Source organism: Salvelinus alpinus, chromosome 1 (genome assembly GCF_045679555.1).
Source record: "Salvelinus alpinus chromosome 1, SLU_Salpinus.1, whole genome shotgun sequence".
NCBI classification, from domain to species: domain Eukaryota; kingdom Metazoa; phylum Chordata; class Actinopteri; order Salmoniformes; family Salmonidae; genus Salvelinus; species Salvelinus alpinus.
Window position 1 is genome coordinate 55,293,108 of NC_092086.1, and position 118,416 is coordinate 55,411,523.

General features: G+C 43.8%; 8 protein-coding genes, 1 long non-coding RNA gene and 1 pseudogene across 11 annotated transcripts; 3 read left to right on the forward strand and 7 right to left on the reverse strand.

Moving 5' to 3' along the window:
- Positions 1 to 6,651: 6,651 nt before the first annotated feature.
- On the reverse strand, positions 6,652 to 13,338 carry LOC139580876 (3-mercaptopyruvate sulfurtransferase-like). The gene is made up of 2 exons (XM_071409979.1): positions 12,713 to 13,338; positions 6,652 to 7,197 (listed from the first exon to the last, which is right to left on the reverse strand). The coding sequence occupies exons 1-2, from the start codon at positions 13,299 to 13,301 to the stop codon at positions 6,896 to 6,898; spliced, it is 891 nt and encodes a 296-aa protein (XP_071266080.1). The 5' UTR covers positions 13,302 to 13,338; the 3' UTR covers positions 6,652 to 6,895.
- A 10,172-nt stretch (positions 13,339 to 23,510) lies between these two features.
- On the reverse strand, positions 23,511 to 30,126 carry LOC139580877 (3-mercaptopyruvate sulfurtransferase-like). Its single transcript, XM_071409994.1, has 2 exons — positions 29,502 to 30,126; positions 23,511 to 24,449 (listed from the first exon to the last, which is right to left on the reverse strand). Exons 1-2 carry the CDS (start codon positions 30,088 to 30,090, stop codon positions 24,148 to 24,150), a joined length of 891 nt encoding a protein of 296 aa, XP_071266095.1. The 5' UTR covers positions 30,091 to 30,126; the 3' UTR covers positions 23,511 to 24,147.
- A 6,561-nt stretch (positions 30,127 to 36,687) lies between these two features.
- LOC139563218 (uncharacterized) lies at positions 36,688 to 42,300 on the reverse strand. Its single transcript, XM_071381670.1, has 3 exons — positions 41,841 to 42,300; positions 41,304 to 41,702; positions 36,688 to 40,980 (listed from the first exon to the last, which is right to left on the reverse strand). The coding sequence occupies exons 1-3, from the start codon at positions 42,285 to 42,287 to the stop codon at positions 37,042 to 37,044; spliced, it is 4,785 nt and encodes a 1,594-aa protein (XP_071237771.1). The 5' UTR covers positions 42,288 to 42,300; the 3' UTR covers positions 36,688 to 37,041.
- A 4,331-nt stretch (positions 42,301 to 46,631) lies between these two features.
- Positions 46,632 to 55,132, forward strand: mief1 (mitochondrial elongation factor 1). 2 transcript variants are annotated; one of them, XM_071410450.1, is made up of 6 exons: positions 46,632 to 46,740; positions 47,923 to 48,226; positions 48,418 to 48,565; positions 48,795 to 48,975; positions 52,497 to 52,759; positions 52,968 to 55,132. In XM_071410450.1, exons 3-6 carry the CDS (start codon positions 48,419 to 48,421, stop codon positions 53,808 to 53,810), a joined length of 1,434 nt encoding a protein of 477 aa, XP_071266551.1. In that variant the 5' UTR covers positions 46,632 to 46,740; positions 47,923 to 48,226; position 48,418; the 3' UTR covers positions 53,811 to 55,132. The 2 variants fall into 2 exon arrangements, with proteins under 2 accessions (XP_071266551.1, XP_071266560.1); XM_071410459.1 differs by having other exon boundaries at positions 46,666 to 46,740; positions 48,414 to 48,565.
- Positions 55,133 to 61,523: 6,391 nt separating this feature from the next.
- Positions 61,524 to 70,703, reverse strand: LOC139581087 (cathepsin D-like). The gene is made up of 9 exons (XM_071410474.1): positions 70,086 to 70,703; positions 69,468 to 69,648; positions 69,026 to 69,149; positions 64,632 to 64,750; positions 64,194 to 64,393; positions 63,390 to 63,512; positions 62,928 to 63,072; positions 62,621 to 62,719; positions 61,524 to 62,403 (listed from the first exon to the last, which is right to left on the reverse strand). The coding sequence occupies exons 1-9, from the start codon at positions 70,175 to 70,177 to the stop codon at positions 62,242 to 62,244; spliced, it is 1,245 nt and encodes a 414-aa protein (XP_071266575.1). The 5' UTR covers positions 70,178 to 70,703; the 3' UTR covers positions 61,524 to 62,241.
- An 11,743-nt stretch (positions 70,704 to 82,446) lies between these two features.
- LOC139580882 (uncharacterized) lies at positions 82,447 to 92,089 on the forward strand. The gene is made up of 11 exons (XM_071410007.1): positions 82,447 to 82,664; positions 84,453 to 84,566; positions 85,666 to 85,839; positions 85,942 to 86,082; positions 86,162 to 86,281; positions 86,381 to 86,518; positions 87,932 to 88,141; positions 88,262 to 88,357; positions 88,585 to 88,627; positions 90,565 to 90,619; positions 90,768 to 92,089. Exons 1-11 carry the CDS (start codon positions 82,656 to 82,658, stop codon positions 91,507 to 91,509), a joined length of 1,842 nt encoding a protein of 613 aa, XP_071266108.1. The 5' UTR covers positions 82,447 to 82,655; the 3' UTR covers positions 91,510 to 92,089.
- A 799-nt stretch (positions 92,090 to 92,888) lies between these two features.
- Positions 92,889 to 95,878, forward strand: LOC139580895 (cyclic AMP-dependent transcription factor ATF-4-like). 2 transcript variants are annotated; one of them, XM_071410034.1, is made up of 3 exons: positions 92,889 to 93,082; positions 93,902 to 94,315; positions 94,517 to 95,878. In XM_071410034.1, exons 2-3 carry the CDS (start codon positions 94,012 to 94,014, stop codon positions 95,482 to 95,484), a joined length of 1,272 nt encoding a protein of 423 aa, XP_071266135.1. In that variant the 5' UTR covers positions 92,889 to 93,082; positions 93,902 to 94,011; the 3' UTR covers positions 95,485 to 95,878. The 2 variants fall into 2 exon arrangements, with proteins under 2 accessions (XP_071266135.1, XP_071266144.1); XM_071410043.1 differs by having other exon boundaries at positions 92,943 to 93,082; positions 94,520 to 95,878.
- A 3,471-nt stretch (positions 95,879 to 99,349) lies between these two features.
- Positions 99,350 to 100,387, reverse strand: LOC139580913 (uncharacterized). The gene is made up of 3 exons (XR_011676123.1): positions 100,167 to 100,387; positions 99,843 to 99,913; positions 99,350 to 99,739 (listed from the first exon to the last, which is right to left on the reverse strand). It is a non-coding gene; the product is annotated as an uncharacterized lncRNA (long non-coding RNA).
- Positions 100,388 to 100,802: 415 nt separating this feature from the next.
- Positions 100,803 to 102,237, reverse strand: LOC139580905 (GTPase IMAP family member 6-like; annotated as a pseudogene).
- Positions 102,238 to 104,836: 2,599 nt separating this feature from the next.
- On the reverse strand, positions 104,837 to 109,559 carry LOC139580889 (GTPase IMAP family member 8-like). Its single transcript, XM_071410020.1, has 3 exons — positions 108,329 to 109,559; positions 107,386 to 107,970; positions 104,837 to 105,445 (listed from the first exon to the last, which is right to left on the reverse strand). Exons 1-3 carry the CDS (start codon positions 109,125 to 109,127, stop codon positions 105,369 to 105,371), a joined length of 1,461 nt encoding a protein of 486 aa, XP_071266121.1. The 5' UTR covers positions 109,128 to 109,559; the 3' UTR covers positions 104,837 to 105,368.
- Positions 109,560 to 118,416: the final 8,857 nt, after the last annotated feature.

A 118,416-nucleotide genomic window follows, 5' to 3' on the forward strand; every position in this document is an offset into this window, starting at 1 on the left:
TTAGAAGCAAAATTCAGTTTTCCATCAATATAATAATTATTGCAAGCTAATGTGACTAATGAAGGAATTGGAATATGTCACAAGAGAAAATATAATTCGCTCTTTTTACACTTTTCTGACAATTGTGCCGTTATTACAGTACCAGTAAAAAGTTTTCCTATCAATGATACCTTTGTATATTTTCATATACAGTACCAGTGAAAAGTTTGGGCACACCTACTCATTCCAGGGTTTTTCTTCATTTTTGCTATTTTCTACATTGTAGAATAATAGTGAAGACTTCAAAACTATGATGTGACACATATGGAGTAATGTAGTAACCAAAAAAGTGTGAAACAAATCCAAATATATTTTATATTGAGATTCTTCAAAGTAGCCACCCTTTGCCTTGATGACAGGTTTGCACACGTCTTCACTATTATTCTACAATGTAGAAAATAGTAAAGCTAAAGAAAAACCCTGGAATGAGTAGGTGTGCAATTAAGAAATAATCCAAAAACCAGCAACAAGCAACCAATACATTTTCACCAGTGACATCATTTTCAAAGTTGCCTAATTTCACAGGAAAACTAGGAACATGGCAACCCTTCTCTGAACTATTATGCAATTTGATGCATGGACGTGATACTGGTATGACACCTTCATTAGCTTTCACTGGCCCTTCATTCTGTAGGTCATTTGTAGAACTGTAAACGTGTACCATTTTGATTTCAAGTCTAATATTGTTCCTCTTTTTCCACACAGTTATGAGACCGAATAGGTCATGCTATTTATCAAAATCTGCAAATTTCTTGGAAAAATAACATCATGCGATAATGCAGGTTCAGGGTTATTTCTGACCCATTTTATGCAGGCAACTTCAAACTTTCAACAATGCATGTCCAACAAATCACCTGTAGAGGGAGTCCATAGCCAGTGCTGGTCAACAACTGCCAGGTTTAAAAAAAATCTGTAGCCTAATCTAGTTGACTGTTGCCTTCAATCTAATGCGTTCTAACAACAGCTGATCAGCAATTGCCATAGATCTGTGACCATGATCACAATTGAGTACTTCCAATTTCATGAACTAAAGATGGACATTAATAATTACATAATAACACAAGTCTACAACAATAATAAACTGTTATAGGCAATTGATTAAATCAGTTTGCCAGCTCAAGGTAGGCTACACAAGTGGAACAAATTGATTTGCAATGATTCCAGTGATATGGTAATTTCAACATATTTATTGTATAAAATGGTAGGCTACAGTAGCCTACATAGGCAAGTAAATAAATTCGCTAATTGATGACCAATTGATGCAAGTGTGTCATTGTCAGTGTCGCTGTGGACTTTCCCCTGTTCCATAACTTCCATTTCAAACGTCCACTTAGAGCTCGAGACCCAAGAGCTGAGCATATATAGTCCTTCGCTTGATATGGTTTTCTGTAAGCAAAATTGACATTAGAATGCAGTTTAAACCACCCCCTAGCGAATTTAGCGCCTGAAGTAGTTTTCCTGTGCTTTGTCATGTTATTTGTTGATGCGCATTCGTTTTAGCACGTTAATATGTTTTATGGAAAAGAGGTTGGAAATAGGTGTCTCCATAATAATAATCTAAATAGCCTACAGACAACTGGTTAAAAGTTGTCACGATGTGCACTCTTGCTGCTCTTTCCCCACCACTCTCTCTGTCACTCAGAAGTAGGCTGCCTCACTGCCTGATAGTCAGCAGCAGCAGGTCACAGTAAAATATATATTTTTAATAAGTTGTCAAAACCCAGCAACTAGCGACCAATACATTTTCACCAGCGACATCCTTTTCAAAGTTGCCTAATTTGACAGGAAAACTAAGATCATGGCAACCCTTCTCTGAACTATTACTCAATTTGATGCATGCACGTGATACCAGTATGAACCTTCATTGGCTTTCACTGGCCCTTCATTCTGTAGGTCATTTGTGGAACTGTAAACGTGTACCATTTTGATATCAAGTCTAATATTGTTCCACTTTTTCCACACAATTATGAGACAGAATGGGTCATTATTTCCAGCTATTTATCAAAATCTGCAAATTTCTTAATAACATAATGCAATATTGCATGTTTAGTGTTATTTCTGACCCATTTTATGCAGGCAACTTCACTTTCACCCCTGCATGTCCAACAAATCACCTGTAGAGGGAGTCCCTATGTATAATGTCACTTTTCTTCTATTGTTTATACATACAGTACAATTTGGTATTTACAGTATTATGATCCCCATTAGCCGCTGCAAAAGCATCAGCTGCTCTTCCTGGGGTCCACATGAAACATGGCATACTACAATGTACAGAACATTATTAGTCAAGGACTGAAATACATAGCCTACATATCAGTACATACACACAATATGTTGGTCTAATTCATAGTACAGTGCAAATTACAATACAAGATATATGAAAAGGCTGTGTCTCTTCACAGTCCCCTTTGTGCACTAAGGTCTTCTTTTATCAGTTTTTTAAACTGGTTTTATTGTTAGCTTGAGTTACCTAGGGTGACAGAGAGTTCCATGTAGTCATGTCTCTTTTCAATACTGTGTTTCTCAGCCTCTGTTCTGGACCTGGGGACTTTGAGTAGACCTCTGGTTGCATGTCTTGTGTTGTACCGATGACTGACCGAACTGTGTGCCAACTGCTTGAACAGACAGTTCGGTACCTTCAACACATCAATACCTCGCACAAAGACTAAAAGTGATGCAATCAATATCTCCTCAACTTTGAGCCAGGAGAGACTGAAATGCATGTTACTGACACTTGTGATACGTGCTGCATTGTTCAGGACCAACTGCAATTTTCCTACGGTGCATTCTGAAAATATTTAGACCCGTTGGCTTTTTCCACATTTTGTTACGTCACAGCCTTATTCAAAAAAATTTTTTATTGTTTTTTCCCCCATCAATCTACACACAATACCCCATAATAACAAAGCAAAAACATATTTTATTTTAGCACATTTATAAAAATGGAAAAATCACATTCAGACCCTTTACTGAGAACTTTGTTGAAGCACCTTTGGCAGCGATTACAGCCTCGAGTCTTTTGGGGTATGACACTACAAGCTTGGCACACCTGTATTTTGGGAGTTTCTCCCATTCTTCTCTGCAGAACCTCTCAAGCTTTGTCAGGTTGGATGGGGAGCGTCGCAGCACAGCTATTATCAGGTCTTTCAAGAGATGTTCGATCGGGTTCAAGTCCGGGCTCTGGCTGGGCCTCTCAAGGACATTGAGACTTTTCCCGAAGCCACTCTTGCATTGTCTTGGCTGTGTGCTTAGGGTTGTTTTCCTGTTGGAAGGTGAACCATCGCCCCAGTCTGAGGTCCTGAGCACTCCGGAGAAGATTTTCATCAAGGATCTCTCTGTACTTTGTTCCGTTCATCTTTCCCTCGATCCTGACTAGTCTCCCATTCCCTGCCGCTGAAAAACATCCCCACAGCATGATGCTGCCACCACCATGCTTCACCGTAGGGATAATACCAGGTTTCCTCAAGATGTGACGCTTGGCATTCAGGCCAAAGAGTTAAATCTTGGTTTCATCAGACCAGAGCATCTTGCTTCTCATGGTCTGAATCCTTTTAGGTGCCTTGTTTGCAAACTCCAAGCGGGCTATCATGTTCCTTTTACTGAGGAGTGCCTTCTGTTTGGCCACTCTACCATAAAGGTTCTCCCATCTTCACAGAGGAACTCTAGAACTCTATCAGAGTATCCATCGGGTTCTTGGTCATCTCTCCGACGAAGGCCCTTCTCCCCCGATTGCTCTGTTTGGCTGGCGGCCAGCTCTAGGAAGAGTCTTGGTTGGGTCCAAACTTCTTCCATTTAAGAATGATGGTGGCCACTGTGACCTTCAATGTTGCAGACATTTCTTTGGTACCCTTCCTTTCAGCATTTGTTGTTTGCATGTCATACTTAAGGTTGCTAATCTTGTCAACAAAAAGGTTATTGAAGTGGTTGGCAATATCAAAGGGTTTTGTTATGAACAAACCATCTGCCTCAATGAAGGATGGAGCCAAGTTTGCTTTTTGTCTATCATTTAATTTGAAGTACTCCAGAGCTTTTTACTATCATTCTTTTATATCATTAATCTTTCTTCCATAGTCTATTTTATTTTTGTTTAGTTATGTGATTTCTCAATTTACTGTATGTTTGCCAGTCTGCTGCCTTGTCAGACTTATTTGCTATTCCCTTTGCCTCATCCCTCTCACCCATACAGTTTTTCGATTTGTAATCTATCCATGGGGATTTGGCAGTTCTAACAGTCCGTTTCTTGATGGGTGCATGCCTATCAGTAACTGGAAGGAGCAGTTTCATAAATGCTTCAAGTGCAGCGTCTGGATGTTCCTCATTACACACATCAGACCAATAAATATTATTCACATCTTTGACATAGGAATCATTGCAAAATCTCTCTAGTGTAAATCTATCAGTGGGGAGTACAGTAACAAGTAATCAAACTCCAAAAGGGTGTTTGTAAAAATCAGTTTGCTCTTATTGATACCATATTACAACTCTGGTTCAACTGTACAGTATGTAGTTAGACCTGGAATGTGTTGAGCAATGGATATGTGCCATGGAGAATGATCATGCCATCATCCGATGTACCCATGTGAGAGATGGATAACACTGTACCCAGTTCTCTCTGTGTGTTTCCGTGTGCCCATCTGAATCCTGCCTGGGTCAAACTCTGCAGAGAGGCGATGTTGTGCTGCCTACCCTGTGGGAGATGGCCTCAGCTGTGGGAGCGTGTGCTTTGTCATGGGGCTTTGATTACATGCTCAATGCTTGGCTTGTGAGTAGCTCATTGTCTGGGCAATTGAAATAAATGACAAACCTGATCCCTGACCTGCCTCTATTTGTTCAATTCTAGGCTATTTGATCAACTTCTGCTAATTTGACAACTTGAGGAATTTAGTGATTTGCTGAAATCCGAGGCCTTTACCTCGACTGACCCTTTGATTATCAATTAACTTAAATGTTATCTCAGTGTTTAGGTTCATAAAGTCCACAAACCTGCACAGTCTTTCAAAAGTGCAAGACTAATCTCTCTGTGTTTCTCAGGTATTTTTTCAGGCAACAATATTTTACCTCAAGAGAGACTCTTGGTGATGGAAGAGATTTGAGATTATTGTTTTGGGAGTTCCGCTTCTTACAAACCATTCCTACTACTGTTTTTCTATTTAGGCCCTTCTCAAATCATCCTAGAAGTAAGAATAAGGCAAGAATATGACACAGCAACAATTTAATTTGAATGGTAATAATACCACAAAGTACAAGAGATTTACATGGTTTGATGGCTGACGAAGACAGCGTTTATTAATGCCTTGGTAATAAAGGAAACAATTAAAATGATCATACATATAAAAAACACAATAGTATTTGAAAATTCTGGTATGGTATGCAAATGTTTTTATAATCATACGCAAAACATCAATTTTCATAAATAGGCCAGAGAAGTGTTCACCTTGACCAATGTGTTATGTTAGCAAATATCTTCTCTCACTTGTTTAGACAGTTGAGATGCCTGTGAACAGTATATATTTTGTGTGAAATGGCCTTGTCCAGAGTGACTTTTGGGAGAGGGGTTCCTCCCTCCAACTTCTCCAGTAAGTCCTAGACATGTGAAAGGGTCCCAGCGGAGTCCAGGATGATGTTGGAGGAGGGCTAGGAAAAAACGGACTGGAAAAATAGGAGCTAGGATAAACGCTGGTTGACTTGGCAAAACAAGACGAACTGGCACAGAGAGACAGGAAACACAGGGATAAATACCTCGGGGACTAATGGGGAAAACAGGTGACACCTGGAGGTGGGTGGAGACAATCACAAAGACAGGTGAAACAGATGAGGGCGTGACAGAAAAATGTGGTATAACCTAAAATGCTGTTACCATAAAGAATATAGGCCTACACATACTAGATTGATGACCATCAACATAAAATGTAGACGTTTTGGACATTGAAGTCTTCACGTTTACTTCTTGTCTAACCAAAGTAAAAAATTGACCCTGAATAAGTAAAAGTTGTACAAAGGACTACTGTATATGGTAAAAATGGTTATACTTTGCAAAAAATACAATACAGAGAACTTTGTACAGTAGATGGCATATTTTTATTGTGCAAATTAAACAAAGTGACATCCTGCAATCAAACTGACAGAAACTTCTGTTAATACTAAAACTGAACGGTCCCGTGTGGCTCAGTTGGTAGAGCATGGCGCTTGCAACGCCAGGGTTGTGGGTTCATTCCCCACGGGGGGACCAGGATGAATATGTATGAACTTTCCAATTTGTAAGTCGCTCTGGATAAGAGCGTCTGCTAAATGACTTAAATGTAATGTAAATGTGAACTGCACTTAGAAAAACCCTTGACATTTTGTGGGCCTCCATCTCATAACAAGGTCACACCAAGGCAACTACAACTACATGAAAATGACATTTTACTTACATTTTCATGGTGCATTAAGAGCAAGTTTCATTATTTTACAAGTCCCTTAGAAAACGTCTGCAGTGGCAACATCTACAAGACAATGTTGCCAGGCTGCAATCCCCTAAGTAGGAGCATACAACTCAACCATACTCCAATTCTAACCCGAATATCTCAAACATTCCATCCTTCTAATCTTTATTAATAGATTAATATAGCATAGTTTGTAACACCTTTATTGGACATATTGAATATAAACATAGGCATACTGTATTCATGGACTCTTGAACGGTGACCTCTTTCACAATGACGCATTCATCCAACTCAGCAAAAATCTTCAGTCAAAATCAGTAAAACCCTCCATATTTTGTGCAATCTGTAGCTTCCTTTGGGATTCATAGTGTCCCCTCCCTGCTCATTCAACAGTATTTTTCTTAGTGCTCATTTCTAACCGTCTCTCCACATCACACTTGCTTCCCCTTGCCCTCAGAGATGACATGCTCCGGGGCAGCCCTTTTGAACCATTCATACCATGACCCGTCATACACAGACACTGACCCTGAATGCCCCAGCAGGTGAGCAGCCAGAACCACGTGGCATGCAGTGACCCCTGACCCACAGGTTACCCAGAAAGGTTTCTCCAAGTCCACCCCTGCCTCTCTGAACATTTTTGCCAGCACTTCAAGCTCCAACTCCTTGCCTGAGGCATCCATGAACTTGAAAAAAGGCATGTTGATAGTACCAGGAATGTGGCCAGGCCCAATGTCTGTGTGTGAGAGAAAGAAAAACAATTATAAAGAGAGCGGCAAAGAGAGGGGGATAGAGAAAGAGGGAAGATGAGATTGTATTTAAAAAATGATTGGGACAAAATATGATGTCTTGATTGATCAATCATATGATTGAGTGTAGTCTGGCCCAGGAGTGTGAAGGTGAACGGAAAGGCTCTGGAGCAACGAACCGCCCTTGCTGTCTCTGCCTGGCCGGTTCCCCTCTCTCCACTGGGATTCTCTGCCTCTAACCCTATTACAGGGACTGAGTCACTGGCTTACTGGTGCTCTTTCATGCCGTCCCTAGGAGGGGTGCGTCACTTGAGTGGGTTGAGTCACTGACGTGATCTTCCTGTCTGGGTTGCCCCCCCCCCCCCCCCTTGGGTTGTGCCGTGCGGAGATCTTTGTGGGCTATACTCGGCCTTTGTCTCAGGATGGTAAATTGGTGGTTGAAGATATCCCTCTAGTGGTGTGGGGGCTGTGCTTTGGCAAAGTGGGTGGGGTTATATCCTTCCTGTTTGGCCCTGTCCGGGGGTATCATCGGATGGTGCCACAGTGTCTCCTGACCCCTCCTGTCTCAGCCTCCAGTATTTATGCTGCAGTAGTTTATGTGTCGGGGGGCTAGGGTCAGTTTGTTATATTTGACTATTTGACTTCCGGGTTGGAGCGAGCGGTCGCATTCGCACTTCGGTCCGCAGGTAGTATAACTTTTCATTACATTTCATTACATCTCATTATAGTACAACGGTTTGATTTGTCTAATCTTAGCAATTTCTTCTTAGCTAGCTACATAGCCGTCTTTGTATCAAAGATAATTGCGTAATTATCGTATTTCGTCGTCCTAACGTAGTCTACACTGCTATCTGCCCAGCAGCTAGCCAGCTAGCAAACGTCCACCGTCTACCGAATAGCAGCACTGTAGAAACTATTACACTCAACTGAACGACTTGATTAGTGTAGTGTTAGCTAGCTACATAGTTGTCTTTGCTGTCTTCGTATCCAAGATAATTGTGTAGTTTAGAGTGTGTAGTTTTAGAGTGATTATCTTAATTTACCGAGGTTAGCTAGCCAGCTATTTGTCGTCCTTAACGTAGGAGACACTGCTAGCTAGCCAACGTCTACCGAATAGAACTTCCGCACTCAACAACCCGGTCGCATTCCGCTTCGCTCCACAGGTAGTATCACATTTTCATTTCATTTCATTACAGTACAACGGTTTGATTTGTTTGATCGTAGCTAGCTACATAGCTAGCTACATAGCCGTCTTTGTATCAAAGATAATTGTGTAGTCTAGAGCGATTTTCTAGGTTAGCTAGCCAGCTATTGTCGTTCTTTTAACGCAACGCAACGTAATCAACACTGCTAGCTAGCCAGCTAGCCCCCGAATAGCAGCACTGTAGAAACTATTACACTCAACGGAACGACTTGATTAGTGCAGTGTCAACAACGCAGCAACTGCCAGCTAGCCTACAAAGTCAACAACGCAGCCACTGCCAGCTAGCCTACTTCAGCAGTACTGTATCATTTTAATCATTTTAGTCAATAAGATTCTTGCTACGTAAGCTTAACTTTCTGAACATTCGAGACGTGTAGTCCACTTGTCATTCCAATCTCCTTTGCATTAGCGTAGCCTCTTCTGTAGCCTGTCAACTATGTGTCTGTCTATCCCTGTTCTCTCCTCTCTGCACAGACCATACAAACGCTCCACACCGCGTGGCCGCGGCCACCCTAATCTGGTGGTCCCAGCGCGCACGACCCACGTGGAGTTCCAGGTCTCCGGTAGCCTCTGGAACTGCCGATCTGCGGCCAACAAGGCAGAGTTCATCTCAGCCTATGCCTCCCTCCAGTCCCTCGACTTCTTGGCACTGACGGAAACATGGATCACCACAGATAACACTGCTACTCCTACTGCTCTCTCTTCGTCCGCCCACGTGTTCTCGCACACCCCGAGAGCTTCTGGTCAGCGGGGTGGTGGCACCGGGATCCTCATCTCTCCCAAGTGGTCATTCTCTCTTTCTCCCCTTACCCATCTGTCTATCGCCTCCTTTGAATTCCATGCTGTCACAGTTACCAGCCCTTTCAAGCTTAACATCCTTATCATTTATCGCCCTCCAGGTTCCCTCGGAGAGTTCATCAATGAGCTTGATGCCTTGATAAGCTCCTTTCCTGAGGACGGCTCACCTCTCACAGTTCTGGGCGACTTTAACCTCCCCACGTCTACCTTTGACTCATTCCTCTCTGCCTCCTTCTTTCCACTCCTCTCCTCTTTTGACCTCACCCTCTCACCTTCCCCCCCTACTCACAAGGCAGGCAATACGCTCGACCTCATCTTTACTAGATGCTGTTCTTCCACTAACCTCATTGCAACTCCCCTCCAAGTCTCCGACCACTACCTTGTATCCTTTTCCCTCTCGCTCTCATCCAACACTTCCCACACTGCCCCTACTCGGATGGTATCGCGCCGTCCCAACCTTCGCTCTCTCTCCCCCGCTACTCTTTCCTCTTCCATCCTATCATCTCTTCCCTCTGCTCAAACCTTCTCCAACCTATCTCCTGATTCTGCCTCCTCAACCCTCCTCTCCTCCCTTTCTGCATCCTTTGACTCTCTATGTCCCCTATCCTCCAGGCCGGCTCGGTCCTCCCCTCCCGCTCCGTGGCTCGACGACTCATTGCGAGCTCACAGAACAGGTCTCCGGGCAGCCGAGCGGAAATGGAGGAAAACTCGCCTCCCTGCGGACCTGGCATCCTTTCACTCCCTCCTCTCTACATTTTCCTCTTCTGTCTCTGCTGCTAAAGCCACTTTCTACCACTCTAAATTCCAAGCATCTGCCTCTAACCCTAGGAAGCTCTTTGCCACCTTCTCCTCCCTCCTGAATCCTCCTCCCCCTCCCCCCCCTCCTCCCTCTCTGCAGATGACTTCGTCAACCATTTTGAAAAGAAGGTCGACGACATCCGATCCTCGTTTGCTAAGTCAAACGACACCGCTGGTTCTGCTCACACTGCCCTACCCTGTGCTCTGACCTCTTTCTCCCCTCTCTCTCCAGATGAAATCTCGCGTCTTGTGACGGCCGGCCGCCCAACAACCTGCCCGCTTGACCCTATCCCCTCCTCTCTTCTCCAGACCATTTCCGGAGACCTTCTCCCTTACCTCACCTCGCTCATCAACTCATTCCTGACCGCTGGCTACGTCCCTTCCGTCTTCAAGAGAGCGAGAGTTGCACCCCTTCTGAAAAAACCTACACTCGATCCCTCCGATGTCAACAACTACAGACCAGTATCCCTTCTTTCTTTTCTCTCCAAAACTCTTGAACGTGCCGTCCTTGGCCAGCTCTCCCGCTATCTCTCTCAGAATGACCTTCTTGATCCAAATCAGTCAGGTTTCAAGACTAGTCATTCAACTGAGACTGCTCTTCTCTGTATCACGGAGGCGCTCCGCACTGCTAAAGCTAACTCTCTCTCCTCTGCTCTCATCCTTCTAGACCTATCGGCTGCCTTCGATACTGTGAACCATCAGATCCTCCTCTCCACCCTCTCCGAGTTGGGCATCTCCGGCGCGGCCCACACTTGGATTGCGTCCTACCTGACAGGTCGCTCCTACCAGGTGGCGTGGCGAGAATCTGTCTCCTCACCACGTGCTCTCACCACTGGTGTCCCCCAGGGCTCTGTTCTAGGCCCTCTCCTATTCTCGCTATACACCAAGTCACTTGGCTCTGTCATAACCTCACATGGTCTCTCCTATCATTGCTATGCAGACGACACACAATTAATCTTCTCCTTTCCCCCTTCTGATGACCAGGTGGCGAATCGCATCTCTGCATGTCTGGCAGACATATCAGTGTGGATGACGGATCACCACCTCAAGCTGAACCTCGGCAAGACGGAGCTGCTCTTCCTCCCGGGGAAGGACTGCCCGTTCCATGATCTCGCCATCACGGTTGACAACTCCATTGTGTCCTCCTCCCAGAGCGCTAAGAACCTTGGCGTGATCCTGGACAACACCCTGTCGTTCTCAACTAACATCAAGGCGGTGGCCCGTTCCTGTAGGTTCATGCTCTACAACATCCGCAGAGTACGACCCTGCCTCACACAGGAAGCGGCGCAGGTCCTAATCCAGGCACTTGTCATCTCCCGTCTGGATTACTGCAACTCGCTGCTGGCTGGGCTCCCTGCCTGTGCCATTAAACCCCTACAACTCATCCAGAACGCCGCAGCCCGTCTGGTGTTCAACCTTCCCAAGTTCTCTCACGTCACCCCGCTCCTCCGCTCTCTCCACTGGCTTCCAGTTGAAGCTCGCATCCGCTACAAGACCATGGTGCTTGCCTACGGAGCTGTGAGGGGAACGGCACCTCAGTACCTCCAGGCTCTGATCAGGCCCTACACCCAAACAAGGGCACTGCGTTCATCCACCTCTGGCCTGCTCGCCTCCCTACCACTGAGGAAGTACAGTTCCCGCTCAGCCCAGTCAAAACTGTTCGCTGCTCTGGCCCCCCAATGGTGGAACAAACTCCCTCACGACGCCAGGACAGCGGAGTCAATCACCACCTTCCGGAGACACCTGAAACCCCACCTCTTGAAAGAATACCTAGGATAGGATAAAGTAATCCTTCTCACCCCCCCCCCCCCCCCCTTAAAATATTTAGATGCACTATTGTAAAGTGGCTGTTCCACTGGATGTCATAAGGTGAATGCACCAATTTGTAAGTCGCTCTGGATAAGAGCGTCTGCTAAATGACTTAAATGTAAATGTAAATGTTATATCTGGAGTACTTCTCCTGTCTTATCCAGCTTCCTGTGTGAATTTAAGTATGCTCTCTCTAATTCTCTCTTTCTCTCTTTCTTTCTCTCTCTCGGAGGACATGAGCCCTAGGACCATGCCTCAGGACTACCTGGCATGATGACTCCTTGCTGTCCCCAGTCCACCTGGCCGTGCTGCTGCTCCAGTTTCAACTGTTCTGCCTGCGGCTATGGAACCCTGACCTGTTCACTGGACGTGCTACCTGTCCCAGACCTGCTGTTTTCAACTCTCTAGACACAGCAGGAGCGGTAGAGATACTCTTAATGATCGGCTATGAAAAGCCAACTGACATTTACTCCTGAGGTGCTGACTTGCTGCACCCTCGACAACTACTGTGATTATTATTATTTGACCATGCTGGTCATTTATGAACATTTGAACATCTTGGCCATGTTCTCTTATAATCTCCACCCGGCACAGCCAGAAGAGGACTGGCCACCCCTCATAGCCTGGTTCCTCTCTAGGTTTCTTCCTAGGTTTTGGCCTTTCTAGGGAGTTTTTCCTAGCCACCGTGCTTCTACACCTGCATTGCTTGCTGGTTGGGGTTTTAGGCTGGGTTTCTGTACAGCACTTTGAGATATCAGCTGATGTAAGAAGGGCTATATAAATCAATTTGATTTGATTTGACATTTAAAAAATCATATAAGCAAAAATGTATAATACCAAATGTAACAAATTCCAGGAGGACAAAATAAATCTTTGCACATGCTCCCACTGACCATCTCTTAGTTCTGGTTCGGTTCCCCGGAACATGCCGGCGGGTCTTGTGTCAATCACTTGCACCTGTTTGGTCTCGATGTTTTTCAGCACATCTTCATACGACTTGACCCAAGAATGATTGGCGGTCGCCTTGAAATCCGCACGTCCTGGCTTGGTGTATTCTGCAGTGACCGGATGCCCCTCGGCCAGCCAATTCTTCATACCCCCGTCCAGGACCGATACAGAATTGTGCCCAAATAATCGGAACATCCACCACACTCGGGGTGCGCTGAATGACCCAAAATCGCTGTTATCGTACACTACTACATGTGTATCGTTTCCTATACCTAAACCCCCCACATACTCTGCAAAGTAGCTTGCAGTTGGGAGCATATGATCCATCGAGAAAGTTTTGTCGGCGCATTTGTCAATATCAAAGAACGAAGTTCTAGGTATGTGCTGTTGGTTAAATTCCGCATTTGCATCGCGTTTTAATATCGGTAGATGCCAGGACGTATCCAGAATTCGAAGATTCGGTCCAATAAGGTTGCTTTTTATCACATCTGCAAGCCATTTGGCTGAAACAAGCGCCTGGGTTTGCATCGCCATGATTGTTCTTGTCTTGAACTTTGAATTAGGGTTGCCAGGTCTTCAACAAAATTTTAATCCAATGACTAGTCAAAACACGCTCAAAAAGCCTGAAAAGTGTCACTTTTTCTTTTGTGCAGGAAGAGGGGAGTTGCCACATTTAGCGAATAAACCCCCTTTTTCCCACAACGTTACTGAGCGAATTAAGAAGGAATCTTGACTTAACTTCTAACTTTAGAAGCAAAATTCAGTTTTCCATCAATATAATAATTATTGCAAGCTAATGTGACTAATGAAGGAATTGGAATATGTCACAAGAGAAAATATAATTTGCCCTTTTTACTCTTTTTTGACAATTGTGCCGTTATTACAGTACCAGTAAAAAGTTTTCCTATCAATGATACCTTTGTATATTTTCATATACAGTACCAGTGAAAATTTTGGGCACACCTACTCATTCCAGGGTTTTTCTTCATTTTTGCTATTTTCTACATTGTAGAATAATAGTGAAGACATCAAAACTATGATGTGACACATATGGTATCATGTAGTAACCAAAAAAGTGTGAAACAAATCCAAATATATTTTATATTGAGATTCTTCAAAGTAGCCACCCTTTGCCTTGATGACAGCTTTGCACACGTCTTCACTATTATTCTACAATGTAGAAAATAGTAAAGCTAAAGAAAATCCCTGGAATGAGTAGGTGTGCAATTAAGAAATAATCCAAAAACCAGCAACAAGCAACCAATACATTTTCACCAGTGACATCATTTTCAAAGTTGCCTAATTTCACAGGAAAACTAGGAACATGGCAACCCTTCTCTGAACTATTATGCAATTTGATGCATGGACGTGATACTGGTATGACACCTTCATTAGCTTTCACTGGCCCTTCATTCTGTAGGTCATTTGTAGAACTGTAAACGTGTACCATTTTGATTTCAAGTCTAATATTGTTCCTCTTTTTCCACACAGTTATGAGACCGAATAGGTCATGCTATTTATCAAAATCTGCAAATTTCTTGGAAAAATAACATCATGCGATATTGCATGTTCAGGGTTATTTCTGACCCATTTTATGCAGGCAACTTCAAACTTTCACCATTGCATGTCCAACAAATCACCTGTAGAGGGAGTCCATAGCCAGTGCTGGTCAACAACTGCCTAATCTAGTTGACTGTTGCCTTCAATCTAATGCGTTCTAACAACAGCTGATCAGCAATTGCCATAGATCTGTGACCATGATCACAATTGAGTACTTCCAATTTCATGAACTAAAGATGGACATGAATAATTACATAATAACAATAGTCTACAACAATAATATATAAGTTATAGGGAATTGATTAAATCAGTTTGCCAGCTCAAGGTAGAATACACAAGTGGAACAAATTGATTTGCAATGATTCCAGTGATATGGTAATTTCAACATATTTATTGTATAAAATGGTAGGCTACAGTAGCCTACATAGGCATGTAAATGAATTCGCTAATTGATGACCAATTGATGCAAGTGTGTCATTGTCAGTTTCGCTGTGGACTTTCCCCGTTCCATAACTTCCAGGTCATTTGTGGAACTGTAAACGTGTACCATTTTGATATCAAGTCTAATATTGTTCCACTTTTTCCACACAATTATGAGACAGAATGGGTCATTATTTCCAGCTATTTATCAAAATCTGCAAATTTCTTAATAACATAATGCAATATTGCATGTTTAGTGTTATTTCTGACCCATTTTATGCAGGCAACTTCACTTTCACCCCTGCATGTCCAACAAATCACCTGTAGAGGGAGTCCCTATGTATAATGTCACTTTTCTTCTATTGTTTATACATACAGTACAATTTGGTATTTACAGTATTATGATCCCCATTAGCCGCTGCAAAAGCATCAGCTGCTCTTCCTGGGGTCCACATGAAACATGGCATACTACAATGTACAGAACATTATTAGTCAAGGACTGAAATACATAGCCTACATATCAGTACATACACACAATATGTTGGTCTAATTCATAGTACAGTGCAAATTACAATACAAGATATATGAAAAGGCTGTGTCTCTTCACAGTCCCCTTTGTGCACTAAGGTCTTCTTTTATCAGTTTTTTAAACTGGTTTTATTGTTAGCTTGAGTTACCTAGGGTGACAGAGAGTTCCATGTAGTCATGTCTCTTTTTAATACTGTGTTTCTCAGCCTCTGTTCTGGACCTGGGTACTTTGAGTAGACCTCTGGTTGCATGTCTTGTGTTGTACCGATGACTGACCGAACTGTGTGCCAACTGCTTGAACAGACAGTTCGGTACCTTCAACACATCAATACCTCGCACAAAGACTAAAAGTGATGCAATCAATATCTCCTCAACTTTGAGCCAGGAGAGACTGAAATGCATGTTACTGACACTTGTGATACGTGCTGCATTGTTCAGGACCAACTGCAATTTTCCTACGGTGCATTCTGAATATTTAGACCCGTTGGCTTTTTCCACATTTTGTTACGTCACAGCCTTATTCTAATTTTTTTTTTATTGTTTTTTCCCCCATCAATCTACACACAATACCCCATAATAACAAAGCAAAAACATATTTTATTTTAGCACATTTATAAAAATGGAAAAATCACATTCAGACCCTTTACTGAGAACTTTGTTGAAGCACCTTTGGCAGCGATTACAGCCTCGAGTCTTTTGGGGTATGACACTACAAGCTTGGCACACCTGTATTTTGGGAGTTTCTCCCATTCTTCTCTGCAGAACCTCTCAAGCTTTGTCAGGTTGGATGGGGAGCGTCGCAGCACAGCTATTATCAGGTCTTTCAAGAGATGTTCGATCGGGTTCAAGTCCGGGCTCTGGCTGGGCCTCTCAAGGACATTGAGACTTTTCCCGAAGCCACTCTTGCATTGTCTTGGCTGTGTGCTTAGGGTTGTTTTCCTGTTGGAAGGTGAACCATCGCCCCAGTCTGAGGTCCTGAGCACTCCGGAGAAGATTTTCATCAAGGATCTCTCTGTACTTTGTTCCGTTCATCTTTCCCTCGATCCTGACTAGTCTCCCATTCCCTGCCGCTGAAAAACATCCCCACAGCATGATGCTGCCACCACCATGCTTCACCGTAGGGATAATACCAGGTTTCCTCAAGATGTGACGCTTGGCATTCAGGCCAAAGAGTTAAATCTTGGTTTCATCAGACCAGAGCATCTTGCTTCTCATGGTCTGAATCCTTTTAGGTGCCTTGTTTGCAAACTCCAAGCGGGCTATCATGTTCCTTTTACTGAGGAGTGCCTTCTGTTTGGCCACTCTACCATAAAGGTTCTCCCATCTTCACAGAGGAACTCTAGAACTCTACCAGAGTATCCATCGGGTTCTTGGTCATCTCTCCGACGAAGGCCCTTCTCCCCCGATTGCTCAGTTTGGCTGGCGGCCAGCTCTAGGAAGAGTCTTGGTTGGGTCCAAACTTCTTCCATTTAAGAATGATGGTGGCCACTGTGACCTTCAATGTTGCAGACATTTCTTTGGTACCCTTCCTTTCAGCATTTGTTGTTTGCATGTCATACTTAAGGTTGCTAATCTTGTCAACAAAAAGGTTATTGAAGTGGTTGGCAATATCAAAGGGTTTTGTTATGAACAAACCATCTGCCTCAATGAAGGATGGAGCCAAGTTTGCTTTTTGTCTATCATTTAATTTGAAGTACTCCAGAGCTTTTTACTATCATTCTTTTATATCATTAATCTTTCTTCCATAGTCTATTTTACTTTTGTTTAGTTATGTGATTTCTCAATTTACTGTATGTTTGCCAGTCTGCTGCCTTGTCAGACTTATTTGCTATTCCCTTTGCCTCATCCCTCTCACCCATACAGTTTTTCGATTTGTAATCTATCCATGGGGATTTGGCAGTTCTAACAGTCCGTTTCTTGATGGGTGCATGCCTATCAGTAACTGGAAGGAGCAGTTTCATAAATGCTTCAAGTGCAGCGTCTGGATGTTCCTCATTACACACATCAGACCAATACATATTATTCACATCTTTGACATAGGAATCATTGCAAAATCTCTCTAGTGTAAATCTATCAGTGGGGAGTACAGTAACAAGTAATCAAACTCCAAAAGGGTGTTTGTAAAAATCAGTTTGCTCTTATTGATACCATATTACAACTCTGGTTCAACTGTACAGTATGTAATTAGACCTGGAATGTGTTGAGCAATGGATATGTGCCATGGAGAATGATCATGCCATCATCCGATGTACACATGTGAGATATGGATAACACTGTACCCAGTTCTCTCTGTGTGTTTCCGTGTGCCCATCTGAATCGTGCCTGGGTCAAACTCTGCAGAGAGGCGATGTTGTGCTGCCTACCCTGTGGGAGATGGCCTCAGCGGTGGGAGCGTGTGCTTTGTCATGGGGCTCTGATTACATGCTCAATGCTTGGCTTGTGAGTAGCTCATTATCTGGGCAATTGAAATAAATGACAAACCTGATCCCTGGCCTGCCTCTATTTGTTCAATTCTAGGCTATTTGATCAACTTCTGCTAATTTGACAACTTGAGGAATTTAGTGATTTGCTGAAATCCGAGGCCTTTACCTCGACTGACCCTTTGATTATCAATTAACTTAAATGTTATCTCAGTGTTTAGGTTCATAAAGTCCACAAACCTGCACAGTCTTTCAAAAGTGCAAGACTACTCTCTCTGTGTTTCCCAGGTATTTTTTCAGGCAAAAATATTTTACCTCAAGAGAGACTCTTGGTGATGGAAGAGATTTGAGATTATTGTTTTGGGAGTTCCGCTTCTTACAAACCATTCCTACTACTGTTTTTCTATTTAGGCCCTTCTCAAATCATCCTAGAAGTAAGAATAAGGCAAGAATATGACACAGCAACAATTTAATTTGAATGGTAATAATACCACAAAGTACAAGAGATTTACATGGTTTGATGGCTGACGAAGACAGCGTTTATTAATGCCTTGGTAATAAAGGAAACAATTAAAATGATCATACATATAAAAAACACAATAGTATTTGAAAATTCTGGTATGGTATGGTATTCAAATGTTTTTATAATCATACGCAAAACATCAATTTTCATAAATAGGCCAGAGAAGTGTTCACCTTGACCAATGTGTTATGTTAGCAAATATCTTCTCTCACTTGTTTAGACAGTTGAGATGCCTGTGAACAGTATATATTTTGTGTGAAATGGCCTTGTCCAGAGTGACTTTTGGGAGAGGGGTTCCTCCCTCCAACTTCTCCAGTAAGTCCTAGACATGTGAAAGGGTCCCAGCGGAGTCCAGGATGATGTTGGAGGAGGGCTAGGAAAAAACGGACTGGAAAAATAGGAGCTAGGATAAACGCTGGTTGACTTGGCAAAACAAGACGAACTGGCACAGAGAGACAGGAAACACAGGGATAAATACCTCGGGGACTAATGGGGAAAACAGGCGATACCTGGAGGTGGGTGGAGAGAATCACAAAGACCGGTGAAACAGATCAGGGCGCTACAGCACCCCTCCCTCCCAGGATGTCTCTAGCGGGAACCCAACACCTCTCCTCCGGGCCATAACCCTCCAAGTCAACCAGGTACTGGAAACCCCTGCCCTGTGGTCGAACACCCAGGAAGCGTTTCACTGTGTATGCCGGATGGCCATCGATGACACAGGGGGGGAAGGATGGGCCTGGAGACAGAAGACAAAGGGCTGTGAGACACGGGCTTAATCCTAGACACATGGAAAGTAGGGTGAATACGGAGGGTACGTGGTAACACAAGACGGACAGCAGTGGAACTAAGGACTCTAGAGATGGGAAAAGAACCAATGAAACAGGGGGACTGTTTGTGGGACTCTTCCCCCCTGAAGGGACAGATCCCGAGTGGAAAGCTATACCCTCTGCCCAATGCAGTAGCGGGAAGCTGGAGTCCAGCTGCGGTCCGCTTGTCAACGATACCTGGACTTGGTCTTGAGAAGTGCCGCCCGAGCTCTTCTACAGGTACGTTTACAGCGGCGGACAAACATCTGGGCCGAGGGTACGTTGACCTCCTGCTCTTGTTCTGGGAAGAGTGGAGGCTGATACCCCCATAGAGCACTCAAAAGGGGAGAGTCCCATGGCTGAACAGGTAAGGGTGTTCCGGGCATACTCCACCCAGACCAGTTGTCTGTTCCAGGTAGTGGGGTTGGTTGAGACCAGGCATCTTAGGGTGGTTTCTAGGTCCTGGTTAGCTCGCTCCGACTGGCCGTTGAACTGGGGATGGAATCCGGAGGACAGGCTGACCGATGACCCAATAAGGGTGCTGAACGCCTTCCAAAACTAAGACGAGAACTGAGGACCCCGGTCGAAGACCACGTCCACCGGGAGTCCATGGATCCGGAAGACGTGCTGCACCATAAGCTGGGCCGTCTCTTTGGCAGAGGGTAGTTTGGGGGGAGGGATGAAATGGGCGGCCTTGGAGAAAGGGTCTACAGTTGTCAGAATGACAGTGTTGCCATCAGACAGAGGGAGCCCAGTGACAAAGTCCAGAGAGATATGGGCCCAGGGACGATGAGAGACAAGTAGTGGCTGAAGGAGGCCAGAAGGAGCTTGCCGTGGAGTCTTGTTCTGAGCACACACTGTGCACGCGGCGACGAAGGCAGAGACGTCAGGAACCATTGTGGGCCACCAGAAACATTGTCGGAGGAAGGCTAGGGTACGACGGGAACCTGGATGACAGGTCAGCCTGGAGGAATGAGCCCATTCTAGGACCCGGGACCGGACTGAGTTAGAGACAAACAACCGGTTAGCCATGTTCCCTTCAGGTTCAGGCTGGGAACATTGTGCCTTGCGGACCAAGGTTTCAATACCCCAATCCACTGAAGCTGCACGGCCTGAGGTAGGGAGAATGGTTTCAGCGACTGAGGGTGTGGCAGAGGAACTGAATAGGTGGGAGAGGGCATCAGGCTTCACATTTTTATACCCTGGGCGGTAGGAAATGGTGAAATTGAATCTTGTAAACAATAAAGCCCACCAGGCCTGCCTGAATTTAAGGCGCTTGGCTGTGTGGAGATATTCCACGTTTTTATGGTTGGTCCAAACCAAGAATGGCTGTTCTGCTCCTTCAAGCCAGTGCCTCCACTCTTCCAGTGCCATCTTGACCACCAGGAGTTCTCGGTTGCCTACGTCGTAGTTCCTCTCTGCAGGATTAAGACGATGGGACAGGAAGGCACAGACTTGGAGCTTTTGGTCCTGGGCAGATCGCTGGGACAGGATGGCACCCACTCCAACATCAGAAGCATCAACCTCTACCACAAATTGACGGGATGGATCCGGATGGGTGCTGTGGTGAACCGATGCTTCAGGTCCACGAAGGCTCTGTGAACGGTACTTTGGGAGAGGTGAGTGCAGAGAAGGGGCCCGCCAGGGTGCTGTAGCACTAAATGGAATGGTGGTAGAAGTTAGCAAGCCCCGGGAAACGCTGGAACTGCACCCTGGACGTCGGTTGAGGCCACTGTACCACTGCTTTCACTTTTTCAGGATCCATTTGGACATTTCCGTCAGCGATGACATATCCCAGAAAGGAGATTGTAGAGCGGTGGAACTCACACTTCTCGGCTTTCACGAACAATTGGTTCTCCAGGAGGTGCTGAAGGACTTGTCTGACATGAAGAATGTGTTCTTGGGCAGACTGGGAAAAAAACAGGATCTTGTCAAGGTAGACGAACACAACAGTTTAGCATGTCCCTGAGCACATCGTTTACCAGAGCCTGGAAGACAGCGGGGGCATTGGTGAGTCCAAACGGCATGACCTGGTACTCCTAATGTCCGCTGGCTGTGTTTAAAGCTGTCTTCCACTCGTATAGCCGACCACGAGGTGGTGTGGTGCCTGGGAGGAGATCAATGGTGCAATCATAAGGATGGTGCGGGGGAAAAGAAGTAGCCTGTGCCTTACTGAAGACCTCCAGGAGGTCATGGTACTCAGTGGGGACTACAGCGACATCCGTGGCTTTGCTTACGTCCTGAGGGGAACGTCGCAAGGACGGATGTGCTGCTTTTAGAAAATGAGAATGCCAAAACGGGCTCCAACCCAGGATGGAGCTCGTGGTCCAGTCAATAACAGGATTGTGTTTCTGAAGCCAAAGAAATCCCAAAACCACAGGAACATTGGGGGGGGGGGGAATCGATGAGGAGGAACTGTGAGGTCTCACTGTGGTTTCCTGATACCTTATATGAACGGCCACTGTGCTATTGGTGACTCTTCCAATAGAGCGGTCATCCAGTGCCCTTGCATCCATGGGGACAGAGTGGGAATACCTCATTTAGAAACCATGGTAGCATCCATAAAACGTTCATCAGCCCCAGAGTCAATGAGCACCCGGGAGACTTAGACTGGTCTCTCCACAGCAGAATCACAAAAAAAGGTGAACGGGTGATGGAAGTTAGGCGACTCTCAGTCTGGCTCACAAGAGTACTTGTACCCACTAAAGAAGAGGGTTTCTTAACTGGGCAAGTGGCTATATAATGTCCCACCCCTCCACAGTACAGACAACAGTTAGAATTCAGCCTACGTGAGCATTCCCCAACTGATAATCTAGCTCTTCCCAGTTGCATGGGCTAAGGAGTATCCAACTCACCCGTCACCGATGGTTCTCTAGGAACCTTGGTGTTTTCGGCTATCCTCGGAAATACAAACTTTGGGGATTTCCGGATTCCTTCAGAAGGGCACCAGCATCAGCAGAGGAACAAATGTTCCCAAGACCCGACCTCCTCTCACACCGGTGTTCTCGTAGGCGCCAATCAATCCTAATTGCAAGGGCGATGAGGGAATCAAGGTCCCGTGGTATTTCCCGAGCTGCGAGCTCATCCTTTATCCCCTCCGACAGTCCTTAGAGGAAGGTGTCAAAAAGAGCCTCCGGATTCCAGGAACTCTCGGTGGCCAAGGTGCGAAAATCTACTGCGTAGGCTACCACACTACGGAAGATCTGATGTACCTGCAGTAGTTTGAGCCGCCTCCCTTCCGAGCACCGGAGAATCGAAAACCTTAATCACTTCTGCCATAAATTCCTCCAGGCTATGGCACACAGCGGGTTTCTGCTCCCACACAGCCGTTGCCCAGGAGAGAGCCCTTCCGGACATTAGCATGATTAAATACGCCATCTTTGATCGGTTCGACGGGAACGAAGAGGGCTGGAGTTCGAAAATGAGGGAGCACTGGGAAAGGAAAGCCTGGCAGGTACCAGGATCCCCTGCATAACGCTCCAGAGGAGGTAAGCGGGGTTCTCGAGGAGCCGGGGTAGGTTGAACAAATCCACTAGTAGTAGAAAGGTTACTGGGTGGTTGGGAGGCCTCAGGTGGCGGGCTGCCTATGAGCCAACTCACTGATTTGCTCCATTATAGCCTTGAACCTTTGGTCATGGTGGAAGCCCTTCCAAAAGGTCCAGCAGTAGCTCCTCATGCCTCCCAATGGTGGCTCCCTGCAGGGAGACAACGTGACAGAGCTGGTCCAAGTCTGCTTGGTCTGTCATGGCCAGTTCGTACTATAAGGGCACAAGGCGAGACCCTAATGCAGACACAGGAGGCAGATGGTTGAGCTCCGACATTTATTATAACAAAAGGGGTAGGTAAAAGGCAGGTCGGGGACAAGCGAGAGTTCATAAACCAGGTCAGAGTCCAAACAGTACCAGGCGATAGGCAGCCTTGAGGTCAGGACAGGCAGCGGTTCAGTGATCAGGTCCGAGTCCAAACAGTACAAGGGGATAGGCAGGCTCAAGGTCAGAACAGGCAGAGTGGTCAGGCAGGCGGATTCGGCGTCAGGACAGGCAAGGGTCAAAACCAGGAGGGCTAGGAAAAAACAGAGACTGTGCAAAATAGGAGCTAGGAAAACCACTGGTTGACTTGGCAAAACAAAACGAACTGGCACAGAGAGACAGGAAACACAGGGATAAATACAACGGGGACTAATGGGGAAAACAGGTGACACCTGGAGGTGGGTGGAGACAATCACAAAGACAGGTGAAACAGATGAGGGCGTGACAGAAAAATGTGGTATAACCTAAAATGCTGTTACCATAAAGAATATAGGCCTACACATACTAGATTGATGACCATCAACATAAAATGTAGACGTTTTGGACATTGAAGTCTTCACGTTTACTTCTTGTCTAACCAAAGTAAAAAATTGACCCTGAATAAGTAAAAGTTGTACAAAGGACTACTGTATATGGTAAAAATGGTTATACTTTGCAAAAAATACAATACAGAGAACTTTGTACAGTAGATGGCATATTTTTATTGTGCAAATTAAACAAACTGACATCCTGCAATCAAACTGACAGAAACTTCTGTTAATACTAAAACTGAACTGCACTTAGAAAAACCCTTGACATTTTGTGGGCCTCCATCTCATAACAAGGTCACACCAAGGCAACTACAACTACATGAAAATGACATTTTACTTACATTTTCATGGTGCATTAAGAGCAAGTTTCATTATTTTAAAAGTCCCTTAGAAAACGTCTGCAGTGGCAACATCTACAAGACAATGTTGCCAGGCTGCAATCCCCTAAGTAGGAGCATACAACTCAACCATACTCCAATTCTAACCCGAATATCTCAAACATTCCATCCTTCTAATCTTTATTAATAGATTAATATAGCATAGTTTGTAACACCTTTATTGGACATATTGAATATAAACATAGGCATACTGTATTCATGGACTCTTGAACGGTGACCTCTTTCACAATGACGCATTCATCCAACTCAGCAAAAATCTTCAGTCAAAATCAGTAAAACCCTCCATATTTTGTGCAATCTGTAGCTTCCTTTGGGATTCATAGTGTCCCCTCCCTGCTCATTCAACAGTATTTTTCTTAGTGCTCATTTCTACCCGTCTCTCCACATCACACTTGCTTCCCCTTGCCCTCAGAGATGACATGCTCCGGGGCAGCCCTTTTGAACCATTCATACCATGACCCGTCATACACAGACACTGACCCTGAATGCCCCAGCAGGTGAGCAGCCAGAACCACGTGGCATGCAGTGACCCCTGACCCACAGGTTACCCAGAAAGGTTTCTCCAAGTCCACCCCTGCCTCTCTGAACATTTTTGCCAGCACTTCAAGCTCCAACTCCTTGCCTGAGGCATCCATGAACTTGAAAAAAGGCATGTTGATAGTACCAGGAATGTGGCCAGGCTCAATGTCTGTGTGTGAGAGAAAGAAAAACAATTATAAAGAGAGCGGCAAAGAGAGGGGGATAGAGAAAGAGGGAAGATGAGATTTTATTTAAAAAATGATTGGGACAAAATATGATGTCTTGATTGATCAATCATATGATTGAGTGTAGTCTGGCCCAGGAGTGTGAAGGTGAACGGAAAGGCTCTGGAGCAACGAACCGCCCTTGCTGTCTCTGCCTGGCCGGTTCCCCTCTCTCCACTGGGATTCTCTGCCTCTAACCCTATTACAGGGACTGAGTCACTGGCTTACTGGTGCTCTTTCATGCCGTCCCTAGGAGGGGTGCGTCACTTGAGGGGGTTGAGTCACTGACGGGATCTTCCTGTCTGGGTTGCCCCCCCCCCCCCCCCTTGGGTTGTGCCGTGCGGAGATCTTTGTGGGCTATACTCGGCCTTTGTCTCAGGATGGTAAATTGGTGGTTGAAGATATCCCTCTAGTGGTGTGGGGGCTGTGCTTTGGCAAAGTGGGTGGGGTTATATCCTTCCTGTTTGGCCCTGTCCGGGGGTATCATCGGATGGTGCCACAGTGTCTCCTGACCCCTCCTGTCTCAGCCTCCAGTATTTATGCTGCAGTAGTTTATGTGTCGGGGGGCTAGGGTCAGTTTGTTATATTTGACTATTTGACTTCCGGGTTGGAGCGAGCGGTCGCATTCGCACTTCGGTCCGCAGGTAGTATAACTTTTCATTACATTTCATTACATCTCATTATAGTACAACGGTTTGATTTGTCTAATCTTAGCAATTTCTTCTTAGCTAGCTACATAGCCGTCTTTGTATCAAAGATAATTGTGTAGTCTAGAGCGATTTTCTAGGTTAGCTAGCCAGCTATTGTCGTTCTTTTAACGCAACGCAACGTAATCAACACTGCTAGCTAGCCAGCTAGCCCCCGAATAGCAGCACTGTAGAAACTATTACACTCAACGGAACGACTTGATTAGTGCAGTGTCAACAACGCAGCAACTGCCAGCTGGCCTACAAAGTCAACAACGCAGCCACTGCCAGCTAGCCTACTTCAGCAGTACTGTATCATTTTAATCATTTTAGTCAATAAGATTCTTGCTACGTAAGCTTAACTTTCTGAACATTCGAGACGTGTAGTCCACTTGTCATTCCAATCTCCTTTGCATTAGCGTAGCCTCTTCTGTAGCCTGTCAACTATGTGTCTGTCTATCCCTGTTCTCTCCTCTCTGCACAGACCATACAAACGCTCCACACCGCGTGGCCGCGGCCACCCTAATCTGGTGGTCCCAGCGCGCACGACCCACGTGGAGTTCCAGGTCTCCGGTAGCCTCTGGAACTGCCGATCTGCGGCCAACAAGGCAGAGTTCATCTCAGCCTATGCCTCCCTCCAGTCCCTCGACTTCTTGGCACTGACGGAAACATGGATCACCACAGATAACACTGCTACTCCTACTGCTCTCTCTTCGTCCGCCCACGTGTTCTCGCACACCCCGAGAGCTTCTGGTCAGCGGGGTGGTGGCACCGGGATCCTCATCTCTCCCAAGTGGTCATTCTCTCTTTCTCCCCTTACCCATCTGTCTATCGCCTCCTTTGAATTCCATGCTGTCACAGTTACCAGCCCTTTCAAGCTTAACATCCTTATCATTTATCGCCCTCCAGGTTCCCTCGGAGAGTTCATCAATGAGCTTGATGCCTTGATAAGCTCCTTTCCTGAGGACGGCTCACCTCTCACAGTTCTGGGCGACTTTAACCTCCCCACGTCTACCTTTGACTCATTCCTCTCTGCCTCCTTCTTTCCACTCCTCTCCTCTTTTGACCTCACCCTCTCACCTTCCCCCCCTACTCACAAGGCAGGCAATACGCTCGACCTCATCTTTACTAGATGCTGTTCTTCCACTAACCTCATTGCAACTCCCCTCCAAGTCTCCGACCACTACCTTGTATCCTTTTCCCTCTCGCTCTCATCCAACACTTCCCACACTGCCCCTACTCGGATGGTATCGCGCCGTCCCAACCTTCGCTCTCTCTCCCCCGCTACTCTTTCCTCTTCCATCCTATCATCTCTTCCCTCTGCTCAAACCTTCTCCAACCTATCTCCTGATTCTGCCTCCTCAACCCTCCTCTCCTCCCTTTCTGCATCCTTTGACTCTCTATGTCCCCTATCCTCCAGGCCGGCTCGGTCCTCCCCTCCCGCTCCGTGGCTCGACGACTCATTGCGAGCTCACAGAACAGGTCTCCGGGCAGCCGAGCGGAAATGGAGGAAAACTCGCCTCCCTGCGGACCTGGCATCCTTTCACTCCCTCCTCTCTACATTTTCCTCTTCTGTCTCTGCTGCTAAAGCCACTTTCTACCACTCTAAATTCCAAGCATCTGCCTCTAACCCTAGGAAGCTCTTTGCCACCTTCTCCTCCCTCCTGAATCCTCCTCCCCCTCCCCCCCCCTCCTCCCTCTCTGCAGATGACTTCGTCAACCATTTTGAAAAGAAGGTCGACGACATCCGATCCTCGTTTGCTAAGTCAAACGACACCGCTGGTTCTGCTCACACTGCCCTACCCTGTGCTCTGACCTCTTTCTCCCCTCTCTCTCCAGATGAAATCTCGCGTCTTGTGACGGCCGGCCGCCCAACAACCTGCCCGCTTGACCCTATCCCCTCCTCTCTTCTCCAGACCATTTCCGGAGACCTTCTCCCTTACCTCACCTCGCTCATCAACTCATCCCTGACCGCTGGCTACGTCCCTTCCGTCTTCAAGAGAGCGAGAGTTGCACCCCTTCTGAAAAAACCTACACTCGATCCCTCCGATGTCAACAACTACAGACCAGTATCCCTTCTTTCTTTTCTCTCCAAAACTCTTGAACGTGCCGTCCTTGGCCAGCTCTCCCGCTATCTCTCTCAGAATGACCTTCTTGATCCAAATCAGTCAGGTTTCAAGACTAGTCATTCAACTGAGACTGCTCTTCTCTGTATCACGGAGGCGCTCCGCACTGCTAAAGCTAACTCTCTCTCCTCTGCTCTCATCCTTCTAGACCTATCGGCTGCCTTCGATACTGTGAACCATCAGATCCTCCTCTCCACCCTCTCCGAGTTGGGCATCTCCGGTGCGGCCCACACTTGGATTGCGTCCTACCTGACAGGTCGCTCCTACCAGGTGGCGTGGCGAGAATCTGTCTCCTCACCACGTGCTCTCACCACTGGTGTCCCCCAGGGCTCTGTTCTAGGCCCTCTCCTATTCTCGCTATACACCAAGTCACTTGGCTCTGTCATAACCTCACATGGTCTCTCCTATCATTGCTATGCAGACGACACACAATTAATCTTCTCCTTTCCCCCTTCTGATGACCAGGTGGCGAATCGCATCTCTGCATGTCTGGCAGACATATCAGTGTGGATGACGGATCACCACCTCAAGCTGAACCTCGGCAAGACGGAGCTGCTCTTCCTCCCGGGGAAGGACTGCCCGTTCCATGATCTCGCCATCACGGTTGACAACTCCATTGTGTCCTCCTCCCAGAGCGCTAAGAACCTTGGCGTGATCCTGGACAACACCCTGTCGTTCTCAACTAACATCAAGGCGGTGGCCCGTTCCTGTAGGTTCATGCTCTACAACATCCGCAGAGTACGACCCTGCCTCACACAGGAAGCGGCGCAGGTCCTAATCCAGGCACTTGTCATCTCCCGTCTGGATTACTGCAACTCGCTGCTGGCTGGGCTCCCTGCCTGTGCCATTAAACCCCTACAACTCATCCAGAACGCCGCAGCCCGTCTGGTGTTCAACCTTCCAAGTTCTCTCACGTCACCCCGCTCCTCCGCTCTCTCCACTGGCTTCCAGTTGAAGCTCGCATCCGCTACAAGACCATGGTGCTTGCCTACGGAGCTGTGAGGGGAACGGCACCTCAGTACCTCCAGGCTCTGATCAGGCCCTACACCCAAACAAGGGCACTGCGTTCATCCACCTCTGGCCTGCTCGCCTCCCTACCTCTGAGGAAGTACAGTTCCCGCTCAGCCCAGTCAAAACTGTTCGCTGCTCTGGCCCCCCAATGGTGGAACAAACTCCCTCACGACGCCAGGACAGCGGAGTCAATCACCACCTTCCGGAGACACCTGAAACCCCACCTCTTTAAAGAATACCTAGGATAGGATAAAGTAATCCTTCTCACCCCCCCCCCCCCCCCCCCTTAAAAGATTTAGATGCACTATTGTAAAGTGGCTGTTCCACTGGATGTCATAAGGTGAATGCACCAATTTGTAAGTCGCTCTGGATAAGAGCGTCTGCTAAATGACTTAAATGTAAATGTAAATGTTATATCTGGAGTACTTCTCCTGTCTTATCCAGCTTCCTGTGTGAATTTAAGTATGCTCTCTCTAATTCTCTCTTTCTCTCTTTCTTTCTCTCTCTCGGAGGACATGAGCCCTAGGACCATGCCTCAGGACTACCTGGCATGATGACTCCTTGCTGTCCCCAGTCCACCTGGCCGTGCTGCTGCTCCAGTTTCAACTGTTCTGCCTGCGGCTATGGAACCCTGACCTGTTCACTGGACGTGCTACCTGTCCCAGACCTGCTGTTTTCAACTCTCTAGACACAGCAGGAGCGGTAGAGATACTCTTAATGATCGGCTATGAAAAGCCAACTGACATTTACTCCTGAGGTGCTGACTTGCTGCACCCTCGACAACTACTGTGATTATTATTATTTGACCATGCTGGTCATTTATGAACATTTGAACATCTTGGCCATGTTCTCTTATAATCTCCACCCGGCACAGCCAGAAGAGGACTGGCCACCCATCATAGCCTGGTTCCTCTCTAGGTTGCTTCCTAGGTTTTTTCCCTTTCTAGGGAGTTTTTCCTAGCCACCATGCTTCTACACCTGCATTGCTTGCTGGTTGGGGTTTTAGGCTGGGTTTCTGTACAGCACTTTGAGATATCAGCTGATGTAAGAAGGGCTATATAAATCAATTTGATTTGATTTGACATTTAAAAAATCATATAAGCAAAAATGTATAATACCAAATGTAACAAATTCCAGGAGGACAAAATAAATCTTTGCACATGCTCCCACTGACCATCTCTTAGTTCTGGTTCGGTTCCCCGGAACATGCCGGCGGGTCTTGTGTCAATCACTTGCACCTGTTTGGTCTCGATGTTTTTCAGCACATCTTCATACGACTTGACCCAAGAATGATTGGCGGTCGCCTTGAAATCCGCACGTCCTGGCTTGGTGTATTCTGCAGTGACCGGATGCCCCTCGGCCAGCCAATTCTTCATACCCCCGTCCAGGACCGATACAGAATTGTGCCCAAATAATCGGAACATCCACCACACTCGGGGTGCGCTGAATGACCCAAAATCGCTGTTATCGTACACTACTACATGTGTATCGTTTCCTATACCTAAACCCCCCACATACTCTGCAAAGTAGCTTGCAGTTGGGAGCATATGATCCATCGAGAAAGTTTTGTCGGCGCATTTGTCAATATCAAAGAACGAAGTTCTAGGTATGTGCTGTTGGTTAAATTCCGCATTTGCATCGCGTTTTAATATCGGTAGATGCCAGGACGTATCCAGAATTCGAAGATTCGGTCCAATAAGGTTGCTTTTTATCACATCTGCAAGCCATTTGGCTGAAACAAGCGCCTGGGTTTGCATCGCCATGATTGTTCTTGTCTTGAACTTTGAATTAGGGTTGCCAGGTCTTCAACAAAATTTTAATCCAATGACTAGTCAAAACACGCTCAAAAAGCCTGAAAAGTGTCACTTTTTCTTTTGTGCAGGAAGAGGGGAGTTGCCACATTTAGGGAATAAACCCCCTTTTTCCCACAACGTTACTGAGCGAATTAAGAAGGAATCTTGACTTAACTTCTAACTTTAGAAGCAAAATTCAGTTTTCCATCAATATAATAATTATTGCAAGCTAATGTGACTAATGAAGGAATTGGAATATGTCACAAGAGAAAATATAATTTGCCCTTTTTACTCTTTTTTGACAATTGTGCCGTTATTACAGTACCAGTAAAAAGTTTTCCTATCAATGATACCTTTGTATATTTTCATATACAGTACCAGTGAAAATTTTGGGCACACCTACTCATTCCAGGGTTTTTCTTCATTTTTGCTATTTTCTACATTGTAGAATAATAGTGAAGACATCAAAACTATGATGTGACACATATGGTATCATGTAGTAACCAAAAAAGTGTGAAACAAATCCAAATATATTTTATATTGAGATTCTTCAAAGTAGCCACCCTTTGCCTTGATGACAGCTTTGCACACGTCTTCACTATTATTCTACAATGTAGAAAATAGTAAAGCTAAAGAAAATCCCTGGAATGAGTAGGTGTGCAATTAAGAAATAATCCAAAAACCAGCAACAAGCAACCAATACATTTTCACCAGTGACATCATTTTCAAAGTTGCCTAATTTCACAGGAAAACTAGGAACATGGCAACCCTTCTCTGAACTATTATGCAATTTGATGCATGGACGTGATACTGGTATGACACCTTCATTAGCTTTCACTGGCCCTTCATTCTGTAGGTCATTTGTAGAACTGTAAACGTGTACCATTTTGATTTCAAGTCTAATATTGTTCCTCTTTTTCCACACAGTTATGAGACCGAATAGGTCATGCTATTTATCAAAATCTGCAAATTTCTTGGAAAAATAACATCATGCGATATTGCATGTTCAGGGTTATTTCTGACCCATTTTATGCAGGCAACTTCAAACTTTCACCATTGCATGTCCAACAAATCACCTGTAGAGGGAGTCCATAGCCAGTGCTGGTCAACAACTGCCTAATCTAGTTGACTGTTGCCTTCAATCTAATGCGTTCTAACAACAGCTGATCAGCAATTGCCATAGATCTGTGACCATGATCACAATTGAGTACTTCCAATTTCATGAACTAAAGATGGACATGAATAATTACATAATAACACAAGTCTACAACAATAATATATAAGTTATAGGGAATTGATTAAATCAGTTTGCCAGCTCAAGGTAGAATACACAAGTGGAACAAATTGATTTGCAATGATTCCAGTGATATGGTAATTTCAACATATTTATTGTATAAAATGGTAGGCTACAGTAGCCTACATAGGCATGTAAATGAATTCGCTAATTGATGACCAATTGATGCAAGTGTGTCATTGTCAGTTTCGCTGTGGACTTTCCCCGTTCCATAACTTCCATTTCAAATGTCCACTTGGAGCTCGAGACCCAAGAGTTGAGCATATATAGTCCTTCGCTTGATATTGTTTTCTGTAAGCAAAATTGACATTAGAATGCAGTTTAAACCACCCCCTAGCGAATTTAGTGCCTGAAGTAGTTTTCCTGTGCTTTGTCATGTTATTTGTTGATGCGCATTCGTTTTAGCACATTAATATGTTTTATGGAAAAGAGGTTGGAAATAGGGTGTCTCCATAATAATAATCTAAATAGCCTACAGACAACTGGTTAAAAGTTGTCACGATGTGCACTCTTGCTGCTCTTTCCCCACCACTCTCTCTGTCACTCAGAAGTAGGCTGCCTCACTGCCTGATAGTCAGCAGCAGCAGGTCACAGTAAAATATATATTTTTAATAAGTTGTCAAAACCCAGCAACTAGCGACCAATACATTTTCACCAGCGACATCCTTTTCAAAGTTGCCTAATTTGACAGGAAAACTAAGATCATGGCAACCCTTCTCTGAACTATTACTCAATTTGATGCATGCACGTGATACCAGTATGAACCTTCATTGGCTTTCACTGGCCCTTCATTCTGTAGGTCATTTGTGGAACTGTAAACGTGTACCATTTTGATATCAAGTCTAATATTGTTCCACTTTTTCCACACAATTATGAGACAGAATGGGTCATTATTTCCAGCTATTTATCAAAATCTGCAAATTTCTTAATAACATAATGCAATATTGCATGTTTAGTGTTATTTCTGACCCATTTTATGCAGGCAACTTCACTTTCACCCCTGCATGTCCAACAAATCACCTGTAGAGGGAGTCCCTATGTATAATGTCACTTTTCTTCTATTGTTTATACATACAGTACAATTTGGTATTTACAGTATTATGATCCCCATTAGCAGCTGCAAAAGCATCAGCTGCTCTTCCTGGGGTCCACATGAAACATGGCATACTACAATGTACAGAACATTATTAGTCAAGGACTGAAATACATAGCCTACATATCAGTACATACACACAATATGTTGGTCTAATTCATAGTACAGTGCAAATTACAATACAAGATATATGAAAAGGCTGTGTCTCTTCACAGTCCCCTTTGTGCACTAAGGTCTTCTTTTATCAGTTTTTTAAACTGGTTTTATTGTTAGCTTGAGTTACCTAGGGTGACAGAGAGTTCCATGTAGTCATGTCTCTTTTCAATACTGTGTTTCTCAGCCTCTGTTCTGGACCTGGGGACTTTGAGTAGACCTCTGGTTGCATGTCTTGTGTTGTACCGATGACTGACCGAACTGTGTGCCAACTGCTTGAACAGACAGTTCGGTACCTTCAACACATCAATACCTCGCACAAAGACTAAAAGTGATGCAATCAATATCTCCTCAACTTTGAGCCAGGAGAGACTGAAATGCATGTTACTGACACTTGTGATACGTGCTGCATTGTTCAGGACCAACTGCAATTTTCCTACGGTGCATTCTGAAAATATTTAGACCCGTTGGCTTTTTCCACATTTTGTTACGTCACAGCCTTATTCAAAAATTTTTTTTATTGTTTTTTCCCCCATCAATCTACACACAATACCCCATAATAACAAAGCAAAAACATATTTTATTTTAGCACATTTATAAAAATGGAAAAATCACATTCAGACCCTTTACTGAGAACTTTGTTGAAGCACCTTTGGCAGCGATTACAGCCTCGAGTCTTTTGGGGTATGACACTACAAGCTTGGCACACCTGTATTTTGGGAGTTTCTCCCATTCTTCTCTGCAGAACCTCTCAAGCTTTGTCAGGTTGGATGGGGAGCGTCGCAGCACACCTATTATCAGGTCTTTCAAGAGATGTTCGATCGGGTTCAAGTCCGGGCTCTGGCTGGGCCTCTCAAGGACATTGAGACTTTTCCCGAAGCCACTCTTGCATTGTCTTGGCTGTGTGCTTAGGGTTGTTTTCCTGTTGGAAGGTGAACCATCGCCCCAGTCTGAGGTCCTGAGCACTCCGGAGAAGATTTTCATCAAGGATCTCTCTGTACTTTGTTCCGTTCATCTTTCCCTCGATCCTGACTAGTCTCCCATTCCCTGCCGCTGAAAAACATCCCCACAGCATGATGCTGCCACCACCATGCTTCACCGTAGGGATAATACCAGGTTTCCTCAAGATGTGACGCTTGGCATTCAGGCCAAAGAGTTAAATCTTGGTTTCATCAGACCAGAGCATCTTGCTTCTCATGGTCTGAATCCTTTTAGGTGCCTTGTTTGCAAACTCCAAGCGGGCTATCATGTTCTTTTTACTGAGGAGTGCCTTCTGTTTGGCCACTCTACCATAAAGGTTCTCCCATCTTCACAGAGGAACTCTAGAACTCTATCAGAGTATCCATTGGGTTCTTGGTCATCTCTCCGACGAAGGCCCTTCTCCCCCGATTGCTCAGTTTGGCTGGGCGGCCAGCTCTAGGAAGAGTCTTGGTTGGGTCCAAACTTCTTCCATTTAAGAATGATGGTGGCCACTGTGACCTTCAATGTTGCAGACATTTCTTTGGTACCCTTCCTTTCAGCATTTGTTGTTTGCATGTCATACTTAAGGTTGCTAATCTTGTCAACAAAAAGGTTATTGAAGTGGTTGGCAATATCAAAGGGTTTTGTTATGAACAAACCATCTGCCTCAATGAAGGATGGAGCCAAGTTTGCTTTTTGTCTATCATTTAATTTGAAGTACTCCAGAGCTTTTTACTATCATTCTTTTATATCATTAATCTTTCTTCCATAGTCTATTTTATTTTTGTTTAGTTATGTGATTTCTCAATTTACTGTATGTTTGCCAGTCTGCTGCCTTGTCAGACTTATTTGCTATTCCCTTTGCCTCATCCCTCTCACCCATACAGTTTTTCTATTTGTAATCTATCCATGGGGATTTGGCAGTTCTAACAGTCCGTTTCTTGATGGGTGCATGCCTATCAGTAACTGGAAGGAGCAGTTTCATAAATGCTTCAAGTGCAGCGTCTGGATGTTCCTCATTACACACATCAGACCAATACATATTATTCACATCTTTGACATAGGAATCATTGCAAAATCTCTCTAGTGTAAATCTATCAGTGGGGAGTACAGTAACAAGTAATCAAACTCCAAAAGGGTGTTTGTAAAAATCAGTTTGCTCTTATTGATACCATATTACAACTCTGGTTCAACTGTACAGTATGTAGTTAGACCTGGAATGTGTTGAGCAATGGATATGTGCCATGGAGAATGATCATGCCATCATCCGATGTACCCATGTGAGAGATGGATAACACTGTACCCAGTTCTCTCTGTGTGTTTCCGTGTGCCCATCTGAATCCTGCCTGGGTCAAACTCTGCAGAGAGGCGATGTTGTGCTGCCTACCCTGTGGGAGATGGCCTCAGCTGTGGGAGCGTGTGCTTTGTCATGGGGCTCTGATTACATGCTCAATGCTTGGCTTGTGCGTAGCTCATCGTCTGGGCAATTGAAATAAATGACAAACCTGATCCCTGGCCTGCCTCTATTTGTTCAATTCTAGGCTATTTGATCAACTTCTGCTTATTTGACAAGTTGAGGAATTTAGTGATTTGCTGAATTCTGAGGCCTTTACCTCGACCGACCCTTTGATTATCAATGAACTTAAATGTTATCTCAGTGTTTAGGTTCATAAAGTCCACAAACCTGCGCAGTCTTTCAAAAGTCCAAGACTACTCTCTCTGTGTTTCTCGGGTGTCACGAAGTGTTGTGTTGTTGTGAAGTTGTTGCTTCGATTGTGATCTTGTGTATTTTCAGGCAAAAATATTTTCCACCAAGAGACTCTTGGTGATGGAAGAGATTTGAGATTATTGTTTTGGGAGTTCCGCTTCTTACAAACGATTCCTACTACTGTTTTTCTATTTAGGCCCTTCTCAAATCATCCTAGAAGTAAGAATAAGGCAAGAATATGTCACAGCAACAATTTAATTTGAATGGTACAAAGAAAAATTCCACAAAGTACAAGAGATTTACATGGTTTGATGGCTGACGAAGACAGCGTTTATTAATGCCTTGGTAATAGAGGAAAAAATTAAAATGATCATACATATAAAACAAACCACAATAGTATTTCAAAATTCACACAAGCATGTTATTCTGAAGTGTTTTTATAATCATACGCAAAACATCAATTTTCTTAAATAGGCCAGAGAGGTGTTCACCTTGACCAATGTGTTATGTTAGCAAATATCTTCTCTCACTTGTTTAGACAGTTGAGATGCCTGTGAACAGTAATTATTTTGTGTGAAATGTTAAGAACTATTGTGTGAATTGTACCAAGTTGTTCCTTATGTAACCAAATATTTTGTATCAAGGATAGAGAATGATTAAGAGTTTTACATAGAAGGATTTACAGACAGATACTTTCAAGAATTACAGACAGACCGATGGTTATACATGTAACAAAATCTTGCTTTGGAGTTGGTACAATTGGCTTGTCTTTACAGTACCAGTAAAATGTTTGGATACACCTACTCATTCAAGGGTTTTTCTTTATTTTTACTATTTTCTACATTGTAGAATAATAATGAAGACATCACAACTATGAAATAACACATATGGAATCATGGATTAACCAAAAAAGTGCTAAACAAATAAAAATATGTTTTATATTTGAGATTCTTCCAAGTAGCCACCCTTTGCCTTGATGACAGCTTTGCCCCCTCTTGGCATTCTCTCAACCAGCTTCACCTGGAATGCTTTTCCAACAGTCTTGAAGGAGTTCCCACATATGCTGAGTATACCACCCCTATCTTGTCACAACACAACTGATTGGCTCAAATGCATTAAGAAGAAAATAAATTCCACAAATGTGCTTTTAACAAGGCACACCTGTTAATTGAAATGCATTCCAGGTGACTACCTCATGAAGCTTGTTGAGAGAATCCCAAGAGTGTGTAAAGCTGTCATCAAGGCAAAGGGTGGCTACTTTGAAGAATCTCAAATCTCAAATATATTTAGATTTGTTTAACACTTTTTTGGTTACTACATGATTCTATACGTGTTATTTCATAGTTGTAATGTCTTCACTATTATTTTGAAATGTAGAAAATGGTCAAAATAAAAAATACACCTTGAATGAGTAGGTGTGTCAACTTTTGACTGGTACCTTTGTATATTTTCATATACAGTATCATTGATTAGGAAATACCGCCACTATTTGTTGCCCTTCCTCATCTACAAAATCAGCAACTTTTCAACACACAATCACTGCTCTCTCATAACTGCAACTCATCTCTTGTTCCTAATGTTTTTGTATACTTTCAGAGTTTTATAGATAGGCTGTCTCACTTTCTATGCATCCCTTAGGACGTTCAATGAAAGAGCTGACAGTTAGGGCAACTTTTTCATCAGTCTTTGGGTAACTAATGGGTTAAGGATATTTCAAGGCATGTATTTCCTGGCCTTCATACGGGGTATAATATGTAGGTCTCTGATGTCATTATGCTGAAGCAGCCAACACAAGTAGCGTTCTGTGCCCATACCCCACCCGCTGGTGAGTAGAGGAATGACCTGCCGCATGTTGATGTACCACTTGTAGGATTCCTCTGGGACTGCATGATGTCTGAGGGCTTCTTGCACCATCTCGGGGTTGGAGTGACGCTCCCCAAGACCCAGAGTCTCCCCCAATCCCAAAAGGAGGTCCGATGCTTTTGCCTTGCGTCTGCCTGAGCCCTCCACATATGCTTGGTAGAAAGCCACTCCCAGGTGGTCCATCTCTGTCAGCCAAACAGCGCCTCCGTACTTCTCAATCAAAACCCGTTCTCCTTTGCGGGTTAACTTCCTGCCAAACTGGGGCTGGCCATCCTGTACCCACTCCAAGCAGTCTGGCGAGGGCATCATAGGGATGGCCTTGTCCAGAGTGACTCTTGGGAGAGGGGTTCCTCCCTCCAACTTCTCCAGTAAGTCCTTGACATGTGAAAGGGTCCCAGCGGAGTTCAGGATGATGTTGGAGTGTTTCTTCAGCATTGCATTGGTGAGATGAGCCACGTATCCCTCAGCTATGTGCATGGCAGTATCCATGTCACCCAGGAGCTCACACTCAACATGGTAGAACTGGTTAAGATGAGTGGCATCTGGATCTTCTCCCCGAAAACTTGGCGATACGTAGTATGTCCCTGGCAAGTTCTCTTGGAATCGCAAGAAATACTCCAGCACAAATTGCATGGAGTCAGCCAAGTACACATCCTGCCCCAGCAAGTTGACGTAAACGGGCTCGGAATCTGATCCCAGGCCCATCGGAGAGGAGATTGTGTCAGTGGTGAGAGGAGTCATGGCGTACGCGTACTGACAGGTGTTGTTGAAGTACTCCACTGTGTTGTGGAAGAGGGTATTTTGAATTTGAAAGAGATTGCGGTACCACTGGCTCTTGATGGCTAACATGGAGTGGCTCTGTGGGTCCTCCCAGGAACGAGGAGGCCTGCAAAGTGTGATTTTGGTGTGGATTTCCTTTAGAGTTTCAGGGCTGGCGGGAGGGCCATCGGTAGATGAGACGTAGCCGGGGTAGCTTTGGAAGTACTCTGGGAACACCTCAGCAGGCTTGTCACCACGTGGAGGAACCAGAGGGATCAGCTTGACATGGGCATAATCAATCTCAAAGCCCTCAAAGATGAGTGCAACACCTCGAGCATGCATTCCTTCCTCCAGCAGTCCAGCTACCTTACGAGTGGCCAGGATCAGTGATGTGTAATCAGTCTCTTCCAGACTGAAAATATTGCTGGACAGTGGTTTACGTGGCACTAGAACTGTGAGTCCAGGTGTATTAGGGTAGGGAGTGAGGAAAGCCACATGATCACTGTCTTCCCACACCCGCCACTGTTGCTCCTCCCCACGCACGATACGGCTGAACAGTCCATTGTGGGAAGGATCTCCTAAGAAGTCATAGCACGATGGTGCATTAGGCGTTGGCAGCTTGTCCCGAATCTTGGCCTGAACCTGGTCCAGATCTGCATCTTCCCAGCGCGGGCCACCCTTTGAGGTGCAGTAACCTGGGTCATAGGGCTGAAAGTCCTCCTTCCCGGTAGTTTGGGGGTGCCAGTTGGTTTCCAGGCCATGAAGTGGTAGCACTCGGATATGGGCCGGCTGCTCGGGATGTGGGTTAAATACTAGGGCGCAACGCTGTACCCCCAGTCGTTCGCATAGCAGGTTTGAAACAGCCCGTGCGCCTTGCAACAGTGCTAAGAAATCTGGTACAACCAGCTGAAAGATGCTGCTTGGCCCACTCAGAGTCTTTTGGGTAAGGATGGTGGCACCGGGTGTCCAAGGGTTGGAGTGTAGGTGAGCAACTAGTTCGTCAGTCTCCCAGATTACATTGAAATAACTCTTCATTGGTCTCAGGACTTCGACACGTGCAATGCCACCAACCATGGAAGCTACAAACAACACCCCAACATTGGTTTCAACAACAGCATCCCCTTTTGCGTCTACAGCAATGATTCCAGCACAGCTGCCCTTCAAGTTCTCAGACATGACTTCTCGACACGCCGCCCTAAGGCTGTAGCCTTTATGATGGTAGAGACTGGCCACTTTTTGTGCAACTGTGTGCTGTAGAAACACATCTCCATCACCAGAGCAGGTTAATGCAAGTTTGTCATCAGCAAATATACCTGCTCCCACTACTGCTGTGTCTCCAACTTGACCCTTCCATTTTCCCACCAACCCACCTGTGGACGTTGCAGCAGCTAACCTACACCATCGATCCAAAGCAACAGCTCCCACTTTCTGTGGATGGTTGTTCTTGGAGGCGTTGCCAGTACTGAGTTTTGCTATCAGCTCTCTGCGACGGACATCAGTTTGGAAGTACTCCGCCCTCATAGGCTTCTCACTCTCTTCTAAGCCTTGCAAAAACTCTTCTGCACCTTCCCCTACTAAGAGTGAGTGTACGCTCTTCTCCATGACCTGTCTTGCTGCTTTCACTGGGTTCTTCACACTCTGCACACAAGCCACCGATCCAGAGTTCATCCCATTTCCATCTACTATGGTCGCCTCCATCTCATTTTTCCCATCTTTGTTGAAAACAGATCCCTTCCCGGCATTGAACAGAAAGCAGTCCTCAAGAGCTTGCACACTCCGCTGCACTGCGTCAAGACTACTGCCTCCTTGTTGTAGCACTTGTGCTCCGAGGGTCAGAGCTGTATGGAGAGCAAATTTAATGACACCTACCACCTTTGTATTCAGCATCATCTCCTCCCCAGCTCCACCATGGATTACCAGAGTGAAGTCTGGACTCATCTTGGAGGCAGAGTTAGAGGGAAGTGCTGACTTAGACATGGTCTTGCCTTGTTTTTGGCCTGCTGGACTGATACTTTTGTGAATTTCCCCTTGGGAGGATCCATTCCTTCTTCCTGCTTGTCCTTCTTGCAGCAGACACTCCATGGCTCCCATTTGTCCGGCGATGGAATATCTGACAGCGAGAAGCATCACCAGCTTCAAATTTACTTTCAGGCTATCTTGAAGCTTCTCCAACACTGTGGCAAAGGTACCTTTCCCATTGAGCACCATACGGACCCGGTCTCTCCTCCCCAGGTAGGTTACAGCAAGTTGGTCTTTAGCATACACATTCCCTACAGCAAGCTCCACTCCCTCCATCAAATCCTTACCAGTAAGGTAAACAGAGGGGCACCCAAAAGGGTCAAGAAACTTCTTGAGAGGGTTGTCTGGAGACATGGACCAGCGTAGGGCTGCTAGGTGAGGGCCCACACCATGTCCACTTTTAGTGGCTTTAATCAGGTTCTTGTGCTCCAGGAAAGCCACATGGAACAGACGGAGCAGTTCGTTCGTGTATCGAGGTTTGTTGTCTGGTCCGATGCAGGATTCCAAAGCACCGATGAGCTGGTAGGATTGCATGGTGAGGGAGTATGTCGGATCGCAGCGGCCATGCTTGTAGTGACGCATATGGGTAGGGGTTACAAGAATGTGGCTGGCAGCAGATTCCCCAAGAGTCTGCCTCAGGGAGAGCTGCAAGGAAAAGTTGATCCAGGCATCGTACAGGCCCCTGTGACCCCTGAGGGTAGCAAACACATCTGGGTAAGAGAGAACCTCAAACGTGATGATGGGATGAATTGCTTTAGGGGACGACTTTGGGGGGTCTGTTTTAGTTATACCCTGTAGTGGGAATGCTAGGGGGCTTGGGGAGGAGGAATCAGCCTTGTTAAGATAGGCTGACCCATTGCTTCCTGTGTTGGCCTGGACTAGGTCTACATTAAGAGACTCAGAGAGATACCACACAGTCTCAGCCACTAACCCAGCCACCATTCCATCCAGTGCACTGTGCTCAAACACCATCCCTGCTGTGCTGTCTTTGAATACCACCAGGTTCACCACCTGTAGAAAAAGTATAGAAAAATAGTTGACCTAAAGAGGAACCTATGTTTTCAAGTCTTGTGTCAGTGAGTTAATAAACTGAGGTTTGTTGGGTGCAATTACGTATGTCTGATGTGCAGTAAAGATCCACTTACAATTTGATTCAATATTGAAAACTTGATTCAACTCCATTATCTAGGGTATATTTTTGTCAACACAGAAAATCAAGACCATATCCTCATCCGGTAACCTGATGAATCCAGTTGATTCACTACGGCATCACTGTACTGTATTGTAGTAGTTGTCATCCACAATTACAGTACCACAAACATCCCATACTGTACCTTGTCATAGTATCTCAGACAGGGCCCATCTCCTCCTCCCAGTCTGACAGCGTTAAGGGTATCTGCCAGATCAGCTGGTGGATTGCAGTCTTCCAGGGAGAGAGCCACCACAGCACTCTCCATCAACCCCAGTGAGGTGGCCGCTGCCCCACCTGCTCTCAGGATCTCCTCCCTCACAGCGCTCCAGGCTTGCCGCTGCAGGGCAGAGAGGCCGCAGATGGCAGAGGGCTTGTTGTTCTTGGCAGCTCTATGTTGGCTCATCACATGAACCACTTGGCTGTAGATGTCAGGGAACGGTAGAGGGGACATAGGCCCGCCTGGGCTGGGATGCTGCAGTATGTTGACTGAAAATACCCCTCTAGCACAGATTACGATGGCATGGAGGCAGTCTGGGTATACCTGTAATACAAATAGCATGTTAAGAAGTAGGAGATAATCACATTGTGACAATAAGATAAGGGAGTATGATGAATTGTTATCATTATCATCAGAGATGGTGTATGAAAACACAAAACACTGAGTACTCCCAAAGCTTACTTTAATCTCATCTTGGGTCTTCCCAGGAATGCGGCTGGCAGCAAACACCTCTGATTGCTGTGTGCGCTCAGTTTGCCCCTCGCCCTCTACCAGCGAAGGCTCACTATACATCTTGGCCACAGCCCAGAGCAGGGCGGCAGCCCTCTCCAGTTGGGCACACTCCTTCTTGGCTCTGGAGGGGGGCAGGACAGCAGGGATGGCTGTCGAGGTGGGCAGGGGGTCGGTACATGAAAGCAGCCGGTTCTTGAATTGCTCTGTCACCCAGTTCTCTCGGCCAGAAAGGGCAGCCGCCAAGCATTTTTGGGTCTCCTGCAGGACCTCCCTCTGTTGGCTAAGGGTGTTTTTGAATTGTGGGTAGAGCTCGGGGCTCAGGGTGAGCTGGAGCACACGGCCTGCCTCTTGTAAGGTGACATCTAGCTCTGGAATAGGGTAATCGAGAAGTGCCATCCTGTCCTGTCGATAGGTGGAACCTAATGCAATGAGAGAGCGAGGACGCACAATCAATTGAGTTAAGGTAAAGACACTCAGGTAATTTGCCCTGATATTCTCTTTCAACCATAGTTACTGTAATACATACTGTATTAACCTGTATGATTACAAAAGCTGTAATTCAATTAGGCTAATCATATTATCTAGGAGAAGAGCTCATGAGACACACAGAGGACTCTTTATGGATTCACTTGGCTGATGTGAATGGACAGTACCCTTAGTTTGTATGCCAGATCATCAGTAATACAATACCTCCTGCAAGGTCAATGTATCCTTTTGAGATACATTGTGACTTCTCCTTTGTCACACTGTGTGTGAGAGTGGCTGCTCTACATTACCCTCATCCCTTAATGATAAGAATTAGCATGGTGTTTGTATTGCCAGTTGTCATGGGAATATGTCTCATTCTGCAGGACCCTGTTGGGGTAATTAGATTTGTGCTGATAAGCCTAGTCAGTCTCTCTTTACAATGTTGCCTGTTTTTCATTCTTCTAAGGCCATATTCAAGTTCAGCTATGCCTATGACCTTGTGATTACCAGGCAGTTACTAATTATTCTAACCAAATTAAGTTACAATTGATAGGTTTTATATAATACCACCTCTATAAACCACATAGGTAATATATAAGTTCAGAAATACATTCAACTGTAGAATTTAAGTACCAAATTGTAATATTTACCATAAAAAATAAACTAATAACACAGTTGTGTCACTTTTGTCAAAATGGAGCTTCATTAAAACCAGTTATCAGCAAACTAAACCAGCTTATAAGATGTCAAAATCATGTCACAGAATACATTTTTGGGAGAAAATTTGGTTATTTTGAATTTTCTCTCTTGTATTATGGAAATTAAATTTTTGCAATTAACTTTTGAATGTGATAGCAGCTCTCTTCAAGAGATCTGTTCACAATCTCAGGGCATCACAACCAAAATATAGGGTGTGTAAGGGTTACAATGTGTAAGTTCCTCAAATGTGATTGTGACAACTCCACTGACAACCAATGCTATTAAACAACTATTTTGCATGCCTAAAATAGATGTAAAATAACAACACAGCCATTATATTAAAAACATTTCCCCCCTGCCTGAGGCAACTTTTTGTCATCAAAGTTGCTAAGATCAATTGCAATGATTTAGACAATAGAGTAAATCATTTAAGTTTACATACATTGTCAGTGGTATGTCCTGAAGTCCCTACACCCCTCAACAGTATAAGCAAGGAGGCTGCCCTCCACTAAATAATGTATCATACCGCTATGACTCATTCAAGCGTGACTAACTTTAAAACATGCATTTCAAGGAAGACCAATATACACATCTGGCTCAGCTTCGTGGGTGAATTTTTTTTTGAAATTTTAGGTACACAAAATACCACTATGATCAACGACGCAAGTACTCACAGAAACGTTGCTCTGGACATTACACTCTGTAATTAGGCTATACATAAGTAGATAAAGTTGTGTTATTCCTACAGCCATTGTTGGTACGTGTATAAGCTCATAAAATGGAATTTATAAAAGTAGAAACTAGCTTACCTCAATACCGAAAACACTCCCAAGATATGCACGCTCCGTAAGATGCAGTGATAGTCAGTGAACAGCAAGTTTTGTTGTACTACACAAACAAGGGTTGGCAATAATATGTACCTAGTGATTCCAATTAAGCAATTACATTTCCTGTCTCTCAATAGACGCTGGGTGAATCTGAGGCAGCCTCTCACTGCAAATACTCTCCCTAATGGAATGGTCAATGTTCAACAAATGTTGGAACTCTTTTTAAAGGTTTTTCAGGTGCATCATTAGTTTGATGCTCTATGCTCTATTTCACCCAAACAGTCATTGACAGACAGTTTTCCACATGGCCTTTTAACCCTTGTGACTGAACATTAAATGCACTTTAACTGGTTTCGAAAATGTCTCCTGGTACATGCCTCCTGGTCTCTATAATTAGATTTGTAGCAACAGTAGAATAAGAGTCATGAGGCTGAATTAGTAATGGCTGTCTCTCGCAATGTCTCATGCCGTCCCCCGTTACAATAGTCTTAACGATTTAACACAATTTAGACCATATTCAAAAACACTTTTACAGATATCACTGCTGCCAGTAACTTGGTTACCTGTGAAGTTCTGTTAGGTAGACTAACATTATCTGACTCACAAACAACATCATTATGGCCATAGGGCAAAATTTAATGTGAGATTTCTGTGGTTTATTTACTAATACAGACCACCATACATTCAATCATGTGACGTAACTATACAAGTATTTCCTTGGTATTCTTGATTATGATCAATAGTATCCAATTGTGAAATATTGGAATAACTCAGTGAATATTTTTATTATCTTATCCCTAGGGCTCCCGAGTGGCGCAGCGGTCTAAGGTACTACATCTCAGTGCTAGAGGCGTCACTACAGACTCTGGTTCGATTCCAGGCTTTATCACAACCGGCCGTGATTGCGAGTCCCAGGGGGTGGTGCACAATGGGCCCAGCGACGTTTGGCCGGGGTAGGCAGTCATTGTAAATAAGAATTTGTTCTTAAATGACTTGCCTAGTTAATAAAAAATTCCTATTTCAGTAAATGAGCAAATTGCCTAAAAATGTCCATACTGTACCTCCAGTCAAGGTGTCAAAGATGTGTGATGAGCCTCCTGAGGTTTCACACCTATATTTATACTCTGATGCATGTTTTTTCTTATTGTGTACACAGTAAAACCCATTACTTATTTTTCTTTCCCCCTTAGTGGGAACTGTTCTTAACATATGTAGTTTCACTTTCATCAAAACTGGTGCTGTTCCCGAAACTCTCTGACCACAACTACCCGAAGCCCCCTGAACTCAGTTGCCCAAACCCCCCCTGACCTCTGACCTCAGCTGCCCGAAGCCCCCCTGACCTCTGACCTCAGCTGCCCGAGACTCCCTAACCAAAGTAGGCCTCACCAGCCTTAGACAGACACACCTTAGACAGAACTGTGCTGTACAATTTTCTTGTAAATCAGATACGATTCTTAGGCACTTAAAAAAAAAGTTTTACTTTAGACATATAGTATTCAACATTACTCCTTTTGTCAGTCTTTCTATTTGGAGTTGTGCTTATGAAAAGGTATTTAGCCGAAACGTGGGGAATTGGCTATGTTTCTGTTTGTTTAAGATTATTATTTTTTGAAAGAATATAATTTATTGTAAGTCTTTGCATAAGATTGATGACAACACAGATTATTGGGACTTCTTATTTTCACTAAAGGTAATTTAGCAGACAATATACTCAGACATTCCTAATGGAGACAAACAGTATGTGATTGTATGCGAGCTGCTTAGGTAGCTAGTTGTGAGATTTCACCACTTAAGGGCATTTGGGTCCCCAATTTCAGAAACCACTTTGCTTAGTTATGTGTAATTCCTAAGTAACTGTTTCTTCAATTACACAACAATAACAATGTAGATATTTATGATAACAATAAAAAACACTTTTTATATTTTGTTATTAGTTATATTATTTTATATTGAATACTGCACTGTTGGGCAGGGCTTGCAAGTTAAGCATTGTGCATGTGACAAATTAAACTTGAAACCACCAGCAACATGGTGCCCAGCCCGTATGGGCTTATAGGACACGATATCAAGTGTCAAGTAGGTGTGCACAAAACAAAAATGTTACATTAAACAAATGAAATGCATAATTAGCTATTACAATTTTCACCTTGTCTCTCTACACAAACAATACACTTCTCCACCCCAGGAAAATAAATTGTGCAATGTAAAAAACTCACATTGTGAAAAAGAACTTCAACCTGTGTTCATCCTGCAGTCAAACACTTCATGAGTGAGCACCAACAATTTTACCAAACAGAACATGTCTCAAGTCATCATACAGAGGGCAATAAAACACAAAATGGGCTTCACTTTCTATTAACCCAAGATCACACAAGGGATTGTGTCAAATCTTAGCTGCTCACAAACCGACCAATATAGTACATATTAATATGAGCTTGTTTTATTATATGTGTTTAATTTATCCTTGTCTTGTCCTTGTAATCAGTGATGATGCTATAGGTGATAAAACAATTTCCCAAATTCGGGTTAATAAAGTAATAATCTCCTCTAACCTACTCTACTTATATAGTCTTGTTACATTGGCGTATGATCTTATTCACATATGTTTTCTTATTAGACTTCTTTATAAAATGCTTTATTCCATCATAGAAAGGTGCATAGGTTTGTAGGCTAAATAAGATTGAGTGCTGTAACGTCACATTTCTCAACCATAATTTTTTTTCAACCCGGATGTAGTAATTCCCGTGCAAAAATAAGTAGCCAATTGCTTCCGGTTTGTCATTCTGACCCCGACGCGAGGGGGAACTGTGTCTGTTTTACTTATAAGTAGAAACCTTTGAAATCGTTTCTCAAACGTAAGTTCAGCGGTCTCCCTTGACGATGTAAAATGTTGTTCTGTCAATATCGTATATTTGTATTCAATTGATTGTGAGTAGCAGCTCCTCAATGTGCAAGGTCAGCATCGTTCGGAGGCTAACGTTACTGTAAAAAGCTAATTAACGTTAGCTGGCAAGCTAGGCTAGCCTTAAGTGATTTTTTTATTACTGTTAGCCAATCAAAGGGAACAATACTATTGATACTGGTTTTGCTATTCTAGTATAGCTAATTGTTAGCTCACTTATCGTATAGTCTACACGGGCAACAGCAGCTAACGTTTGGTAGCTAAATTGCAAAGGGGTGTTCTGCTGGACCAGTGCTAACGTAAACTATTTAGCTAGCTAATGTCAGATGAAAGGGGTTAGTTAGCTAGTTCAGTATCTTTGGTGTATCTTATGTGTTGCTCTGGTCTGACACAGCTAGGCTGCATTCAGACTAGACAGGCATAACATAGCTAATGTTAGATAGCAAATTAACTTGACTTGCTGCTGGGTGGGTGGGTATCATTTGTGGAAGGTTCTAACATGAATCTGTTCCAGAAACTTCGTAAAGTACAAGGATGCCAACAAACAACGCATACAAAGTAGCATGATCAATTCACCAAGCGAACTAGCTTCCGAATAGTCATCAACTCATCACGTAGCTTATTCTTAATGTTTGTCCATAGACTACCAGAGTGAGGATAGACATTTTTTGAAATAAACGTGGTGAGTGAAAAACTTAACTAAATTGCCCACGCCCTACCCGGTATCTTATTCTGCCGCTGTACAACTTTGTATGCGTTGTTTGTTGGCAACCTTGTTATTTTTGGAACAGATTCCCGTTTGGCACGTTCCACAAATTACACCCACCCCTTGCTGCTAGCTAGTAGTACCAATAATCGGTGTAACGAACACCGAATCGGCAACAAATGACCAGTCTCATCTCTAATCTCGTCATCCACAAAGGTTATCTAGCTAAATATGCCCAATCGTATAAAGTAGTTAAGTTACTGTTCAGGATTAGTATAGCCTAACTTGATCCATGTTGTCCTTCCACTTCACCAGTGGCAGATGCCTAGGTGACAATGTTTGAAAATCGAAGCTAATACCATCCTTTGTGTAATGATTACCTATTCTATTGAAATAAATAAATACACGTCCTTCTATCTCTCCTCACAGGAGTCCTCCCATCTTCATGTGCATCCCTAATGGGCGGCTGGTCTCGTAGTGCGGTGCTGGAGCTGTACCGAGCACTGCTCCGTGCAGGGCGCCACCTTCAGTACACAGACCGCAACTACTACCGCCGCGCCGTGGCCGGCGAGTTCCGCCGCTGCCAGGCTCTGACCGTGCCGAGCGACAAGGAGGACGCACTGAAGAGGGGCCAGTTCTTCCTCAGCAGTAGACTGGGGGGGCTGATGTAGTTGGGGGTCAACCATCCAACACCACCTTTTAGCAAGACGTGCTTGTGGCAGACCACAAACAGGTAGACTATTCAGCTATTTAACTGACCAACTATCTTTTTGCTCTCATAAATTAATAATACATATTTTAATAATGAAAGGTACACAGTCCTTGAGTTATGGTAATAGAACGCAGGACTCTTCACATCTGAATCAGTACTTTCTTTGTTCTTCTCATCAATTTCCCCTTCTAACGCTACATTCACAAAGACAGAATGGCGGGAGTGAACGGTGACCGTAAAGGAAAGAAGGATGACAACGGGATGGGCACGGCCGTTGACTTTTTGCTCTCCAATGCCAAGCTTGTGCTTGGGGTCGGAGGAGCTGCCATGCTTGGCATTGCAACACTAGCAGTCAAAAGAGTAAGTGGGACATTCTTTAAGTTAGATCATTGCAATTCTACTCTTGTAAATGTTATTATGTACATTCTTTGTCCGTTGCGCCAGTTCAGTTGTAGGCTAAACACCTCACTGTTTGGCATCTGATCTCTACATCAGTCGTTTTACTGTTTTTAACCACGAGTGGAAGACATGTGCATTTCATGAAACACTCTAATGGACAATAATGCTTTTCAATTCCATCTCCTTTCAGATGTATGACCGTGCCATAAGTGCTCCGACCAGCCCTACTAAGATGGAACCATCAGGGAAAAGGAGTTGGGAAGAACCAAGTTGGATGGGCTCGTCACCACGGGTACTTAACCACGACATGAGGTCAACAGTGAGCAGGTCACTGCAGACTCTACCCACCTCCTCCAACTCCTTTGAACCAGGTATGGTACGCTAATGTATTTAGGGTGTCACACACAATAATGTTCCGCATTACAACTATCAACATTGCTCATTTAACAGAGTTACAATCGTGCCGTTAGCTCACCCCACAGCGTGAAACGTTACCAATGGCGCTGTCAAATTGGTACTTTTTCGGTGGTGCGACTGGTTAGTACGTTGTCAAGCAGGACTGTTACGTGTGTTGGCAAGGCAGAGGATGCGAGATCAAGTACCAGTAAGGACTGGTGAGCGTGGAAGCTATACTGCTAAGCAGCACAGGGACGCCTGTTACACTTGCTCACACTCACACACAGTGGTCACAGTGGGGTAGTAGTGTGTTTCAGATGGTTTGACCTCACCTCTGTGCATTGTTTTCTAATCCTTGGCTGTGTATTGACGACAGGATGGCTGATGTCAGGATGGCTGTACTTCCTGTATTGTGGGTGATGCTACTGACTGTGCTTGTTGTAGGAAGCTATAGGGTCGTTCCATTTGATTTCAATCAGATTTTGACCGCACATCTTTTGATTTAAACTACACTTTCCATACATATTTGCCCATGGTTGAAGTGATCAGAAAATTACTTTTTGGACCTGAATGCCAACACAATCAGGAGATGGAGGGGCTCGAAGTTGACCCATTTTTGCATATCCCACCATAACATGAGACGTCCATGTATTTACCACTTGAAAAGATGAACGGTTAAGTTTGATATAATTTAAAAGCTTGAAACCAGGGTTGCCAAACTATTATAAATTGTAGGAAAAATATGTGTTTAATTTCAATTATCTAAAAACATGTAAACTCAGATTTAGTTAAATGTTTGCCTATGTTGACGCTTAGACCCTAATGTATATTATCTGAGGTGTATGTGTTGTGCCTGCCATCGGTTGAGACACAGTATACTCTTGAATACAGGGTGGGTGTCATTTTAATCATAGAAATTTTATTAATAGAATGGACCTATCCCTTCAGACAACTGCAATTGAGCTGTTACACCATTGAAAGTAATTGAATTTACATTTTACATTCCAATTACTACCATGAAGATGGCCGCCGGTCCACCCACCATCAAATGTCAATTTAAATGGGAATGTCTTGTTCACATCACCAACAAACTATCATGGTCTAAACACGCTAAGACAGTCATGAAGAGGGCATGACAAAACCTATTCCCCCTCAGGAGACTGAAAAGATTAGGCATTGGGTCCTCAGATCCTCAAAATGTTCTACAGCTGCACCATCAAGAGCATCCTGACTGGTTGCAGCACTGCCTGGTATGGCAATTGCGCAGCCTCTGACCGCAAGGCATAACAGAGGGTAGTGTGTACGGCCCAGTACATCACTGGTGCCAAGCTTCCTGCCATCCAGGACCTCTATACAAGGCGGTGTCAGAGGAAGGCCCTAAAAATTGTCAGACTCCAGCCACCCTAGTCATAGACTGTTATCTCTGCTACCGCACAGCAAGCGGTACCGGAGCGTCAAGTCTAGGTCCAGAAGGCTTCTTAACAGCTTCTATTCCCAAGCCATAAGACTCCTGAACAGCTAATCAAAGGGCTACCCAGACCCCTCTTACACTGCTGCTACTCTGTTTATTATCTATGCATAGTCACCTTAACTCTACTTACATATACATATTACCTCGACTAACCTGTGCCCTCGCACATTGACTCTACTGGTACCCCCTGTATATAGCCTCGCTATTGTTATTTTACTGCTGCTGTTGAATTATTTGTTACTTTTATTTTCAATTTTTTACATAACACATATTCTTTCTTTTTTTTTTTTTAAATTTTATCCCCTTTTCTCCCCAATTTTCGTGGTATCCAATCGCTAGTAATTACTATCTTGTCTCATCGCTACAACTCCCGTACGGGCTCGGGAGAGACGAAGGTCGAAAGCCATGCGTCCTCCGAAGCACAACCCAACCTAGCCGCACTGCTTCTTAACACAGCGCGCCTCCAACCCGGAAGCCAGCCGCACCAATGTGTCGGAGGAAACACCGTGCACCTGCCCCCCTCGGTTAGCGCGCACTGCGCCCGGCCCGCCACAGGAGTCGCTGGAGCGCGATGAGACAAGGATATCCCTACCGGCCAAACCCTCCCTAACCCGGACGACGCTAAGCCAATTGTGCGTCGCCCCACGGACCTCCCGGTCGCGGCCGGCTGCGACAGAGCCTGGGCGCGAACCCAGAGACTCTGGTGGCACCGCTAGCACTGCGATGCAGTGCCTTAGACCACTGCGCCACCCGGGAGGCCCCACATATTCTTTCTTAAAGCATTGTTGGTTAAAGGCTTGTAAGTAAGCATTTCACTGTAAGGTTGTTGTATTCGGCCGCATGTGACAAATAACATTTGATTTGGTGCTATCTATATTTATGATTTTAATATTTTTTTTAATGGAAGATTGACATTGTAATTTAAAAACTGATATTCCCATTCAAGTCAATATTTTCTGTGTGGACCTCCAACCAATTGGAAAGTTGAAATGTCAATGTTATTCCCCTTTTAGTTACACCTAGTCTGTATTCAAGTGCATGCTGTGTCTCAACTGATGGCAGTCTCAACATAAACCATACTTTTTTGTTTTAAAGGAATTACCAAATAGTTTGACAATCCTGTTAGTAAGCGTTTAAATTATATCAAACTGAGCCATTTTATATTTTCAAGAGATAGAGACATACAGTGGCTGTCTCATGTTATGTGTCATGGATCACAATTTGGCCACCTCTATCTCCTGAATGTTTTGGCATTCAGGTCAAAGTAATTTTCTGACCACTTCTACCATGGGCATACATGTATGGAAAGTTTTGTTCAAATTACAAGGGGTGCGGTCAAAGCTATTGAAATTGAATGAAACGACACTATAGTTTTGTTAGTAGAAACCCCACTAAATAGACTCAGACGGCTAGTTTCTATTGAGCTCCATTAGATATGTGTTATAAAGTTAAAAATACCTCAAAGTCTGTGGTATTTTGGGTGGTTCTCTTATGCCGGGTGTACACTCCACAACTTTCAAAATCGTAACATTGCTGAGCCTCTCACATTTAACGACCGTCTTTCATGTCGTTTCATTGTCTTCCCAACGTATTAGTGCTCAAGCTAAACGATGTGGCACAAACTGGGAGGCGGGGGTCACACACTACAAGGTTCTTCACTTGGTCGTGAGGATTCTCCATACCACGCTGTCTCGTGAAAAACAAAAATGAAACGTGTCTGAACTCGGCTAGAAAAATTGTGTGGTGTACGTCCGGCTGTAGTAGTAGGTTACTCTCTGTAGGAGAGGATAGTCTGTAAAGCTGCCCCTCTCGTGGTACGTGTTCCCATTAGTTGGGTTTGATTTCCTGTCGTCACCCAATATCCTTACTTTTGTAATTTACCTCCCATGCCCTTTCAACATAGTTGATTTATTTCATTATTCGTGTCTTGCATCATCAGAATGCTCAACCCACATGGGTTATATGCACTGTATATGCGATAACCCATACCTGGAACTCTGCCTGTCGTGGCTGTATCCCACTCAGACTGCATGCGGAGGGCGGCGGGGCGGGGACGTAGCGCTGCAGGGGAGACCGACCTCTTCCGGGCCAAGATGCGCCTCTCCTTACAGGAGAAACTGTGGGAGTTCTACCAGGAGCGTGTGGCCATCCCCGCTGAGGAGCAGGCCACAGCCCGCCGGGCTGCCCTGGACATCTGCGCAGAGCTGAGGATCTTCCTGCATGCCAAGCTGCCTGACATGCCTCTCCGAGAGATGTACCTCAGCGGCAGCCTCTACGACGACCTGCAGGTAGTAAGAGGGTAGTAGTAGTAAACTTTATCCCTCCGGGGGAAGGGATAACGGCTAAAGATATCACTTCACAGGCCATTGGCTTAGGAGTGTTGTGACCACAAACAATGCTTTTTACCTCAGTGCCTGTCTCTGGGTTTGAAATGTTACGGTTTTACAAGAGTAACACCATGTGCTCTCTCTGACTCTCTCTCCCACTCTTTCTCAGGTGGTGACAGCGGATCACGCTCAGCTCATGGTCCCTCTGACCCTGGAGAAGAACCTGTGGTCGTCAGTCCCCGGGGAGGACACCATCATGAACGTTCCGGGCTTCTGGCTGATTCGCAGGGAGAACCTGGAATACTTCCCCCGAGGCAGCAGCTACTGGGACCGCTGCATGGTAGGTGGCTACCTCTCCCCCAAGTCTGTCCTGGAGGTGTTCGAGAAGCTGGTGGCGGGCTCCATCAACTGGCCGGCCATCGGCAGCGTTCTGGACTACGTGATCCGGCCGGTGGTTCCCTCGGAGACGCTCACCCTGGAGGTCCAGTACGAGACAGACCGCCTTCTTTACGTGGACTTCCTGCCTCTGCTGGTGATGGACGACGGCGCCTCGCTCATCGCCAAACCACACAGGCTGGCTGCGGAGCGCCATGAAAACCTGTGGCGGCAGAGCTTCCGTGTGGCGGAGACTGCGCGCCTGCGGGCTCTGGACCAGGAGGACGGGGGCTGCCGCTGCGCCTGCCTCAAGGTGACTAAAGCCGTGTGCAAGCTGAACCCGGCCCTGGCGCGCCTGTCGGCCAGTCAGCTCACCAACGCCATACTGCTACTGAGCGAGAAGGAGGGCGACTGGACCCAGGAGGCGCTGGCTAACCGTTTCCTGCAGTTGCTCCGCTCGCTAGTGGGACACCTAGAGGCCGGGAGGCTCCCCTGCGCCCTGGTCCCCAAAGTCGACCTGTTCTGTGAGCTGACGCCAGTGGAGGTGGATGAGCTAGGATATACCCTCTACTGTTCCCTCTCTGACCCAGAGGGACTCCTAAGGACTCCTCAGTCTAAGTCTGGTCACGGGTTCTAGGGTTTAGGACAGATGGTATATAATTCTAAGATTCCATACTGCAGAAGAGGATAGGATATGTAATTCATATGCGCTTCAGACATGGACCATGTCCCCTGTGACCATGTCGCTGTGTGATTGATTCAACATCACGTCGCTGGAGTCCCTGTTTCATTGATCAATATCTTTCTCTTGTAATTTTTTTTATTTGTGTAATTATGTTTGTGATAAAGTAAAAATGCAAAATAAACCACTTTAGTATGGGGGTTTAAAAATGAATACAGGATCATCCGAATACCAGTTAAACCTCAGATGATGAAACCAGTCTCTTCATATGGTCCCTATGCTGCACGTAAGCCGTTTATAAATAGTACTGTTCAGAGGGGTATACTTTAAAGCACGATCAAGGAGTTGGCCAACTAACTTGCCTACATATCCTGAAATAACTTCAAATGGGCTTGGTCTAATTGACTTAACCAAAAACACAATTTAGCTTAATGAACCCCAAAATATGAAGTTATTTCTGTTTGTTTATCAAGGTTGAACCTGTTTTGTAGTATACCCCTTGGGGTAGGACTCTGTGTTTGTTGAATTGGGGATTGCTTCATTGGCTAATATTATGTTACCATAATATTATGTAGCCAGTTTGGATTGAATCGTGTCAGGGGGGTGGGGGGGATATATTTATTCATTATAATTTGTGGGAATGGAAATTGGGGTTTATTTGAAAGATATTTTGGTAGCTCGATCCTCAGATTGCAGGTCTTTCAAACACTGAGATTATGATGGGTAACATTAGTTTAATGCTAGTTAATATCATGTCTGAACAGGGGCATGAAAGAGATCTCTCAGTTAAATGAACAAGCCTCCATAATCGGCTCAAGCCGTATTGTTCTCTACCTTTTATAGCTTACCATTAAGCTGAGACTTGGAGGCAGGGTGCTTCTTACACTCTGCCATGAGATGCCAGTTCAGATGGACAGATAGTTTGGTGACACCGTCAATACTGCCGCACCCTAACGAGGTAAATGGTCTTGAGCACTGTTGTGGTCCACTAGGAAATAAGACCAGTGAGTGGAACATGACAGGGGGTTGTTCTTCTACTGCAGGGTACTTCTAGTACTGTAGCCTGGTATCGTACAGTTTGTGCTGTAGCCAACTCTTCTCGTTGTCATGTATGGCATTGACATGGCAAGGCTAGAAGAGTTGCTTACAGTGCAGACAGTATGGGACGAGGCTACACTTAGCCTACTCTACCGCTCTAACTGTGTAAATGGATAGAATGTAATGTTGACCATGTGAGCCGCCGCAAAAGCAAATAAATTATTGTGGTACGACTGAAATCTTGACATTCTTGAGGTAAAAAAACTGCTTTTTCCTCTCTTTTTTTGTCTAGATTTCTTGAAGTGAGTTTTTGAATTTGGTTCAAGTTATAGTTCTGAAATTGTAGCAAACTTTGCAAGGGGATAGGCTGCTGAGGGGAGGGCGGCTCATAATAATGGCCGGAATGGAGTGGTATCAAACGCGTTCATGTGTTTGATTCCATTAACTCCATTCCAGATGTTATTATGAGCCGTCCTCCCATCAGCAGCCTCCACTGGTGAAAATGCCCACTAAAAAGCCTAATATATAAATCACATAGGTTTCTATCTTCATGGTATTTAAGTTGCGGATGATTTGTGTTTTCCAGGACTCCTCCCACAAAGTTGTTGAATGAAAGAATGTTGAGAAATAAGAATATGCTTTTATGTTAGGAATGTGTGCCGTTTGCATGAGTAAGAATACCAATGTAGAAAGTTAATCATACGTTGGGTTATTGTTATACACCTCTGTGCTGTCTGTTTATGACGTCAAATATGTCTTGTGACGTTAAGATAAAATACTTGACGTATATGTTCATTCATAGGTCTTTGTTGGGTGAAACTGGTTGTTGCATACCTTGTATGAAACAAATCTGGCATGACTTCCTCCCACTCATAACAAAATGGTTGGTGTGCTTTTTTTCAAATTACATTTTGCGCTAGTTAGGATGTTAAGCTGAGAGCAAATTTATCAAAGACAGAGCACCTCTGTCGGATGCTGTGGAAAAAAATATGTTTCCAGTTGCAAATACAGTATTTGTCAGTTTGGCTTTCAGGTCTGGTCTTGCTTCAGCGGTCCTTACTGGTATAAGGTAACTGTTGCTCAGTCATGATATAGTGTCTTCAGAAAACATTCATACTCATTGACTTCTTCCACATTTTGTGTTACAGCCTCAATTTAAAATATATATTTTTCTCACCCATCTACAGACAATACCCCATAACTGACAAAGTGAAAACATGTTTAAGAAAATGAAATATTTTATTTAACTAGGCAAGTCAGTTAAGGACAAGTTCTTATTTACCATGACAGCCTACCGGGAAGCAGTGGGTCAACTGCCTTGTTCAGGGGCAGAATGACATATTTTTACCTTGTCAGCTCGGGGATTTGATCCAGCAATCTTTCTGTTACTGGCTCACGGCTCTAACCACTGGGCTACCTGCCGTCGAGCTGAAATATGACATTGACATAAGTCTTCACACCCCTAAGTCATATGTTAGAATCACTTTTGGCAGCGATTATAGCTTTGTCTTTCTAGTTAAGTCTCTAAAAGCTTTGCACACCAGGATTGCACATTATCTGCACATAATTTAAAAAATTCTTCAAGCTCTGTCAAGTTGGTTGTTAATCTTTGCTAGACAGCCATTTTCAAGTCTTGCCATAGATTTTTCAAGACAATTTTAAGTCAAAACTGTAAATAGGTCACTCAGGAACATTCAATGTTGTCTTGGTAAGCGCCACCAGTATATATTTCGCCTTGTTTTTTAGGTTATTGTTCTGCTGAAAGGTGAATTTGACTCTATCTGTTGGAAAGCAGACTGAACAAGGTTTTCCTCTAGGATTTTGCCTGTGCTTAGCTCTATTGTTTATTTTTTTATCCTAAAAAAGTTCCTAGTTCTTGCCGACAAGCAGACCCATAACATGATGCAGCCACCACCATGCTTGAAGATATGAAGAGTGGTACTTGGCAATGGGTTGTTGGATTTGCCCCAAATATAATGCTGTGTATTGAGGACATAAAGTTGATTTCATTGCCAAGTTTTTTGCAGTTTTGCTTTGGTGCATTATTTCAAACAGGATGCATGTTTTGTGGAGTAACTACAATGTTGTTGATCCATCCTCAGTTTTCTCCTATAAACTCTTTAAACTCTTAACTACACCATCCAAAGTGTAAGTAATAACTTCACCATGCTCAAAGGGATATTCAATGTCTGCCTTTCTTTTTTTTTACCAATAGTTGCCTTTCTTTGCGGGGCATTGGAAAACCTCCCTGGTCTTTGGTTGAATCTGTGTTTGAAATTCACTGTTTGACTGAGGAACCTTACAGATAATTGTGTGTGTGTGTGGATTACAGAGAAGAGGTAGTCGTTCAAAAATCATGTTAAACACAGTGAGTCCGTGCAACTTACGTGACTTGTAAAGAACATTTTACTCATGACATTATTTAGGCTTGCCATAACTAAGGGGTTGAATACTTATTGACACGAGACATTTCAGCTTTTCATTTGTAATTCCGTCTGACACAAAATGTGAAAAAATGCTAGGGGTGTGAATACTTTCTCAAGGCACTGTATATCGTCTTCTGTGGTATGTTTGTGTAGATATTGGAACAAAGGTATGTTCAGTTTAGAGAGACATTTCCTTTATTATTTATGGTAGTTACATTAACTTTACACTTAGACACGGGTCGGTAGGTATTCATTTTGGTGCGCACTGTGTGCATTTAAGGGTGCTGGTCAACCCCATTGACATATAAGATCAACCCACATTGAAAGACAGCCAGGGTTAATCTGATGTTGACTGAGTTGACATCCAGCAGACAGACAGGGATTTAAACCAGGTCAGGTAGCAGCTATAACCATCCCATGCCAAGATGTCCAGTGTTCAATCACAAGCCTTCTTCGAGAGTGGCCTCCCGAGTGGTGCAGCGGTCTAAGGCACTACATCTCAGTGCTAGAGGCATCACTACAGACACCCTGGTTCAATTCCAGGCTGTATCACAACCAACCGTGATTGGGAGTCCCATAGGGCAGCGCACAATTGGCCCAGCATCTTCTAGGTTTGGCCAGTGTAGGCTGTCATTGTAAATAAGATATTTTTTCTTTACTGACTTGCCTAGTTAAAGGTTAAATACAAAATAAGTGTTATGCAAATATGATAAAATATAAATCTGCACTTTGCTCATCTGTGATTGAAAAAAATACATCTTCCCAATTAACACAATATTGTCTATCCTAGTAGGAGTGGAGGGAGTGCTTGGTACAGTAGAGCATTATACAAGAAAATCTTTGACATGTAATGGAGATAGTTTAGTATTTTTGTATTATACGTTTGTAACCAAAAAAGCAGAGTATGTTTGCAATGCTACCACCACAACCACACAGTGTTCAGAAGTGCTTAATTCTAGGTGTACTGATATTAACGGCTCAATCCGTGATGGGACTACTTATAAAGAATGTTTTTGTGTGCAGATTTGTCTCTGTAGACCTGACTTAAACTACAAAGATTTCTGTGCTGTTGTTGGGGTCATTTTGCCACGCAAAGTTTACTACAACTGTTATGAACCACAAAGTAGACAACATCTCCCTTGAGTATTTCAGCCTAGAGACGATATGCTTGCATGTAATGTAGGTTTAGTTTTTTTGTTGACAGTTTTCGATTTACTTTTAGCTATGGAACTGAATGGTACACAGCACTTTGTATACTCCGATAATAAATGTTGCGGCAGATGTTTCTTGTGGTTGTTTTTGTGCAAATAAAAATTGGTAATTTCTTATCATGAGGCTTGCAGGGAAAATAATTTTTGGGTAGGATACAGCAGCAACAGGTAGCTGGCAGCCGGAAGAGATGGAAATTAAGCTAGACGGAGGCTAGTACTTTTCAGCCCTAGCTAGTAGAAATAGTGGTCAACTAGTCGGTTGTAATATGTGGTCTAGATGCTGTTCTTCCACTAATCTCATTGCAACTCCCCTCCAAGTCTCCGACCACTACCTTGTATCCTTTTCCCTCTCGCTCTCATCCAACACTTCCCACACTGCCCCTACTCGGATGGTATCGCGCCGTCCCAACCTTCGCTCTCTCTCCCCCGCTACTCTCTCCTCTTCCATCCTATCATCTCTTCCCTCTGCTCAAACCTTCTCCAACCTATCTCCTGATTCTGCCTCCTCAACCCTCCTCTCCTCCCTTTCTGCATCCTTTGACTCTCTATGTCCCCTATCCTCCAGGCCGGCTCGGTCCTCCCCTCCTGCTCCGTGGCTCGACGACTCATTGCGAGCTCACAGAACAGGGCTCTGGGCAGCCGAGCGGAAATGGAGGAAAACTCGCCTCCCTGCGGACCTGGCATCCTTTCACTCCCTCCTCTCTACATTCTCCTCTTCTGTCTCTGCTGCTAAAGCCAATTTCTACCACTCTAAATTCCAAGCATCTGCCTCTAACCCTAGGAAGCTCTTTGCCACCTTCTCCTCCTCCCCCCTCCTCCCTCTCTGCGGATGACTTCGTCAACCATTTTGAAAAGAAGGTCGACGACATCCGATCCTCGTTTGCTAAGTCAAACGACACCGCTGGTTCTGCTCACACTGCCCTACCCTGTGCTTTGACCTCTTTCTCCCCTCTCTCTCCAGATGAAATCTCGCGTCTTGTGACGGCCGGCCGCCCAACAACCTGCCCGCTTGACCCTATCCCCTCCTCTCTTCTCCAGACCATTTCCGGAGACCTTCTCCCTTACCTCACCTCGCTCATCAACTCATCCTTGACCGCTGGCTACGTCCCTTCCGTCTTCAAGAGAGCGAGAGTTGCACCCCTTCTGAAAAAACCTACACTCGATCCCTCCGATGTCAATAACTACAGACCAGTATCCCTTTCTTTTCTCTCCAAAACTCTTGAACGTGCCGTCCTTGGCCAGCTCTCCTGCTATCTCTCTCAGAATGACCTTCTTGATCCAAATCAGTCAGGTTTCAAGACTAGTCATTCAACTGAGACTGCTCTTCTCTGTGTCACGGAGGCGCTCCGCACTGCTAAAGCTAACTCTCTCTCCTCTGCTCTCATCCTTCTAGACCTATCGGCTGCCTTTGATACTGTGAACCATCAGATCCTCCTCTCCACCCTCTCCGAGCTGGGCATCTCCGGCAAGGTCCACGCTTGGATTGCGTCCTACCTGACAGGTCGCTCCTACCAGGTGGCGTGGCGAGAATCTGTCTCCGCACCACGTGCTCTCACCACTGGTGTCCCCCAGGGCTCTGTTCTAGGCCCTCTCCTATTCTCGCTATACACCAAGTCACTTGGCTCTGTCATATCCTCACATGGTCTCTCCTATCATTGCTATGCAGACGACACACAATTAATCTTCTCCTTTCCCCCCTCTGATAACCAGGTGGTGAATCGCATCTCTGCATGTCTGGCAGACATATCAGTGTGGATGACGGATCACCACCTCAAGCTGAACCTCGGCAAGACGGAGCTGCTCTTCCTCCCGGGGAAGGACTGCCCGTTCCATGATCTCGCCATCACGGTTGACAACTCCATTGTGTCCTCCTCCCAGAGTGCTAAGAACCTTGGCGTGATCCTGGACAACACCCTGTCGTTCTCAACTAACATCAAGGCGGTGACCCGTTCCTGTAGGTTCATGCTCTACAACATTCGCAGAGTACGACCCTGCCTCACGCAGGAAGCGGCGCAGGTCCTAATCCAGGCACTTGTCATCTCCCGTCTGGATTACTGCAACTCGCTGTTGGCTGGGCTCCCTGCCTGTGCCATTAAACCCCTACAACTCATCCAGAACGCCGCAGCCCGTCTGGTGTTCAACTTTCCCAAGTTCTCTCACGTCACCCCGCTCCTCCGCTCTCTCCACTGGCTTCCAGTTGAAGCTCGCATCCGCTACAAGACCATGGTGCTTGCCTACGGAGCTGTGAGGGGAACGGCACCTCCGTACCTTCAGGCTCTGATCAGGCCCTACACCCAAACAAGGGCACTGCGTTCATCCACCTCTGGCCTGCTCGCCTCCCTACCTCTGAGGAAGTACAGTTCCCGCTCAGCCCAGTCAAAACTGTTCGCTGCTCTGGCACCCCAATGGTGGAACAAACTCCCTCACGACGCCAGGTCAGCGGAGTCAATCACCACCTTCCGGAGACACCTGAAACCCCACCTCTTTAAGGAATACCTAGGATAGGATAAAGTAATCCTTCTAACCCCCCCCCCCCCCCTTAAAAGAGTTAGATGCACTATTGTAAAGTGGTTGTTCCACTGGATATCATAAGGTGAATGCACCAATTTGTAAGTCGCTCTGGATAAGAGCGTCTGCTAAATGACTTAAATGTAAATGTAATGGTCTAGTCAAAGTCAAATATCGCACGGCATAGATTTTAAAACTGGCTTGTCAATCTGGTCTACTAGCCCAGTGCATAAAATCCTTAAATTCAACCCCTAAATCTTTGAGTAAAACATGAAAAGGGTGGGGTTGAGAAGTTTGGTTAGGTCAATTTCCTTCCCTGTACTGAACACACTTGTATAGCTCCTTTGAGGGCACTTACTCTTAAAGGATGTCTGCTGAAGCATACAACTACCACCAGTTCATTCTGGACAAGAATGACTTGATTTTTATTTAATAAAATACATTTTTCAGTGTCACATCTTTTGATTAATGTTAGAATCAGATGCTGTAGTGCATTACCAGTTTATTTAGGCTATAACGGAAGCATCATGGTCTTGGGGTCAACGTACAATAAGAGTTCAAGTGTACACATCACAAGACATCGTTTCACAAAAAAAGTTTGAGAAACCTTGATACTATTACTGTACCCTGGTCCTTGGTACATAGTCAAATTCACTGGACGTCAACATTGTTTTTGTTAAATCAACCAGAGTTGAATCTACAATGATATGCATTCAGTCTTCTGCTTCATCTACAAAGGAAATGTATTTAGAATAAAGATATGCATTCAGTAATCTGCTTTCCAAACATAAAAGTGGTTGCATTGTCAGATAGGAGATACAACAGTACCACTTCGTCTTCATACAAAACACCAAGCTGAACTGCATACAGCAGCTCATATCAGTTTTGATCTGTAACTATTTATTAATCATTCACCAAACTCACCCGGGAACACTTTTATTAGTCTTAAAAGAAAATTAAGAAACAGCCCCCCCCCCCGCACCCCCCCAAAAGAAGAAAAAGAGGCTAAGACAAGTTTCTTTTGGGGGGCGTTTGTTCATTTTGGTGGTGTGCCTCTCCTATAATTCAGCATGATCTGTGGGGATTTGATAGGTACTAGCTCCACCTTGCACCTTGGTTTGGTAGGACCACTATATTGCTAATACCCATCAAATCCTTTCAGATCTCCACATGTGGCTAGGGGTTGTTTGTGGTTTCTCCCCTCTACTTGGCAGGGGCGAACCCCACGCGGTCTGCGTCTCTATCAAACACGCTGTAGTAGCGTCCAATGAACACATCTCCCAGGATCCACAGCGGTCCAGCCGGAGGAGGGATGTTCATGGCCATGAAGCCTGACAGACAGATTTTCTGACCCATCTGGGAATCCTGCAGCACATAGGGGAGAAGCTTTTGAATGATTCTCAACGGCAGGCATGTCCAGAGAATTAAATATCATAATACATTTCAAGATGTAGTAAAATGCATATACGCATGCGAACTGTGATTAACTGTTTAAGTGATGATGATTGAAGTTGTCAAATTTCACAGACTTTCCTACTGGCAGGCAGGCCACATTGAACACTGGTCATGAGGTGCAATTTACCATTATGATATAGTCGTCTCCAGTCAAGTTGAACATCTTCCCTCCCAGGTTGAATGTGATGACGGGGAGAGAGGAAACCTTCTTGCAGTCAATCCAATACTGAGAGGAAGAAAAAAATAAAGTGCAAGTAAGTTAAAAATAACTGCATGTACTTCACAAATCAAAACTTCTATCACTACAATACATGCGTGCATGATTGAAATCTTTTGTTGGTCATTCAGGAGAACTAAAACAGAGGTTGGAACTGATAGAATGTACTTATATGCTACAACAGGTAGACATTTAGTCTACAGACTCCTGTACCTACCTCTCCCATCAGTAGAGGCAAGGCTCCGATGGCTTTATGCAGCGCCCGGACCTCCTCCGCAGGCCCGGTGATGAGGGACGTTCCCGTGTCAACAATCGCTTGGCAACCGGCCTTGCACAACGTCAGCTGGTTTCCCACTTCCACACTGCAGAGCACCAATTAGCTGTGATCACTCAAGACTAAATTATCCTTATAACATTGTGTGCGATTTCTTAATAAATCGGTTCAAGGACATGCATCTGGTGTAATAGAAGCAATTATTGGTACAATGATTGTCTTTGATTATTTACACGGAGATAGTTATTTTTTCCATTGACTATAATGGGGGATCCTGCTTTCTGGAAACAGCAGCATGCAGTACCCCATCAGCCTTGAACTTCATGGCTTCAATGAGGGGGCAGTTCTCCTCTGGAATAGATATTATAAAAGAGCCTCTGTGTAGATGAGAACCAAGTTGCTTACCTGCTCATCTCAATCTGCCAATAGGCCTTGCGTGTGACATTGACATAGTGCAGGTCTCCAGTGTAGTACAGTGGGTCCGTGCCTCCCAGCATCAGCTCTCCTCCTACAGCAGCAAATGGAACTCTGAGGAACAGGATATCAAAAGGGGTTACAAGTTTAGTTCAATCTAACTGTCAGATATGTAATTGTATTGCCTTAACCCCGTTGAAGCTAGTGACAACACAAGAATACAAGGTTGTACAAGTTATGCAAATGTTTAATTAACCTGTGGTTTATGTTCATAGACTTTACCCACAAAAATAAATACATGTTAAAGCTGCAATATGTAACTTTTTGGGTGACCCAACCAAATGCACATAGAAATGTGCGTTATAGATCTGTCACTCATTGAATGCAAGTCTAAGCAGTAGATGTTCTATTCTATGCTTCCCATTCTTAAGTTTTGTTATTGCTCTTTTACTTTCAGTTTTGTACACCAGCTTCAGCTAAAATGGAATATTTCAGTGGTGTAGATGGCACAATGATTCTCTACACTATAACGTGCTTGTTGTCACAAACTGAAATTAGGTGAACTATTTCACTTAAATATGACAGAAAGTGTGGTTAAAGAATTTCAGGACAACAGAAGCTAAAAATATCACAGTTCAAATAAAATGATAAACTCCTTTCAGTTGACCTCCAACAGCAAACAGGACTTTAAAAAAAATCGTTTAAAACAAAATCACAAGTCAACAAACCACACATTGACCTACGGCCCTTAGTAGGAATGTATTAAAAATGAGAAAAAAAATCCCTAAAACCAACCTGCTAATATAGAAGGAAAATATGTTCTGAGGCAACAGCTTGGCAGCCATGGCGGTGTCAAACACAGGGGTTATCTTATCGACAGATATGGTAGGGTAGCCCATGCCCAGCACCCCGTCAAAGCGTGCCACTGCAAACGTGATGCCAGGTTGCTTCACGGCCTCACCAAACTGTTGACCAGTGACCTGCATGCCAGCCAACTGAGGGGGATGGAGTGAAGAACAGGAACTGTGATGTACAAAGCAGATTGTTCATGAACACAGTGAGGTTTACAAACAATACACAGTAAGAAATGGTATGCAGACTATGCTCCACATTCCATCACTTAAAATGGACAATGGTAAAATTACAGAAAAATGCTGTGGATTTGTCCACTTAAGTGAGAGGAATGCAAATAAACAATGGACACGGTGTGCACACACAGAAAAGTCCACTTACAGACACAGTGTCCCCACTGATGAACCCAGACAAGCTGCCTCTGCCATACTGGATGGAGAATTTGGTGCCATTCTGAACATACGTGCTCGACTTCTCCGAGTTATAACGATGGTGGAGCCCTAAGCAGAGGTGCACATAAAGTTCACAACCATCTCAGGTTGGATAAATGGCACTCATTTTCATACAAAACAAACACGTCCCTCATGCCGCCTTAAAACGATGAATATGACTTCCAGTACAGCATGGATGATCAACAACAACAAAAAAAACTAGTATTTGCAACTTTATCTTTTGTACCCATCTCATGATTATATGATAAAAGGGAGATACCTAGTCAGTTGTACAACTGAAATGTGTCTTCCGCATTTAACCCAACCCCTCCGAATCAGAGAGGTGTGGGGGGCAGCCTTAAAAAATAAATAAATAAATAAAACGACATCCATAGGAGACTCAGCGGATAGTAAAACCATATGTTATGAGTGAAGTGCATAGCCACGGGAAGTAGTTTGGGGCAGGGGGTGCTACGCCGACAGGGAGGATGCAAAAAAATGCCCACGCTGAAGACCTATATCGTCCGCTAATACAGGACTAGCGAAGACCCAGTGCACTAGTGTGAAACAAAATAATTGTATTTCAGTGTTTACTAGCATTTGTAACTTGAGTCTGATAATTCTCTACATTTGATATAGGTTTTCCAGTTTCTTGAAATACTTTGCAAATGCAACTTATTTCTGTGGAAACTGAACTGATCTATTAATTTACATGTTAGTAGATGCTCTTATGCAGAGGAATTTACAGTAGTGAGTGCATACATTTTCATATTGGTCCCCCGTGGGAATCGAACCCACAACCCTAGCGTTGCAAGAGCCATGCGCAATCAACTCAGCACATGTCACAAACCACTTGATGTCTCAATCTACTCAAATACCGTATTGTGCATTTGTGATGGAAAGTCTACAGGTACAAACCTAAATGACCAGCCAATGTACAATACAGTAATGTTAATTTACATTACGTTTGTAAGGATGGTAATTAATACTGCACAAAAAGTGGTTGTTTTCCATGTTATTTGAAGAAGAACATTTTTTATTTTTTATTGATGGATGTCTTGAGTCTTTGCCCATAACTTTGCACCTTTTACATTTACATTTACGTCATTTAGCAGACGCTCTTATCCAGAGCGACTTACAAATTGGAAAGTTCATACATATTCATCCTGGTCCCCCGTGGGGAATGAACCTACGACCCTGGCGTTGCAAGCGCCATGCTCTACCAACTGAGCCACACGGGACCTTTTGATGTAAATGTTTAAGGAGAGGGTTTTGTTTTTTCTGGATTCCGTTAGAATGATCGCAGAGAAAAGGGACAGGGCAACACCTCTTACAATTCCAACTATTGAACACCACACGATACTGTTCTTAATCATACAACTACCTTTTTGCCAAAGCTGAGATGCTGAAAAAAATGTTTTGCCCGCGCTACAGATGTCTAGATTGGTCCACTAATACAGGACTACTAAATGGCCCAGTGCACTACTTGTGAGAAGAAAAAAGATACATTTCCACAAAATATACAGTACCAGTCAAAAGCTTGGACACACCTAATCATTCATTTTTAGTGAAGACATTAAAAACAAATGAAATAACACATATGGAATCATGTAACCAAAAATATATTTTAGATTCCTTAAAGTCGCCACGATGACAGCTTTGCACACGCTTGGAATTCTCTCAACCAGCTTCGCCTGGAATGCTTTTCCAACAGTCTTGAAGGAGTTCCCACATATGCTGAGCACTTGTTGGTTGCTTTTCCTTCACTCTGCGGTCCAACTCATCCCAAACATCTCAATTGGGTTGAGGTCAGGTGATTGTGGAGGCCAGGTCATCTGATGAACTCCTCTCTTTCTTGGTCAAATAGCCCTTACACAGCCTGGAAGTGTCGGGTCATTGTCCTGTTGAAAAACAAACGAGTCCCACTAAGGGCAAACCAGATGGAATGGCGTATCACTGCAGAATGCTGTGGTAGCCATGCTAGTTAAGTGTGCCTTGAATTATAAATCAATCAATCACCGACAGTGTCACCAGCAAAGCACCCCCACGATTCACGGTGGGCACCACACATGCAGAGATCATCCGTTCACCTACTCTGCATCTCACAAAGACACGGCAGTTAGAACCAAAAATCTCAAATTTGGACTCAGACCAAAGGACAGATTTCCACCGGACTAATGTCCATTGCTCATGTTTCTTAGCCCAAGCAAGTCTCTTCTTATTATTGGGGTCCTTAAGTAGTGGTTTCTTTGCAAAAACTCTACTATGAAGGCCTGATGCACACAGTCTCCTCTGAACAGTTGATGTTGAGATGTGTCTGTTACTTGAACTCTTAAGCATTTATTTGGGCTGCAGTCTGAGGTGCAGTTACCTCTAATGAACTCATCCTCTGCAGCAGAGTTAACCCTGGGTCTTCCTTTCCTGTGCCAGTCCTCATGAGAGCCAGTTTCATCATAGCACTCAAAAGGTTTTTGCGACTACACTTTTTTTAACGGATTTTACAGATTGACTGACCTTCACGTCTTAAAGTAATGATGGACGGTCATTTATCTTTGCTTATTTGAGCTGTTCTTGCCATCATATGGACTTGGTATTTTACCAAATAGGGCTATATTTTGTATACCACCCCTACCTTGTCACAACACAACTGATTGACTCAAACGCATGAAGAAAATAAATTCCACAAATGTACTTTTAACAAGGCACACCTGTTAATTGAAATGCATTTTAGGTGACTACCTCATTAAGCTGGTTGAGAGAATGTCAAGAGTGTGCAAAGCTGTCATCAAATAAGATATTTTGGTTTGTTTAACACTTTTTTGGTTACTACATGATTCCATGTGTCATTTCATGGTTGATGTCTTCTACAATGTAGAAAATAAAAATACAATTCTGGAATGAGTAGGTGTCCAAACTGATGACTTGTACTGTATATACACTGAACAAAAATATAAATGCAACATGTAAAATGTTGGTCCCATGTTTTATGAGCTGAAATAAAAAGATCCCATACGCTCAAAGTTTGATTTTGGGCACACATTTGTTTACATCCCTGTTAGTGAGCATTTCTCCTTTGCCAAGATAATCCATCCACCTGACAAGTGTGGCATATAAAGAAGCTTTATGTGTTGGGGACAATAAATGGCACTAAAATCTGCAGTTGTGTCAAGTTGAGGGAGCGTGCAATTGGCATGTTGACTGCAGGAATTAATGTTAATTTCTCTACCATAAGCTGCCTTCAACGTCCTTTTAGAGAATTTGGCAGTACGTCCAATCGGCTTAACAAACGCATACCACATGTAACCACGCCAGCCCAGGACCTCCACATCCAGCTTCTTCACCTGCGGGACCGTCTGAGACCAGCCACCCAGACAACTGATGAAACGTAATTTTCACAAAGAATTTGTGCACAAATTGTCAGAAACAGTCTCTGGTAAGATCTGTGTGCTCGCCATCCTCACAAGGGTCTTGACCTGACTGCAGTTCGGCATTGTAACCGACTTCAGTGGGCAAATGTTCACCTTCGATGGCCACTGGCATGCTGGAGAAGTGTGCTCTTCACAGACGAATCCCAGTTTCAACTGTACCGGGCAGATGGCAGATAGTGTGTTCGGCATTGTGTGGGTGAGTGGTTTGCGGGTGTCAACGTTGTGAACAGAGTGCCCCCATGGTGACGGTGGGGTTATGGTCTGGGCAGGCATAAGCTATGGACAATGAACACAATTGAATTTTATCGAAGGCAGTTTGAATGCACAGTATACTGTGACAAGATCCTGAAGCCCATTGTCGTGCCATTCATCCACCGACATCACTTCATGTTTGAGCATGATAATGCACAGCCCCATGTCACAAGGATCTGTTCACAATTCCTGGAAGTTTAAAATATCCCACTTCTTCCATGGCCTGCATACTCAGACATGTCACCCATTGAGCATGTTTGGGATGTTCTGGATCGACATGCATGACAGTGTGTTCCAGTTCCCGCCAACATCTTCGCACACCCATTGAAGAGGAGTGGGACAACGTGCCAAAACCAATAGCCTGATCAACTCGATGCGAAGGAGATGTTTGCATGAGGCAAATTGTGGTCACACCAAATACTGACTGGTTTTCTGATCCACGCCCCTACCTTTAAAGATATCGGTGACCAACAGGTGCATATCTATAATCCCAGTAATGTGAAATCCATAGATTAGGGGCAAATTATTTGATTTCAATTGACTTTTATGAACTGTAACTAAAATCGTAAAAATTGTTGCATCTTTTTTTGTTGTTGCACCCTCTGCACCCCTACTTCCCGTGGCTATGGTGAAGTGCAGCAAAGGCAATAATAGACTGACTCACAGCATGCAACATCCAGGAAGGAGCAGTGAATGGAGGGCACCCACAGGTTGGAGGAGCCGGTGTCAAACAGCACAGTAAAGTCCTGGGGTGGTGTGCCTATGCTGATCACCCCATAATACTGAGCCTGTAGAGAGATTTGACATAAACACCACATTCATACGATAAATAGGCATAAGTCTATATTACAGTTCTCTTTTCCTAACTCCCGGGGAGAGAGATACTGAATGTGCAAGATTTATTAAACCAAATAAATAAATTACATACACACATCTCATGATCTTCAATCTGGGCCATGATTAGCAGATTGGGCATGTTATGAAGGGTTGGAACAAAAGCCTGCACACCCAACTCCTGGAGAACCCTGGCTTTACTTATTATTGTTGTTTCAGTCAACCTAGAATAAGCTAGAATTAAACCAGGCCTAGTGACAATATCCACTTACATCCATGAAGTTAGTGAGTCTCTCAACTGGCACTTTCGGGCTCTGAGTGGTTGCTGGTACGGGTGTTGGTGTGTCAGTTCCTGCACCACCAACGGTCTTGGCCATGTTCTGGAGTTGTTCAAAACTCATCCCATTGTCGTTCATCAGGCGGCGCATACTGCGCGTCTTGTGGAGGGGGATTCTAAAGGCCCATTTATATGATAACGAAGAGAATTAGTTTATCGGTCGTAATTTGTTTAACAAATAATTCATAACTCGTGCGCTCTAACGTACTTCCTGTTTTATACTGATGTTCCCATACATTTACGAGCAGCTTGGTTCTATTTTACAACTTAATTGCTTCGTTATTATGTACAATCTATGTTAACTTCAATTCAAACTTTAGGAGATAGATGTCATGAACATGCCAGCGTTATAGAAACGTTCTGTGGGTGTACCAAAATGCGACTCACATGTGCCTAAACAAATATGCATGTGAAATTGGCAATAATAATTGCCCAACGTCAGGAAATTAAACTACCCCAGACATAGCCTATTCTATACTCGTCACGGGATGGCGAAATAATAATTACTTGCGTTATTCAAAAGTTAACCAAGCAACTGACGAAAATATGTTACCTTATAATAGCAGAGCTGTGCGCTATCAACAGCGCGACGGTTATAGACAATATTTTAAGACACTTCATATTCTGTCTTTGATAACTCATCATCCAGTTGGTTTTTCTCTCACTTTAGACTATCTTGGCTGGCCAAACCGTCCGTTACACAAAAGACCGAACACTATCAAATCTACGCACTAAACCCAGTTATATCAGTATGCCTTTCGGTGGTTTCCGTACACACTCGCTTTTCTTCACTCGGTCCAATCCTGATTGGAGAGAGCGCATACATTAGACGGTCTTATTGGCTTGAATAATGTCCATCGTTTTAAAATGGTCACTGCAAGCTGGTATCCTTTGGACGTCTAGAGTGCACCTTTTTTTTTTTCTCTCTCTTTAACACTACACAGTTGATTGAAATTATAAAAGATTTGTGATTATTTAAATCAGGTGTGTAGTTCTAGGGCAAAAATCAAAACGTGCACCACTTGGGGTACCGATTGTGGGGAATCGCGGATAGCACGGGTCATTTTAAATCAGACACCCTACTGCGCACTTGACAAGTCGCTGTCGCAGGATCACGAGAGATGGAGAATGGTCTGATTGCGGCCCGCTATTCGGGGCGTTACTGCATCTGCAGGAACCCCTCTTAAAGAGTGACTGCCTTTAAAAAGCAAAGCATCCCTTTGAAAAAAAAAACGTATGGGCATCGATATGAGTCGTAAAAAGTTATTCTAGTGTCAACATTTACTACAAAGTGTAAATAGGATAATTTTGGTCATAAAATCAGTCTCTCTAAAACTGAGGTTGGATCATCCGTGTGTCACAACTGGTAAATTAAGGTTGGGTTTTGAAGATGTCCATTTTCCCAATAACATAATAATAATATGTTTTTTTAATTTGTAAAGAATAAATTAAATGTATAGATTTTTTATCCAGAACACAGACAACAATCAAAGCTATAGGTGTCGCCAGATCCAGAGAACATGACAACAGAATTAGCAGAGGTCCTTGAAAGCTGTCAACTTTCAGTAAAAACCACACTTGAAGCAAATTTAAACATTGAATTAAACCAATTTAATCAAAGGGCAGTTGAATAAGAGTGAGCAAAGTTTAGTATGAGTGGGATAAAGTAGTTGATTAGGCAGCATGGTATTGTCGCCAACAGCAAAACAACTTACCCTAATGAGAGAGAGAGAGAGAGAGCGAGAGCGAGAGAGAGAGCGAGAGCGAGAGAGAGAGCGAGAGAGATCGCGAGAGAGAGAGCGAGAGAGAGAGAGAGAGACTGGGGAAGTTCAGGGATCATTTAAATTCTGTGAGATGGTAAAGGTAAAATGTAAATTGCATAATGATGTGGACAACCATTCACAGGCAAACAATTTGAAAGTGTCTAGGGGTCAACTATAGGTACTACCACACAACATGAGAGAAATGGAGAGACACGGCTTTAGAGCATCATGCCTAACAGGAAGTGTAAAGAAGGGGTTTTCCTTGAAGGATGGGGAAGGAGAGGAGGTTCTCAGCTGAAATCCAAGAATTATGATATGTTCTGTCCAGTTGTCCCTCTAACAGGCCTGCAGGTGCCATCAACCAGCCTACATACCATCTGTGAATGATGTCATGACTGTCCTGTGAGGATCCAAATAAGTCAGATCAGGTTTGCAATGAATGACTTCAACCAGACCCCCTCTCACCTGCAGAGGGGGGGAGGGAACTGTTGGGGGTTAACAACTCACGCCCTGTTGTAAATAAGCTCTCCCTCTCCAAATTCACCAAAGGAATGTGCCTTTGTTGTTTCAGGAGATTTTTTCAGCCGAAACTCTAACACGTTCAAAGGCAACTACTGGAACAATGTTTCTAACATAGAATGCGGGGAATGGTCAGAGGCGATCTAGAGAACATTAATGTCGTGTTGTTTGTTGTTTTGTGATGTCATTAAAAATGTCAAAGGAAATACTGTAACTTGGAAAGTATTCCCACTACGTGTACGAAGTTTCCATCCTATGCATTATGCATGAAATATGAAAGTGTTTTTGTTTAGAGAGGGACATGATTTTAGGAGCCATAAGCGATAATTGTTTTACATAAACTTTGCACAGTGACAAGTCACACCCCTGAGTGAGGTCAGAGAGCGTGTCAGCCTGACGGAACAGCCCTTTTGAACAAACTGTATAAAATGATGAGTTAAGAATTAACATATCATACCAGAGAGACGTAGAGTTACAGCTCACGTTTGCACTCTGAATCTCAACACGAGGTAGAGATGATAAACTCACCTCCCAACCAATCACTGGTACGGCTGATTAGCTGTCCTAAGTAAAGTATCTAGAAAAGCGAATTTAAGTGGAACCATTCTATTACTTTGCTCAAACATCTTATTACACTACTCTCTTCACACCACTGGGTACCAGCGACACGGCTGGCTAGCCTATCTTCAACGAATCATCTTCCAGAGCGAATGGAAGTAGTACTGCTCGTTCCGTGTGTGATTTCCTGCAAGACAGGAATGTCAGTGTTCTGCCATGGCCAGTGAAGAGCCCGGATCTCAATCCCATTGAGCATGTCTGGGACCTGTTGGATCGGAGGGTGAGGGCTAGAGCCGTTCCCCACTCGGGAACTTGCAGGTGCCTTGGTGGAAGAGTGGGGTAACATCTCACAGCAAGAACTGGCAAATCTGGTGCAGTCCATGAGGAGGAGATGCACTGCAGTACCTAATGCAGCTGGTGGCCACACCAGATACTGACTGTTACTTTTGATTTTGACCCCCAATTTGATCATGGACACATTATTGCATTTCTGTTAGTCACATGTCTCTGGAACTTGTTCAGTTTATGTGGCCAAGTAATTTGGCCAAGTGCATCTGTGCTCTCTGTTCAGTGCGCTCTCTGCTTAGCAGCGGTCTCTGCTCAGTTTGGCAACTGCGTGAGTGGGAGAGGGAGATGCCCGTGTGCTTCTCGGTTCACCGGAACTATTTTTCTGCATTTTTCTTGAAGATCACTCCGCGACACACGATGCAGCGCTGTCATTCAGCAGCAGATGATTCCCTGTCAGCCACTGACTTGTCCTTCCCACTCACCGCTATCATGCTAGCCACAAGTTCTGTCTGAGCTCAATTGTCATGAAACGCAAATACAGGGATGAGTTTCTCTCTCTTTCATACAAACTTTGAGAAATAACGAGGAGCGCCCACAATGTGTTTTGTGCGGGGAAGTCATTAACGTTAGTAATGAGTCTCTCAAAACGAACAAATTAACAAACGACACGTCCTGACCAAACATACAGCATGATGGTAAACCCAGGGAGTTCTTTCAGAACAGGGCAGAATGCTTCAGGAAACAGTGCTTCGACAGTTGAAAAGTAAGTCCGCTAGCAAGGCATTGTTGTAATTTTATAACAGACGATGTGATGATAAGCATAAATAAGGGAGTACTAACTCTCATAGTAGTAGATGTGAGTTTCGCTTTCAAACAATCCTGTGGCCTACACAGCTAATAGCTAAAATTAGCCAAAGCAAGCCAGCTACTTACAGATGGTGCAACCCTTAGTAACAGTACAGATGAAGATGACAAATTATCAGGCCTACTGTACATCTTACTGTAGAAATTATTGTTGAAAACTAGTCTACGTTGGAAATGTTGCTGTTAAAATACAAGTAATAATTTGGTTTCTGAACTGGAATAAATTGATTGATGCAAGATGCTTTTTGAGGCAAAAACACAGTTCTGGGTTGCTCATCTACAGCAGGAAGCGGCCCCCTGCCTGACTGAGAAAGCAGTAGATGTTCTGATCCAGTTTGGTACCACATACCTATGCGAGTCATTGTTCTCAACTCTGACATACTTAAAGAACAAGTACAGAAACAGTCTCATTGCTGAGTATGACCTCAATGTTGCACTGTCAAAAACTGAGCCAAGAATAGACATGCTTGTTGAAAATTTCAACCAGCCACACACCTCTCATTAGGACTGTGTGTGTGTATTCTGGTCTACATCTGTCTGATGTGTTCAATCAGTTTATTCTAGTTCAGAATAAAAAATATGTATTGAATTTTAAACAGCAACAGTTCCAACCTAGATTTTCTTTTAACAATAATTTCTACAGTAAGAAGTACAGTAAGCCTGATAAATTTTAATCTGTACTGTTACTTAGGGTTGCACTATCAAAAAGCCTGTGTGTGGATTCTGTTACTAATCTGTGTGATGTGATCAATCAGTTTATTCCAGTTCAGAATTAAAATTATTTATTGTATTTTAACAGCAACAGTTCTAACCTAGACAGATATGTAAGAGTGTTTTTAATGGTGGAAAATAAACATGAATGAATATTTAATTTAATTGTTATTTTTTGTTGTTGTCTATATTGCATTTGTTTTCAGCATAAGGGCAATGAAATGTACCTTAAACTGCAGAAATTGAGATAAACACCCTCCAAAATAAACCATCAGGCGCAGGCCTTGTAAAGGTTCTCTCCAGTTTAGCCCTGAAGTATGGGCGCCAGCAGAGATTGACATTGGTTCAGTACCGCAGTAGAGTCCCCAAAAAGGATACTGCTGGCTGAGGAACTGCGTTTGAGAATGGAACAATTACTCTTGAACAAAATCGTCTTCTACAGGAACTACTCAATTTAGCCAAAAATAAATAGGACACAATGATCAAGTTGGATGACAAAACTCCTATGCAGCAGAATACCACCCTTAGATACGACCTGAAGGAACTCCAGAACAGTCATGCGCTACAGCGTGACTAACCAATAAAGCAACCAAGCTCGCAACCGGAGCTCGGTACACAAAAGAGTGAAGACGACAGAAGGTTTCAGACCTTGCCTATCTCAGGTGTCCCTCAGTCTTTTCCTCTTGGCCATGCGGCACAGAGTAATATGGCGCCTCCACGCCAACAAAGCCAAAGATTGGCTTCTCTTGGCCTTTCGGCCCAAAATTTCCCACAGGATGAAGCCAACCCTCTTCACGCACTTGACACGAAACGCCTTGACAAAATCGTCAAAAACTTCTGCACCTTTGACCCCTTTCCAGGGAAGCCAAACAACACAGACGTTCTTAGCAGACATAGAGGACGGCTGGCTGGATGGCTACCCTGACGCTATGGGTACTGACAGGCTTTACCTGTTGAAGCGAACGTCGAATAGACATGTGACAAGGTTAATCCGTCTACAACAGCAACACGTGCAAAACGACTCCGTGAAACTTGCCACGGCTTTGAAAATAGAATTCAGTGGTTCTGCGACTCGCAAACACGACAGCTCGCTGACTAACACTGTCAAACAAGCTCGGATTGAACACCCACAAGCATACTATCATAGGCTTTGTTCAGCTTACTTTGGCCTACTCACTGAAATAGGAATGGAAGAGCTATTACCATTCAAACAACATTTTTCTGTCGAACTTGTATCCCAACTTCATTAACTATTTGGGCCCTACGGCCCACTTTGGTTTGCCAATCTCAGAACTCAGAGAGTGTGCGAGTACAGCTTTTGAGACATCAAAATGGAGGCGCCCAAAGAGTATAGGAGTGTTGAGAGATGACTGCACAACAACGGTATCTACCACAAAACCAATAACCATCGCGGTTCAAATAACTATAAAGAACGTCGCCAGCGAAACGACTACCGCTACAATCAACCTGATCGCTACGTTCCTGCACCCAACCCCCCACACAAATTGTCAGGGCACAAGGGTAACAAAGGGTTCAATGATGATCAAAAATGTAGACCAATACTCTCTAGAATATCTGCTAAGAGAAGTACAAAAGCATCAAGAATTTGAGAAAGAGGAAAAAACTATGTCACCATGACTAGTCATGGAATTGCCTGAGAAAAGGTCAGATGAAATGAACACCATTAGCGAGGACGTAAAAAGATCAAATTACCCCTGCTCTCACTCAAAACCCTATCCAGGGCCCGCTCGATCAAGAAACAAGCCCCCGGGCTTTGACTATAGACTCATAAAGAAATGTTGTGACGCAAACAAGGCAAACAACATCGCAATAGCCAATTCCACTCAAACTCCGATAAGGCGATCTGTTTTCACCATGAACACAAATGACACATCACGCTGTTGCCAACAATCACTCCACTTTGTGGGGAATGTGACCACAGAGTGCAACTCTGAGGGTCGCTGCCTGGAAACAGTCCTGGAGGACTGCTTAAACTGTGATGTGGTAATTGATTCGGGCTCGACAATATCGCTCATCTCTCAAACATTGTTCAATGATCTCAAAAGGGCTTTGAACCCAGCTAAATGTTGGTCTAAAAATGGAACGATGCGACACTAAACCTCGAGGTTTCACTCAGACTACCTCGCCTCTCACAATGGGTCTCATGCTGAAACTACACTTCCAAGACGTATCGCTTGTTCACCCTGTGTATGTTAGCAGCCTCGACACTGAACACCTGCTACTTGGAGCAGACTTGATGGATCGTTTGATCCCACTAATGGATTGGAAAAACAACCAAGTATGGTCACAAGTAACTGTGCCGTCTCCACTTATCACACTGTCTTCTCCTAACGCTGGCTGTAACAGTCACCCACAAGGAGTATCTGTCGACAGGACTCCTTGGGGAAAAGATGTTTCGACACCTCTTGGTGCGGAATTTGACTCGAGCAGATATTACAATATCTCGTCACATTCAATCAGCAAACCTAATAGACTCTTATTTTCATGATTTCGAACCAGCAGTCTCTGTGAGTGAGCCACTTCCCTCCTCCTTGGAGTCATGCGATGCTGTGGCTAAGATGAACTTCTCTTGTCCTTCAGGTCACGACAGCCACTGAGCATTTTGAAGCACAAACACCAGGGCTTTTGGTTGAAAGGTTACAGCCAATCTACTAACTACGCGGCTACTGACAACTCGTACAAAGGGCACAAACTTTTCGTTTGGGGTGGGGGGGCTACATGTAACACTGTATGAGGCCGTCCGATCAGGAAATCAAGTTGTAAACTTCCCCATGAAAACAGAGAGGAGCGGACAAGCCCCTCGACGAGGATAACCTTAGAATACATCTGAGATATCACAGTGGTCGTAAAAGAAGCCCAGTGGACTTTCCACCTCCCCCCCAAAAATTGTAACAATAATCACTTCTTGCCATGTGTAGTCTCAACTACAATGCAACTACTGTAGTAAAATGCTCTAATCATGTGTTCCGGTAGGATAACATTTTGGGATAAATTGGTAGGGTAGCTGGCCCCCTTTGGTACCAGTACCAATGCCAGCAACAGTCAGTCCAGCCACAGTCCGTAAGAAGGTTAGAGACCTAACAATTTGAATTGCCCTTGATAACAGCGACAGATGAGGTAGTAGTCGCTCAGATTTCAACACGTGGAAGAGAATTTCCAAAACACTCTTCTGATGGTTAACACACATGCCACTAATAAATAAAACCTTCCATTCAGGAGGAAAGTTATTAGAGGTCATGAACCATGATCAAACCCCGTACGACTGGTTCAGTGCTTATAGAGTACTTCCGTTGTGAGGTTAGTTCCACCGTGGATAGCATAGCTATGAAATAGACTCCTTCATACCTATCGCCACTACAATGGTGTAAGATACATTGACTTGTAATAAAACCACTACAGGTCCCCTTGGCATATGGCTTGAGGTCGGCACCGATTCTTACTGACACACGGTCATTGACATGGAAATTAAATGATGACATCAGACTCACTCTACCCAGGTTGCAGCCTACCAGGATACTTGGTTTTCTTGCCCTTGGCATGTGTACTTGTGCAAGCAGAAACGCACATGCACAACAAAACAATTAGTCAGGATTTATACTAGGATCACTTAAGGGTCCGAGCAAAATACCAGTCTTGGTAAAGTTGAAAATAGACCCTGAAGCCCCTTTGACTCTACAGCTACATTAATCACCAGTTTCTCCCCAGAGGTTCATAGATCATCCCTATAGACTGTCCGAAGCTAGTGCCTTATACCTGTAGACTTATCATGTAGTAATCAACTTAGGATAGTGCCCAAAGCAACACACCACTAAGTAAGATCGCCCTAGATATGACATTAGACAAAATGCCATGATAGAGTAATTTAGTCAAGACCGTGGACGTATATAGAATCGAGTCCAATTAGATTATTAAGGTGTGGTAACTATATTTTGTATATCTTTTTGTTCGTGTTTTTATTCTTAATTATTTTTATTTTTTTGACACATAGGAAGTGATACTGTCACAAACAAGTTCCCCATACGACCACCAGTTGGTGCCACAACGCCGCTCATTTGGGGAAGAAATGTAATGATGTATTGCGTGAGTGTTATTTTGGGTAATTCGCTTACTTAACATGTAAAATACATAAAAAAATACGGTGAGATGCTTTTCAAGTTATGGCATACAAACATAAAGAAATAAAACATTGCCCTAAATATAACCCATCCAATTAGTGAATATCATAAGTTAAAGCTGTTTAATATGAACAGCATGAAATAATGCAGAAAATGCTAAATAATCTATTCCACTCAGTAGTGGCTACTGTATTATTCCTTATTACGTTATACCGTTTATTCCCCAATTGGTTTTGGGACATTGTGGAGAACAAAGCTCCAAGCTCTAAAAACAATTACAATAATCACCAAACCGTTTTTTAATGAGATTGTGAAACCCCTAAAACACATTTCCTACACATTTTTTATATTCAAACAAAACCCTTTGTAACATACCCTTTGTGTAACATTTACGCATCATACTAAATACTAAAGGTAGAGTGGAATTCCACTCTGCATAACATTTATGAGAAGTTTATTAATTCAGGAGTTAAATTCACACTCTGCTATAAAATATGTAGTAAAACATTCTAACACTCAAAACCACACCGCCATCATTATCATATTTCTAGGCATGCTTTATTGCAGGTAGATTTTTAGAATTGTTTGTTTCAATATCTGTGTTTTTTCATGCACATAGATTAATCAATCAAATTCTGATAAATACACTATATACAAAAGTATGTGGACAGCCCTTCAAATTAGTGGATTTGTCTATTTCGGGTGTATTAAATCGAGCACACAGCCATGCAGTCTCCGTAGACAAATATTGGCAGTGGAATGACCTTACTGAAGAGCTTAGTGACTTTCAACGTGTCACAGTCATAGGATGCCACCTTTCCAATAAGTCAGTTCGTCAAATTTCTGCCCTGCTAGAGGAGTTGGAGTGGTGTAAAGCTTGCTGACATTGGACTCTGGAGCAGTGGAAACATGTTTTCTGGAGTGATGAATCACGCTTCACTGTCTGGCATTCCAACAGACGAATCTGGGTTTGGCGGAAGCCAGGAGAATGCTACCTGCCCAAATGCATAGTGTAAAGTTTGGTGGAGGAGGAATAATGGTCTGGGGCTGTTTCTCATGGATCGGGCTAGGCTCCTTAGTTCCAGTGAAGGGAAATCCTAAATTTACAGCATACAATGACATTCTAGACGTTTCTGTGCTTCCAACTTTGTGGCAACAGTTTGGGGAAGGCCCTTTCCTGTTTCAGGATGACAATGATCCCAAGCACAAAGTGAGGTCCATACGGAAATGGTTTGTCGAGATCGGTGTGGAAGAACTTGACTGGTCTGTACAGAGCCCTGACCTCATCCCCATCAAACACCTCTGGGATAAATTGGAACGCCGACTGCGAGCCAGGTTTAATCGCCCAACATCCGTGCCCGACCTCACTAATACTCTTGTGGCTGAATGGAAGCAAGTCCCTGCAGCAATGTTGCAAAATCTAGTGGAAAGCCTTCCCAGAAGAGTGGAGGCTGTTATAGCAGCAAATGGGGGACCAACTCCATATTAATGCCCATGATTTTGGAATGAGATGTTCGACGAGCAGGTGTCCAAATACTCTTGGTTATGTAGTGTAGATAAATAACATACAGAATACGTAATCTCAGCAGAACTTTTAGCAGCTTTGCTTTTGACTTGAAACTCTGACACCCTCTGGTGGCATTTTCTAAATGAGGCATTATATTTTATACTACCCTCTAAGTCATTTTTGGTTTCAAAACTGTAAGTCCTAAAACACATGCTTAGTACTGTTAGAAAGGTAAGAACTGTGGGATTCTGATAAAGGTATGTGTGTACTACAGAGCCTGAGATACAGCAGGCCAAGATACAACAGGGAAGGGTTCCCCCAATTGTCCCCATGATAGGGAGATTTGAAAGGTTTCAAATAAAAAACTATGAAATAACACATATGGAATCATGTAGTAACCAAAAAGGTGTTAAATACATTTTGAGATTCTTCAAAGTAGCCACCCTTTGCCTTGATGACAGCTTTGCACACTCTTGGCATTCTCTCAACCAGCTTCATGAGGTACTCACCTGGAAGGCATTTCAATTAACAGTTGTGCCTTGTTAATTTGTGGAATTTCTTTCCTTAATGCGTTTGAGTCAATCAGTTGTGTTGTGACAAGGTAGGGGTGGAATACAGAATATAGCCCTATTTGGTAAAAGGCTTTTAGAACATTTTCCACAATTATTTCAAATAAAAACCTGAAATATGACATTTACATAGGTATTCAGACCCTTTACTCAGTACTTTGTTGAAGCACCTTTGGCAGCGATTACAGCCTCGAGTCTTCTTGGGTATGACGCTACAAGCTTGGCACACCTGTATTTGGGGAGTTTCTCCCATTCTTCTCTGCAGAACCTCTAAAGCTTTGTCAGGTTGGATGGGGAGCGTCCCAGCACAGCTATTATCAGGTCTCTCTAGAGATGTTAGATCGGCTTCAAGTCCGGGCTCTGGCTGGGCCTCTCAAGGACATTCAGAGACTTGCACCGAAGCCACTCCTGTGTGCTTAGATTCGTTGTCCTGTTGGAAGGTGAACCTTCGCCCCAGTCTGAGGTCCTGAGCACGCTGGAGCAGGTTTTCATCACGGATCTCTCTGTACTTTGCTCTGTAAATGTTTCCCTCGATCCTGACTAGTCTCCCAGTCCCTGCCGCTGAAAAACATCCCCACAGCATGATTCTGCCACCACCATGCTTCACCATAGGGATGGTGCCAGGTTTCCTCCAGACGTGACGCTTGGCATTCAGGCCAAAGAGTTCAATCTTGGTTTCATCAGACCAGAAAATCTTGTGTGCAGGAGGGCATGGGACAGAGGAGTGTGTAGTGTAGTGGTCGCAGTAGCAGAGAAGTGCTTGGGTGTACAAAATGTGACTTCAGAAGAGTTACAGGGTGTGTTGAGTGGTGGTGTTCTGTCCTCCCAGGCCGTAGGGTTAAATAGTGGAATGGGGTAGTGGGTTTTAAATGAGTGTATGGTTAGTCCCTTTTTCACATTTTGTATCAAAGTATGATGGATATATACCCCAGTCTAGTTGGTGGCGGTAATGCAACATATATTGGATGCCAACCGCCATTAAACCTCACCGAAGAAGACGTCTCTTGGCCACTTGAAACCAGTTGCATCTGGTTTGGATAGTGAGTCACAACGGATTTTCAAGCCTGGCATCTTAAATTGACCTTAGCAATCAAGTTATGGAGTACAAAATAAAAGACATAGACAGGTGAGGACACTTCAAACTCCCATTCACTTTTCCTATTGTAAATGATGAGCTAGATCAACGGCACATGTGGAGGATGCATACAAGGGAATGTGGATGGAGAAGGAAATGCTTGATTTACAATATACCTTTTCCATGCATGCTAAATGTTTGCACTTACATTGCATACTCTATGAAAATGACCATAGTATATGATGTATGGTCTTTATGGGGGGGGGGGGGGTACATTTGTGCACAGACAAACAAGCTAACAAACACATTGTTGGCACGCAACGAACTGAACCTGAACTCTCCATCTTTATCAATCAAACTTCATGTTCATACTGTTTATTTAACCTGTGGGTATCTGTTTCTTGTGTTTATCTGTTATGCGTATCAGACACAAAGAGAGGGCAGCCACAGGCTATTGGGTGCATTCAAAGAGAAGGATTGTATGCAGCCACATTGTTTGTGAGGCCCTGCTGATACGGTTGAAATGCAAGGTCAAGCACACTTTCTGCAGATCATTGTGATGCATTTCTAGGAGGATGGCTAAAAACAGAGGTTAACAAAGGTGCACATGGGTAACAGTGAGTAAGGTCATACAAGGGCAAATGGCACGCCATTCCCTATATAGTGCACTACTTTTGACCAGAGCCCTATGAGAAATAGGGTGCCATATGGGACACAGTACACACCCAAAGACTGCAGAGTCATAAGAGGGGGAATACACAGGGGAAGGGCTAAAGAGGAATGAGGAAATTATTATCTGAGGAGAAACAGGATGCATCCCAAATAGCACACTTTCCCCTATATGGTGCACTACTTTTGACCAGAGTAGTGCACCAAATAGGGAGCCATTTGGGTCAAAGAAAAGTCTGTCTGAGAGAAATGGTGCAAAGAGATTCATGTGTTTTCTGTTCCCAAGCAGCAGTGAGAGCACACCTATTTGACATCACAAAGGCATAGGTGACAGAGACAGAGGCACAGACATCATTATCATCCATGTCACAACAGGTGAAAGAGCATGAACATGCATGAGAGAGAAGTGTAAGGGGAGAGACTCAAAGAGAGGGAAAGACTGAAGGTGAGACGAGGCTGAAAGCATGACAACGGTAAGGTCCTACATTGACTTTGGGGAAAACATTCTGTTTTAATGGGGCAACATACAAATTAGCATTAAGGATACATCTAATTGAGGGTGCAATCCATAACATAACCCTAACCAGAGTGACCATTTTCTCTGGCCTTGTAAATAACAGTGGCTTTTAGAGGATATGAAATTAAAATCTAATGAAACAATAAAAGGATTGTAAAATCATGTAAAATGGTTTGATTATGAAGACGTAAGCCACTACAATATGCCAACCTCATGTACAGCCAAAACATGCAGTCCCAAAATACCTCTGACGTACAGAGTTGCATAATCGAAATGCCATAGACACAAAAGAAGAGGATAGTCCCGTGAAGGCGAAAGAAAGAAACCAGTCAAACCAGTAATATTGTTACGCTCGTCGAAATGATCGGACCAAGGTGCAGCGTGGTAGGCGTACATTTTGTCTTTATTAAAAATGAACACCTAAAAACAACAGAAGGAAACCTGAACGTCACATTCGGTAGGCTACACAGAGCTGTACAAAAAAACATCCCACAAAACTAAGGTGGCAAAACAGGCTGCCTAAGTATGATTCCCAATCAGAGACAACGATAGACAGCTGTCCCTGATTGAGAACCATGCTCGCCCAAAACATAGAAATAAAGAACATAGAGTTTCCCACCCGAGTCACACCCTGACCAACCAAACATAGAGAATAAAAAGATCTCTACGCTCAGGGCGTGACAGATATATTCATTATCTGAACTTAGCACATGTCAAAGCAATTTAATGGCTTTGACATATTTGACAATTTGCACTTTAAAAGCAGGCTTTTCAACATAATATGCAGTCAGAGAGACAGTAGAGGTTAGTTATAGAAAACAAACAATCTTTCTATCTGAAAGACCAGTCAGTATGTAACGGCTGATTTCCATGATTTATTAACAATAAACTGAACACTACACGAAACAAAAGCGAATCAAACCGAAAGACAGTCCCGTGTGGCACGAACACTGACACGAAATACAAACACCCACGTGAAACCCCGGCTGCCTAAGTATGATTCTCAATCAGGGACAACGATTGACAGCTGCCTCTGATTGAGAATCATACCAGGCCGAACACACAAAACCCCAACATAGAAAACAACACATAGACAACCCACCCAACTCACGCCCTGACCATACTAAATAAATACAAAACAAGAGAAAACAGGTCAGGAACGTGACACAGTAACATACTGTAAATGTTTAGCAAGATTTGTTTTGGGTGTCATGTTACTGATAGTCTGACAGTGGAGATGGCCAAAGTCAAGTGCTTTTGAGAGACAGGAACTCTCAGGGCCGGTTTCCCAGACCCATAGAACTTGCTTTTAATATCCTTCTTAGTCCATGAGTAGGCTTAATGTGGGTCAGCCAGGAAAAAAGCCCCCAGTTACTCTCGACAAACTATCTACCAACAATAAAAATATATCGCCCTACCATTTCCAAAAAGGAATGTTGTGAAAATGATATGGTCGGATATCCTATTCATTGGTTGGCTGTTGTGTCATCATTAAAACAGCGCCAACTTTCAGTGTGAAACTAAAGCCTTAACCCAACACTATGGCTAAAGGTATTTGTCATTGCTCATAGTTAGATGTATCTTGTATTTATGAGTCGTGGATGTTCCTCACACAGTAGACTTGATATCAGGGGGAAAGTGCAACATTTCAAAGCAAAGCTCTCACTGAAGATTTGTCCTGTAAAAAGACAAGCGAGAGTTTGCAGTGATTTGATGTTGTGGTTTCCCATCATTCTGCCCCCAGCCTCCTATACCCCCCAGGAAGTCATTCTTGGTGAAGTCATCCACGGTCCTCGGGTCCTATGACCTCCCATCCTTACAGGAGGATTCAGACAACCAAGAGGAAAACGCATCAACGGTAAGGATGATGCCAGAAGGAATGTTTTTCAAATGCTTCTTTGAGACAGTGTTACATTTTTGAATTGCGTTTGATAGAATTATACGGACAATGTAGGGCCCTGGGAATAGCCAGACACCAGGGGCTGCAAGGTCGGGGAGCCAATCTCCCTTTCGGCCAAACTTTGTGACTGCTAGATGTCAGAGCCCCAGGTGAGCAGTAGCCAAGTGAGATCAAATACAGCACAGCACTAACCTTTTCCCCAGGCTCAATTGCTATGACAGCATTACAAAGGTATGATTCAAAGACATGAAGAAATGCACCTTATACTGTTGTATGCAGGAGACCTGGGTTTCAAAACTCTGGTTGGTCACAATAGCTACATTATCATTTCATTCATCCTAATTGGCTATAACAGTAAAGTACTTATTATTCATATAATAATAATACTAATTTAGGGGGGTGTTTATATTTGTCCTGTTACACAAAAGTACGTAATGGAAATGTTTAAACTTTTTTGTTGCATATCCCAACTTCCTCTGAGACACCCGCAGGGATTAGGGTCACCATTGTACAAAGCCCCTGCAGCAATTAGAGTTAAGGGCAGTACGACGGATTTAAAAGAAAAAAATGTTTTACCTTTAGGTATTCAAACCGGAAACCTTTTAGTTACTTGCCCAACACTCTATGACACCACAACAGTGTATATACCGTTTAACTGCACATAATTGTGACTTTGTGATTTGTATCTCAGCCAAGTCTAACAGGAAGAAGCCAATCTGTGTACAAAATCAAGACTCGGCCGGCATTACCCCGGTGTATGTCCCACTCAGAGCCCCTGGACAAGAGGCCTCTCCCCCAGCTATGGCAATGTGATGGATACCCAGCTGAGTCAACAACACTCTCTCTTCTCTTGTGTTTCATTATATCTAGGTTCTTCTCATCCGTTTTCCTGTCAGAACCAGCATAGGAGATGCACGCACTGCTGTGCAGCGGCCCGGGGACCACTTCTTATTTTCCCCCTCTCATTCTACCCTTTCTAGTCTGGCTGTGTTTCACTGTGTTTCGCAGTTAATGTTCCAATTATTGTTGCTAAATGATTGATTAACTGTTTTGACAGACCTCCAATCAGACTGGCTCCCTAACGGACTATCAGAGCCCCGGTTTGAGCCCCCGTCCTGTTCGCCGCCCCCCAGTTCCTCCCAAGACCTATGGCACTCTTCTGAGCCCCTCTCCAACTGCAAGCAGGGACTATAACACTGTTGATAGATCTAAACTTGGAATGACTGAGAAGGTAAACCAAGAGGACCACTGAATAAGCCAGTATATAGTGTATACAGTAAGATAGGTTGAATAAAACAAATCAATCCACTACTCTTCTCTTGGTTTAACACAGGCCTTAGACGTGTATGGCAAAAATAAGCCCTCCCCTCCTCCTCTCCCATGGCCTGTGAGACCCCCTCGGTCCCCCATGATGTCCCGCTCCTCTTCAGAGTATGAGAGGACTCTACCTGAAATGCACCTATTACAACCTCAGGTGAGAGAGAGTACTTCATATTCATTGCAAAGAAGAAAACTGTCAATAAGATATCTTTGCTTCCTATGTATTGGTATAGGAATCCATAGAACGAAAGCACAGTCAGTCCCCTCGCCCTGTTCGACCCTCAGCTCGACCCAAATCTGAAACCATGTCCTTGTATGGGGGCTATGACGTCAATAGATCCCAGAGTCCGAGGGTAAGCACCACTCATTATTAGCATCACTCAAGTAACTTTTTAGGCCCTTATATCAATTCACAACTAACATCGCCTCTGGGGGGTTTTCATGTTCAATAGCCCTCAAACACAGACAATAAGAGGTCGACTCACCCTTCACGGGCCCCACCACGGCCAGGAGGGCCCCCCTCCCACACCCTGTCCCGTTCCCCCTCAGGGTTTGAAACAACGACCACACAACTCCAACCCCTGCTGCAGGTGAGAGCAGTACATGTCCCTGTCTCCAGCTGGTGCTGACAGAAGCACAAACACATACACACATGGTGCAGTGCAAAGGATATAGTACAACATTTATTTACTGTGATATGCTTTCATTGCTTTCATCTGAGGTGAAACAGATACTGTACGTGTGTGACAGAGAAGTGTTCACAATGAAATGTGTGAAATCTCTATTTATGTTCCTTCCTGAAACTCAAAATGTGCCCTTATGGTTATGAAATGTGCTTGTCTCTTGTTGATTTGTTTTCACATGTGAACAAGAACAACATGTGTTTTTGGAACACTTCACCTGTGACATTTCATAAGTGAAATCATATGCAAGTGAAATTTCAACTGTGAAATCATTTGCAAACATGTTTTTGGAACATTTCACGAGACCACGTTTACACATGTTGTCATGTGTTTAGTTTCATGTTATTACATGTTGCTTTACATGTTGTCACATTAACTTAACTTAAACACGTAGAATTCAGATCGTTTTTCCGTGAGGGTGAGGACCATGTTAGGATGTTTGTAAGATGTTCTCAAGACATTTGTTTTACCAGTCGTCAGGATGTCATGATGATCCCAGGTGGCCCCAAACGGTCCCAAACCATTATAATAAAGTAATGACACGGTGGTTTTAAAGTAAGTGGTACGCTGTTCAGCTGAAACATAACCCCACCTGGGATTTGAACTCACAACCTCTGGATTTGAGGTGCGCTGATCTTTCTGCTGCACCATAATATCTGTAACATTGCCCCTCACATTAATTACTTATAATAAGTCTCTGCACTTAGCAAAAGAGTGCCATTTGACCTGCTATTTTAGTTAATCTGACTATTGTTTCATCATTGATTACATTTATTTCTCTCAACAATTTGAGGTTTTACTAATGTTCGTGGGGCATATTATTGTGTTTAATGTTACTCCGGAATCACTATGCTAAATATAATAGTTTATATTGAGTGTATTATACAAAGCTGAGATTTACTTTGAAATCCAAAATATAGTAATGCAGGTGAAATCAGTTATTGACACAGACGTGGAGTAGCAGAAAGATCGGAATGCCGTGAACCAGGAGGTTGTGAGTTCAAATCCCAGGGGAGGACATGCTGAATAATAATTACAGAAAAATACGAAAATGGATGCACTCACTACTGTAAGTTATTCTGCATAAAAGTGACTGCTAAATGACTAAAATATAAATCAACATCCACAATGTGTGTCAAAGAAGTAAGTTGAAAATCACTGGGTGTGTATCATAATGACTAATTTTGGTTTTCACACAAAGGAGATCTTCCACATGTGAAATCATGTGGTTTTTCCGTAAGGGAAGGCTATGATACTATGATGAAGTTGCAGCAATAGAGTTGCTTGTGTCTGTAAAACAAAACTAAATTCATTCCATAGCCCACCAACACAAAAGGAGGATCTCTGCCTGCTCGTCCTCAACTCCCGCCCCCACCCTCGTTCACCCCCCCACCACCACCTGTAAATAAATCATCCCTGTCGTATCGACCTACCACCATCTTCCACTCAGAGTCAGACTACAGCGAGGTCAGCGAGGTTCAGGACCAATTATCTTATCTAGAAGTACTGCCTGATGAGAACACATTCCAGGTGAGACACACACACACACTCACGTGCCACACCGTACCTGACAATAAGTGGATATAATCCTACCTACATTGTATTCAATAAAAATAATTACCAATGGTTTTTGTATCTCTGTTATTTCAGTTCAACCCATCTAGCAGCGTCTACAAAACACAGGCAGCACCACAGTTCCAACCTGGTCAACGTTATCAGAACTATCAATTCAATAAGGAAGCAGAGGTACAGAGTGAAGTCTAAAATGATTGATTTGCATTGTAATGATTGGGGGAATTTTGTATCCTTCTTTTGTACCAATGTATGTAGTACATCCTATTCTCAATGTCTAAGCCAGAGCCAGGCTTCACATGAGGTTTTCCCTATTTCTGTTGCTGTTCACCTGCATTATTAGATTATCCATCAATTCAATTTGACCTAAAAACCTATTTGTACCTATTTTTGTTTTTCAGCGGGAATTTGAAAATCTAATGAGGTGGATGAAGACAGTGGGATGTGAGTTAAACATTATTGCGACAGATGTACAGTACCAGTCAAAAGTTAGGAGACACCTACTCATTCGAGGGCTTCTCTTTACTTTGACTATTTTCTGCATTGTAGAAAAATAGTGAAGACAGCAAAACTATGAAATAACACATACGGAATCATGTAGTAACCAAAAAAGTGTTAAACAAATCAAAATATAATATATTTCAGATTCTTCAAAGTAGCCACCGTTTGACATGTATTTTTTATTTAACTAGGCAATTCAGTTAAGAACACATTTTTGATGACAGCTTTGCACACTCTTGGCATTCTCTCAACCAGCTTCATGAGGTAGTCACCTGGAATGCATTTCAATTAACAGGTGTGCATTGTAAAAAGTTAATTTGTGGAATTTCTTTCCGTCTTAATGCATTTGAGCCAATCAACTGTGTTGTGACAAGGTAGGGGCGGTATACAGAAGATGGCCCTATTTGGTAAAAGACCAATGCATATTATGGCAAGAACAGCTCAAATAAGCAAAGAGAAATGACAGTCCACCATTACTTTAAGACATGAAGGTCAGTCAATTTGGAAAATGTCAAGAACTTTTCAAGTTTCTTCAAGTGCAGTCACAAAACCATCAGGCGCTATGATGAAACTGGCTCTCATAAGGACCGCCGCAGGAAAGGAAGACCCAGAGTTACCACTGCTGCAGAGGATAAGTTCATTAGAGTTACCAGCCTCAGAAATTGCAGCCCAAATAAATGCTTTACAGAGTTTAAATAACAGACACATCTCAACATCAACTGTTCAGAGGAGAATGCGTGAATCAGGCCTTCGTGGTCAAATTTCTGCAAAGAAACAACTACTAACAGACACCAATAATAATAAGAGACTTGCTTGGGCCAAGAAACACATTAGACTGGTGGAAATCTGTCCTTTGGTCTGATGAGTCTCAATTTGAGATTTTTGGTTCCAACCGCCGTGTCTTTGTGAGACGCAGAGTAGGTGAATGGATGATCTCCGTATGTGTGGTTCCCACCATGAAGCATGGAGGAGGAGGTGTGATTGTGTGGGGGTGCTTTGCTGGTGACACTATTTAAAATTCAAGGCACACTTAAGCAGCATGGCTACCACAGCATTCTGCAGCGATACGCCATACCATCTGGTTTGCGCTTAGTGGGACTATCATTTGTTTTTCAACAGGACAATGACCCAACATAACTCTAGGTGTAAGGGCAATTTGAGCAAGAAGGAGAGTGATGGAGTGCTGGATCAGATTAACTGGCCTCCACAATCACCCTGACCTCAACCCAATTGAGATGGTTTGGGATGAGTTGGACCGCAGAGTGAAGGAAAAGCAGCCAACAAGTGCTCAGCATATATGGGAACTCCTTCAATAAATCTAATGTATTTATAAAGCCCTTTTTACATCAGCAGATGTCAAAGTGCTATACAGAAATCCAGCCTAAAACCCGAAACAGAAAGCAATGCAAATGTAGAAGCATAGTCGCTAGGAAAAGACTGTTGGAAAAGCATTCCAGGTGAAGCTGGTTGAGAGAATGCCAAGAGTGTGCAAAGCTGTCATCAAAGCAAAGGGTGGCTACTTTGAAGAATCTAAAATATATTTTGTTTTGTTTAACACTTTTTTTGTTACTACAGTATTCCATATGTGTTATTTCATAGTTGTGATGTCTTCACTATTATTTTACAATGAAGAAAATAGTACAAATAAAGAAAATCCCTGGAATGAGTAGTTGTGTCCTAACTTTTGACTGGTACTGTATTTCGTATTATTTTATAATACATTACATTGTATTTAATTCATTTTTAAGGATGAAAGAACATGCAACTGTTCTTCTGTAATTGTTGTACTGTTCTCAGCTGTCTATGATTCAATAAGATGACCATTTATTACTGAGGGATAATACATTTGGTTTGTAATTGTGTATGTGTTTCTCTTTCAGGCTGGGAAAACATGCCTCCTTCATTTCATGGCCTCAGTCTAGAGGATGAAACCAGGTGAGGCCAGACTAAACTCTTACTGTACCCATGTGGTTAATACACCATTTCAAGGATAGAGGTTTGATCTTACATCTAATACAGGTAGGCATACCATTTAATCAGCACGTCTTTTATTAAATCCATCTTTTGAAATCCATCCCACCAGGGAGTTCAGCCAGAGGTGCCTCTATGTGAAAAATGGCCTCCGTCTGTTCAACTGCCTGCTAATGAAGCATAACGATACCCTGCGAGGCCACATCACAGAGCTCAACGACCTTGCCGAGAAGCTGGACAAAGTGCAGAAGAAAACCAAAACCATGAGCATCGCAGGGGGCACCACGGGCGCAATTGGAGGGGTGGTGGCCATTGTGGGCATTGCCCTCGCCCCCATAACCATGGGTGCCTCCCTCATAGGCACGGCAATTGGGGCGGGCATGGTGGCTTCGGGTACTGGGATGGGCATCAAAGCGGCCATGGACAACAACCAAATCAACTCTGTGGACAGAAAGAGGCTGGTGGAGGTGGTGCAGAAGTACAAAGCTGAGATAGCAGACGTGGAGTTGTGTCTTTGCTTCATCCACAGTGGGATGGCGGAGCTGAGGCGGTATAACTTCCACAGGCTCCAGCATGCTGATCCTGAGGCCCTGCGGATAGCCAGGGTGGCGGAGGCAGTGCATCCTGGGTGTAATAAGTCCCAACAGTTGGGCATGAAGTCTGAGATGATCCTGCAAGGATTTGCCAGAGACATGGACCTGTATTATACCGACAAGGATGGCCAGAGGCTGAAAAAGGGCTCTGAGACTAAGTTTGCCACCAGGATCCGTGGTGTGACCCAAGAGCTACAGGAGGAGCTCAATGAACTGCACCAAGTGTGGCAGACTTTCTTTCTAGCAGCCAGTAGATTTTGAGGTGTGTGTGTGCCGTCGTTAATGCAGTAAAGGTCTGGCAATGTTTTGGACACATGCAAGATATCGTTTTTTGGAGGGGGAGGCCGTAGGGAGGTGCTCATTTTTGAAGTGGGTTGCCCTATATGAAGCCAACCTTTGCTGACAAGTTGCTGAAATTTCACCCCCTGTGAACAGCCTTGGTTATCAGTGCAAACTTGCAGTGCTAATATTTGGGAGTCTCAGCCATGTACATAGGCTGACAGTACGTGGCTTTCAGATTGCAGGCCTGCATAGGACAAAGGCAAAGCAGCGGTACTGCTCTGTGTCAGCTGTTTTGGGCAGCTTTGCTGTATGGAGAAGAAGGTGCTTTCTTTATCCATAAGTCTCCATATATCCATGAACTTTGAAATGTTTTAATCCTCTCGACTGTCATGCGATTTGTGGATTCAAATAAACTATTTAAAATGTACAAGTGTGAATGTGAAATGTTTTATTATGCAGTGTGTACTGCTGAGAATATCCATGGGACATTTTATCTATATCCTATTTGTGAATTATCTGAATACTAAAAATGACGCGCAATAAACTTTATTGAAAAGTTGTTGGCTCACATAAATGTGATTAGTTTAAAACATCACAGGATGATTTCTAAAACTGGCCCCTGTTAACCCACAATGTGCCGAATGATACGGTTCCCACTAGCTTCTATAGCCACAAAGTCAGATTCCACAGCCACCAAGTCAAAATTGGCAAACAAAAATAGATTTTGGTCTTAATTCAAATTTAGGGGTTAGGCATAAGGTTAGCAGTGTGGTTAGGGTAGGTTTAATATCACATTTTAAGAAGATAATTTGTAGAAATGGATGGGGTTTATGACTGGTTATAGAAGCTAGCGAGGACCTGTGGAAGGATATCCTAGGTCTACATCAACGATGTATATAAACCCTTGACTGTTTATGCTATGTAGTGGCCATTTAGAGGCTTTGAAGCCACCGGTCGGCCATATTGGTAATCACCAGTAGGCTCAGTCCGCCATAGGACTGAATGGAATTCTATTTCAATTAAATGTTTCAAGGCCAAATTACATATATTTAAGTATTTTGTTTGCTGTAGTTGGGGACAGTAACATTAGTAACCTCTAAAAATGTGACTAAGGAAAATGTTATGTATTTTTCACTTTTTCTTTGTATGTTTATCTCACGTAATATAATTTAAAAGTATGCATTAAGGTGTCTGTAATAGAATAAACGTGACAAAAATGAATGTGGACATTAATAAATGCTTTTCTATAAGTTCCAAAATATGTTTTACAATGGTGGGGGTACCACGATGGAGGCACGGAGGCTTCAACACAGCGACTCCTATAAGTCTTCTAGTATGTATATATAAATCATTGGTCTTTTGGGAGTTGTATATTACGTCGCGCTCTCAAAATGCGCCATTTTCTACCAGCGCCCAACAATATCAACATTTAAGTGACACCGCTCTCTTGAGCGAAATGGCAGTTTAACGGCTTGCGGCGGTCCTAGCAGCAGCAAATCCAACAGTGCATCAACCCAGTGCACTGCTTCAACTTCATATTTGTCAAAATGACGTAAGTATATATTTAAGGATTTTATTTGTAAGCAATTTGCTAGCTAACAGCCCAATGACGTCAATGAGCTCTAACCTCAATTTGTGAAGCTATTAGCCTGCTTCTGTTGTGTAGCGAAGTATTTTCTAAATACATATAGTAACGTTATAACTTGCCGTAAGGTCGCCAGACAAATCCTTGGAATGACATTGGATACAAACGTCACGAGTCAGATCAGAGAATGTTACATTGTATTTCTTTCGGGCAAAAGGGTCAGTGAGTTGTTTCATAATTACAGCGCTAGACATTGTCACCAATTGTTTAAAAATAGGTGGTACGATTTTATGGAATTTTCCAGGAATGCCAACGTGGCAAACAAAATGGTTCGTGTTTTTTTGGGGGAAACAAAATGGCGATATAATCAGTGTTTAAGGCGGGAGGGTGTACACAAGTGTGGCTGTTGGTTATGGAGGCGGAAGCAGCCATCTCATTCGCTAGACACACTTCCATTCTGACGATGGTTGCTGTGGAAACTGACCTCATTTGGCGCGTTTGCGAGTCACAAGACAAAGGCAGGGAGGGTATTCAGTGCCAGCGTTGTAAAATGGTAGGGGCAGTGTTTTGCACAAAACGCATTACATATATAAACATAAGTTCAGACTTAATGTTTTTCCCACCCAATTCAAAATGTGCAGCCAAATATTACATTACACAAAATAACACTGCCGACCATGACATAATATAAAAATCAACAAAGGAGAAAAAGCTAATTTGCCTACATTATGAGCTACTGTTTACATTATTACATGCTCACCATGTCTAATCCTGTCTCTTTCCCAGGTCCCTTGTGGAAACCCTCAGCACTGCTGTAGTTGACAGCATAAAAGAATCGCTCAACCTCTTACTGCCGTACCTACCATCTCAGATCCTAGTGACTGAACAACAGAGCTATGACCATGATGAGTTCACAGTTTGGCCTGGACGATATGGAGGCCCTACTCTGGGGGCCTTCCTCTCTCATGGCTGACCCCATGGGGTCGCTGCGCCACCAAGATGAAGTTACCTCGATAGAGGGGGGGGCTTCACCCCTCTCGTCATCTTCCTCTTCTCCACTTCTCCTTCTATCCCCTCCTCCCACTCCGCCGTCACTGCTCCTCCAGGAAGAGAAGGCTGGGGCAGACTTGCTGTCCTTCCCTTGGCTATCTGCTGACCAGCTAGGCCACACCCATCACATTGGTGCAGATGATGGGAAAGGTGAGGACCACAACATCCTAAGTCCTCCACATGTATGTTCATACTGGTCAACAGTGTGTAGAAATCCATAGCAATTTATATTTTATTCCCATTATCTGTTTTTTGCCGTATAGAAAAGGTAATGACTTATCACAAATTTTAATTCCAGGATATTACTTTAGCTATTGAGCAGCTGATTAACCCTCTCTTTGTCCTCCACAGAAGATGCCTTTTCTGGCATGGACTGGATGGCCGAGAGGGTAGACCTGAGTGAGTTTGATCTGGACTCCTTTATTGGTTCCTGCAGCCCAGACGGTTCCCCCAGCTCCCCTGAAGACCTCATCACTTCCTTAGAGTGTCCCATGGAGCTGGACTTACTCCCTCTCCCTACTCGCACGGACCTCCCCACCACCACTGATCCACTTCTCCCCCCGACCGTGTCACAGCCCCAGGAAGACGCTCAGGAGGTGTTTCATTCACCTCCCCCCTGCGTCCCTGATGCCCAGGAGGAGCTGGAGATCAAGTCGGAGCCCCAGTCCCCAGCCCCCTCTCCTCCTCCATCACCCACCTTCACCTTAGAGTTGGGCAGTGAGGTGTATGTCTCCGCGAGTGTCAGCGAGAAGCCGCTTCACCTGGAGGTTCCCCAGCCGGTCCCCAGCATTGTGCTGTCTCTCTCCCCAACCCGCATCGTCGTCCTCCTGGCCCCTAAACAGGAGGTCGGCGTGACAACCACCACTATCACCATCCCAGAGATCCTCTCTGACAGTGACAGCAGCTTCAGCTCCTCTGGTCAGCTCAACCAGCCCTCCATCGCCACAACTCAGTCAAGTTTCCAAAACGAGAGCAAACCGTACCCAACACCCCCCAAGTCTAGGCCACAACATCCAGACCAGCCCACCACCACCACATCGAGTGGGACAATGAAGTCCTCCACTGGAGGACCCCCGAAGGAGAAGAAGCTCAAGAAAATGGCACAGAACAAGACGGCGGCCACGCGCTACCGCCAGAAAAAGAAGACTGAGCAGGAGGCCTTGAGCGCGGAGTGCGATGAGCTCGAGCAAAGGAACCACAAGCTTGCGGAGAAAGCGGACTCCATCGCCAATGAGATCCAGTATCTCAAGGAGCTCATGGAGGAGGTGCGCCAAGCGAAGAGCAAGAAGGGCCTCGTGACCTCTAACTGTATTGTGTAACCCCGAAGTATCCCACTATCTAAAATCTATATGCTTTTTAAATGCGTGTATTGTATTGAGACTCCCAAAGCCCAAGTTCTATTGACATTTGACCTTCCTGCCTGTCTCTTCCTTTAAGAGTGAGACTATTGTTCTTGTAGCTTGAGTTTGATGTAGTCGCTGATCTCTTGTATGAAAACCTTAAGTATTTTCCAGACAGAAACAGTATATTGACTTATGTAATTAGTCTGATCTTTTGTAGTCTTTGTCATCGTTTATTATCAATAGACGTGTCTATTGTTGTAGATGCATGTCTTAAATAGGCTTTGAAGGCTCTTATTCATATGTACTTTTACTGTAGTCTGAATCATATCTAATTGTATTCCTTTTTTTATCTATTAAAAAGTCAAATCCATTTGGTTTTGTGCTTTTCATTTAGCAAACAAACTGGGAATGGGAATATACAGTGATCATGATAAGGTATATTATTGGGACCAATTTTGCCATTACCATAGTCGTTTCAAAATAGGGCCCTTGGCCTGCCTTGTCATTTGGCAAATACAGGTGTGAATGTTTGTGTTCATAAGTGTGGAGGCAAGTTGTTTAAATATAGCCCAGATTTGACCCGCTCCAGTGCTCTCCTGAGTCATGTGAAAACCTGTTCCGTGTAGGAACATTTAACAGTGTGTTCTGGCCCAACATAAAACCCTTTACCCAGATAAGGGTCAGGTTAAACAACCATTGTGTGCGCTCCAACCCTATCAGAAAGGTCTACACATGAGATATTACAATAAGCATGTGATGCTTCTTTCTAGAGAGAAAACAAGGACTGGGTTCTAAATTGCACCGTATCACCTACATAGTTAATTTACTTAGTTCATTGTGGGATACTACAGGAGCCAGGGTACATCCAAGTTCATTGTGGGATACTACAGGAACCAGGGTACATCCAAGTTCCATCTCCTTAATTTGTATGTTCTGATCATCCTGTGTTGGACACAGTTTACAGTTACCTCACTGACCTGCTCTGAACAGTGCTGTGCGTTTGTGTGCTGGCATAATGGAGGTTGACCACAGTGACTGCCCTGTATTCAACCTAAAACTGGGACACGGGTTCTAAAACTGTTTTTGCTCTAGGCCTTTTGTCCAGATAGCTTGGGGGAAATTCTATTTGGGCCTGTACCAAACATTTAGTGCTGAGGCACAATGTATGTCTCTCTGAAAACACTCACAAGCTCCCCAAAGAAGCTGTGGGCAGTGAGAAGCACAACCAGTTCTATAGGACAATTAAACCCAATTTACCACAACTTCTGCTAACTCTTGATGTTACAACTGGTCTGTCTGAAAGCAACCTTTTAATTCCAACCCTTTCGTTGCACAATTTAATAATGGATAATAACCCCCCTCCGCAAAGCAGGAAGTCTCCTGGCTCCAGGTGTGTCATGCGATTCAGTCTTTCTTGGGAATCTCATCATGTGAGATCTATAATGGACATGTGACTGACCAAACTTGGCCTATCCGTTCTTGGCCCGTGACTGACAGTAGGCTTTCACAAGTTGTGGGTTCTGTTGATTCCTCAGTTGCAGTTGGTGTCAGCAACACAGTTGAAGTTTGTATGTTCAGTTCACAGACATCTTTTAAATATGGGAAGACATGCAATAGACCTACATTGGACATATAGACCTACAAATTATCTTGGGATGGTATTGCAAAACAACTTTCTTAATCACAGTTCAGTGGGATAAGCTCTTCAAAAAAGTCCATTATTTCCTTGAATAATTCCTAATAACTTGGTAATTGTTCATTTGACTGGACCTCCAGGACCAAGTCCTCCTCAAAAACAAAGCAGGATCCACAGTGAAGGTCCCCATCAGAGGCCTAGCAGCTACAGGCCCCATGAATATCATCAATACCTCCACACTCTGGTGCCTCTCCAGAGAGACAGAATCATCTCCAAAATGTGAATCTTGTTTCTCATGATCTGATGATCTTTAGATGCCTTTTGGCAAATTCCAAGTGGGCTGTCGTGCTTTTTCCTGAGGAGTGGCTTCCGTCTGGCCATTCTACCATAAAGGCATAATTGGTGGACAGCTGCAGAGATGGTTGTCCTTCTGGAAGGTTCTTCCATTTCCACAGAGGAACTTTAGAGCTCTGTCAGAGTGACCATTGGGTTCTTTGTCACCTCCCTGACCAAGGCCCTTCTCCCCCGATTGCTCAGTTTGGCCAGGTGGCCTGCTCTAGGAAGAGTCTCGGTGGTTCTAAACTTCTTCCATTTAAGAATGATGGAGGCCACTGTGTTCTTGGGGACCTTCAATACTGCAGAAATGTTTTGGTACCCTTCCCCAGATCTCTGCCTTGACTCAATCCTGTCGCGAAGATCTACAGACAGTTCATTCGACCTCATGGCTTATTTTTTTGCTCTGCATGCACTGCCAAATTATATAGACAGCTGTGTGCCTTTCCAAATCATGTCCAATCAATTGAATTTACCACAGGTGGACTCCAATCAAGTTGTAGAAACATCTCAAGGATGATCAATGGAAGCAGGCTGCACACGATTCTTCAAAGTAGCCACCCTTTGCCTTAATGACAACTTTGCACACTCTTGGCATTCTCTCAACCAGCTTCACATGGAATGTTTTTCCAACAGTTTTGAAGGAGTTCCCACATATGCTGAGCACTTGTTGGCTGCTTTTCCTTCACTCTTCAGTCCAACTCATCCCAAGTCATCTCAGTTGGGTTGAGGTCAGGGTATTGTGGAGGCCAGGTCATCTGATGCAGCACTCCATCACTCTGCTTCTTGCTCAAATAGTCCTTACAGAGCCTGGAGGTGTGTTGGGTCATTGTCCTGTTGAAAAACAAATGATAGTCCCCCTAAGCGCAAACCAGATGGGATGGCATATCGCTGCAGAATGCTGTGGTAGCCATGCTGGTTAAGTGTGCCTTGAATTCTAAATAAATCACTTACAGCGTCAGTAGCAAGCACCCCTACACCGTCACACCTCCTCCTCCATGGTGGAAACCGCACATGCAGAGATCATCCGTTCACCTACTCTGTGTCTCACAAAAGACAAGGCGGTTGCAACCAAAAATCTCAAATTTGGACTTATCAAAGGACAGATTTCCACCGGTCTAATGTCCATTGCTCGTGTTTCTTGGCCCAAGCATGTCTCTTATTGGTGTCCTTTAGTGTTTTTTTTGCAGAAATTTGACCATGAAGGCCTGATTCACAGTCTCCTCAGCACAGTTTATGTTGAGATGTGTCTGTTATTTAAACTCTGTGAAGCATTTATTTGGGCTGCAATTTCTAAGGCTGGTAACTCAAATGAACTTAACCTCTGCAGCAGCAGTACCTCTGGGTCTTCCTTTCCTGTGGTGGTCCTTATGAGAGCCAGTTTTATCATAGCACTTGATGGTTTTTGCGACTGCACTTGAAGAAACTTTAAAAGTTCTTGAAATATTGACTGACATTCATGTCTTAAAGTGATGGACTATCATTTCGCTTATTTGAGCTGTTCTTACCATAATATGGACTTAGTCTTTCACCAAATAGGGCTATATTCTGTATACCACCCCTACCTTGTCACAACAAAACTGATTGGCTCAAATTCATTCAGGAAAGACATTCCACAAATTAACAATGCACACCTGTTAATTGAAATGCATTCAAGGTGACTACCTCATTGGCTGAGAGAATACCAAGGGTGTGCAAAGTTGTCATCAAGGAAAATGGTGGCTACTTTGAAGAATCTCAAATATATCTTGATTTGTTTAACACTTCTTTGGTTATTACATGATTCCATGTGTTATTTCATAGTTCTGATGTCATCACTGTTATTATACAATGTAGAAAATATTTTTTTTTAAATAAAGAAAAACCCTTGAATGAGTAGGTGTGTCCAAAGTTGACTGGGACTCATTTATTATATCTCCTAGATATAGGACAAACTCTTCAAAACCTTGTTTCTTATGATACTTTTTTGCCATTTATGAATGTGTTATTCAATGCATTTCTCTGGGCTATAGTAGTAAAGGCCAAATTCTATATTTTATAAACAAAAAAAGTATATATTTTTTAATCTAAAAGGGTCTTAAAATTCTAAATTAAATAGCTAAATAATCCATAGTGTGACCATCTTAAAACAATTCCATATGTCAGAACTGTCTCTCCAGCTGCAGTAGGATTCAACAACACACGGATGTTCTGTCGATGTGCCTTTGATCAAGGCACTTAACCCTCATATGCTCCAGGAGTGCTGTTCTACTATGGCTGACCCTGTAAAAAAAAAAAAAACATTTCACTGCACCCATCTGGTGTATGTGACAAAACATTTGATCAATTTATTTTAAATAAAAAGTCTAGTAAAATGATTGCAAACCAATCTACAAATGAAACTACAGCCAGTTGCACTGCAGCAGTGTTTGTCCACAAAGCCAGTGCAGTCGTCCTCTGTTAAACACAAAATAATCCTATCAGGCAGAGCATACTGATGACCTCATGCAAACGTTAGGGTGGTGGTGGGGGAGGTTGAGGTATAGAGACCACATCAACACAAAGACAGAAAGGGTAAGGTATAGTGGGTGTTCGGAACTAAATTTCAACCACAAATGTTGGCTAAAACATTGGATCAGAACAATCATGTTATCAGTTCAATAATGCTGAGCCATAGACAAAGGAGAGCAGTTCAGTATCCTCTACTCACCATAATCTGTGTGTACAGGCAAGAAGGCCTCATCACCATTCAGTCTGAATTTCCTCTATTTTGTCCAGCAGATCCAAACTGCAGAGCTCAAGCCCTCCCCTCTGAATGTGCTCCTCAACGGCTGTGTGGCTCAGCCAAGCCCCACAGGTGAACAGCACCATGGTGTGGAACCATGCCTCTTGAGTTCAGTGACCAAGGGCAGCACCAGGATGATGGTGTGGGTGTAACAGGGTGAAGGTGCCTCTATTTGAGTAATTACGGTTGTCATGTGAATTGTATATGCTTTCCTATTGGTCTGTCTGAATTAATTGTTTGAGTGTTCTGATTGGTGGCAGAAGTGGCTCAGCAGAAAGCACCTCCACCTGTTCCTACAAAATGGTGGCGCATTTCCTGGAGCGGCAAAAAGGAGAGACAGGGATGGAGCTGTTGCACACTAGACATATGGTAGCTTGCGAACTTCCCTTCATGGAGGACATCTTCTATATACAGTCTCTGTGTTAGCTGTAAGTATCCGGAACACACTTGTGTTTGGCTGTGTATACAGCCAGCGAGGTCATTCTTGTGTTTTGTGTCTATTGTTACATTTAAGGGGCTTGCCTATTTATTGCATGTGCCCTTTAGTCTGAAGACCTTTTGATATTTAATCCTTATTGATTACAGTGTGTGCTTTGCTGTGCTGACTAAGATGCTTTCAAGACTTGAACATTGCATGTAACTACAAAATTATTGCAGTAGCCATTTTGTGCTTTAGACTGAGACACTAACTTTCCTTTTAGGTGCGATTCCAAGCCCACCCAGTACAGCCCTGTTTGTACATGATCTTTGTAATATTTTTTATTTTATTTATCCTGTGTTGTGTGTTTTCCATACTGGTACCCAGTTCAGGTCTCTGACCTTGCCCTATCCTAGAACCTGTGGTGGTTATATGGCGGCTGGGCTGGAGGAGGGCGGCCCCTTGCTTCATTGTGTGCCTCACAGAAACCCAGTCCCAGTTGGGGGTGTCTACTATGGGGACCTTGCGTCCGACCACATCAGCTTGCCTCCTCAGGTTCTGCTCCATCTCTGTCCCCAACTAAAAAGGCCCTCTGACCTAAGATGGTGTTCCTGACAACTTTCTTTCACTCCTTTCCAGCCCGGCAAAGCGCAAAGATCATCCGGACACTCTGTGCCTTCTCCCTCACCCTCCTCAACTGCCTTCCTTGCCTGCTCCTACTCCAGCTGCAAAATACCAGCCGCTGTTGTCTTTAACCAGCTCTTCTGCCTTCTCCAGAAGCTCCTGAACCTGTGTCTTCACCAAATTGTCATCCTCACTCTGCTGTGTGTTACTATCCAGGCCATGGTATCTGTTCCCACACCTCTCCACCAGCCACTGAAGGGGCTCCCCAGCTGTGATGAACTCATCCACAAATGTTCCTTCAGGTAGCTTGTCCACCCCAGTGAAGAGCACCTCCAGGCCCCTCCCCCTAGATGACCCATCTGCTTCTCTGCAGCCTTCTTGTGGCCCTCTGAAGGGCTGTGACACGGGGACCCCCAGTAGAAGCGTGTGGGGCCCTGAGGGGCAGAGTGTGGCACTGACACACAGTCCCTCCTCGCTTGCCCGCTCTGGTGGGACCCGGTAGCATTATCTGCTGAGTCACGGGGTGTAATTCAGGGTGGGTTGTCAACTATGGTGATCCGCCTTCCACAGACCTCCCTGTGGCCAACGGTGCTGTGGACAGTCTCACCTAGGATGGCCTTCCCTGTAGTTCTATTCTCAGCTTCCGGCCCCGCCAGCAACTGGAGCTCCAGGAGATGACAGATGGGTTCTATTGTCGGAAACGACAACAACAACCACTGACGGCTGTTTTGACTCTTCATTTGTGCTCTCCACAGCAGGAAGGTAGTCAGGCAAAAGGGACAGTTAGTTTCCGGCCTCATCACCATTCAGTCTGAGTTTCCTCTATAAAGTTGACAGATGTTGGGATTGTGCAAGAAGGAGTGCGGATGGATGCCTGACATTCAGAAACTAAACTCGATTACGGGTACCAGATTCAGAGCCAGAGAAGACTGTAGCCATTTTGACTCCTGCCTCTTGTTTTCTTTCTCACTCCCCACCTCCCTTCTCCTCCCAGTTCTGTCTGTTAGACTGTGTAAACAGAGAGAGCTCCACAAGATGCTGGCAGTCTTCTTCTTGGCTCTCACATTCTATCCCATCTCTCTGACTCCTCCCCTCTCACTCTCCCTTCCTCTTTCTTCCTCCCTCTCTAATGGTCTTTCCCTCACATTCCCGGAACTCTCTTGTATCTCCTGTCATATTCAGCCTTAAAGAGAACAGATTGTACACAATGCAGATGGGAAGTCAACACAGTGCAGCTCTTCTCTGGAAAGTGACTTGTTATTCAGATGACGCATATTAGGGAGCTGCTCCCACACAGAAAACAACATGTCGCTGAAGACTGTGGGGGCTGGCTGGAGCAGGACTGGACTGAAATTACAATGGTTTTCTGTTAGTCCTGGTATATTTTACAGATTTTTCATTGAGCATGCAATAGTCCCAAGTACTAGGCTTAATCTGTGTCTGGGAAACCAGCCCCTAATGTTTTAAGACTACACAATCATTACACACATCACTACACAAGAGATGTTATGATACCAGCTAGCTACCCTACTGATATTGTTGCACACGCTATGTCTAGGTGTCCTAGGCCTAGCTACATGGGCTGTAACCTGATTTTTGAATGTGCATTTATGTGAGAAGTTATAGTATGTGAACCGTGTTGTATACATGTGCCCAGGACACAAACTTACCGGGTTCCAGAGCCAGCTCCGTTTTGACCCCTTAGTTGGCCACAGATTATCAACTTGTTCAGTTCATGGTGACAAAATAAATATATACAAAAGTACAAAGAGGGCATACCCTAAAGCTAACACAAAACAAACACTGCCAGGCCGAGAGGCTTGTGGCCACCTTTCTCTGATTGACGATAATCTTAATTGCCTGCACCTGTGTGCTTATCAAGGCTTCCTGGCAGAGCACAGAACCTGACTCGGTTGGGGATGGAGCGTGGAAGTGGTAGTATGCTGTCCACCTACTATGTCAGGGTTAAGCAACCGGGGTCCTGTTTTTGATTTAACCGACCTAGAGGACTAGGTATGTTGAATTTAGGCAATCACTAAATTGACCAATTAACTAAGTAGCTCAGGGTGGTGCCCAGTTGGGATAAAATCCGGCAGTACCTGAGGCACTCCAGGAACAGGGTGGCCCACCCCTGTACTATGTGCTAACACGAAACAACCACCCCATATCGTAACAATATATAGTACATACAGTGCAAAATGTTTTAATGTACATGTTTCCATGGATTTCAGTGCAATTGAACATTCACATCACATCATGTGCATGTATTTTTAAATATGTGTACTGCAATGCGCTACTAGATAAAACAGTCAGTAAAGCATTTATAAGTGTCAGAGTTGAGATATATTAAATAAGAAGTTAATGTTAGATTTCAATAATACACGGCAGTGCTGTTACAGAACATCCATTACTCCATTCCAGTTTAGTATTGTTCTGACGACACGAATCAAAGCCTGATCAAATGATAAGATTGATGTGAATATTTTAAGAGTGCCGTTTATCTTTAGGATGCTCACCACACGTGCATTTATTCGACAATGTATTCATAATGCGTAGTTGCATTTTTCAATTACCATAACTCCTTGAGGGAAACGATGACAACTGGGTCGCTCTTGAATCGCAGTGGCATTTGGGGATTTTGGAAATGTCCATTCTCTAGATTTTAAATGTATTTGGGTACATCTTCCCATTTCAAATCAACTAAAAGGGCAGCTTAATGACTAAATCATTTCTACCGTTATGATAGAATTGTGCCACAGTAGGAGTAGTAACACCAATGATGGTAACACCAATGACACATTTGAGGTAAATTAGGATTTTCTTAAATGGAGGCCATAGAAGGTCAAATATTACATCTAACCCTTTAAAAATAATTTACTAAAGTGATATGATGAATAATTTTGCTCACAGTATAATTGCCCTTCATTTACATTTCAATTGAGGCAACCACATCAGGTGAGGCAACCCCATATCACAGTCATAGTAAGTACGCCACATTATATGCCAAACAGCCAACATGGATGGAAGTATATATGAAAGTTTAGTTGCTAATTGATTACTTAAAAATGTATCTTGAATGTTGGCTGTATGGTATATATGAGGGAGGTGTGACCCTTTCTGTCCAATGAGGTCATTAACGGGGGAAAAAATCAGCAAGTCAAAATAGTCACACTTCAGAATAGGGAACACGTACTGAGGTGCTATGCCCTTATTATAGCTAATAACGAGATTATAATTACATGCCTTATGTTTGAATAACAAATAACTTAGTTAAGGCCTAATATATGGCTAATAACACATAATAAAGGCCTTATATGCTACTTATATACATACTTATAAACTAGATATTAGTGGCTCATATGTGTACCTTCAAATAAAGTGTCACCCTTGTTTGAATTGCAGTTATTAATTGGTCCAAGGCTGCATCATTCGTGGGGGACGACATGTTTACTGTTGCCTTGTGTATCTTTGTAATGAGATCAGCTTTAATATTGCAGAGAGATTGTGACTTCTATCAATGTAATTATAAGCATAATTTCCAATCCCCCATATATTTTTGGGTAAATATATATTTTTTATTATATACATTTTCCTTCTTTTTAATAGCCTTTATTTGTTTTCATTGAACTATACAATATTTTGTTACTTTCTAGCATTCAAAATAGTAGATATCTATCTCTTAATGCCCAAAATGTCACTACAATGTGCTTGCATTAAGTACTGCATACAGTTTTGCAGTATAAAGGACTTGCATTATGTTTTATCATTAATAAACAGTTCAATATAAACAAAAACATGAATGATGTGCAATTATTTGTCCTTTTAAAGTGTTTTTCATGGTTGCAAAGGCGAGGGATGTAAATGCCACAGCAATTCAAGAATGACCCAACTACTTTGAATACATGTACAGTCCCTTCAGAAAGTATTCAGACAATACTTTCTGAAGGCATTGTATGTGTTATTTCATTTCCAGTGTAATTCTACACCAGGCTACTTTGAAATGTGAATGTTTTGGCTTGGGGTGTGAGAGAGTGTCCACCTTATAGTGTGTAAGCATGTGTTCTTCGCTACTCTCTCCCTTGTCACTACTGGAGCTGGCATCCTCTGCTACAGTCCTCTTCAGGGCTGTTGTTCTCAGATGACTCAGGGCTTTCTTCATCCACTGTCAAACACAAAAGAACCCAATTATCTCAAAACTTATTCTCTAAGGGGGCAGGGGGGTTTAGAATGTTAAAATAATTTGATAAAATATTGAATTTGGCCTTTACTACAATAGCCCATAGAAACACATTGAATAACACATGAGTTAATGGCAAAAAAGACTGGCAAAAAAAACAAATCCTAAGGAATAACGTTTTGAAGTGTCTCATATATCTAGGATATATAAGAAACCTCAGGAAATATGTGATTTTTTTTGGGACATATATTTACCCTTTTATCTTTGTTGGCACAAAGCTGCCTCCATACTTCCCTTCGTTTGTATGGGTTACCTTCAGATGAGTCCTGTGACACTTGTGGGGGACGTAGAGCAAAACGGAGAACACCATCGGGTTCGTGAGTCTCCCCCTTCCATACAGTGGTCATAATAGTTAGGCCAAACCGTTTGGATGCCACAGACATTTTTGAGAGAAGAACGATTTTTGGGATGTCTCATGGTCTGACAAACACAGCTGTGGCTCGGCCACCTTCCACCGCAGATGTGGAAGGCCGACGTCGGCGTAAGCAGTGGATTGAGACACATTCCATGCAAAAACGGATATTCCTAACGGTTTTGTTGTTCCGAGACAGGATTCTGTCGAGGCACAGATCTGGGTAAGGATACCAAAAAATGTCTGCAGCATTGAAGGTCCCCAAGAACACAGTGGCCTCCAACGTTCTAAAATGGAAAAAGTTTGGAACCACCAAGACTCTTCCTAGAATTGGCCAACCAGCAAAACTGAGCAATCGGGGGAGAAGGGCCTTGGTCAGGGAGGGGACCAAGAATCCGATAGTCACTCTGCCAGAGCTCCAGAGTTCCTCTGTGGAGCTGGTTGTCCTTCTGGAAGGTTCTCCCATCTCTGCAGCACTCCATCAATCAGGCCTTTAGGGTAGAGTGGCCAGACAGAAGCCCCTCCTCAGTAAAAGGCACATGACAGCCTGCTTGGAGTTTGCCAAAAGGCACCTAAAATACTCTCAGTCCATGAGAAACAAGATTCTCTGGTCTGATGAAACCAAGATTGAACTCTTTGACCTGAATGCCAAGCGTCACGTCTGGAGGAAACCTGGCAACATCCCTACGGTGAAGCATGATGGTGGAAGCATCATGCTGTGGGGATGTTTTTCAGCAGCAGGGACCAAGAGGCGAGTCGGGATCAAGGGAAAGATGAACGGAGAATAGTACAGAGATTCTTGATGACAACCTGCTCCAGAGCGTTCAGGACCTCAGACTGGGGCAATGGTTCACCTTCCAAAAGGACAATGACCCTAAGCACACAGCCAAGACAACGCAGGAATAGCTTCGGGACAAGACTCTGAGTTTCCTTGAGTGGCTCAGCCAGACCCCGGACTTGAACCCAATCGAACATCTCTGGAGAGACCTGAAAATAGCTGTGCAACAACGCTCCCCATCTAACCTGACAGAGCTTGAGAGGATCTGCAGAGAAGAATCGGAGAAACTCCCCAAATACAGGTGTGCCAAGCTTGTAGCGTCAAACCCAAGAAGACTTGAGGGTGTAATCACTGCCAAAGGTGCTTCAACAAAGCACTGAGTAAAGGGTCTGAATACTTTTGTAAATTTGACATTTCTTTTTTTTTTATACATTTGTGAAAACTTCTAAAAACCTGTTTTTGCTTTGTCATGGGGTATTGTGTGTAGATTGATGAGGGAAAAAAACTATTTAATCCATTTTAGAATAAAGAAGGAAAAAAAACAATTGAATCAATTTCAGAATAAGGCTGTAACATAACAAAATGTGAAAAAAGTCAAGGGGCCTTAACTTTACTGTATAACAAAAAATGCGTGACAAAAACAATCATAACAACATACATGAACTTCATCCAGAAGTGAAATAATGGCAGCAGAGAAAGAAGAGAGCGGTTCAGTATCATCTACTGTCTACTCACTCTGTATTGGCAAGAAGGCCTCATCACCATTCTCTCTGATCATTTCCTCTATTTTGTCCAGCAGATCTGAGATGTTCCTTGTGTCCTTCCCCGGCATCTTGCTGTCCACCACGTGATAATAGTTCCCACAGTATTCCAACAACCTGTGGAGCTCCCGCCCTCCCTTCTGGATGTGCTCCTCGACGGGTGTTCGACCTAGCCAATCCCCGCAGCTGAACAGCACCATGGTGTGGAGACACGCCCTATCACCAAACAGGCCCTCCAGGTGGGCCTCCAGGGTCCGCCTCTTGCGTGAAGTGAGGGTGGAGATGATGGGCAACACCAGGAGAAGGGTGTGGGGGCCAGGCCGGAGGAGGGTGGCACCTCGCTTCGACTCCTGTCTGACGTGTTTGGGGGTGCGTCTGACGGAGAACCAGTCCCAGCCAGGGGTGTCAACGATAGTGACCCTGCGTCCGGCCACCTCAGCCTGCCTCCTAAGGCTCTGCTCCGTCTCTGTTCCAGACTCAAAGTCCCGCCGGCCCAGGATGGTGTTCCCTACAGAACTTTTTCCCACTCCTTTCCAGCCCAACAAGAGGACCCTCAGCTCTGGAAGAGACAGGGAGAGATAGAAAGCTTTATAACATGTATGCTATTTATTAAAACCTTTGAACTTTTAGGAACTATTATGCCAAGTATACAAAACTCTTAGAAAAGAAGGTTATATTTAAAAAGGTTTTTCAGGTGTCCCCAATGGAGAACCCTGTAACAACATTAACCGGTGTTATTACATTAACCGTTGTTAAAAACCCTTTGAAGAACCCTTTTAGGTTCCATGTAGAACCCTTTCCACCGAGGGTCCTACATGGAATCTAAAAGGGTTCTTCAAATGGTTCTCCCGTGGAGACAGCCGAAGAACCCTTTTAAAACCCTTTCTTCTAACAGTGAAGCAATAAGAGCTGGTCACCTCTGGGAGGCCCTCCGACCATCCGCAGTCTCTGCCTCTCCCTTTCCTCCCGCTCCTCTCTCACCCGCCTCTCTTCCACCGCCTTCCTTGCCTGCTCCTCCTCTAGCAGAATCAGTTCGTTTACTGCAAAATACCAGCCATGGTTTTCCTTAACCTGCTCCTCTACCTTCTCCAGCAGCTCCTGAACTTGTGTGTTCACCGTGTTGTCATCCCCACTCTGCTGTGTGTTACTATCCAGGCCATGGTATCTGTTACTACACCTCTCCACCAGCCACTGAAGGGGCTCCCCAGCTGCAATGAACTCTTCTACGAACGTCCCCTCAGGTAGCTTGTCGACCCCAGTGAAGAGCACCATGGTGGACCTCCAGGCCCCTCCTCCTAGATGACCCAGCTGCTTCTCTGCAGCCTTCCTGTGGCCCTCTGTGAAGGGCTGTGACACGGGGACCACCAGCAGGAGCGCGTGGGGCCCTGGGGGACAGAGGGTGGCACCGACACAGGGTCCCTCCTTGCTAGCCCGCTCTGGCGGGGCCCCGTTGTTATCATCCGCTGAGTCATGGGGTATAATCCAGCCTGGGGTGTCAACCACAGTGATACGCCTCCTGCAGACCCCCCCGTGGCCAACGGTGCTGTGGACAGTCTCTGTCCCAGTCTGGAAGACCTCCTCACCTAGGATGGCATTCCCTGTGGTGCTCTTCCCAGCTCCTGGTCCCCCCAGCAACAGAAGCCTACGCTCCGGGAGATGACAGATGGGTTCAACTGTCGGAGACGACAACGACTGGCAGATATTTGGACTCTCCATTTGAGCTCTCCAAGGCAGGAAGGTAGTGAGTGATAGATATTGTCCTGTTTTAATGTCTATGCTGTCAGATGGCCAGAGAAGAGAGAGCTATAACTGACAGTAGCTACCGTTGGGATTGTCCATGGAAGCGTGCAGATGAATATCTGTAGCGAAACATAAAGGAGCAGAGCTCCAGAAGTAAACTCACCTACCGGTACCAAATTCAGAAGCAGTGGAGACTGTAGCCATTTTGTCTCTAGCCTCTTGTTTTCTTACTCACCCCTCCACCTCCGTGTTTTTTGCCTCCTGCTCCTTCAGGGGACACCGGTAATCTGTTAGATGGTGTATCCTGACCGGTCCACAAAATACTGGCAGTCAAAAAGGTTTCCTCTTCTACTCTCTCTCCCTCTCATTCTCACTCTCCTTCAATCGTAGAACATTTCACTCTATCCCACCCCCTCTCTCTCTCTCTCTCTCTCGCTTTCTCTTGCTCTGTTTCCCCTTTCTCTCTTTGTCACTCCTTCTCTCTCTTCCTCTCATTCTCCCATTTTCTTTCTCCCTTTCTCTCTGTAGGTCTTTCTGTCTTGCCCCCTCTTCCCTGGAACTCATTTTTTCTAATTTTTTATTTATCTTCTCAAGAGCGAATATTGTGCAGACAGGAAGTTAACACCATGCAGCTTCAGGGAAATGACTGGTCATATTGAGGGGAAGCAGGCAAGGGAGCTGCTCCCACACCGAACACGACATACTGCTGCAGACAGAGACAAAGTGGGGAGCAACGTTTGGAGAGAATTTGCCTTGGTTACAGCTGTGGGAAGTATTCCCTCAATGCTGAATACTATTTATAATACAGACATTGGAGGAACAGGTGTGAGAGAGGGAGAATATGAGGGAGGAGGGAAAGAGATGATGATCATATTGAAATACGGTATTAACAAGAAAATACTATTTGAAATGCAGACCAGAAATGTGTGGTTTTGTACATTTTGGCTACTTATAATTCAAACCAAAGAGTCATGACTCTTATGAATCATTTCAGTTTAGCATGTGAGCATCTTGTGCCAGTCTTACAAACGGAACCACACAAAGCACAGCAAATAAGCTTTGCAACAGCTTTACGAGGAGGAAAAATGCATCTATGCAGCCTAGCACCAGAGCCACTGTAGAGCGAGAGCACATGAAGCAACCACTAGATTGAGTGGCTCCCTCTGCAGGCTGAAACAAGCACAACACCCCTTGACTTTAAATAACAATAAATACAAAAAAATCATCATTACAAAATGCCAAAGATAAGGGTACCATAGCTATATCTCACATTCTCCCACATTTCTGGTTGGCAACACAGGGAACCCAAACATAAGCAAAAAATGGTACAGAAAGTATTACCCCTTTTTCACATCAACTATTTCCCTTTTTCTTTGATGTTAGACAAACCAGGAACAACAATAGTAGCCTAATGCCTCTGACTTTATCAGAAACTTGTCCATAATGGTATATAAATGCATCATAATACCAACCAACCAACCTCTTTTGACCTTGGTGGGTTTATTTATTTCATGTATTATACTGCTATTGTACCATTTATCATAATTATGCGTTACCATGGTAGAATGTGACCCATGGTAGAGTGCAGGTTAAAAGCATGGTATTTCCATGATCCACATCTATACCATGGTATAAATGATGCAATATCTTGGTATTATTTAGGTGCATGACAGTACCATCATACTTCAAAGCTAAAACCATGGTACATTTCCATGATTCAGATCTATAGCATGGTATAAATGATGCAATAACATGGTAATATTTGAATTGTGCAAATAGCCTAACAGAAAAATCCCCATAACAATCTGTCTAAGCTCCAGATATGTTTTTTTTTCTTCCATGGGCTGCGTCTCAATCCACCACATTGGCCGGTGTCGGACTTCCGCATCTGCGGTTGGAGTTGGCAGAGCTAAAGACCTGGAGTCCGAAGACATCCGAAAAATTGGTCTTCTTACAAAAACGTCCGCAGCGTCCCAATGGTTTGGGCTACATCACGGGAAGTCTTGTCTGTAGCTACACACTATGACCCCTCTATGGATAGCTGTGGAAGTAGGGGTGCTGAGGGTGCTGCAGCCTGATTGTATTTCGGTGCTATTCATTAACAATATCTCCATGTATATGTTTGCTACTTCCTATTTAAGAATGTCCTCTGACATGTTGACTGTGATGTAGACTACTTGAATAGTCACATAAAGGCTGTTTTTGAAGTAATCTAAATGGAATAATTCTACACCATCAGCTACCTACCATTAGCCACACTATATGAGTACAATGTGATTTGCATAACTTAAATTCTACGTCATAAAGTGTGGAGTTGCTCTTCAATCCGTTCAATTGGAGTTGAGACAAGATGGATCTACCTTTTTTTTGCGACATGGGCAATGGAAATATTTAAATAACATTGATTTTATAAGTTGGTGCTTTGGGGTGGCAAGTAGCCTAGTGGTTAGAGCGTTGGGCCAGTAACCAAAAGGTTGCTAGATCAAATCCCCAAGTTGACAAGGTAAAAATCTGTCGTTCTGCCCCTGAACAAGGCAGTTAACCCACTGGTCTTAGGCCGTCATTGTAAATAAGAATTTGTTCTTAACTGACTTGCCTAGTTAAATAAAGATTAAAATGAAAACAAGCTGAACCAACAATTATGACAATGAACAAAAATGTTATTCACTGAAAAAAGTACATGAATGATAAGAGAGAGCTCTTAAGCAGCTTGAAGAACTACAAAAAAATATAGAATACTATCAAAGCTCACTATAGGAATACTATAGAGATTTTGATGAATGATATTAATGTACAAGTATTATAACAGACTACATCCTGCAGGAAATCCTATAGGAAACCCTATAGCTTTATTCCTGTTCAAACAACATGAAACATGTGGCAGTATGTACCCTTTCAGTTTGTTTGCAAGAAGAAAATTGACTACTTCAAAATGGAGATTGCCTCAATGGCGTTGCCAATGCGCTCACAGATACCATAATTGGAATGATATAGGGAGGCTTTCTTTATCATTGTCTATGTGCTGCCCATGCTAAAACAGGCCTTTGGCCACTAGAGGCCTTTATCATTCTTTATGCGTGAGTCCACTGAGGTATCTCTGGTGAGTCTCATCTTCTACCATACATCGCTCTGAAGTGTCGCAAAAAAACAGTTGTTCTCCATGTGACATTTTTGGACAGCAGCTGCACCATGACATATTTTGTAAATCTTCAAGGACATAAAGTTACATATCCTACAGAAAAGGTGATCGTAGAGTGCTGGGAGCATGAACGAGAAGTTTTGGGTGGATGGGTAATTGCATGGAGAGAGAGATAGGACTGATTGGAAAGAGTTCAGCCCCTCTGTGGTTCTTTCTATTATCACACCTTGGTTGCTGTCACGACTTCTGCCAAAGTTGATGCCTCTCCTTGTTCGGGCGGTGCTCGGCGGTCGACGTCACCGGTCTTCTAGCCATCATTGATCTATGTTTCATTTTCAATTGGTTTTGTCTTGTCTTCCTACACACCTGGTTCCAATCCCATTCATTATCTGTTGTGTATTTAAACCTCTGTTTCCCCTCATGTCCTTGTCAGAGATTGTTTATTGTTATGCTCGTGTTTTATGGATTGGTGTGTGACGAGTTCTTCTACCCACGTTTATTTTTATTATGGACTTTGGTTTTGGAGTTTTTGTTTTAAGTTATTAAACCACTCCATTATACCAAGTTTGATTCTCCTGCGCCTGACTTCCCTGCCACCTACACACACACACACACACGTCATGACAGTTGCTCCCTCAGCCAAGACCTAGGGTGGCTTGAGAGGGTCAGCGCTAATGAGGAAGGAGTAGATCCAGTAAGTGAGTGAACATTTAAGAACCCAGTACTATGCTGTCTTGAATATATTCACTGATAATTGATCTAAGGACCTCTAAATACTAATCAATAATGAGACGAGACAAGGTCAATCACCAATCAGGATATTACTTTATTCAAAACTTATAAGGAAAGCATAGAGCAATTGCTTCTATAATGATGAGGCTGGTCGGCTCAACACTTCCAAGTGTTGTGACGAGTAGATCTGACATACGAAGAATACAAATATGTTTTATAGAAAAGATACGCCCTTTTAGTCTTCATGACAAACAACAGATTTATGGAATGGGTCACAAGGTGAAACTTGATATATGAGAAAGGAGTATCCCGCAGCCAGATAGCATTTGCTATGAAGACTGTTCTTGTTGTTTAGTCTGGCCGCTAAGACGAGGCTCCGATCTCGTTCCTGGTACTTCATAGCACAGAAACACCAATTCATTCTATGGCATAAATCAATTGTCAACTCCAGATACTCCCATCTCAAGTAAAACCCCTTCTTGACCACACGCCTGGACAAGTTCACTGGGGGGAGTGAGCCTCTAGGTCATACACTACCCCAGGATAGGTGCAACATCAGAGATTACATACAATGGCTCTACTGTAGACACTACCCCACACATCTTTTCTCAGACCTTATCTCCCCCAAGGCCAAAGGAGGGAGTGACTGGCACACAGACATTGTGGAGACAAGTAATTGGTTCCCCATGAATCACACCATCCCTTCACACGGGTTAGAATAGGTGAAGACACATTCACATATGAAGACAATGTATCCTCCTGTCCTCTTCTCTTTCTGATATTCTGCATAGCACCAGATACATGTGAAAACAAGCCTGTCTTCTCCCCTCTCTGGGCCCCAGGTGACTGAGCCCCAGGCTGAGGGAAGAAGTGCCACTGCCAACACCAGAGTCTGACACCAAAAGCATGTCATATAAGCATATTATGCAGATAAGTCATCTTAATTATCTAAACTCAGCAAAAAAATAAACGTCCCGTTTTCAGGACCCTGTCTTTCAAAGATAATTCGTAAAAATCCAAATAACTTCACAGATCTTCATTGTAAAAGCTTTAAACACTGTTTCCCATGCTTGATCAATGAACCATACATAATTAATGAACATGCACCTGTGGAACAGTCTTACAGACAGTAGGCAATTAACGTCACAGTTATGAAAACCTAGGACACTAAAGAGGCCTTTCTACTGACTCTGAAAAACACCAAGAAAGATGTTCATGGTCCCTGCTCATCTGTGTGAATGTGCCTTGGGCATGATGCAAGGAGGCATGAGGACTGCAGATGTGGCCAGGGCAATAAATTGCAATGTCCGTACTGTGAGATGCCTAAGACAGCGCTACAGGGAGACAGGACTGACAGCTGATTGTCCTCACAGTGGCAGACCACGTGTAACAACACCTGCACAGGATCGATACATCCGAACATCACACCTGTGAGACAGGTACAGGATGGCAACAACAACTGCCCGAGTTACACCAGGAACGTACAATCACCTCCATCAGTGCTCAGACTGTCCGCAATAGGCTGAGAGAGGCTGGACTGAGGGCTTATAGGCTTGTTGTAAGACAGGTCCTCACCAGACATCACCGGCAACAACGTTGCCTATGGGCACAAACCCACCGTCACTGGACCAGACAGGACTGGCAAAAAGTGCTCTTCACTAACAAGTCACGGTTTTGTCTCACCAGGGGTGATGGTCAGATTCGTGTTCATCGTCGAAGGAATGAGGGTTACACCGAGGCCTGTACACTGGAGCGGGATCGATTTGGAGGTGGAGGGTCCTTCATGGTCTGGGGCAGTGTGTCACAGCATCATCAGACTGAGTTTGTTGTCATTGAAGGCAATCTCAACGCTGTGTGTTACAGGGAAGACACCCTCCTCCCTCATGTGGTACCCTTCCTGCAGGCTCATCCTGACATGACCCTCCAGCATGACAATGCCACCAGCCTGTCCTGCAAGACAGGAATGTCAGTGTTCTGCCATGGCCAGCGAAGAGCCCGGATCTCAATCCATTTGAGCACGTCTGGGACCTGTTGGACAGGAGGGTGAGGGCTAGGGCCATTCCCCCCAGAAATGTCCGGGAACTTGCAGGTGCCTTGGTGGAAGTGTGGGGTAACATCTCACAGCAAGCACTGGCAAATCTGGTGCAGTCCACGAGGAGGAGATGCACTGCAGTACTTAATGCAGCTGGTGGCCACACCAGATACTGACTGTTACTTTTGATTTTGACCCCCCCTTTGTTCAGGGACACATTATTCCCTTTCTGTTGATAACATGTCTGTGGAACTTGTTCAGTTTATGTCTGAGTTGTTGAATCTTGTTATGTTCATACAAATATTTACACATGTTAAGTTTGCTGAAAATAAACGCAGTTGACAGTGAGAGGACATTTCTTTTTTTGCTGAGTTTATGTTACCTAACTAATTCTGAATCTAATGCCACAGAGCCTAAAACAGGGAGGCCAGGTGCCGCTTTTAGTGTTCCTGAGTTTAAGGTAGCAGTGACAAAAAGAGCAATGGATAATTTAGGTGAGGCCAGAGAGGGTAGTCATCTGCTCTGACTCATGTGCTGCACTGATGAGCTTAAAATCATTTGTATCACGGAGCAAACAATATGTATTGTATGAGAATTGCAGTTTAGGGTGAGACAGATGGGGGCATTTGTGAGGTTCGTCTGGGTACCAGCTCATGTGGGAGTAAAGAGGAATGAGTAGGTGGATGTTCTTGCCAAGCAGGCTCTCAAACATCCTGGTGTTGAAATGGAATTCTCAACCAGTAAAGCAGAAGCCAAGGGGTTAATAAAAAGAGTGGTTAAAAACAAATGGCAAGAGTTGTGGAACAGGGAGGGAAAGGGAAAACACCCGTATAAGATCCAGGAAAAGGTGGGGGCAGGGAGGTCCTCAGGTCAAGAAAGAAGGGAGGAAAGTGTAGTCACAAGGCTGAGACTGGGACACACAAGGCTCAACAGTACATTAAAATTGCTAGGAAAACATCAGACTGGGAGGTGTGATCACTGTCAGGGGGAGATGGAGACAGTGGAACGTGTTACTCAGTTCCAGCAATATGGGAGGGTAAGGAAGAGATTGTTATCAGATTTAAGGAGTAATGGTGTTGAACAGCCAAGCATAAGCGAATTGCTGAGAAAATCTTCAGGGGATGTAGTATTTAATGATCTATTTAGTTTCCTTATGGAGATGAGAATAATGGGTAGGATTTAGACCCTCCCTGTCTCTGGTCCACACTCTAGTCCAGCGGTAATGCACATTGAAGTTAGTTGCCAACCACCATATAAAAACCAAAGAAGAAGAAGAAGAGGAAAAAGAAGAAGAAGAAGACGAGCAGCTTCTGGTTAATTGTTTGCAGTGGCCATTGAAGATTAGCTTCACACGTAGCCGTGGGAAGTAGAAGTGCTGAGGGTGCTGCAGCACCCCCTGAAAAATATGAATTAAAAAATATATAAATTAAAAAAATAAGAAAAACAATAGTGTACTGGACCTTTAATAGTGTAGTATTAGCGGACCGATCTAGCATCTGTATCGCAGGCAACAACAAAAAAACAGCACCCTAACCCTTAAACTACTTCCCGCGGAGGAGGGAAGTAGAGGGATAACTGGGCCAAAAATCCGTCTTCTCCAGCAGGTGGCGTTGTTTTGTTTCTTTCGCTCAACAAGCGAGGCGTTTTTGTTTGGAGGTCAATGAGAGTGTGTCGAATTTGCTCAACAAAAAATGTAATGGCTTATTTGAGGTTTATTTAATTGAATAGAAGTTTCGTAATGCTTAGGTTGTTACGAGTGTACTGATATAAGTAGGACATGTGACATCCTGGCAAGAGAGAAAACACTATATATCGGCTATGCACATTCATAACATGAGGCTAGTAGCCTAGCATCTCTCTCCAGTAAATACAGGCGGTTGATGTCAACATCCAATATTCAAAAAAGTGTTACAATAATGAGATGTATCCACCAATACAAATAGAGGAATGGACGGGAGCTTCAGCAATAGCAAAGGCGGTAGTTGAGTTTCTTGAGAAGTGTAACATTAAAAAAGAGAATCTTCAGTGTATTGGCACTGATAATGCGTCCGTGATGACTGGGGTGCACAACGGGGTGCACATGACCTGTTGAGGATAGAGGGCGCTATTTACACTTTGGGGGAAAATCGTGCCCAATTTAAACGGCCTCGTACTCTATTCTTGCTCGTACAATATGCATATTATTATTACTATTGGATAGAAAACACTCTCAAGTTTCTAAAACCGTTTGAATTATATCTGTGAGTAAAACAGAACTTATTTTGCAGCATACTTCCTGTCAGAAAGTGAAAAATCTCAAATCGAGGCTCTGTTCCAGGGCCTCCCTATCATTTTGCTTGAGATTTGTGACTATACATGCACTTCATACGCCTTCCACTAGATGTCAATAGGCTGTGAGAGGTGAAATGGGGTCTCAATCTCTTTCTATGGTCAAAAGAGACAGCTTGGAATGACATGACCCCAGAATTCGTTTGTTCAGGAAGCGCATAAAGGTCACCAGTATTGGCTTTATTTGATAAATGTGAAGATATCATCGTAAAGTATGTTTTTTCAATATAGTTTTATTAGATTATTGAAATTTTTTCGGGACGTTAGACGTGTTGCGTTCTTTGCGTTTGGTGAAGATGGACAGCTTAGCGCCACTTGGCTAGTTTTGCTTGCTAATTCGCGAGGGAAAAAGGCCATTCTAAAACCAGACAACAATTGTTCCCGACAAAGGACCCCTTGTACAACATTCTGGAAGATCATCAAAAGTAGGACCCATTTTATGATGCTATTTCATATATCTGTCGAACATGTGTACTATTAGGTAGCGCCCAGATTTTGGGCACGCTCTTGCTATAATGTAAGCTGGATGTCGTAATGAAGTTATTTTTAGAATTCTAACACGGCGATTGCATTAAGAACTAGTGTATCTATCATTTCCTATACAACATGTATTTTTTTGTCATGTTTATGAATAGTTATTTGGTCAGAATAGGTGAGTTTTAGAAAAATATCCGCACATTCTGGGAAAAAGATGCTACGTTAGCACAATGTATAACCACTGATTTCAGCTCTAAATATGCACATTTTCGAACAAAACATAAGTGTATGTATAACCTGATGTTATAGGACTGTCATCTGATGAAGCTTATCAAGGTTAGTCAAAAATATATATCTTTTGCTGGTTTGTTACGATCGCTAACTTTTGCTGCTGGTAAATGGCTTGTGTTTCTGGCTATTGTGGTAAGCTAATATAATGCTATATTGTGTTTTCGCTGTAAAACACTTAAAAAATCTGAAACATTGGCTGGATTCACAAGATGCTTGTCTTTCATTTGCTGTACACCATGCATTTTTCATAAATGTTTTATGATGAG

Bases quoted from the DNA above. Each gene is read 5' to 3' on its own strand.
- LOC139580876 (XM_071409979.1), bottom strand. From the start codon at position 13,301: ATGGCGATGCAAACCCAGGCGCTTGTTTCAGCCAAATGGCTTGCAGAT. The intron at 7,198-12,712 runs GTCAGTGGGAGC...TCTCACACACAG, and splicing joins CGAACCAGAACTAAGAGATG to ACATTGGGCCTGGCCACATT.
- LOC139580877 (XM_071409994.1), bottom strand. From the start codon at position 30,090: ATGGCGATGCAAACCCAGGCGCTTGTTTCAGCCAAATGGCTTGCAGAT. The intron at 24,450-29,501 runs GTCAGTGGGAGC...TCTCACACACAG, and splicing joins CGAACCAGAACTAAGAGATG to ACATTGAGCCTGGCCACATT.
- LOC139580882 (XM_071410007.1), top strand. The intron at 85,840-85,941 runs GTAAACCAAGAG...GGTTTAACACAG, and splicing joins AACTTGGAATGACTGAGAAG to GCCTTAGACGTGTATGGCAA. The intron at 88,358-88,584 runs GTACAGAGTGAA...TTTGTTTTTCAG, and splicing joins AATTCAATAAGGAAGCAGAG to CGGGAATTTGAAAATCTAAT.
- LOC139580895 (XM_071410034.1), top strand. From the start codon at position 94,012: ATGACCATGATGAGTTCACAGTTTGGCCTGGACGATATGGAGGCCCTA. The intron at 94,316-94,516 runs GTGAGGACCACA...TGTCCTCCACAG, and splicing joins TGGTGCAGATGATGGGAAAG to AAGATGCCTTTTCTGGCATG.
- LOC139563218 (XM_071381670.1), bottom strand. From the start codon at position 42,287: ATGGCACTTCTCGATTACCCTATTCCAGAGCTAGATGTCACCTTACAA. The intron at 41,703-41,840 runs GTAAGCTTTGGG...TTTGTATTACAG, and splicing joins AGACCCAAGATGAGATTAAA to GTATACCCAGACTGCCTCCA. The intron at 40,981-41,303 runs GTACAGTATGGG...CTTTTTCTACAG, and splicing joins GTCTGAGATACTATGACAAG to GTGGTGAACCTGGTGGTATT.
- LOC139581087 (XM_071410474.1), bottom strand. From the start codon at position 70,177: ATGATGAGTTATCAAAGACAGAATATGAAGTGTCTTAAAATATTGTCT. The intron at 69,649-70,085 runs GTAACATATTTT...ATGGGCCTTTAG, and splicing joins CACAGCTCTGCTATTATAAG to AATCCCCCTCCACAAGACGC. The intron at 64,751-69,025 runs GTGAGTCAGTCT...ACCTCTGCTTAG, and splicing joins CTTCCTGGATGTTGCATGCT to GGCTCCACCATCGTTATAAC.
- LOC139580889 (XM_071410020.1), bottom strand. From the start codon at position 109,127: ATGGAGAGTCCAAATATCTGCCAGTCGTTGTCGTCTCCGACAGTTGAA. The intron at 107,971-108,328 runs GTGACCAGCTCT...TGTCTCTTCCAG, and splicing joins GGTCGGAGGGCCTCCCAGAG to AGCTGAGGGTCCTCTTGTTG. The intron at 105,446-107,385 runs GTGAGTAGACAG...TGTGTTTGACAG, and splicing joins GGCCTTCTTGCCAATACAGA to TGGATGAAGAAAGCCCTGAG.
- mief1 (XM_071410450.1), top strand. From the start codon at position 48,419: ATGGCGGGAGTGAACGGTGACCGTAAAGGAAAGAAGGATGACAACGGG. The intron at 48,566-48,794 runs GTAAGTGGGACA...ATCTCCTTTCAG, and splicing joins CAACACTAGCAGTCAAAAGA to ATGTATGACCGTGCCATAAG. The intron at 52,760-52,967 runs GTAGTAAGAGGG...ACTCTTTCTCAG, and splicing joins GCCTCTACGACGACCTGCAG to GTGGTGACAGCGGATCACGC.